The sequence below is a fragment of the Phallusia mammillata genome, chromosome 3, assembly GCF_965637545.1.
Source record: "Phallusia mammillata chromosome 3, kaPhaMamm4.hap1.1, whole genome shotgun sequence".
NCBI classification, from domain to species: domain Eukaryota; kingdom Metazoa; phylum Chordata; class Ascidiacea; order Phlebobranchia; family Ascidiidae; genus Phallusia; species Phallusia mammillata.
In genome coordinates, this window is record NC_137254.1 from 28,195,247 (window position 1) to 28,333,632 (window position 138,386).

General features: G+C 37.1%; 15 protein-coding genes, 9 long non-coding RNA genes and 1 other non-coding gene across 32 annotated transcripts in view; 16 read left to right on the forward strand and 9 right to left on the reverse strand.

The window, feature by feature from the left end:
- The first annotated feature begins 4,054 nt into the window (after positions 1 to 4,054).
- LOC145218738 (glutathione reductase-like) lies at positions 4,055 to 14,149 on the forward strand. The gene is made up of 11 exons (XM_080086141.1): positions 4,055 to 4,298; positions 5,127 to 5,245; positions 5,787 to 5,856; positions 6,766 to 6,880; positions 7,351 to 7,444; positions 8,053 to 8,239; positions 10,223 to 10,381; positions 11,038 to 11,149; positions 11,760 to 11,891; positions 12,388 to 12,521; positions 13,282 to 14,149. The coding sequence occupies exons 1-11, from the start codon at positions 4,092 to 4,094 to the stop codon at positions 13,429 to 13,431; spliced, it is 1,479 nt and encodes a 492-aa protein (XP_079942267.1). The 5' UTR covers positions 4,055 to 4,091; the 3' UTR covers positions 13,432 to 14,149.
- A 1,018-nt stretch (positions 14,150 to 15,167) lies between these two features.
- On the forward strand, positions 15,168 to 16,214 carry LOC145219214 (uncharacterized). The gene is made up of 3 exons (XR_013857889.1): positions 15,168 to 15,248; positions 15,434 to 15,763; positions 16,148 to 16,214. It is a non-coding gene; the product is annotated as an uncharacterized LOC145219214 (long non-coding RNA).
- Positions 16,215 to 16,461: 247 nt separating this feature from the next.
- LOC145220693 (uncharacterized) lies at positions 16,462 to 17,188 on the forward strand. The gene is made up of 3 exons (XR_013858253.1): positions 16,462 to 16,567; positions 16,623 to 16,784; positions 16,979 to 17,188. It is a non-coding gene; the product is annotated as an uncharacterized LOC145220693 (long non-coding RNA).
- A 49-nt stretch (positions 17,189 to 17,237) lies between these two features.
- Positions 17,238 to 18,103, forward strand: LOC145218444 (uncharacterized). Its single transcript, XR_013857614.1, has 3 exons — positions 17,238 to 17,310; positions 17,695 to 17,767; positions 17,968 to 18,103. It is a non-coding gene; the product is annotated as an uncharacterized LOC145218444 (long non-coding RNA).
- Positions 18,104 to 18,173: 70 nt separating this feature from the next.
- LOC145218445 (uncharacterized) lies at positions 18,174 to 19,650 on the forward strand. Its single transcript, XR_013857615.1, has 4 exons — positions 18,174 to 18,332; positions 18,527 to 18,858; positions 19,243 to 19,315; positions 19,515 to 19,650. It is a non-coding gene; the product is annotated as an uncharacterized LOC145218445 (long non-coding RNA).
- Positions 19,651 to 19,720: 70 nt separating this feature from the next.
- Positions 19,721 to 21,139, forward strand: LOC145218446 (uncharacterized). Its single transcript, XR_013857616.1, has 4 exons — positions 19,721 to 19,879; positions 20,074 to 20,405; positions 20,790 to 20,862; positions 21,060 to 21,139. It is a non-coding gene; the product is annotated as an uncharacterized LOC145218446 (long non-coding RNA).
- An 18-nt stretch (positions 21,140 to 21,157) lies between these two features.
- LOC145218447 (uncharacterized) lies at positions 21,158 to 21,837 on the forward strand. The gene is made up of 3 exons (XR_013857618.1): positions 21,158 to 21,207; positions 21,501 to 21,647; positions 21,794 to 21,837. It is a non-coding gene; the product is annotated as an uncharacterized LOC145218447 (long non-coding RNA).
- A 204-nt stretch (positions 21,838 to 22,041) lies between these two features.
- On the forward strand, positions 22,042 to 24,956 carry LOC145218578 (uncharacterized). Of its 2 annotated transcripts, none has more exons than XR_013857659.1 (4): positions 22,042 to 22,545; positions 22,738 to 22,836; positions 24,429 to 24,620; positions 24,803 to 24,956. It is a non-coding gene; the product is annotated as an uncharacterized LOC145218578 (long non-coding RNA). The 2 variants fall into 2 exon arrangements; XR_013857658.1 differs by lacking the exons at positions 24,429 to 24,620; positions 24,803 to 24,956 and adding exons at positions 22,889 to 23,050; positions 23,243 to 23,324.
- A 5,311-nt stretch (positions 24,957 to 30,267) lies between these two features.
- Positions 30,268 to 39,953, reverse strand: LOC145218834 (uncharacterized). The gene is made up of 18 exons (XR_013857753.1): positions 39,798 to 39,953; positions 39,646 to 39,732; positions 39,400 to 39,508; positions 38,751 to 39,106; positions 38,107 to 38,443; positions 37,468 to 37,799; positions 37,183 to 37,266; positions 36,857 to 36,914; positions 36,146 to 36,481; positions 35,917 to 36,000; positions 35,592 to 35,649; positions 34,736 to 35,267; positions 34,177 to 34,508; positions 33,945 to 34,028; positions 33,676 to 33,731; positions 33,235 to 33,284; positions 32,710 to 32,789; positions 30,268 to 32,558 (listed from the first exon to the last, which is right to left on the reverse strand). It is a non-coding gene; the product is annotated as an uncharacterized LOC145218834 (long non-coding RNA).
- A 314-nt stretch (positions 39,954 to 40,267) lies between these two features.
- LOC145219149 (uncharacterized) lies at positions 40,268 to 41,213 on the reverse strand. 2 transcript variants are annotated; one of them, XR_013857866.1, is made up of 4 exons: positions 41,117 to 41,213; positions 40,925 to 40,987; positions 40,689 to 40,753; positions 40,268 to 40,376 (listed from the first exon to the last, which is right to left on the reverse strand). It is a non-coding gene; the product is annotated as an uncharacterized LOC145219149 (long non-coding RNA). The 2 variants fall into 2 exon arrangements; XR_013857865.1 differs by lacking the exon at positions 40,268 to 40,376 and adding an exon at positions 40,442 to 40,543 and having other exon boundaries at positions 41,117 to 41,212.
- Positions 41,214 to 42,167: 954 nt separating this feature from the next.
- LOC145220675 (solute carrier family 2, facilitated glucose transporter member 5-like) lies at positions 42,168 to 56,500 on the reverse strand. Its single transcript, XM_080087900.1, has 14 exons — positions 56,311 to 56,500; positions 55,345 to 55,449; positions 55,190 to 55,270; positions 54,996 to 55,114; positions 54,798 to 54,922; positions 53,784 to 53,899; positions 52,982 to 53,144; positions 52,186 to 52,373; positions 49,050 to 49,163; positions 47,734 to 47,844; positions 46,609 to 46,681; positions 45,282 to 45,409; positions 44,367 to 44,497; positions 42,168 to 43,815 (listed from the first exon to the last, which is right to left on the reverse strand). Exons 1-14 carry the CDS (start codon positions 56,347 to 56,349, stop codon positions 43,719 to 43,721), a joined length of 1,590 nt encoding a protein of 529 aa, XP_079944026.1. The 5' UTR covers positions 56,350 to 56,500; the 3' UTR covers positions 42,168 to 43,718.
- A 1,239-nt stretch (positions 56,501 to 57,739) lies between these two features.
- LOC145220676 (lipoma-preferred partner homolog) lies at positions 57,740 to 79,394 on the reverse strand. 2 transcript variants are annotated; one of them, XM_080087901.1, is made up of 11 exons: positions 79,203 to 79,394; positions 68,776 to 68,840; positions 65,042 to 65,200; positions 64,245 to 64,343; positions 63,040 to 63,159; positions 62,438 to 62,584; positions 61,915 to 62,032; positions 61,432 to 61,547; positions 60,806 to 60,936; positions 60,261 to 60,381; positions 57,740 to 59,890 (listed from the first exon to the last, which is right to left on the reverse strand). In XM_080087901.1, exons 1-11 carry the CDS (start codon positions 79,306 to 79,308, stop codon positions 59,777 to 59,779), a joined length of 1,296 nt encoding a protein of 431 aa, XP_079944027.1. In that variant the 5' UTR covers positions 79,309 to 79,394; the 3' UTR covers positions 57,740 to 59,776. The 2 variants fall into 2 exon arrangements, with proteins under 2 accessions (XP_079944027.1, XP_079944029.1); XM_080087903.1 differs by lacking the exons at positions 68,776 to 68,840; positions 79,203 to 79,394 and adding an exon at positions 68,884 to 69,033.
- Positions 79,395 to 80,966: 1,572 nt separating this feature from the next.
- On the forward strand, positions 80,967 to 83,566 carry LOC145220687 (large ribosomal subunit protein eL36-like). The gene is made up of 4 exons (XM_080087918.1): positions 80,967 to 81,041; positions 81,594 to 81,693; positions 82,220 to 82,354; positions 83,429 to 83,566. The coding sequence occupies exons 2-4, from the start codon at positions 81,601 to 81,603 to the stop codon at positions 83,516 to 83,518; spliced, it is 318 nt and encodes a 105-aa protein (XP_079944044.1). The 5' UTR covers positions 80,967 to 81,041; positions 81,594 to 81,600; the 3' UTR covers positions 83,519 to 83,566.
- LOC145220682 (intraflagellar transport protein 46 homolog) lies at positions 83,567 to 85,120 on the reverse strand. Its single transcript, XM_080087911.1, has one exon. It carries the CDS (start codon positions 84,837 to 84,839, stop codon positions 83,775 to 83,777), a length of 1,065 nt encoding a protein of 354 aa, XP_079944037.1. The 5' UTR covers positions 84,840 to 85,120; the 3' UTR covers positions 83,567 to 83,774.
- Positions 85,121 to 85,641: 521 nt separating this feature from the next.
- Positions 85,642 to 87,241, forward strand: LOC145220686 (ufm1-specific protease 1-like). The gene has a single exon (XM_080087917.1). It carries the CDS (start codon positions 85,787 to 85,789, stop codon positions 86,447 to 86,449), a length of 663 nt encoding a protein of 220 aa, XP_079944043.1. The 5' UTR covers positions 85,642 to 85,786; the 3' UTR covers positions 86,450 to 87,241.
- LOC145220685 (dynein axonemal assembly factor 19-like) lies at positions 86,436 to 87,287 on the reverse strand. Its single transcript, XM_080087916.1, has one exon. It carries the CDS (start codon positions 87,222 to 87,224, stop codon positions 86,556 to 86,558), a length of 669 nt encoding a protein of 222 aa, XP_079944042.1. The 5' UTR covers positions 87,225 to 87,287; the 3' UTR covers positions 86,436 to 86,555.
- Positions 87,288 to 87,347: 60 nt separating this feature from the next.
- LOC145220683 (HAUS augmin-like complex subunit 7) lies at positions 87,348 to 89,453 on the forward strand. Of its 3 annotated transcripts, none has more exons than XM_080087912.1 (8): positions 87,348 to 87,509; positions 87,773 to 87,879; positions 88,028 to 88,181; positions 88,238 to 88,476; positions 88,677 to 88,776; positions 88,845 to 89,063; positions 89,136 to 89,208; positions 89,321 to 89,453. In XM_080087912.1, the coding sequence occupies exons 1-8, from the start codon at positions 87,441 to 87,443 to the stop codon at positions 89,383 to 89,385; spliced, it is 1,026 nt and encodes a 341-aa protein (XP_079944038.1). In that variant the 5' UTR covers positions 87,348 to 87,440; the 3' UTR covers positions 89,386 to 89,453. The 3 variants fall into 3 exon arrangements, with proteins under 3 accessions (XP_079944038.1, XP_079944040.1, XP_079944039.1); XM_080087913.1 differs by having other exon boundaries at positions 87,362 to 87,509; positions 89,136 to 89,196; XM_080087914.1 differs by lacking the exon at positions 89,321 to 89,453 and having other exon boundaries at positions 89,136 to 89,273.
- A 521-nt stretch (positions 89,454 to 89,974) lies between these two features.
- Positions 89,975 to 97,920, forward strand: LOC145220681 (putative E3 ubiquitin-protein ligase makorin-1). Its single transcript, XM_080087909.1, has 12 exons — positions 89,975 to 90,453; positions 90,689 to 90,814; positions 91,046 to 91,108; positions 91,178 to 91,263; positions 91,470 to 91,584; positions 91,651 to 91,753; positions 92,146 to 92,235; positions 92,348 to 92,472; positions 93,020 to 93,130; positions 93,569 to 93,719; positions 94,964 to 95,183; positions 95,693 to 97,920. The coding sequence occupies exons 1-11, from the start codon at positions 90,404 to 90,406 to the stop codon at positions 95,177 to 95,179; spliced, it is 1,236 nt and encodes a 411-aa protein (XP_079944035.1). The 5' UTR covers positions 89,975 to 90,403; the 3' UTR covers positions 95,180 to 95,183; positions 95,693 to 97,920.
- Positions 97,921 to 98,905: 985 nt separating this feature from the next.
- Positions 98,906 to 103,434, forward strand: LOC145220684 (uncharacterized). Its single transcript, XM_080087915.1, has 5 exons — positions 98,906 to 100,582; positions 101,027 to 101,190; positions 101,738 to 101,913; positions 102,294 to 102,397; positions 102,796 to 103,434. The coding sequence occupies exons 1-5, from the start codon at positions 100,271 to 100,273 to the stop codon at positions 103,063 to 103,065; spliced, it is 1,026 nt and encodes a 341-aa protein (XP_079944041.1). The 5' UTR covers positions 98,906 to 100,270; the 3' UTR covers positions 103,066 to 103,434.
- Positions 103,080 to 109,824, reverse strand: LOC145220679 (solute carrier family 2, facilitated glucose transporter member 5-like). Its single transcript, XM_080087906.1, has 12 exons — positions 109,724 to 109,824; positions 109,032 to 109,136; positions 108,672 to 108,776; positions 107,653 to 107,831; positions 107,157 to 107,281; positions 106,561 to 106,659; positions 106,142 to 106,321; positions 105,532 to 105,719; positions 105,170 to 105,280; positions 104,477 to 104,654; positions 104,003 to 104,130; positions 103,080 to 103,754 (listed from the first exon to the last, which is right to left on the reverse strand). Exons 1-12 carry the CDS (start codon positions 109,748 to 109,750, stop codon positions 103,548 to 103,550), a joined length of 1,632 nt encoding a protein of 543 aa, XP_079944032.1. The 5' UTR covers positions 109,751 to 109,824; the 3' UTR covers positions 103,080 to 103,547.
- An 809-nt stretch (positions 109,825 to 110,633) lies between these two features.
- On the reverse strand, positions 110,634 to 117,858 carry LOC145220678 (uncharacterized). Its single transcript, XM_080087905.1, has 10 exons — positions 117,630 to 117,858; positions 116,527 to 116,664; positions 116,065 to 116,179; positions 114,406 to 114,576; positions 113,627 to 113,772; positions 112,254 to 112,902; positions 112,099 to 112,186; positions 111,722 to 111,825; positions 111,409 to 111,552; positions 110,634 to 111,067 (listed from the first exon to the last, which is right to left on the reverse strand). Exons 1-10 carry the CDS (start codon positions 117,694 to 117,696, stop codon positions 110,971 to 110,973), a joined length of 1,719 nt encoding a protein of 572 aa, XP_079944031.1. The 5' UTR covers positions 117,697 to 117,858; the 3' UTR covers positions 110,634 to 110,970.
- A 2,550-nt stretch (positions 117,859 to 120,408) lies between these two features.
- On the reverse strand, positions 120,409 to 135,889 carry LOC145220677 (uncharacterized). Its single transcript, XM_080087904.1, has 35 exons — positions 135,685 to 135,889; positions 135,539 to 135,617; positions 135,155 to 135,251; positions 134,839 to 134,936; positions 134,572 to 134,646; positions 134,119 to 134,214; positions 133,587 to 133,718; positions 133,133 to 133,265; positions 132,746 to 132,806; positions 132,518 to 132,582; positions 132,288 to 132,454; positions 131,789 to 131,942; positions 131,390 to 131,539; positions 130,889 to 131,033; positions 130,477 to 130,559; positions 130,303 to 130,412; positions 129,849 to 130,039; positions 129,416 to 129,551; positions 128,109 to 128,270; positions 127,512 to 127,692; positions 126,959 to 127,082; positions 126,680 to 126,779; positions 126,274 to 126,475; positions 125,689 to 125,892; positions 125,164 to 125,378; positions 124,821 to 124,923; positions 124,443 to 124,597; positions 123,872 to 124,015; positions 123,658 to 123,808; positions 123,451 to 123,565; positions 122,779 to 122,925; positions 122,548 to 122,640; positions 122,374 to 122,479; positions 121,945 to 122,055; positions 120,409 to 121,095 (listed from the first exon to the last, which is right to left on the reverse strand). The coding sequence occupies exons 1-35, from the start codon at positions 135,708 to 135,710 to the stop codon at positions 120,820 to 120,822; spliced, it is 4,587 nt and encodes a 1,528-aa protein (XP_079944030.1). The 5' UTR covers positions 135,711 to 135,889; the 3' UTR covers positions 120,409 to 120,819.
- Trnar-acg (transfer RNA arginine (anticodon ACG)) lies at positions 121,642 to 121,714 on the forward strand. Its single transcript has one exon. It is a non-coding gene; the product is annotated as a tRNA-Arg (tRNA).
- The window catches only part of LOC145220680 (arrestin domain-containing protein 2-like), a 45,975-nt gene continuing 42,446 nt past the window's right edge, over positions 134,858 to 138,386 (forward strand). For both annotated transcript variants that reach the window (XM_080087907.1, XM_080087908.1), the window contains exon 1: positions 134,858 to 134,924. The gene's annotated coding sequence lies outside the window, so the exon portion shown is untranslated. The remainder of the gene's footprint in view (positions 134,925 to 138,386) is intronic.
- LOC145217641 (uncharacterized) overlaps positions 137,157 to 138,386 on the forward strand; it is a 10,778-nt gene continuing 9,548 nt past the window's right edge. For both annotated transcript variants that reach the window (XM_080084942.1, XM_080084943.1), the window contains exon 1: positions 137,157 to 138,091. In XM_080084942.1, the coding sequence (XP_079941068.1) occupies positions 137,592 to 138,091 (500 nt within the window). In that variant the 5' untranslated portion in view covers positions 137,157 to 137,591. The remainder of the gene's footprint in view (positions 138,092 to 138,386) is intronic.

Here is a 138,386-nt window from a genome sequence, read left to right on the forward strand (position 1 = left end):
TACACTCGGATGCTATTGTTTGTCATTTCCAAAAGGCTCAGTTGACAAAGATGTAGATTTGAGTTTTTCCGTCGAATCCTTTAACGATGACACAGAACACAAAAAGGAAATACGGATCGCTCCGCGTCTTAGATGCGAACCATGCGGCATAAAGTTCACCAAACCATTTACAGTTATACTGCAGAGTAGTTTCTTTGCGTTAAACAAATCTCAATCAGTCTCTGTAAAGGTTTACGTCAGAAATGACAAAAAATCGCCTTGGCAACTTGAATCGACGTCATCACTAGACAACAAAGGGAAGGTAGTTTTCAAGGCTGATCATTTTTCTGATCGCGAAGTTATTGTCAGCGTTTCCAACGCACCTATTGTGGGCAGAGAAATGGCCACGTTTGGTTTTACGCGGTCATTCGGTCAACATGCACGTGATCTCACCTGGTTTCTCATTGATCGAAACGACGAGGCAACCTACAATCGAATTCGCGGGCAATATGAGAATTCAGATGAAGCAATACCCTATGAGACAATGAGGATTAGGCTTGATCAAAATCTCGTTTTAAAACTTCAAGGAGAAGAAACAAAATTAGACCGAAATGAAGTTGAAATCTCATCAAACCGTCTACGTCTTCTTCAGGCCTTTCCCACAAAATTTCTGCTTCAATTAGAAAATTCTGAACGCCAACTTTCAACTGTCACTTACGAAATTGATCAAATGTTGTCTGAAGGAAATGAGTCGATGGTTGACGGTCGATTCTACATTTCTTGGACAACACCAGAACCTCCGGAACCAAACCTTACCATTACTGGTAACGTCAATCACTTGCACGTGGGAGATGTGTTGAGGCATGTGAACGAAACGACTGAAGAAGGACCTGGTTCGGAGGAAAATTGACCTTAAAAAGGGGAATACACAATTATGATAATATTGTGTTGTGTCGTTTGTACCAGTAAAAGCACCGTCCATGTCAGTCGGGACTATCGATAACATACATATGTATATTTAGCCACGCATCCATAACGCGGAGTATAAGAAGTTATTTGGTATTCTATAGCCAAACCAAAAGGCAAGTCAAAATTCAGTTATTGGGAATAGTCTTTGGAAATCGGCTTTTGGCTAACAGTTAATTGCTTATCGAGCAGGAATATAAAGCCATATGTGCTTATACTGAACTCTTATTTGTCAACATAATAATAATTGATTTCGAATTAAATGCTATGAGTGTCAAGAAACTAGACCGTTTGATTTGTCGACCGAATCTCGCAGTTTGTTTCGCTTTTTGTCGCAAACTGCAGTCCCGTCGGTGATTACCCGGGGGATTCACCCAAAAGTTTTTTCCAGACATTTTTGTGTAGGCGTAAGGTTAATACATAGAACTTTGAATAAACGAAAAGAATAGGCTATGCCTTCTGATAACATTCCCATGATACCATTAAATGCTACAAAACACTGCAAAAGAAGTATTATAATACAAAATCATTACAATGTAAAAACATATAGAGCCAATAAATGATAAGCTGCAGACAGTGCACACTGTTTCGACCTATAAGGTCTCATCAGTGCAGCTGGTGACGAGAGATCGGCCGCCTTGGCTAGTGTAGCCATTCAACGGCACTCCAGTTTGTTGGGAGCACAGGGTACAACCCCATGCATCACCTAGTCTGTGCGATGCCACAACTCGAAACAGTGTGCACTGTCTGCAGCTTAACAAAATCATTACATTTGGGAATATATCAACTATTTAATTTGCTAGAAGATAAACACAATGTTACCCTCGTTTTAGCATAATTTGTAGCACTTATCCTTAATATTTTGTGACGTTTTAAAGTTATAATAGGCATGTAAAAGACTCCATAAAAAACGAGAACAACAGACATTTTAGTCCGGCTAACAAAGTTTCGTCGCAAACCTTATTTAGCCGTTCGCTTCACCTCACTCAGTAAACACAAAAGCCTTGATGGCGCAATATCGTCACGGGCCGATACGCAAACACTCCTTCGTATAACTTTTCAGCACACCTTGAGACGGGCGGTCGAAGTACAGCAGAGTCACAATCGTTAAAGAAACGTTCCTAATAAAGTAAAACAGTGCAGTTTTATGTTGTGTTTGAGGTAATCTTAAGCAAAGATGGAACACAATCTTTCAGTTTTGGAAAGGTGTAAAAATTGCACTGCTAATGAAACCAATATAACTGCTGTTGTGCCGAATGGAAAGAATGATGTCAATTTTCCTTGGCTTCCTGTTGTTTATGTAGTCCCAGTGGTTACTATTATCGCATTTCTGTATCTCTTGCTACGGCGGTATTATACTAAGTTGCGTCGGGCTGTTCAGCAGCCTCTCGCCTTGACAGTTCAACCTTGCTATCAGTCAAACGCTAAAGAATCTTGCCTTAAAGCTCCAACTGCTTTGCAGAAGGTTCAAGAGCAAGGCGTCAAAGTGATTTTATCAGATATTTCAGAAACAAGAAATACTCTAAAACCGGTTTCGACCTCAACAGAAAACGCTAAAATCTTGAGTATAACTCTGGGGCCTAAAGGTGAAACTGTACGAAAGGGTTGTTACACTCTAATATTTCCTCCTGGTGCATTGGACAAAAATACTGATGTTGAAATCTCAGTCTTGGAAAATGAGGACAGCACTATATCAGGGCATTTCAGAATCGCCCCTGTGTTACGATGCGAACCTAGCGGATTATCGTTCAAAAAACCGTTTCAAGTTGTTGTTGAAAGCAGGTTTTTCGCCTGGACCTCAGACAAACTTGTTGCAGCTAAAGTTTCGGTGCGGGAAAACGCATTTTTGCCTTGGGAAGACGAGTCAACTACTTTGCTAGGTCATGACGGAAAGGCTGCGTTTTCGGCTACGCATTTTTCAGGTCGATCTATCGACTGCAACCTAGAGGACCGGAGTGATGTAGGAAGGGATATGTGCACTTTTGGATATTTGTCTGTTTTGGATCATCAAGCCACGGAGCTTACTTGGTACGTTTTAGACAAACAAAGTAATGATGACTATGAACGTATCTGTAAGCGTCACATCAAGGACAGTGATGCAGTTTCATACCAAGTTATGAAGGTTAACTTAGATTACAGGCTGAAATTAACGTTGACCTCAAACAGCAGTGTAAATTTGGAGCCAAAAGTGGAATTTATTGAAAGCTGGGATCTTTGCAGTCTAAACACAAGATCAAAGAAATTTTTGCTAGAACTGGGTGATGAATATGTTAAAAGGTCAACAGTGAAATACAATGTTAAACACCAAACAATAAGAATGGACATGCTTGAGTACGGCGACACGGGCAATACGATTGCGCAAGGCCGATTCTTTGTTCAGTGGGGTTTGGCTCGTAGCGAATCTCAAACTAGCCTTCAATTCGTCGGAGGAACACAAAATCTAAGTCTGGGGAACAACGGCACAACTAGTTTCAGTTCGTTTTCGGAAAGCTCCCAAAACTCACAAAGCAATTTAAGTTTACCATTGGCCGAGCAGTCAGTGCAAAACGAGGACATTCGTGGTTTACCAGCTGCGCGGGCTCAACTTCCTTCCACACCAAACGACAGTCGCGCATCGACCTTAAACAGGCCTGCGATCCAATCTCCAATGGCCTTTAACCAATCAGCAAACGATTTGGTGTTTTTTAAGGTTGTTTGACATGCCAATAGCCTAAACTGCGTGGCCTCTGCTTTATCGGTTGTGAAAAGTATTTTGTATGTGCTTACTTTTCGATCATTGAGCTCTAATTTATTTTCTTTTTGGTGCTACAGTAGCTAACTCGTTATGTCGGTTGCATTCTTTTCGATTTAAAATGGTACCAAACATCATATTTTTTTGTATCTTCGATGAGTTAACACACTCAATCCGGTAATTTTTACTGCTTTGTCTGTAAATACAAGTTTTGTACATTTTTGCATGTGTTGTACTATTATTCTGATTAAAAACAGTTATTTCCGATAAAAAATGAAGTTCTTAGAAAAAAAAGAGAAAAAAATATTTTTGGATTTCTTAGTCGAGGATTAAATGTAGGGTCCTTTTTTTCTTTCTTTTCTCTCCCTGGAAGAAAAATTCGGCGGTGTTCGTTTGCAACTCAGTTTGAAAATCAATGCAATCAGCAAGGATTGTAAACCGTTTGTTTTCTGGAACCAGGCAAATTTTGCAATTCAGAACAATGGCATCAGGTAAAGAAGTCACTAAAGTCGATTATTTGGTTATTGGCGGTGGATCTGGCGGTGTTGCAAGCGCACGAAGAGCTACTGAGTTTGGGATTTCTGCAGCTGTTATCGAACATGGGCGTTTGGGTGGAACTTGCGTAAGTTTGTTTTTTACGTTGTTAATGTTGTTGAAATTAAAAAAAAACGTCCATGTTAACTTAACGAAAAATGGTTGAATTTCAACCAGCTATGTGTAATCAACCATGACAATGTTTTAATATTCTGAGGCCTGCTTTTAATTATCAAATAAATCAAAATGATATGTTGCGATTTGCGAATAGTTTTTAATATATTGTACTTAAAGTAAATGATAAGAACAGGACAAAATGATATTGTTTGTTTCTTGTTTATACCATTAAATTTTAAAACTGCTCCACACCATGCAAGCAATAATCAAAGATAAATATTTTATTGCTTAGTTTTTCCAGCATTGTTAAATTCTTTTGAGTAGTACATTGATTTTGTCATTAGGATTGGATCCCAAAATCCTGGAATTCGGGCCTTTTTATTTACAAACCTGGGGCAAAGAATACTTTGTGTTAAAATCCTGAAACTATTTGGCACAAAAACCAACTTTCAATGTACTTAGTCCTGAAATGCCCGCTCACTTAGCAAAAAATCATTTTGAATGTTTTCAAATTAACTTCATGTTGTGTAACAACATAAAAAATGAAAAATATAATCAACCATTATTACAAAAATATCTCTTCATGTATGACACCGTGGTCCCTACCCATTTAGTATTATGCGAACTACTATACGGCACCTTTAACCTTGAAATGCACATGCGTTAGGCCCTGTTAAATTCCTAAAGTGTATATTGGACTCTACAAAGTGATAGACCAGATAAGTTTTTGTCATCTTTCGGTTACTAATTGACAATGTGATCAGGTGGCTGATGTGTAATTTATTTTCTATTGTTACAGGTCAATGTGGGATGTGTACCAAAGAAAGTAATGTGGTATACAGGATTCCACGCAGAAATGATACATGACCATGCTGACTATGGTTTCACGCTGAAAGAAGTTCCGACATTTAACTGGAGGTATTAATCTTTTAGCACACTTCTTTTCAGCCTTAGAGCTGTTAGGTTAAAACTATCATGCTGTTTTGTGAAATTCTGTTTTGGTTTAAAGCAAATGTGTAAAGATTGTTTTTGAACTGTATTTTTATTTTTGTGTAAGATAGAAGAAGTGAGACTTTGTTCAGTCTGTACAGCATTATATTCCAACTGCTATTCTATCAGTGGGACTTTTATGAGTTATAAAGGATCTTTTTATCACATCACTATTTTAAATGTGCTGTAATAGTGATCTTGCAAATTCTACATTTATAACCCTGCGTTTTTACATATTGCGGGCATTAGGACCAAACCAGGTATAATAAGATTAACCAGAAAAACATGCTGAAAATGCTTTGTTGAACGGTAGACAATGATAAGACTTTTTTGTAAGTCGTAGCTATTCGCTGCACCGTCACGGTTATTTGCGGTTGGTGCGGCGTGTCATGCGATGACTCAGCACTTTCCGCCGGTCGTGCTAACGGCAATTTATCGTTCATCATCTAATGACTGACACTTTGTTTAGGACCATTAAGGAAAAACGAGATGCTTACATCAAAAGACTGAATGGAATTTATGAGAACCTGCTTGGCAAGGTGTGTTATTTGTGTGTCACGTAAAGTTAAACATATATACAGTAGCCATATGACAGTGGAATAGATTTATTGGTATTGTGTTATACTTTGTTGCTTTATTTTTCTAAAAACTGGCACTGATTTAGCACTGATTCAGCAAATAGCTGCAAAAACTTTACTCTTTAATTATACATTTAATACCTGCCTTACATTGAGCCACGGCGATGCTTTGCGTTATTCATGTTATACCATAAACAAATACGACTTCTGTACGTTAAAAAGCATTTCCGCTGACGCTGCATCCTCTTAAAAAAATGTGTTTGCAATGGTGGAGGTAACATTGACTTTGTCCGACGGTTTTACAAGCTCGCTAACTTTTGTCAAAGGTGGGTAAAATTTTGCGCTCATGTCGCCAAACCGCCAGGCTTTGATTTTGTGGACTGGCTATTATAAAATGCCGAATATTCCGTACCTGCTTTTTTATTACATTTACGCATTAGTCACTATAAGGGTGACGTAATGAGAGGCATGGCGTTGTTTTGCGACACTATATGGTGACCCCGCCTAACTGCATCATTGGTGTGTTTAAAAACTTATCTACACCTAACAGTGTTAACATCCACATTATCTTACGTGTATGCTAATTTAGCACTTCAGTATGTACATCACCGTTCGCCGATTTTTGCAAGTACATAGCCAAACGTTTCAAACATTTCCTGCAGCGAGGCGTTAGCTAAAAATATCCAACTTACGGTAGAAGACAAACCCAAGACTGCTACCTGAACCGCAAACGTTCGATGTATTAGCTCGTGCCTACGCTTTAAACGTCTTTTTAAACCCTGGCACAGAAGTCGACTAAATTAAAGTCGACAGACATTATACATTGCAGGGTTTTATATTTTGCAACACTTTTCGACTTTGCTGTTCTAGGCCAAGGTTTTGGATGTCAAAGGTCATGCTGTGTTTACGGGAGAAAAGGATCCTCATCCCATTGTTTCCGTCGCCGGCAAGAAGTACACTGCACCACATATTTGTATTGCTTCAGGTGAGCATTGTTAAAGCGAACTGACATAAACGCTCGCCGGTTCTATTGGTCAGTATTATAATAGTCCGATCAGCAAATACAACGATATTGATAGCTTTGAAAGTGTGGTTGGGGTCGTTTTTGGCACGGTATTGTGTTAGAAGACTCTCGTTTTTGTGCCTTTTCACTTAGTTTATTTGCCTGTACGTTATTAAACGAATAATCATCAATTAACAAACGTATCTGTTTTCGGGACTGTTTGTGTTATTTTAAGTTATTGAAATAAAAAACCTTCGTTTCTATACATTTGCAATTTGGCTTACCTTATTACTTGAAATAAACTGGTGCATTGGCATAATCCATGACTAAAATTAACGCCTATTCATACCAATTATTGGCGTTTGGAGGGCTGTTAAAAAAGTAAAAATAAAATTGTCGTAAATTCTTGCTCTAAATCAGAAAGTAAGATATTCAACATATATTTTTAACAGGGGGTTACCCAACATTTCCAAGTGATGAAGAAATTCCCGGGGCATCCCTTGGAATGACGAGCGACGGATTTTTTGAACTTGAAGATTTACCAAAGTAAGTTTACATTGCAGTTCACGCTTTGTCCAAACCGTTGTCTTTTAATGTTCTCTGAAACTATGGCAAGTGTGATATTGAAATTCTTTTGTTTTCGAGTTTAAGACTTCGTTGCCTACGCAATGCTTTTTACGTATCCTAACTGCACTAAACAAAACAAATAAGTTGTGACTTACAATGTCTGATAACTGCACAATTTTCCATCATTCACAAGCCATTGATTCTGCTGCTATTTATATACCTTTAACAGGCGTATGCGATTCCTGTGACAAAACGCAACAAATACAACACGGGAGTATCCTGGGTTCGAATCCCGTGAACGACAAAGGGCAATTTTCAGTTCTCGGACTGCCGCCTGATTGTCGAAAAATACAATAAAAACAAAAACAAATACAACACGCTTTTTAAAAAGGCAGACTGTACACTAGTTTAATGACGAATATAACGGCCCGAATATACGTTATAAGCGACATGCTTTATTGTTCAAACGTTTCGGCAAATTCTCATGCCATCATTAGTAATATCTCACTAAACTTATGAACATACCCGTGTGTAGTGATCCAAGGTTGTACACTGTTTTAGGAAATATTTAAACGTCTAATTTACAGGAAAACAGTAGTAGTTGGCGCCGGTTATATCGCGGTTGAACTTGCCGGAATTCTACGTTCCCTGGGTTCCGAGGTCCGTCTTGTCATACGACGTCATCAAGCATTACGTACCTTCGATTCCATGATCAGCGCCAACAATATGGTAGCAATGGAAGACATGGGTATAGCTGTGGACAAGTTTTCCAAGGTTGGTTACTCATTTATGGGTGTTTTAAGCACTAACTGAACGTTGCTGTTTATTGTTAAAATTCTCCTTTATTGTGCACCTATTTACTTGCTATTTACATAATTTGCTGTAATAATGTGGACTACATTTATTATGGGTCCCCTTCCCTGAAGGGGACACATATTGATTTTACTCAAAATGTTTTTGTTTTTTTCTTTTTTTTTCTTCTTTTTTCTTCTACCCAAAGTTTGACCGACTCGTTTTTCCATTAAATGTTTGATGGATTTGGCTGAAATTTACACAGATGGTAGATATAGTTATGTAGATGTGCATCCCACTTTGTTTTTGTTGATAACCCCAGTATTTACCCCGCTAGCCCCCTAAAATGGGTTATTTTCTTCCCAAAGTTTGTCCGACTCGTTTTTCTATCAAATGTTTGATGGATTTGGCTGAAATTTACACAGATGGTAGTTGTAGTTATGTAGATGTGCATCCCACTTTGTTTTTGTTGATAACCCCAGTATTTACCCCGCTCGCCCCCTAAAATGGTTGTTTTTACCCCGAAGTTTGTCCGACTCGTTTTACCATCAAATGTTTGATGGATTTGACTGAAATTTACACAGATGGTAGATATAGTTATGTAGATGTGCATCCCACTTTGTTTTTGTTGATAACCCCAGTATTTACCCCGCTAGCCCCCTAAAATGGGTGAGTTTTTAAACAGTGTCAGAATTGGCTGAAATTTGGATTTCTTGTATAGTATGCCATTTATATGTGTCGATTGTTGTGTTCAACCCTGTAGTCCTAACATTTACCCCACAAGCCCCTCAAGTGTAAAACGTATTTGTATGTTACTGGTCACCACAAACGAAAGATTTCTTTGTAGCAATAGTGTTACAAGGGCAACCAGTTGTATGTTGCTCATTGGTGGGTTGCTTGGTGGTCGTTTTTGCGCCATGGCAGTTAGGGGCTTGTTAACAGCCCTATGACGTCAGAAACATTAACGGTTGTTGCTCAAAACACCTCTAGTGGTCGAAATTTTAAACATTGGCGGATTGGGCTGAAATTTTGCAGTACTATTCATGAGTCATTGTGGTTTTTACATATTTTTTAGTTTGTGTGTCGAACCCAATTAGTTGCTCTACTAGCCCCCTAAAATGGGTCAGTTTTTTAAAACATTAAATAGGACATACTTCAAAGAATATCTGGGGTGAATCTAATTTTATAGCTTGTATTCTACATAGTATTATTATTTAAGCCCAGTGCCGATCACTGTGTTTTACCTTACATCACCCGACTTTCTCATGGTTATCTCTTGAATTGCATTATTTTCAACTTTACATGTGTGGGGACCCATGAGTTTTTGCCTGCAGAAACGACTAAAGTTATAAAAGACGATGGCTAATATGGGACCCAATACAAAATAAGCATGGGAAATATATTTATGTTTTAAAATAGGTTATAGTTTATATGCAAGGGCAATATGTGCTAAGCCACCCTTCTAGTTACATCTAATTTGCTGTAATAATGTGGACTACATTTATTTATTAGATATTTAGGATTGCACATATTATGTGTTTTTTCCACTGTACGAAAAAGAACACTAAACAATGTTAAAGTGAAATGTTGGAACTGTTTTTCGAAACCATCTGCTTTTAAAACAAGGTTAATTCATTTTTGAAACCTGTGTTGATACCTTCAACTACTAGTCTACTAGTGTAGCAACATACCTAATTGTTTTGCCATTGTTCATAGGGGATGACCACCATCAAAAGAGGGGGTTTTGACATGTTTTGTAAAGTTACACAGTGACATGACTGATCTAGAATAACAACTTTTGACACCCTACCCTTGTCATTTTCCCTTCAAACAGTGTTGCATGTCGTTTTATGTTTTGGTCATTTTTTCTGTTATTCCACAACTAGGCTTTATCTTGTTCTTATTTTAGGTTAAAATTGATTGTGGCATTACTTTTTGTGTAGAATTGTTTCATTTTTTGGACAGGTTCAAAATGTGACAAAAGATGCAAATGGAAAACTGGTCGTGACCATCAAAAGTGCACCAACTGATGGCGCTGAAGAGACAAAGGTGGTTGAGGATGTAGATTGCTTGATCTGGGCCATTGGACGTCATCCCAATACAGACTTTGGGGTGGATAAGATTGTAAGTAATAACCATGTCAGATATGTTCTTAATGTAGAGTCTAGTTTTTTTTTTATTGTTTTTTTCTTTATTGTATTTGTCGACAATCATGCGGCAGAAAATTGCCCTTTGTCGTTCACGGGGTTCGAACCCAGGATCCTCCCGGGGACGAATCCCGATCAGGTGTATATGTGTCAGGCACACCAGGCCATTCGGAAAAGTTCCCGCCCAAGGCTACTTATAATGTCATATAACTGCAATGTAAAGGTTTTCAACTTGTCGTTTAAACATTCTGAGTGCAAAGATATTTTGTAGGGAGAACAAAAAGCTGATGGATCTTTTTTAATTGATGTTTTGTCACATATATTCATTTTTTATCTTTTTTTACCACTGTATTAGTAAATGTAGCTTAACTGAAAGGCCAAGGTCTTATATTAGTTGTGATGCGCATAATTTAGCGAATCAAATCTCCAATCAGCCAAGCTTATCTATGCAGGTAACTGAGTTTGTCTGTAGCTGTCCCTAGCATGAAAATTGAGTATTTTTACAAAGCATCTCAACTCATATTGTAATGATTGTCACTAGGGTTTGTTGGTCCCAACAAATAAGTTTTTTTTTCTGGTTCTTTGTCCACATAAAGGTGTGGTATTTGCTTAAACAGTGTGTATTGTTTGCAGGGAATAGAGCTGGACACGCGAGGCAACATAAAGGTGGATGAATTCCAGAATACATCAGTTCCTGGCGTTTATGCTGTTGGAGATGTTCAAGGAAAGGCTTTGCTCACTCCAGGTACAAAACACTATTTGTTTGCTTGCCAATATCGCATTTCAATGAACTGGTGGGGTAATTTGATCAATTTCAAAAGTTACTGATCTAAGAGGCCTTGCTCACGAGTTTGACTGCCCTTTGTTTGGTTTCATGACAAGTTTTCTCCATTTTTGCTGAATTATACAAAGTTACATTTTGAAACAGAAAAATGTTTGTAGGGCATTGGAATTTTAGAGATTTTAGTTAGGGCTTTGTATAATATACAAGAATATTATTTCTATGCACAGACTATTGCAACTTGCACAATTCATTTGTAAAAACTTTTGCAGCAATACCTTTTACTTTAGTGACAATAAGTTGAAAAAACAATTAACGAATCAATTTACCACAGTAGTTATAGTGTGTTGTAAAATTCTGGAAGATACATAAACTAAATAAAATACATAAAGATAAAATTCTGGTAGAGTCTTGTCCATTGAAAATGAATCAGACTTCTTTACTTTTTAAAATATTTTTTCAATTCGGCATGCAACCCCAATTCCCCTAAACTCTAGTTTCAATCAAATTTGGTCAAATGGTCTCATTACTCTAAAGACAAATCAAAACAATTATTGTTTGTTTTCAATCATAGTTGCTATTGCTGCTGGAAGAAGATTGGCTCATCGCCTTTTCGATGGCAAAACTGATCTCAAACTGGATTACAATAATATTCCAACAGTTGTTTTCAGTCACCCTCCTATTGGGACTGTTGGTGTCACTGAAGGTAAGTTCTGATGAGTGAATGTTCATTTGTTTACTCTTTTTGCAACAGGACCTTATAGGTCGAAACAGTGGGCACTGTTTGCAGTTGATCTCACATTCTTCATTAAATAGGACTTATTAGCATTCCATTGTTCAATAGAACTAAAAGCTAAATAACATGCATGGCATTGTCAACTGTATTTTTACAAGCACTGTGGAGGTTATGTGATAAGTTATCTTCCTTGATAGTTGATACAGAGAAATCCAGTCAAATGCAAATTGGTTAATCTCATAATTCGTTCAAATTCCATAAGGATTGTAAAACTGTCATTTGTTAAGAAAATTACCTGCTTCTTTATTGCATAATCTTGTTAAATGTATAAATAACGGCCAAATAGTATACAGGTAAATGGATCCATCTCTTGTTCTGTGCTTGTTTGTGACAAGAAATGTTTGATGGCCTTTTTAGTTTGGGCTTTCAGTTACTCATGATTACCATATCTTTCTGGTTTTTGCAGATGAGGCACGGAAGGCACACGGTGATGAAAACATCAAAATTTATACAAGCTCATTCAATCCCATGTATCATGCAATGACTGAACGAAAAACAAAGTGTGTCATGAAGCTGGTCTGTCTCTTGCCTACAGAAAAGGTAAAGTATCTAGATCAGCAATCAGTATTTCATCTCCTGTTGTATTTTTTTGCAAAATAACTAATATTTCATCACCTTAAAAGTTTAGCATCCTTGCACCCCTTGGGTAGTCCTAGAGCCCAGATTAAGAACTGCTGGTCTAGATTATTACAAATCATTGAAAAATATGTTTTATTGCATAGGGATAATAAATCTCAAGCAGTGTATACTGAGCATACCGTTTCTGGTTAAACATAATCATTGTGATTGGTTCAAACAAGTTAACACTCTCTGGATGACAATACAGCCTCACCAGTCAACCTACTAGCCCCCTAAAACATGTCAAATTATTCAAACAGTGCCCAAATTGGGTGAAATTTGGACATTTTAAAGCAGTACATTATGATAGAATAGATCAATGATGGTGTTTAAAATCTCCAGTCATATAAATTACCCTCCTTATATTGACTAAATTAATAAACTGAAGTTTTTTTTATGTTAATGAGGCACAGATGTAAACAACCTACATGTGTAAAATGCTGCCTTTAGCCTTAATATACCCCTAAACTGAACATAGTTTTTTGGCATATGTAAACATAACTTTAAGTAGTAATTAGTAACGCTAAATAGGTTAGATACATTTATTAAACTTTGGTTAAGTTATGAAGCGCAAAAAAGTGGAATGCACAACCATTGGACCAGAATGCACTGCCAATACACATTTAGCACAAAGCGAAACAGTGTGTATGCAAAGCTAACAACACCTTGTTTTTACCTGTAGGTAATTGGACTTCACATGCAAGGTTTCGGTTGCGACGAAATGCTTCAAGGTTTCGGTGTAGCGATAAAGATGGGAGCGACTAAAGCAGATTTTGACGACTGTGTTGCTATTCATCCAACCTCATCAGAAGAACTAGTTACTATGCGATAGACGTGCATTGTTTTAGGATCACATAATCATTGCACTTTACATTTTTTTGGTCGTTATCAGGGCACCTCGACAAATCCTATATGACTGATTAGGGCCGGTGTACTGCTGACGTTATATGCAATCCCATTGTACATAGCTGCGTAATTGCGTTTCGCCCTACCTTAAACTCTTGCTGTAATTCACTTATGCGTATTATGATATTATTTGACGACTGCAACCAATACTAGGGATGTGCTGAAGTTTAAGGTTTAAATTTAACGTTTAAAGATCAACTAAAACGTAACTTTAGTATCAATACGAGTCACGTTGTCTACGATACATTTGATGTTTTATGCATTTAATGGTTTTTTTGGAATATAACGTACAATTTTCAAATGTATTTTGTTACTTTAACAGTACGCAATGCTTATCAAAACATTCAGGTTTTGATTGAAGTTTTTTCTTCCGGTGCATCACTAACTACTACTAATAGTTATCATTTTCAAATTTGAGGTTTTTTTCAGTGAAAACAAAACCGTTTTATGATCACAAATATGATGTATTTGTCTTAATTTCTATGTTGCAACTTCGTAACTACCTATTTACTGTTTTGGGTTTTGAACTGAAAAAACATTGCATTTTTTCCGTTCAAGGTGATATTACGCTTTATCAAAATGAACAATTGCAAGTTCCGTATGTATAACAATATTACTGCCGAAATATAACGCTCGGTCATCCATTGTCGTTCTTGTGGCATTGTATGTAGTGTTAGTCGACAAGCATAAGAACGCTTTAAAGTGAAAGACGAAATTGCCAGAAAGATCAAAGAAAACAAAACTGTAAGAGCAACTTACTTATCATATGTCGAAGATACTCTAGGTTACAAGTTCAAGAAATCTGCTTTGACAGTAAGGTAACATTAGCGTATCTTTCTTTAAACGTTTCACTTTGTTAATGATCGAGTCGTAAGCACAGTGGTTAAAAGATGGCGGTCTTCCGATGAAGCACGTAAGTTGCAGTAAATAAAACGGTATGAAGATCATTTTGCTATAGGCTTTTATACCCTCATAGTTATTACTACATCTCAATGTACCAGAGTTTTTACAGAAAACAGTTTTTGCGTGATTGGCATTGACGGTAAATAGGTAATCGTTTAACCACCCATTTGTGCGCACTTAGTAATACAGTTCTGATCAGAAGCTCGAGCTTTGGGCCGTGGTCTGGCGCTTGGCCATGATCATATTTTTAACTGGGCCGAAAAGCTATTTAGAGTCAATGCATTATTGTAAAATATTTATCTTTAGTTTTTTAATATTTTGTATAGATTTATAAAAGCACCATCAAAAAACTAATAAAACCTAATTTTTGTTTCTGGATTTTTGCCCTGTTCGGTCAATTTTACCCACGTAATAGGTTGGTTTGGTTTAATAAAAATATAGTAAAAATGCGCTACAGCAAATATTTTAAAATTTTCAGTCTTTTTGATTTCGTATATTTACCGCAATTGCATCATACTAATTAAGTCAAAAAATAGGTCTTATTTTCGCATTTTTTATTATTTTGGGGTAGTTTGGAACTTTGTGCCTCTGGAAAACTAATTAAGGTTTTCAAGGCATTTCAGGCCACGTCCAGTTAATCAGCCCATTCAGCTCTGTGATTGGACGGTTGAAGAGCGCCAATGCCACGTTTCAGGAGCAAGCGTTCTGATTGGTCGAAAGAAAAAGAAAAAAGGGAATCGTCACACCTTGAACGCGTGCGGCCGATCAGTCTTTCTTTAGCAACTCGTGTTGAAGGTGGTTGTGTTGACGGGAGTCTGCTAGAAGATTGAAAAGATGCAGGTAACTTGTAAATTTGCTTGTTTACTTGTTACCTATAATTCTACTTGTTCGGTGTCTATGATGGTAGTAAACTTTGGTGCACACTGGTTTACTCCTGCACAGATACCGGAATCAAACTTACATAGTTGGTTAGGGCTTGCAGAAAATTTTTAAGAGCAAAGTTGTGTTGGATCATTTTGTTTCAGATTTAAGTAAGAAGAACAATATGATTTGGGAAGACATTGTCTGTGAAGAGGAATGATGATTTACGGAAACAGGCGAGTAAATGTGTTTGTAAATGTTATGAATATAATGTCAAAGTTTGTAAGTCCAGCATGGGCGGATAGTTTAAACGTGCACTTATTCTGTCTTCGCATGTCGAGATGCTAGATTGTTTTTAATAAACTAGTTAATATATCGCCTTAAATACGTGGTACTGCTTCTGCTTTGTTTTGCAGAAAAGGAACACTGATGTCGATTTGAGTTGCAACCTAACTGCGTAAAGGACAAAGAACAGATGCCTAAAGCTCCAAAAGGTATGTTATGTTGAATACGCTTTCAAATAGGCCTGCTTGTGCAAATTATGTAACATAATAATATGTAGGGCTTTATTTATAATCATTTCTACCATATTGTAGCGAATATCTAACCCGGTGTTTATGCATGTTGTACTTCAGTTTTTTGCATGTCATGTGTTTTCGGCTATTCGTTCCTCGCAATCGGTGGAAGTGAGAGTTTATTTTTTTGCCGCTAAAATTAAATTAATATCAAATACATTAATAGTTCTGTTGAATTATCGCATAAGATTTTGGTCGTAATGTTGACTCATCCTGTCGTAGAATGTTGACATATGCTTTAGCACATAATAATGTAGCTTTAATTTTCCATAAGTTTCTGCCTCCTTGTTTTATTTCCTGCAGCATACGTAAATGCGATGCGACCGTATTCCATGACGAGGAGCTAACGTAAAGGAACATGGCCTTTGAATTTGAGGTAACTAATCTAGCCTTACTGTTGTTGTTGTTTTTTATTAAATTAAAGTCATAAAATATATGTAGCATACAGCCTGTTACATACCACAGCAAAACACTTTACGTATAGTCCTATATGGGTAAATGAACCAACAAGTCCCGTGATTGTTCGTTTATACCGTTTCTATGACATTGTACATGTAATCTTTGATTTTTTGCCGATGGGGAATAAATGAATGCTACACTTGCGCTACTTCATTCTTGTTCGACGGCCTCGGTGAAGGTTGCTGGTGTATTTGGACTTCGTGGATTTCTAAGAAGTCTGACGGATGTTTCAACTTCCGAAGAAGAAGTACATACAAATATCAGGTACTCCTGTTTTGCACATTGTTTTTGTGATGCAGAAGTAAACTATTTTTTGCAGTTATGTAATTGGACGGTTGAAGAGCGCCAATGTGACGTTTCACGAGCAAGCGTTCTGATTGGTCGAACGCAAAAAGAAAACAAGGGGTCATTCTTTCTTGAGCAGCTCGTGGTGAAGGTGGTTGTGTTGACGGGAGTCTGCTGGAAGATGGAAAAGATGCAGGTAGTTTACTTGTACATTTTCTTGTTTTACTTGTTACCTATAATTCTACTTGTTCTGTGTCTATGATAGTAGTAAACTTTGGTGCACACTGGTTTACTTCTGCACAGATACCGGAATATAGCTTACTAGTTGGTTAAGGCTTGCATAAGTTTTCAAGAACAAAGTTAAAGTTCTGTTGGATCATTTTGTTTCAGATTTAAGTAAGAAGAACAATATGATTTGGGAAGACATTGTCTGTCAAGAGGAATGATGATTTACGGAAAACAGGCGAGTAAATGTGTTTGTAAATGTTATGAATATAATGTCAAAGTTTGTAAGTCCAGCATGGGCGGATAGTTTGAACGTGCACTTATTCTGTCTTCGCATGTCGAGATGCTAGATTGTTTTTAATAAACTAGTTAATATATCGCCTTAAATACGTGGTACTGCTTCTGCTTTGTTTTGCACAAAAGGAACACTGATGTCGATTTGAGTTGCAACCTAACTGCGTAAAGGACAAAGAACAGATGGCCTAAAGCTCCAAAAGGTATGTTATGTTGAATACGCTTTCAAATAGGCCTGCTTGTGCAAATTATGTAACATAACAATATGTAGGGCTTTATTTATAATCATTTCTACCATATTGTAGCGAATATCTAACCCGGTGTTTATGTATGTTGTACTTCAGTTTTTTGCATGTCATGTGTTTTCGGCTATTCGTTCCTCGCAATCGGTGGAAGTGAGAGTTTAATTTTTCGCCGCTAAAATTATATTAATATCAAATACATTAATAGTTCTGTTGAATTATCGCATAAGATTTTGGTCTTAATGTGGACTTATCCTGTCGTAGAATGTTGACATATGCTTTAGCACATAATAATGTAGCTTTAATTTTCCATAAGTTTCTGCCTCCTTGTTTTATTTCCCGCAGCATACGTAAATGCGATGCGACCGTATTCCATGACGAGGAGCTAACGTAAAGGAACATGGCCTTCCAATTTGAGGTAACTAATCTAGCCCTACTGTTTTTGTTTTTTTATTAAATCAAAGTCATAAAATTTATGTAGCATACAGCCTGTTACATACCACAGCAAAACACTTTACGTATAGTCCTATATGGGCAAATGAATCCACAAGTCCCGTGATTGTTTCTTTATACCGTTTCTATGACATTGTACATGTAATCTTTGATTTTTTTTTGCAGGTAAAGGAAAGATGAATGCTACACTTGCGCTACTTCATTCTTGCTCGACATCCTGGGTGAAGGTTGGTGGTGTATTTTGACTTCGTGGATTTCTAAGAAGTCTTACGGATGCTTCAACTTCCGGAGAAGAAGTACATACAGACACCAGGTACTCCTGTTTTGTAAATTGTTTTTGTGATGCAGAAGTAAACTATTTTTTGCAGTTATGTAATTGGACGGTTGAAGAGCGCCAATGTGACGTTTCACGAGCAAGCGTTCTGATTGGTCGAACGCAAAAAGAAAAAAAGGGGTCATTTTTTCTTGAGCAACTCGTGTTGAAGGTGGTTGTGTTGATGGGAGTCTGCTAGAAGATGGAAAGGATGCAGGTTAATTACTTGTAAATGTGCTTTTTTTACTTGTTACATCTAAACGTACTTGTTCGGTGTCTATGTCAGTATTAAACCTGGATGCACAGTGGTTTACTCCTGCACAGATACCGGAATATAGCTTACTAGTTGGTTAAGGCTTGCATAAGTTTTCAAGAACAAAGTTAAAGTTCTGTTGGATCATTTTGTTTCAGATTTAAGTAAGAAGAACAATATGATTTGGGAAGACATTGTCTGTCAAGAGGAATGATGATTTACGGAAAACAGGCGAGTAAATGTGTTTGTAAATGTTATGAATATAATGTCAAAGTTTGTAAGTCCAGCATGGGCGGATAGTTTAAACGTGCACTTATTCTGTCTTCGCATGTCGAGATGCTAGATTGTTTTTAATAAACTAGTTAATATATCGCCTTAAATACGTGGTACTGCTTCCGCTTTGTTTTGCAGAAAAGGAACACTGATGTCGATTTGAGTTGCAACCTAACTGCGTAAAGGACAAAGAACAGATGGCCTAAAGCTCCAAAAGGTATGTTATGTTGAATACGCTTTCAAATAGGCCTGCTTGTGCAAATTATGTAACATAACAATATGTAGGGCTTTATTTATAATCATTTCTACCATATTGTAGCGAATATCTAACCCGGTGTTTATGTATGTTGTACTTCAGTTTTTTGCATGTCATGTGTTTTCGGCTATTCGTTCCTCGCAATCGGTGGAAGTGAGAGTTTAATTTTTCGCCGCTAAAATTATATTAATATCAAATACATTAATAGTTCTGTTGAATTATCGCATAAGATTTTGGTCTTAATGTGGACTTATCCTGTCGTAGAATGTTGACATATGCTTTAGCACATAATAATGTAGCTTTAATTTTCCATAAGTTTCTGCCTCCTTGTTTTATTTCCCGCAGCATACGTAAATGCGATGCGACCGTATTCCATGACGAGGAGCTAACGTAAAGGAACATGGCCTTCCAATTTGAGGTAACTAATCTAGCCTTACTGTTTTTGTTTTTTTATTAAATCAAAGTCATAAAATTTATGTAGCATACAGCCTGTTACATACCACAGCAAAACACTTTACGTATAGTCCTATATGGGCAAATGAATCCACAAGTCCCGTGATTGTTTGTTTATACCGTTTCTATGACATTGTACATGTAATCTTTGATTTTTTTTGCAGGTAAAGGAAAGATGAATGCTACACTTGCGCTACTTCATTCTTGCTCGACATCCTGGGTGAAGGTTGGTGGTGTATTTTGACTTCGTGGATTTCTAAGAAGTCTTACGGATGCTTCAACTTCCGGAGAAGAAGTACATACAGACACCAGGTACTCCTGTTTTGTAAATTGTTTTTGTGATGCAGAAGTAAACTATTTTTTGCAGTTATGTAATTGGACGGTTGAAGAGCGCCAATGTGACGTTTCACGAGCAAGCGTTCTGATTGGTCGAACGCAAAAAGAAAAAAAGGGGTCATTTTTTCTTGAGCAACTCGTGTTGAAGGTGGTTGTGTTGATGGGAGTCTGCTAGAAGATGGAAAGGATGCAGGTTAATTACTTGTAAATGTGCTTTTTTTACTTGTTACATCTAAACGTACTTGTTCGGTGTCTATGTCAGTATTAAACCTGGATGCACAGTGGTTTACTCCTGCACAGATACCGGAATATAGCTTACTAGTTGGTTAAGGCTTGCATAAGTTTTCAAGAACAAAGTTAAAGTTCTGTTGGATCATTTTGTTTCAGATTTAAGTAAGAAGAACAATATGATTTGGGAAGACATTGTCTGTCAAGAGGAATGATGATTTACGGAAAACAGGCGAGTAAATGTGTTTGTAAATGTTATGAATATAATGTCAAAGTTTGTAAGTCCAGCATGGGCGGATAGTTTAAACGTGCACTTATTCTGTCTTCGCATGTCGAGATGCTAGATTGTTTTTAATAAACTAGTTAATATATCGCCTTAAATACGTGGTACTGCTTCCGCTTTGTTTTGCAGAAAAGGAACACTGATGTCGATTTGAGTTGCAACCTAACTGCGTAAAGGACAAAGAACAGATGGCCTAAAGCTCCAAAAGGTATGTTATGTTGAATACGCTTTCAAATAGGCCTGCTTGTGCAAATTATGTAACATAACAATATGTAGGGCTTTATTTATAATCATTTCTACCATATTGTAGCGAATATCTAACCCGGTGTTTATGTATGTTGTACTTCAGTTTTTTGCATGTCATGTGTTTTCGGCTATTCGTTCCTCGCAATCGGTGGAAGTGAGAGTTTAATTTTTCGCCGCTAAAATTATATTAATATCAAATACATTAATAGTTCTGTTGAATTATCGCATAAGATTTTGGTCTTAATGTGGACTTATCCTGTCGTAGAATGTTGACATATGCTTTAGCACATAATAATGTAGCTTTAATTTTCCATAAGTTTCTGCCTCCTTGTTTTATTTCCCGCAGCATACGTAAATGCGATGCGACCGTATTCCATGACGAGGAGCTAACGTAAAGGAACATGGCCTTCCAATTTGAGGTAACTAATCTAGCCTTACTGTTTTTGTTTTTTTATTAAATCAAAGTCATAAAATTTATGTAGCATACAGCCTGTTACATACCACAGCAAAACACTTTACGTATAGTCCTATATGGGCAAATGAATCCACAAGTCCCGTGATTGTTTGTTTATACCGTTTCTATGACATTGTACATGCAATCTTAGATTTTTTGCAGATAAGGAATAAATGAATGCTACACTTGCGCTACTTCATTCTTGTTCGACGGCCTGGGTGAAGGTTGGTGTTGTATTTGGACTTTGTGAATTTCTAAGAAGTTTGACGGATGTTTCAACCTTCAGACTAGAAGTACTTACAGATTTTAGGTACTACTGTTTGTTAAATTGTGGGTTTTTTGTGGTGCAGAAGTAAACTAGGGTACACACAGTAGTAAATTTCTTATTGATTTCGTAAGAGTTATTTTACGCAAAAGCATCATACTAATTAGGTCATAAATTACGTCTCATTTTCGCATTTTATTTTGGGTCAGTTCAGCGCTTTTATTTGTGCCTCTAGAAAATTAATTAAGGTTTTCGTAGCATTTCAGGCCACGTCCGGTTAATTGCCCCCAATCAGCTACGTGATTGGACGATTAAAGAGCGCCATTGTGACGTTTCAGGAGCAAGCGTTCTGATTGGTTGAAAGAAAAAAGAAAAAAAGGAATTGTCACACCTTGGACGCGTGCGGTCGGTCATTCTTTCTTTAGCAGCTCGTGGTGAAGGTGGCTGTGTGGACGGGAGTCTGCTAGAAGATGGAAAAGTTGCAGGTAATTTGCTTTTTGTACATTTACTCGTTGTCTTTGTAGGTAGTAAACTTTGGTACTTCTGCATAGTTAACGGAATATAACGTACATCGTTGCTACGGTTTGCATAAAATTACAAGAACAAAATACTGATGTTCATTTTGTTTCAGGAAAAGACATTTCCACAAGAGGAATGATGATTTACGGAAAACAGGCGAGTTAATATGTTTGTAAACGTAAACAATCTATGTCCAAACATTTAAGTCCACTTGGGCGGATAGTTTAAACGTGCACTTATTCTGTCTTCCCATGTTGAGATGCTATTTTTGTATATTAAACTAGATAGTATATCGCCTTAAATGCCTGGTACTGCCTCCGCTTCGTTTTGCAGAAAAGAAACACGGATGCAGATTTGAGTATAGCAACCTAACACAAACTGCATAAAGGACAAATAACAGATGACCTCTAAAAGGTATGCTGTGCTGAACACGCTTTCAAATAGTGCAAATAGTGTAACATAACAATATATGCAGGGCTTAAATTGAAACCACTTCTACCATATTGTAACGAATAGCTGGCCTGACTTTTATGCATGTGGCACTTCACTTTTTTGCATGTCATGTGTCTGCGGCTATTCGTTCCTCGCAATCGGTGGAAGTGAGAGTTCTATTTTTCGCCGCTAAAATTAAATTAATATCAAATACATTAATAGTTCTGTTGAATTATCGCATAAGATTTTTGGCGTAATGTGGACTTATCCTGTTTTCGCATGTTGACATATACTTAAGCACATAATAATGTAGCTTTAATTTTCCATAAGTTTCTGCCTCCTTGTTTTATTTCCCGCAGCATACGTAAATGCGATGCGACCGTATTCCATGACAAGGAGCTAACGTAAAGGAACATGGCCTTCGAATTTGAGGTAACTAATCTAGCCTTACTGTTTTTTTTATTAAATCAAAGTCATAAAATATATGTAGCATACAGCCTGTTACATACCGCAGCAAAACACTTTACGTATAGTCCCATATGGGCAAATGAATCAACAAGTCCCGTGATTGTTTGTTTATACCGTTTCTATGACATTGTACATGTAATCTTTGATTTTTTGCAGATGAGGAATAAATTAATGCTACACTTGCGCTACTTCATTCTTGCTCGACGGCCTGAGTGGAGGTTGGTGGTGTATATGGACTTTGTGAATTTTTGAAAGGTATGACGGATGTTTCAACTTTTGTGATGCAGAAATAAACTATTTTTTGCAGTTATGTAATTGGACGGTTGAAGAGCGCCAATGTGGCGTTTCACGAGCAAGCGTTCTGATTGGTCGAAGGCAAAAAGAAAAAAAGGGGCCATTTTTTCTTGAGCAACTCGTGTTGAAGGTGGTTGTGTTGACGGGAGTCTGCTAGAAGATGGAAAAGATGCAGGTAGTTTACTTGTACATTTTATTGTTTTACTTGTTACCTATAATTCTACTTGTTCTGTGTCTATGATGGTAGTAAACTTTGGTGCACACTGGTTTACTCCTGCACAGATACCGGAATATAACTTACATAGTTGGTTAAGGATTGCATAAAAAAAAACCAAGAGCAAAGTTCTGTTGGATCATATTGTTTCAGATTTAAGTAAGAAGAACAATATGATTGTGAAAGTCATTGTCTGTGAAGAGGAATGATGATTTACGGAAACAGGCGAGTAAAGGTGTTTGTAAATGTTATCAATCTAATGTTAAAGTTTGTAAATCCAGCATGGGCGGATAGTTTAAACGTGCACTTATTCTGTCTTCGCATGTTGTGATGCTAGATTGTTTTTAATAAACTAGTTAATATAACGCCTTAAATACCTGGTACTGCTTTCACTTTGTTTTTCAGAAAAGAACACTCATGCAGATTTGAGTTGCAACCCAACTGCTTAAAGGACAAAGAACAGATTGCTTAAAGCTATAAAAGGTAGGTTATGTTGAATAAGCTTCAAATAGTGCGTGATTGCGCAAATCGTGTAACATAACAATATATGTAGGGCTTCATTTAAAACCACTTCTACCATATTGTAACGAATAGCTAACCCGGTGTTTATGCATGTGGCACTTTTGTTTTTTTGCATGTCATGTGTTTTCGGCTATTCGTTCCTCGCAATCGGTAGAAGTGAGAGTTCTATTTTTCGCCGCTAAAATTATATTAATATCAAATACATTAAAAGTTCTGTTGAATTATCGCATAAGATGTTGGTCGTAATGTGGACTTATCCTGTCTTCGCATGTTGACATATACTTTAGCACATAATAATGTAGCTTTAATTTTCCAAAAGTTTCTGCCTCCTTGTTTTATTTCCTGCAGCATACGTATGTGGGATCCGATCGTTTTCCGTAACGAGGAGCTAACGTAAAGGAACATGGCCTTCGAATTTGAGGTAACTAATCTAGCCTTACTGTTTTTTTTATTAAATTAAAGTCACAAAATATATGTAGCATACAGCCTGTTACATATCACAGCAAAACACTTTACGTATAGTCCTATATGGGCAAATGAATCCACAAGTCCCGTGATTGTTTGTTTATACCGTTTCTATGACATTGTACATGTAATCTTTGATTTTTTTGCAGGTAAAGGAAAGATGAATGCTACACTTGCGCTACTTCATTCTTGCTCGACGGCCTGAGTGAAGGTTGGTGGTGTATTTTGACTTCGTGGATTTCTAAGAAGTCTGACGGATGTTTCAACTTTCGGACTAGAAGTACTTACAGATATCAGGTACTCCTGTTTTGTAAGTTGTTTTTGTGATGCAGAAATAAACTATTTTTTGCAGTTCTGTAATTGGACGGTTGAAGAGCGCCAATGTGACGTTTCAGGAGCAAGCGTTCTGATTGGTCGAAAGCAAAAAGAAAAAAAAAGGAATCGTCACACCTTGGACGCGTGCGGCCGGTCATTCTTTCTTTGACAACTCGTGGTGAAGGTGGCTGTGTCGACGGGAGTCTGCTAGAAGATGGAAAAGATGCAGGTAGTTTGCTTGTACATTTTCTTGTTTTACTTTAAATCTACTTGTTCGGTGTCTATGATAGTAGTGAACTTTGGGTGCACACTGGTTTACTTCTGCACAGATACCGGAATATAACTTACATAGCTGGTTAAGGCTTGCATAAATTTTCAAGAGCGAAGTTCTGTTGGATCATTTTGTTACAGATTTAAGTAAGAAGAACAATATGATTTGGGAAGGCATTGTCTGTCAAGAGGAATGATGATTTACGGAAAACAGGCCAGTAAATGTGTTTGTAAATGTTATGTTATCAATCTAATGTTAAAGTTTTTAAGTCCAGCATGGGCGGATAGTTTGAACGTGCACTTATTCTGTCTTCGCATGTTGAGCTCTAAAAGGTTTGTTATGTTACATTAGGTATTAAATAGTGCCTAGTGTAACATAACAATATATGTAGGGCTTTAATTGAAACCACTTCTACCATATTGTAGCGAATAGCTATCCCGGTGTTTATGCATGTGGCACTTCAGTTTTTTGTATGTCATGTGTTTTCGGCTATTCGTTCCTCCCAATCGGTGGAAGTGAGAGTTCTATTTTTCGCCGCTAAACTTAACATTAATATTAAATGCATTAACAGTTCTGTTGAATTATCCCATACGATTTTGGTTTAATATGGGAAGGCAGTGTAACGTGCACTTACCCTGCCTTCGCTTATTGACATATTTTAAAACACGATAAAGTAGCTAATTGTTTTCATACATTTCTGCCGCTGTTGTTTTATTTCATGCAGATAGGCAGATGCGATGGCATTGTATTCAGGATCGGAAAGGAGCTAAAAAAGGATAATGACTTTCGACATTGAGGTAACTAACCTAGCCGTACTGTTTTTTTTTGTGTGTGTTTTTTTCTTTGTCTTTTGTTATAAAACTTAATGCGGTCTTTACTCAATCCCAACGCTTGTATATCAAAGTAAAACACTTCTACTTAAAGTCACGTACTGTAATTAAACCAATAAGCCCTGCTGTGACTGCTTGATTTTTTACCTTTACATGACAACGAACACATAATCTTTTCGTTTTTCTGCAGGTGAAGAAACCTATTTGGTCTGTGAATTTCTACGAAGATGTTTTAACTTCAAGACATCAGGTACTACTTTTGTTATTTTTTTGTGGTGCGGAAGTAAACTAAGGTATACACAGTAGTAAACTTCGTTACTTGTGTCATTTTTTATTTCGGCTTATACTAGATCGCTAACACTCCTACCATGTTGATGCGAATAGCTATCCCGGTGCTTGAGCATGTTGCACTTTGTTTTTTTGGGGTTTTGGGTTTTGGGGTTTTTGGGTTTTTTGGGTTTTGTCAACAAGGGCAGAAGTGTTATGCTCGGTTAATTTTCTAAAAAGAATAGCCTGGTTGTTAACAACATAAATTAATAACGTCATTAGGTCTCGTTACGTAAACATAGCTTGTTAATAACCTTGTTGATGTCTTTTTACAGGTTATAGACAAGTACATAATTAACTGTTTGTCATTTAATTCAGTTGTTGTTTAATGCTAGCATGTGAAAGTTGTTTAATGTGCCATTATCCTGCCTTTACATGTTGTGATATTTTAATGTGATAGAAAGTATGTTATATGCAATTTTTTGTTACTGCTTTTTCTTAATTTACAGAGAAAACTCCCAAGCAATTAAGACACATTTCTTACCATGAAGACAAGTCAAGGAAAACAACAAAACTCCCCCATGAAAGATAAGTTATTGTTTACGGTATCACTAACTTGTGTATTTTTTGCATGAAAATTTGATTGTAGCATGTTCTGCTTTGCATTGGCGCATGTTTAGTTGTCTTTTCTGGTGCTTGTTGCGCATTTCTGCATCCTTAACATTGAAGAACGGTATTTTTGTTGTTGCAGATGTTAGTTGCTATGTATGATCGGAAACGGCTGAAACGGATAGTTGAAAACTTGAGAGAGTTGGAACACAGAGAGCTGGACGAATCACCACAAAAGATTGAACTAATTCTCAAATGTGCGTTTTTTATGTTCTGTGTTGTGCGTTTTTTAGTGTTGTGTGTTGTGCGTTTTTTAGTGTTGTGTGTTGTGCGTTTCTATGTTGTGGTTTGTGTGTTTTGTTGTGTTTCTATGTTGTGGGTTGTGTTTTGTTTTTGTGGTTCTATGTTGGGCGTTGGGCGTTTTTTTTTGTTTCTATGTTGTGGTTTGTGCGTTTTTTGTGTTTCTATGTTGTGCGTTGTGGGTTTTTTGTGCTTGTGTTTTTTGCGTTTCTATGTTGTGCATTTTTGTGTGTGTTTCTATGTTTGCCTTTGTAAGTTTTTTTTGTTTAGTGTTTTTTGCGTTTTTATGTGGGTTGTGCGTTTTTAGTGTTTCTATGTTGTGTGTTATGCGTTTTTAGTGTTTCTATGTTGTGTGTTATGCGTTTTTAGTGTTTCTATGTTGTGTGTTATGCGTTTTTAGTGTTTCTATGTTGTGCGTTTTTTTTGCGTTTCTATGTGGGTTGTGCATTTTTAGTGTATCTATGTTGTGCGTTTTTGCGTTTCTATGTTGTGGGTTGTGCGTTTTTTGCGTTTCCATGTTGCGCGTTTTTGTGTGTGTTTCTATGTTGTGCGATGTGCGTTTTTTTGCTTTTGCGTTTTTTGCGTTTCCATGTTGTTCTGGGTTGTGCATTTTTTGCGTTTCTATGTTGTTTTGGTTGTGCGTTTCTGTGTTGTTCCTTGTGCGTTTTTTTTGCTTTTGTTTTTTGCGTTTCTATGTTGTTGTGGGTTGTGCGTTTTTTGCGTTTTTATGTTGTGCGTTTTTGTGTGTGTTCTATGTTGTGCGATGTGCGTTTTTTTGCTTTTTTTGCGTTTCTATGTTGTTGTGGGTTGTGCATTTTTTGCGTTTCTTATGTTGTTTTGGTTGTGCGTTTTGTTGCGATTCTATGTTGTGGTTTGTGCGTTTTTTTGCGTTTCTATGTTGTGCGTTTTTGTGTGTGTCTATGTTGTGCAATGTGCGTATTTTTGCTTTTGCGTTTTTTGCGTTTCTATGTTGTGTTTTTTTGCGTTTCTATGTTGTTCGTTGTGCGTTTTTTTGCTTGTGTTTTTTTGCGTTTCTATGTTGTTGTGGGTTGTGCATTTTTTGCGTTTCTATGTTGTGTGGGTTGTGCGTTTTTTGCGTTTCTATGTTGTTCGTTGTGCGTTTTTTTGCGATTCTATGTTGTTGTGGGTTGTGCATTTTTTGCGTTTCTATGTTGTGTGGGTTGTGCGTGTTTTGCGTTTCTATGTTGTGTGTTTTTATGTGTGTTCGATGTTGTGCGATGTGCGTTTTTTTGCTTTTGCGTTTTTTGCGTTTCCATGTTGTTCTGGGTTGTGCATTTTTTGCGTTTCTATGTTGTTTTGGTTGTGCGTTTCTGTGTTGTTCCTTGTGCGTTTTTTTTTGCTTTTGTTTTTTGCGTTTCTATGTTGTTGTGGGTTGTGCGTTTTTTGCGTTTCTATGTTGTGCGTTTTTGTGTGTGTTCTATGTTGTGCGATGTGCGTTTTTTTGCTTTTTTTGCGTTTCTATGTTGTTGTGGGTTGTGCATTTTTTGCGTTTCTTATGTTGTTTTGGTTGTGCGTTTTGTTGCGATTCTATGTTGTGGTTTGTGCGTTTTTTTGCGTTTCTATGTTGTGCGTTTTTTTGTGTGTCTATGTTGTGCAATGTGCGTATTTTTGCTTTTGCGTTTCTATGTTGTGTTTTTTTGCGTTTCTATGTTGTTCGTTGTGCGTTTTTTTGCTTGTGTTTTTTGCGTTTCTATGTTGTTGTGGGTTGTGCGTTTTTTGCGTTTCTATGTTGTTCGTTGTGCGTTTTTTTGCTTGTGTTTTTTGCGTTTCTATGTTGTTGTGGGTTGTGCATTTTTTGCGTTTCTATGTTGTGTGGGTTGTGCGTGTTTTGCGTTTCTATGATGTGTGGTTTTATGTGTGTTCTATGTTGTGCGATGTGCGTTTTTTTGCTTTTGCGTTTTTTTGCGTTTCTATGTTGTGTGGGTTGTGGGTTTTTTGCGTTTCTATGTTGTTCGTTGTGCGTTTTTTTGCTTCTGTTTTTTTGCGTTTCTATGTTGTTTTGCTTTTGCGTTTTTTGGGTTCTGTGTTGTGTGGGTTGTGCGTTTTGTTGCGTTCTATGTTGTGGTTTGTGCGTTTTTTGCGTTTCCATGTTGTGTGGGTTGTGTGTTTTTTGCTTTTCTATGTTGTGTGTGTTGTGCGTTTTTTGCGTTTCTATGTTGTGGTTTGGCGTTTTTGTGTGTGTTTGTTTTTTTTGCTTTTGCGTTTTTTGCGTTTCTATGTTGTGTGGGTTGTGTCTTTTTCTGTGGTGAAATAAAATCGTTTTGATTTTTGTCAGTTTTGTGGGGGGCGTCACAGGAAAAAACCGAATTTTCGCTCTCTTTACAGCCGAATTTTCTCTCTCTCTACAGCCGAATTTTCGCTCTCTTTACAGCCGAATTTTCGCTCTCTCTCTAGAGCCGAATTTCTCTCTAGAGCCAAATCCGAATTTTCTCCTCTCTCTCTCTACAGCCGAATTTTCGCTTCTCTTTACAGCCGAATTATCTATTTCTCTACAGCCGAATTTTCTCTCTCTCTACAGCCGAATTTCTTTCTCTCTACAGCCGAATTTTCGCTCTCTCTACAACCGAATTTTCGCTCTTTTTACAGCCGAATTTTCGCTCTCTCTCTACCGCCGAATTTCTCTCTAGAGCCGACTCCGAATTTTCTACTCTCTCTACAGCCGAATTTTCGCTTCTTTTTACAGCCGAATTTTCGCTTCTCTTTAGAGCCGAATTTTCTCTACAGCCGATTTTCGCACTCTCTCTACAGCCGAATTTCCTCTTTCTCTACAGCCGAATTTTCGCTCTCTCTCTACAGCCGAGAATTTTCGCTTCTCTTTACAGCCGAATTTTCGCTTCTTTTTACAGCCGAATTTTCGCTTCTCTTTAGAGCCGAATTTTCTCTACAGCCGATCTCTCTCTACAGCCGAATTTTCGCTTCTTTTTGCAGCCGAATTTTCACTTCTCTTTAGAGCCGAATTTTCTCTACAGCCGATTTTCGCACTCTCTCTACAGCCGAATTTTCGCACTCTCTCTACAGCCGAATTTTCGCTTCTTTTTACAGCCGAATTTTCGCTTCTCTTTAGAGCCGAATTTTCTCTACAGCCGAATTTCTTTCTCTCTACAGCCGAATATTTTCGCACTCTCTCTACAGCCGAGAATTTTCGCTTCTCTTTACAGCCGAATTTTCGCTTCTCTTTAGAGCCGAATTTTCTCTACAGCCGAATTTCTTTCTCTCTACAGCCGAATTTTCTCTCTCTCTACAGCCGAATTTTCGCTCTCTCTCTGCAGCCGAGAATTTTCGCTTCTCTTTACAGCCGAATTTTCGCTTCTTTTTACAGCCGAATTTTCGCTTCTCTTTAGAGCTGAATTTTCTCTACAGCCGAATTTTCGCTTCTTTTTGCAGCCGAATTTTCGCTTCTCCAGCCGAGAATTTTCGCTTCTCTTTACAGCCGAATTTTCGCTCTCTCTCTACAACCGAATTTTCGCTCTTTTTACAGCCAAATTTTCGCTCTCTCTCTACAGCCGAATTTCTCTCTAGAGCCGAATCCGAATTTTCTCTCTCTCTACAGCCGAATTTTCTCTCTTTACAGCCGAATTTTCTCAGCCGAACAAATAGAAAACCCAACAACTTTCAACACAAACAACATGGAAAACTGCAAAAAACACAACATAGAAAACGCACAACTCTCAACACAGACAACATAGAAAAACGCAACAACTCACAACACAGACAACATAGAAAAACGTACAACTCACAACACAGAAAAATGCACAACTCTCAACACAGACAACATAGAAAAATGCTAGATAAACGAACAACACAGGCAACATAGAAAAACGCCCAACTCTCAACACAGACAACATAGAAAAATGCAATACACATACCATAGAAAACGCACAACTCTCAACACAAATAACATATAAAAACGCAACAACCCACAACACAGACAACATAGAAAAACACAACATAGAAAAAAACTTCCATACACAGGCAACATAGAAAAACGCAAAAAAACACAACATAGAAACGCAAAAACGCACAACATAGATACACTAATAAAAAACGCACAACTCTAGAAAACTGCAAAAAAACATAGCATAGAAAACCCAACAACTTTCAACACAGACAACATGGAAAACTGCAAAAAACACAACATAGAAAACGCACAACTCTCAACACAGACAAACATCACAACTCTAACAACTCACAACACAGACAACATAGAAAAACGTACAACTCACAACACAGAAAAATGCACAACTCTCAACACAGACAAACTCACAACTCTCAACACAGACCACATAGAAAAATGCATAACTCACAAAAGCGGAGAACATAGAAAAATACAACATAGATAAACGAACAACACAGGCAACATAGAAAAACGCCCAACTCTCAACACAGACAACATAGAAAAATGCAATACACATACCATAGAAAACGCACAACTCTCAACACAAATAACATATAAAAACGCAACAACCCACAACACAGACAACATAGAAAAACACAACATAGAAAAAAACTTCCATATACAGGCAACATAGAAAAACGCAAAAAACACAACATAGAAACGCAAAAACGCACAACATAGATACACTAATAAAAAACGCACAACTCTAGAAAACTGCAAAAAACACAGCATAGAAAACCCAACAACTTTCAACACAGACAACATGGAAAACTGCAAAAAACACAACATAGAAAACGCACAACTCTCAACACAGACAAACATCACAACTCTCAACACAGACAACATAGAAAAATGCAATACACATACCATAGAAAACGCACAACTCTCAACACAAATAACATATAAAAACACAACCACCCACAACACAGACAACATAGAAAAACACAACATAAAAAAAAAACTTCCATACACAGGCAACATAGAAAAACGCAAAAAACACAACATAGAAACGCAAAAACGCACAACATAGATACACTAATAAAAAACGCACAACTCTAGAAAACTGCAAAAAACACAGCATAGAAAACCCAACAACTTTCAACACAGACAACATGGAAAACTGCAAAAAACACAACATAGAAAACGCACAACTCTCAACACAGACAAACATCACAACTCTAACAACTCACAACACAGACAACATAGAAAAACGCAACAACTCACAACATAGAAAAACGCAACAACTCACAACACAGAAAAATGCACAACTCTCAACACAGAAAAATGCACAACTCTCAACACAGACCACATAGAAAAATGCATAACTCACAAAAGCGGAGAACATAGAAAAATACAACATAGATAAACGAACAACACAGGCAACATAGAAAAACGCCCAACTCTCAACACAGACAACATAGAAAAATGCAATACACATACCATAGAAAACGCACAACTCTCAACACAAATAACATATAAAAACGCAACCACCCACAACACAGACAACATAGAAAAACACAACATAAAAAAAAATTCCATATACAGGCAACATAGAAAAACGCAAAAAACACAACATAGAAACGCAAAAACGCACAACATAGATACACTAATAAAAAACGCACAACTCTAGAAAACTGCAAAAAACACAGCATAGAAAACCCAACAACTTTCAACACAAACAACATGGAAAACTGCAAAAAACACAACATAGAAAACGCACAACTCTCAACACAGACAAACATCACAACTCACAACACAGACAACATAGAAAAACGCAACAACTCACAACACAGACAAAAAGTGGAGAAGGCTACGGAGGCAGAGAATGTACGAAATAACGAATCTCAAAGCGTACTTAAAAAAAGAATTTAATGCATACAATATTTTGACAAAAAGTCAGACAAGAAGTTCCTGGTGGCAGTGTTCAGCAAATTTGCGAAGGTCTACGAGGGTAAAAACGGTTTGCGACGAAATCTAAAACAAAATAATGTTCAACCATAAAAGCTATGTACATCAAAATGGAGAATATCTAATAGCATCTAATGTTAATGGTTTACGTTTATTGTGAAATGAAATGAAATGTTACATGTAGGAGATGTGTTTTATTAGCATGTTTGCAAGTTACCTTAAACGTGAAAAGGCTTTGTTCCTCACAATTCCAGTTTCTTCTCCTCACGGAAGACGACCATCGCTTTTTCTCGTAAACTGTAAAACAAAAACAGGGAGGCAGAAACTTATAGACAATTAAAGCTAGATTATCGTGTGCAAAAATATGTCAACATGCGAAGACAGAATAAGTGCACGTCAAACTGCATTCCCATCTTAGACCAAACACTAAATGTAATAAAACAATTAGGATTATATCACAAGAACTAATGACGGCATTTGCGCCAGACAAAAATTTACGAATTATGACATTTTAAAAATACTTTGTTTCGCAAATTAGCCAAGCAAACACTTTTACTAATGCTGACCCACTAATAGTTACCCAAAACACATAACACGTAAAAAAGTAAAATGCAACATGCTCAAGCACAGGGTTAATCAGCATGGTAGAAGCGTTTGTTCGCTGTTTTTTAAACAGCATTTCAAATTTAGTATTAGGCGGATTTAATTTATCTTTACTCTGTGAATCTTAGGCCCTACTTACATTGCTGACTTTCGTATCAGAGCCGTATCAGGTGGTGTTGTGACTCTAATCTGAAACAACCAACAAAAGTTCAATAGTTATCCCTCAGAGTTAGGCAAAATTAATCTATTTTAACCTTATATGGCACTTAATACACAAGCGGTTGGTTTATATGTTGTTATATTAGCGGCGCGGAATACATTAAACACTTATTAAACACTCACTAAGTACACAAGCGGTACGTTATATATGTTTTATAAATAAGTAATGTATATTTTAAGTATTGTACACGTATGCGTTTTATTATATTGTAGTGTTGTGCCTACTGTGTTTGTTTAGTTAGGTTTTCTCGTTTTATATGCTACATCTGTGTAACGTTTGCATTAATAAATATTACTTACGCTCTTACGTACTATTATATTATTGTTAGTTTATGCAACTGGAACGCGCTATTTAACTTACATTGCTGCCTTGAAAGTGCTTTCATCCATCTGGGGACGTAGGTTTATATCCGAAATCTGAAAAAACAACAGTTGTTCAGCGTGTACAAATCAGGCAGCTTATTCAGGACATTATTTGTTTTTAAAAATGTATTGAAACATATTCAATATAATTATTAACCCTCCCATAGACATAGTCCCTACATACATCACGCATTTTTTTACGGTCAAGTAAAATATAACTCAGAAACTACATGGCAATACAAATAAGGTCACAACAGCATTACTTACATTCAGTATCCAGTCCTTCAGTACATCGATTCCATATGAAAACTCCTGGGATGTTTACATCAGGAAAGGATTGTTGATCCTACACTAAAAACAACAGGTTCTCAGTTCCGCGAATAAATGTGTACAATTCAGAGTAGGTTTGTATCAGCTACAAACTAATGGTTGTAAATTATGCATAAATAAATTGTACATACACCCATTATATAAGCAACCAAGCCAATAACATACTTACAACTTTGGCGTTATCGCTTCATGGTCTCGGTAACACTTCCCTTCGGCATCCGATATTTTCCTGCAATACCAAAGCAGAAGCAGTACCACGAATTCACAGACAATTTAAACTGCATTAAAATATGTTTTTGGCAAGTCAACATGTGGAGACGGCATAGTGCACTTTACACAGTCCCCACATGCTGGTCCTATTATATATTATAAACTACACACTATATATGTTCAACCCTTTTAAAATCTACTTGCCTATTATTTTAAGTTCCATGTTGCAAAACCTCGCATGCCACTTCAGTCGCATAAAAGGACTTTCTTTCCATTGCTTTATTGGATAACCTGAAACAAAATAAACTAGCAGTATAAACAAGTATTTGAAAAGTAACCTAGTTATATTAACTCGCAAACAAAATTTCGGTATCTTGCAAAAAGTAAACCAGTGTTCACCCAAGTTTACTTCTACACAGAAACCGAACAAATAGCACCTAATGTTAATGTAATACGTATATTGTGAAATAAAATGTTAAGTGTAGGAGATGTAGTTTGCTACCATGATTACAAGTTACCTTAAACGTAAGAAGGCCTTGTTCCCCTCAATTCCAGTTTCTTCTCGTCACAGAAACGACCATCGCTTTTCTACCGAAACTGCAAAAAAAAACAGGGACGCAGAAACGTATAGACAATAAAGTTACGTTATCATGTGCTAAAATATGTCAACATGCGAAGACAGGTATAAGAACTATTGTGTGGTTACGTCACAAACAACGATGACGTCATAAAACTTTTAACGCTGAACGTCCTTATATTAATCAAAAATTAGCAGCGCACTTCTACCGATGCCGACAAACAAATAGCCTAGTCCTCTTAAAACACACGCCATGCAGAATTGTAAGTGCAACATGCTCAAGCACGGGCTATAGCTATTCGTATCAACATGCTAGAAGTGTTTTTAAATTAAACTTTACGTGAGTTAATTGTGTCATACATTGTACGTTTTGCGGCGAATGTCATTGTTTAGCAACTGTTAGTCAACTTGCATTGCTTCATTGGAAGGTCTTTTATCCATCTCTGAAAGTATTTGGGCTTTACATCAAAAATCTGAAACAAATCAACAATATAAAGTATTTTAACATCGGGGAAGGATAGCAAAAGCTTTCGCAGCCTTTTTACAACTTAATTTGTTTTTAAAAATGTAATTAAGCATATTCAATTTATCAATGTTCTTTCCAATAAACCCCTCAACTAAGTTACGTTATCTAAAGTATTATGAACGTATTGTAGCGTTGTGCATACTGTGTGTTTGTTTGTTATTTTTAATTGCTTTTTTATTATTAAGACGGCACATCTGTTTAACGTTTGCATTATTAAATATTACTTACGCTCTTACGTATTATCATATCATAGTTAGTTTATTTAACTTACATATTGCTGCCTTTGAAGGGCTTTTATCCATCTCGGACCGTAGGTTTATATCCAAAATCTGAAAAAAATCAGCAGTTGTTTAGAGTGTACAAATAAGGTCAAAGTAAGGCATTGAAAGCAAAATGTTTCGCAGCTTAGTTAGAACATTATTTGTTTCTAAAAATTTATTGAAACATATTTAATATAATTATTATTAACCCTCAAACTACATTTTCCATAAACATAGGCACCTTACATACATCACGCATTTTTACGGCAAAGTGAAATGTGCATAGATTCGCAAATTACATTGCAATACCAATCAGGTCATAACAGCACTACTTACATTCAGTATCCAGTCATTTAATACATCGCTTCAACAAGAAAATTCCCGGGATGTTTACATCAGGAATGGATTGTTGATCCTACACTAAAAACAACAGGATATCAGCTCAGCGAATGAATGTGCACAATTCAGAGTAAGGTTTGTATCCACTATAAATTAATGGTTGTAAATTATAAAGAAATAAATGGTACATACACCCATTATATAAGCACGCAAGTCACTAACAAACCTTTCAACTTTTCCGTTATGACTTTATGGTCTCCGAAATACTTTCGTTCCGATTCCGATATTTTCCTGTAAACCCAAAGCAGAAGCAGTACCACGAATTCAGATACAAATTAAACAACAGCAAAATATGTTTTTGGCAAGTAAACATGTGGAGACGGCATAGTGCACTTTACACAGTCCCCACATGCTGTCCCTATTATATTAGAAACTACACACTTAAATATGTTCAACTCTTATTATGTGCACTTGCCTATTATTTTAAGTTTCATGTTACGAGACCTCGCTTGCCACTTCAGTCGCATAAAAGGACTTTCTTTCCATTGCTTTATTGGATAACCTGAAACAAAATGAACTAGCAGTATAAACAAGTATTTAAAAAGTAAACTAAATATATTAACTCGCAAACTATATTTCGCTATCAGCGCAAGTAAACCAATGTGCACCCAACTTTACTTCTCCACAGAAACCGAACAAGTTTACTTCGAGTAATTTAACCCAAAATTATGTACATTAGCATGGAGAATATCTAATAGCACCTAATGTTAATGTAATACATTTAAAGTATGATAAACGTAAACGTAGTTTGGCATTGTATATATCTGCATCTTGTTTTTTTTTTTATTAAGACGGCACATCTGTGTAACGTTTGCATTATTAAATATTACTTACGCTCTTACGTATTATCATATCATAGTTAGTTTATTTAACTTACATATTGCTGCTTTGGAAGGGCTATTATCCATCTCGGACCGTAGGTTTATATCCAAAATCTGTAAAAAATCAGCAGTTGTTTAGAGTGTACAAATAAGGCCTAAAGTAAGGCTGAAATAGCAAAATGTTTCGCAGCTTAGTTAGAACAATATTTGTTTCTAAAAATTTATTGAAACATATTTAATATAATTATTATTAACCCTCAAACTACATTTTCCATAAACATAGGCACCTTACATATATCACGCATTTTTACGGAAAAGTGAAATGTGCATAGATTCACAAATTACATTGCAATACCAATAATGTCACAACAGCATTACTTACATTCAGTATCCAGTCATTCAATACATCGCTTCAACAAGAAAACTCCCGGGATGTTTACATCCGGAATGGATTGTTGATCCTACACTAAAAACAACAGGTTCTCAGTTCGGCGAATAATGTGCACAATTCAGAGTAAGGTTTGTATCTCCTGTAGCGGTCATGATATTAATGTGCACAAAGACTGCCGTTTACGTTTCACTACTATAAACTAATGGTTGTTAATTATGCAGAAATAAATGGTACATACACCCATTATATAAGCACCCAAGTCACTAACAAACTTACAACTTTGACGTTATCGCTTCATGGTCTCGGTAACACTTCCCTTCGGCTTCCGATATTTTCCTGCAATACCAAAGCAGAAGCAGTACCACGAATGTACAAAAAATTAAACAACATTAAACTCCGTTTTTAACAAGTCAACATGTGGAGACGGCATAGTGCACTTTACACAGTCCCCACATGCTGTCCCTACTATATATTATAAACTACACACTACATATGTTCAACTCTTATAAAATCTACTTGCCTATGTATTTTAAGTTCCGTGTTGCAAGACCTCGCATGCCACCTCAGTCGCATAAAAGGACTTCCTTTCCATTACTTCTTTGGGTAACCTGAAACAAAATAAACCCGCTGCAGAAACAATTATTTGAAAAGTAACCTGGTTATATTAACTCGCAAACAATATTTCGGTATCACTGCAAGAAGTAAACCAGTAAACCATCATTCTATAAGAAAACTCCTGGGATGTTTACATCAGAAATGGATTGTTGACCCTACACTAAAAAGGTTCTCAGTTCAGCGAATGAATGTGTACAATTCAGAGTAAGGTTTGTATCTACTATAAACTAATTGTTGTCAATCATGCAGAAATAAATGGTACGTACACCCATTATATAAGCACCCAAGTCACTAACAAACCTTTCAGCTTTTCCGTTACTGACTTTATGGTCTCCGTAACACTTTCGTTCCGATTCAGATATTTTCCTGTAAACCGAAGCAGAAGCAATACCACAAATATACAAAAAAATAAACAACATTAAACTCCGTTTGTAGCAAGTCAACATGTGGAGACGGCATAGTGCACTTTACACAGTCCCCACATGCTGTCCCTACTATATATTATAAACTACACACTACATATGTTCAACTCTTATAAAATCTACTTGCCTATGTATTTTAAGTTCCGTGTTGCAAGACCTCGCATGCCACCTCAGTCGCATAAAAGGACTTCCTTTCCATTACTTCTTTGGGTAACCTGAAACAAAATAAACCCGCTGCAGAAACAATTATTTGAAAAGTAACCTGGTTATATTAACTCGCAAACAATATTTCGGTATCACTGCAAGAAGTAAACCAGTAAACCATCATTCTATAAGAAAACTCCTGGGATGTTTACATCAGAAATGGATTGTTGACCCTACACTAAAAAGGTTCTCAGTTCAGCGAATGAATGTGTACAATTCAGAGTAAGGTTTGTATCTACTATAAACTAATTGTTGTCAATCATGCAGAAATAAATGGTACGTACACCCATTATATAAGCACCCAAGTCACTAACAAACCTTTCAGCTTTTCCGTTACTGACTTTATGGTCTCCGTAACACTTTCGTTCCGATTCCGATATTTTCCTGTAAACCGAAGCAGAAGCAATACCACAAATATACAAAAAAATAAACAACATTAAACTCCGTTTTTAACAAGTCAACATGTGGAGACGGCATAGTGCACTTTACACAGTCCCCACATGCTGTCCCTACTATATATTATAAACTACACACTATATATGTTCAACCCTTATAAAATCTACTTGCCTATGTATTTTAAGTTCCGTGTTGCAAGACCTCGCATGCCACCTCAGTCGCATAAAAGGACTTCCTTTCCATTACTTCTTTGGGTAACCTGAAACAAAATAAACCCGCTGCAGAAACAAGTATTTGAAAAGTAACCTAATTACATTAACTCGCAAACAAAATTTCGGTATCACTGCAAGAAGTAAACCAGTAAACCATCGATTCCATTAGAAAACTCCTGGGATGTTTACATCAGGAATGCATTGTTGATGATACACTAAAAAGGTTCTCAGTTCAGCGAATGAATGTGCACAATTCAGAGTAAGGTTTGTATCTACTATAAACTAATTGTTGTCAATCATGCAGAAATAAATGGTACATACACCCATTATATAAGCAACCAAGTCACTAACAAACTTACAACTTTGGCGTTATCGCTTCATGGTCTCGGTAATACTTCCCTTCGGCTTCCGATATTTTCCTGCAGTACCAAAGCAGAAGCAGTACCACGAATTCACAGACAATTTAAACTGCATTAAAACATGTTTTTAACAAGTCAACATGTGGAGACGGCATAGTGCACTTTACACAGTCCCCACATGCTGGTGCTATTATATATTATAAACTACACACTTATATATGTTCAACCCTTATAAAATCCACTTGCCTATTATTTTAAGTTCCATGTTGCGAGACCTCGCATGCCACTTCAGTCGCATAAAAGGACTTTCTTTCCATTGCTTATTTGGATAACCTGGAACAAAATAAACTAGCAGTAGAAACATGTATTTGAAAATAAAAACAAATATATTTACTTACAAACTATAATGCGGTATCACTGCAAGAAGTAAACCAGTAAACCATCGATTCCATAAGAAAACTCCTGGGATGTTTACATCAGGAATGCATTGTTGATCCTACACTAAAAAGGTTCTCAGTTCAGCGAATGAATGTGCACAATTCAGAGTAAGGTTTGTATCTACTATAAACTAATTGTTGTCAATTATGCAGAAATAAATGGTACATACACCCATTATATAAGCACCCAAGTCACTAACAAACTTACAACTTTTCCGTTGTGACTTTATGGTCTCCGTGACACTTTCGTTCCGATTCCGATATTTTCCTGTAAACCCAAAGCAGAAGCAGTACCACGAATTCACAAAAAATTAAACAACATCAAATTCCGTTTTCAACAAGTCAACATGTGGAGACGGCATAGTGCACTTTACACAGTCCCCGCATGCTGGTCCCACTATACATAATAAGTTAGACGCTTATATATGTTCAACTCTTATAGTATGTACTTGCCTATTATTTTAAGCTCCGTGTTGCAAGATCTCGCATGCCACTTCAGTTGCATAAAAGGACTTTCATTCCATTACTTCTTTGGATAAACTGAAACAAAATAAACTCGCTGCAGAAACAAGTATTTGAAAGTAACCTAATTACATTAACTTGCAAACAATATTCCGGTATCACTGCAAGAAGTAAACCAGTAAACCATCGATTCCATAAGAAAACTCCTGGGATGTTTACATCAGGAATGCATTGTTGATCCTACACTAAAAACAACAGGTTCTCAGTCCAGCGAATGAATGTGCACAATTCAGAGTAAAGTTTGTATCTACTATAAACTAATTGTTGTTAATTATGCAGAAATAAATGGTACATACACCCATTATATAAGCACCCAAGTCACTAACAAACCTTTGAACTTTTCCGTTATGACTCTATGGTCTCCGTAACACTTTCGTTCCGATTCCGATAATTTCCTGTAATGCAGAAGCAGTACCACGAATATACAAAAAATAAACAACATTAAACTCCGTTTGTAGCAAGTCAACATGTGGAGACGGCATAGTGCACTTTACACAGTCCCCACATGCTGACACTACTATATATTATAAACTACACACTTATTAATGTTCTACTAAGCTACTTGCCTATTATTTTAAGTTCCGTGTTGCGAGACCTCGCATGGCACTTCAGTCGCATAAAAGGATAACCTGAAACAATAAACTAGCAGTAGAAGCGTGTATTTGAAAATTAACCTAATTATATTTACTCGTAAACAGTGTGCATCCAAGTTTACTTCTACACAGACACCAAACAAGTTCGCTTAAAAACGAGATTACCTGCATCTTTTCCATTTGTAAGTCTTCTTTATGGGCAGACTCCCGTCCACACAGCCACCTTCAACACGAGCTGTCAAAGAAAGAATGATCGACCCCACGAGTCCAAGGTATGACGATTTCCTTTTTTCTTTTTGCTTTCGACCAATCAGAACGCTTGCTCCTAACACGTCACATAGGCGCTCTTTTAACTGACCAATGACAGGTGTTATTGCACAATTTGGTGAATTTCACTTCCAGCTAATTGATGGATTGCGGGAGGCACAGCCCTGGGTTACTTTGCATTCAAGGTTTCATGACGTACAGTTAATTTTTGTGACTCGACAGATTTTGTGAAAGGCGAGATGAGGTGTTGAAGGATTGGAATCGCACCTGTCTTAAACTGAAATCTTTTAACAAATATTGTTTTTTGTTTTCTACCTTTAATCAGTGGTGGGATTTAATTTTTTTGTCAGCCGGTTCTATCACAAAAGTCATACTTTTCACCCGGTTCTGTTACTTCTACAAAACAGGCTACTATCTGTAAATGTTTTATAAACCTTCAAGTTACTGAAAATTTTAACCAAGCTATAATGACATTTACTCTACTTTGCTATAATGTAAGGCTATGCTAAGAACAAGGGTCAATATGTTTCATAACGAAACAATCCTGAACTTGAAACTCGACCCAAGTTCTTACTTGGTAAATTTTACGATGGTATTTTCAATGCCTTTCAAATCCCATAACACAGCTTACCTCATTGTAAACATGTTGCTAACTTCTTTAACACGTCTTGCATTCAAACAATTGTTAACCATGTATACAACATGCTGCTTACAAGCCTACTGCTTGTCTACAGTGGCCAGTGTTCTACCTTTGTGCCTTAAGCATCCACGTACCAAACCGTGATCACTACAAATTCCTTACGGCGCCTGTTTGTGTTTTTTTTCGCCTAAATTATTAAAAATATCTATTAAGCTAAAAATAAAAATAAGCATTTGCAAAAATTTAGAAATATCTGTTAAGAATAAAACCATAGGTAAAATGTATCTTTTAACACATAAACAAATCCGGTACAATTGAAAATCGTGTTTGCGAAATATCATAGCGTGCACATAAATAATAATTTACTATATACCAATACATGGAGCTACTACAAAATCACAAGCGACCCAACAGACATAAATTTCACAACGAAACACAGCAATACAATGTAAGTACGTTTGATCGCTTGCAGTTGGAAATTACTTTTACGAATAAGGGCGTGATGGATTTGCAATTTTTATGTTTCTAATATATCAGAAGGGCATAAAAATACATGTAAAGTTTAAAATTGTGACTTATCTCTTTAGCTCACAGTTTAATGCTGTCAATCAAAAACCTCAATTTCTTAAGCACTTAAAAAGTGAAATGTAAAAACACGACGCACCAAAGTTGGTGATGACCATGGCTGATTTAAGAAAGGCACCGTTAAGATATTATTTTTTTTTCACTTACATTTTTGTGAAATTTTTTCTGGTTTATATTGTGCACCAGGTGGCGGTAATGGGTTACGCACACGCATAAAAACAGCAATATTGTCATTATTGTGTGCATTTTTCCAGAATGTGTTGCAGTATGGCACGCGGAGATATTTGTTCGTATTTTTTGCGTCCCCTTTGAACCTGAACGCACACACAGACACATAAAACTTTTACGCTGACAACCATAATTACAACAATAATAAACAACTCATAGCTAAGGTAAATGTATGTAGGTATGCGCTATGATATCTGATTGTGTATATTCTATTAGTGGCTAAAATTTAAGGCAAAACATCGATTTAAAATACTGCTGGCTACAATTTTTAGCTAGGTATTGGATTAAATTTTGCATCCCCATAAACCCAAAAGTTAAAATTGTCAGTATAAAAGTAAAGTGAATATTAGTGTATAAGTGTAGAACGCTTTAGCGTACCAAAAAAGTGAACATGAAAAAGTGTAACAAAGATTGTTCTACAAAATGTTAAAAGTTAGAATAGCCCAGGAGTGCACAACCTTTAGGCCATGTCGGCCACATCACTAGTCCTTATCTTCTCAACGACCGCCCAGTGTCCCTTTGTTGTATATTAATGGTGTAGGTTTTATCTATAATGTCTTATCTATTAAGTCCAGATTGATTTTAATTTTATCCATCGATTTACCTGAACGATTTGGCAATCAGTCTAAACAGTATGCTTGCACATTAAAGGCGTAGAATAAGTCTGGCGACTACTGGCCGGTATATTATATATTTTTTCATCCCAGCAAAATCAATTCAAACCAGTTTTTTTAAAGCTAAATGTCTAGCAAAAGAGTTTTAAATCATTCACACAGGTGTTAGTATTATAACGGTCGCATAAATTGAACTCCATAGCCGCATGTGGCCGTCCGGCGTAAGGTTGTGCACCCCTGGAATAACCTATTGCCCGAAAAAGTTAAAAAAAATATTTGTGTACACGTGTTTAGGTATTGTCACTAAACGCCGGAAAAAAATGTGTACGTTAATTTATCGCCCAAATCGCTGTGTAAAAGCACGCATGCAGGGACGCAGGTAATACATAAAGTTGTGTTGTTTAGGCTTTCCTGTGTAACCGTTAGGGGGCGCTCAAACTTGCTGACTGCTATTGTTGTCCATGCTTTTAAGAGGAATCTTCATAGAGCTTTCTTCACCATTGCCTTCCGATGCCATTGGTACCTTGTTGCTATAGAAACGAAAGGAGACAGTTTATTAACTGACGAATCACAAACGAGAAATATCCTGAACTGAGTTGTTTTGTTTGTTTCGAAACTGTGTGAAATACCTCTCCTAAAATGCCACACTACATTTATCATAGTACGCCAGGCCCTTTGAAGGCGTCATACCGAATCAAGCCGGTCTCCTAAGCATTCCCATATGGAAAGGCAAGGAAAGACTCCAGTCGTAGGTTCGAATCCCACCGCATGTCAGATTTTGTTTACCCTATGCCTTGTCATATGGGAATGTATGTATGAACGCTTCAGGGCTGATCCCAGAACGTGTGTATGTTCATCTTCGCTACATTATACATTTACCTTCAATGCCATGGTATTACAACAACAAAAAATAGTCAAACCCAAACAAAAATATAATCGTGTTTTTGCGTACTAACTAAAAGCGTTTCTGCCGTTTTGACTAAGAAAGTAATAAACACATGGTTAACTACACAACTTGTAAATAAGTTTCAAGAAGATTGTTTAAGCTTAAAAGTGCCGTGAAAAAACCTTGGAATCTTACCGTTTTGCGAATAGATTGCTGATTTGTTGAAATGTTTTTCCTTTCGTCTCTGGCATAACGAAGTAAAGGAAGACAGTGATTCCAATGCACACGAACATAAACAGGATGAACACGTAAGGCCCGGTGAGTTTCTGCACACACAAAAAACAGGATTTTAGGTGAGTTGTCCAAGAATATCCAACATTAGGACTGGCTGGTCTGAAATTGGACAAGAATGAGCCCTCTTAGGGTCCAGTGTTTAAAAAAAATAAAGCCTCTAGGTCCGAAAGTTTGTAAATTTGCTATACAAATGAGGCAAGAGTGTAGTCAAGCCTTGTTTATTAAACTTATTAGACCCGACAAGACCAGTCCGACTAACAACTCTGATTCAGATGAGCAACGAGCATCAGAATATGCCATGCTCGATACCTAATAGTGAGGGCTTAGCCGAGCCAGAACCGGAGTACTCGGTACCGAGCATGTTTAAGATGCTCGGTGCTCGGCCGAGCAGTTGCACAAACTGACTCGAGCATCAAATTTTCATATTCATGCCAGCTAACAATGTTCAAAAGGGTATACAAGAACAAAATTGACTGTACAGCTCAATACATCGCTGGGGACGTAAGGGACCTTGGAAAGCTACAAAACTAGCGTGGAATCGGGAAGGTTTGTGACTTCACAATGCACAAAGCACCGAGCATTAACGTGAGATGCTCGGCGTTCGACCAAATAAAACATTTGCAGTTTCAGCCACCTCTCGTGCAAATTCCGTTACAATTAAGAGCAATAAATCGTTACAGCAAAACAAAAAAGGCTTTGTTTTTGGCTAGGAACGTATTTTTGTGCAGTCGGAAAACTTTTCATTGACTCCACAACCCTGGGCTTGGCCCATCAGTAGTCATTAGGATTGTTTCTTTGGATAAGTATTGAACTTACAGCAACTGCTGGGAAGCTGATGCCAATAATGAAGTTACAAGTCCAGTTAAGAAGACAGGCGACCATGAATGCGGAAGGACGTGCGGCTTGACGGAAGAGCTCAGCAGTGATCAACCAAGGAATTGGTCCTGCGGAAGAGGGAGGTTGTTTAAGTAAATGGAATTGCCATACTTATCTACAGTTGTTACTTAAGCCTATCCTGCCAATACATTGTCACCAGCTGCACTGATGAGACTTTATAGGTCGAAACAGAGTACACTGTCCGCAGCTTATGCAACATATATTTACAGGAGCTTTTTAAGCCGTATGCAAGTTTTTTTTAAGTGAAAATAATAGTGGATTGGTGAACATTTGCAACAAAACTTATTTATTTTACAGGTTATCTGGAATTTATGCTTGTTATTGGGCAAGTTCAGTGTTTTTTTAAGGTGTGTTTAAGGACCGAAACGGTCCCCCAAATTTCTCCAGCGGTTTCCCAAAATGGCTATTTTTTGGTATTTAAATGAAACACTTGCGGTCTCTTAAAACCACTTAGCGGTCACCCAAACCAAACCTTAAAAAAACCTGGGCAAGTTTACTTCTTTTTTGCTCGATTGTCAAAAATAGGATTCTGGGTGTATCGAAAAAAGCCCGATTTGAATATGTATTGTATTTTATTTGTAACAGCTAGCAAGGTATGTACAAAATCGAAGCAAGCCAATGTATTTCCACAACACAAAAGGGCGACTTTAGTGGAGACAGGCACCTGCGTCTCGACCCAGTAGACCAAAGGTACAAAATAAATTACTCTCCTGGCCGCAAGTATTTTGCCGGAAATATGCGTCGTGCTTCGTACAAGCTCCAGGCTATGTAAGCTCGTCAAGAGGTATTAGCGTGAAATTGCCGAAAAACTTCTCGCCATTCAGCAATAAAAACGATTTTCATGTGAAACGTTTTACTCGATGTAACGCGTTTTCAAAATTCATCAGCAGTTTGTTTGGTTTGGGTAGAAATTGATCCAATTGTCATTGAAAAAAAGATGGGCTTTTGCACACTAATGTGGTTGTTTTACGTTTCAGAATAGGCATAATTTGTATACCACTATCACGTATTTGTTGCATAGAAAAGACAATACAAAATCTAAAGTTATTTTTTGCGTGAAAAATATTGAGTGGCACGAAAGCGTTGCCACTGAAAGACTTGCTATAAGCGTTTTTAAAAAAATTGAAATCACAGTAAGACATACTAGTTTCAAAACCACACTGATTCCTATAGAGGGAAGTTTGCGTTTTGAAACTATAGACCTGTATTTTAGCGACTATAAATTTTTAAAGGCTTGTGGTCTTACCTGGTCCAACAGCAAATCCAATAATGTAACCAATAACACACGCGATGCTTAGATATGAAATCCATCCTCCACCCTGTAACACAGTGAAACAGGTTAACAGGGTAAAAATGTGTGTTAAATATGATTGACATTACAAAGCAGTGGAATTTAACCTGCATTCAATGCACCGGGATTTGAAAGCTGTATAAATTATTTTTGTGAAAATTTTAATTTAAAGGGCAAGTGGTGAAATGATTTAAAAGAGTTTCGCAATATAACATTTGCTTTACAAGTATATTTGCCTGTAAGAGTTGTGTACAGTGTTAAATGTATGTGCTAAGTGCAATAAGGTTCATACAAGTCTGATACTGCTTTACATTGATTTGTGGCTGGAGTTTACCATGTAAGATTGTGCAAACAAGTCAAAGTCCAATGTGTCTTGTCTTACATTAAATACTGCTGAGTTTTGGTTTAACCCACGAAGTATTGATCAAAAAATAAATTGCCAAACATTTTATCAAGCTCGTTGGCCAATTTAAGATGCATTTCCTATCACGTGAGTGAAATAGCTAATCAGATTGGAGACTAAATTTTCATGTACTTTCATACGTTATATTTTGTCTAAAGCAAATATAACAAACAGCTAGAAGAGTGGCTTAGCACATATTGCCAGTGCACATACACTATGGCTCATTTTAAAACGTTTTTAAATTTCTATCCTCTACACTTGTTTTATATTGGGTCCCATATTAGCCAAATGTGTTTGAAACCTTTGTTTGTTTCTGCAAGCAGAAACTCATGGGTGGGGACACAGGCAAAGTTGTAAATAATGCAGAATCTGAGATAGCCATCACCAAGTTTGTAGCAGTTGAAACTTGGCGATCAATATTTTTGCGTAATTAATCACGCATTATGGAGTGCAAACTTTATGTTTAACGAACATTATTGCAGTATTTATTTAAACTGTATTAAATTGCCCTGTGACAGCGTTGAACTACATTAAACTGCATTAAATTGCATTTATGACAGCGTTGAACCACATGCGTTTTTCGTTTGTGGTGCTTGGTATCATAAATAAACGCTTTACTCTTTGGGGTCTAACGGGGTAACCGCTGGGAGGAACGAGTGAAACGAAACAGTACTTACCACGACATTGAGTAGGTTGAGTACAACAGTCATTGCAAGACACCAAAAAATCATAGTTCCAAATCCCCAAACCATTAGCTTCTTTCGTCCAATACGATCTATAACAGCAACCTGAAATGGACAAAGCGTTATTAAATGTGCCAAAGCTTGCTTATGTGAAGCAAAATTATAACTTATGTCTTACATTTGTATGTGTCTATTTGTGTAGTATGCAGGTTATTTAAACTGAACTGTATAATTTTACAGCTAATTAGTGCTATTTTTTGAAGAATTTATTATTTTTGATACAATTTTTGGACACAATGAATGCATTCGTTCCACCTGTTTAATGGTGAGCTATTTGTTTGAGCCTGATTTTGATAGGGTGCAGTACTACATGTTTGTTTTTAATAAAGACTTTACAGATATCAGTTGAAAAATTTAAACAATGCAAAATGTTTTTAACAGTTTAACAGTAACCACCGTGTTAGTCATATATCCAGTTTGCCATTTTTTTAAGGATTTCGGGCGAAACTCAATGTGACATGACTCTGAATCATTTGCCTGTTATTTTCACCGCAAAAGCCTAAAGCTACAAAACAAGTTTTACTACGACCGTAAGTAACGCGCCGACAAAACAGTCGGACTGGAATTTCTAGTGCGCTAAGCGCTTGATTCGTCGTTTTAAGTTGATCCAATGACACGGTCGCGCCAATCGCTTGATTTTGATGGTAAGCTTTTTGTTTGAGTCTGATTTTTATTAGGGTGCATGTTACTACGCCGTTTTTGTTGCTTTAAATATTGAAGACTTCCATTCAAAATTTTAAACAATGCAAAGTTTTGGAGTTCTGAGTAATCTTATTTGACCTTTTCACTACTGTTTCGGTCTTTGTTACCGGGCAAATTTTTGAATGGTTTTGGGCGAAACTTTATGTGGTGTGAATCATTTGTCTGGTATTTTCACCGCGAAGCCTAAAGCTACAAAACAAGTTTTACTACGGTCGTAAGTACTGTGCCAACAAAACAGCCGGACTGGAATTTCTAGTGCGCTAATCGCTTGATTCGTCGTTTTAAGTTGATCCAATGACACGGTCAATTAAAATTCCCAGGAGTCAATTAGTTAGTGTTTGTTTAGATGATTTGGCAGAATTCTGATCAAGCGAGAATTGACGTGGTATCCTACTTCTAAAAACTCGTCCGAAATCTGGCTCCCAAACAAAATGAAATTTCCCACAAATCGATTTCTATGTTGACGACATATACACATTATTGTTGTTTCCATAACATGTTAATGCTGTTTGTGACAAACATAGGTGGTATTGTTAAGGTTTACTCACCGAGACAATGGTCATTAGAACGTTGACAACTCCAACACCAACTGAAGCCATATCTTGTGGGTTTCCTTCAGGGATTCCAGCTGCATCAAAAATCGTGTTGGAGTAGAAAAATACCTGGAAACAAATAATAACAAAGAATGTATTTTTTACCCTGTGGTTTTTTAACAAAGTTTTGGTGAGATTTTTTGAAGGTTATGTGTGTTAAAAGGTGAAACCTTGTTTTGTACACAATAAATTATCAAGGCACTTATATAGTCAAGATATACTGTCATTGGTTGGGTCTTTTTGGTTTCTTTATGGTTTTCACATCCCAGAGTTATTTACCTTGTGCTGAAATTGTGTATGACCATGTTTGTTTCTTATGGATGGACACTTTCTTTTAGGGCACTTATAGTTTCAACATATTAGTCTATTCAATGTTATATCTAGCAGTTGTTTTGAGTGGTTAAAAACACAAATAAATTTGATTTCATAAATTCTTTCAATTATGAACCTGCTCTGAAAATTTTGTAATCGTTTTAAATCTGAGCAATGATAAAGAGTGCACAAAAATACACTGATTTCAAAATACGTCGACAGAGTGGGTTTTTCATTCTCTGCTGCCTACAATAGGGTCCTAATTTATTCATGAGGGTTTTTTCCACTGTTTCCACCGAACAATAGAGTAGAAACCGCGTTTTTATGGCAGTTCCGCCGAAATTCTCTACATTGTAAAGGCAGTGGTATTACGAAAATAAAACGCATCCACAATCAAAACAGAAAAGGGGGCGTGGCTCGTTGTGTATTTGACACGCCCATTTTTGTCCTTCCGCACTATTTGTGTTTGGTGAGGTCGAATTTCGTATTAAACGATCAATCAGTTGTTGTTTTGAACAGGAGAGTAAAAAGCGCTAACGAAAAACGCATTACATCGAAAGTGGGCTTGGCTCAATGAAGAGAGCCGATTGGTCGGTTTAAATCACGTGTCTACCACGTTGGCACTGTGATAATATCAGCACCTAAGGCGAAAACGAAAAGAGCGTTTATTAAACAGACCCACGAAGAGTGAGTCATGGACAGGTTTGGCAGGTTTAACTCCTTGACTTTTATTGCCTTTGCCGTTGTTGGTGTTTGCTTATCATTTTCTCGAGAGAGCCACTGACGTGTTCCATTTATATGAACCGGATAAGACGCGGTGTTACGCTAACCTTATACGCCCCCTAAATTCAGCCAATTGGAGCCCTCCCGCCCACACAGGCACATGACACGTGTATGCTACAGGTTAAAGTGAGTAGGGGTTTTTTAGTCGTGTCTATGTAACCGTAACACTACTCTATGTTCTAAACGCTTCATTTCTTATGTTAAGCTGCGTATAAAATTTATATTTATAGCCATTGAGAATTGTTCCTTTTCAGGGGACTGGGGGTAAAAAATACAGGGCAAATTGGGGGTTAGGTGACAATGCACAAAATCAGTTCTTTTGTTAACAGGTTTCGACCTGTTTAAATGCCTTTTTTATGAATGTAAGACATTACCAGGCCAAACTTAAAACATTAAGACTACAAATTGTAAATGAATTGACCAGTCCTAATTTTTGCCTATTTTATACTCATCAAAAAAATGTTACGCAACGAAAATATATTTAACATTTAAGTTAATTTCATAATAAACTTAAAATAATAAAATCTCTGTTTTGTTTCGTCACGCAACAGACTTGTACAACCGGAAAAGCTCGGTAGTATAGACACAAGGCATTTGTTCAAGTATTATCAGCGCAATTTTGCGGCAAGTTAGAAGTCCTCTTCTATTGTTGTAACAGCTGTCAGTGCTTGCCTTTGCGCCAACTGTTCGTTTCGTGTTTCGTAGAATCAGAAGCTTGTAGTACTTACCGGATTAAATCGTGACTATTGAATTACAAGCCAATTCCGCTCACAGCTTTTAACGCAATTTTTTCGCTTTAAATTTCAGTTTCGCTGAACGTATCGTTTTAACATGGGTTCAAATCCAACATGTGCCTTTTAAAACAGTGGTTTTGAAACTTATCCTTGTCAGTATCCCTTTAAAGTCACTAACCAGGTTACGTACCCCATATTACACTTTCAACAAAGTAACACATATTCCTTAACGCAAATGATACAGAACGACGGTTTCAGTAATGGATTAAAACCATTAAAAGCAAGGCTAAAACTGACGACCATTGTGTGACTACAAAACAGTAAAACCAATAGACTTGGATTCTATTTGAATATGGAAATGATGATGCCTTTTAGGCGAAATATATATTCCTGCACAAAAACGCACTGATCTGGACCAGGGATTTTATCGTTTATTAGTTTTACTGTCCAAATGATAAGGCTTTTTGCACCCCCTAGGAACAGGTTTAGAACCAATGTTTTGGAGCTAGGCAAAATGATATGCACCAATTTTGCACTTATAACTATGGCGGTTATCATTGTAAAATTTTATTAGTGGTTTGTACATATACCATAGAGAATATAGGGCCTGGCATGTCATACTGTTATATTGTTCAAAGGTTCCGAAAAGCGTGGGCACAGAGTAATAATACTCGTTCCCAGAACGTCCTTGCAAAAAGGATATAACTGAAGGCTATTGAAATCACACAAGCTTCACAATGTGCTGTGTTGTCACACTATGTTTTGATTTTGTATGTAGTAGTTTTTCTCAATAGTTTTATATCCGAGGTGTTTGGTTACACCACTATTGTAAAACTGGGTTTCTTATAAGCTTTAATAAGACAAAATGTTGTTCAGTATATATTGGGGGGTCAGATAGGCACAAAACTTTGACTAGTAAGGAATACTATAACTGTCCACGCTTAAAAAAAAGAATTAAAAATGCCTTTTCTTTTTTATAATTCCTTTTTTGAGATGGGTCTAATGTCAACATTTGGTTATCTCTTTAATGACAGTACATATTGTAACTAAATGCCTGTCTAGTTAAGAGAAAAAACAAAAACTAACACAACATATGAACAGTTAATATATGAAGAACATTACCATAAAGATAGCAAAAATCTATGAAAACTCTGTTAAAACATGTAACCTACAAAAAGGTTAGATCATTCATTTGCTTTAATGGGTGCTTTATTCTTTTAGGTTAATTTAAAAAAACATGAAAAATATTGGCTTCCACTTACGGCATTGATTCCAGAAAGTTGCTGAGCAACCATCATCAAGAGAACAGTGATTAGTTGCCATCGGACAGACCTTTCACGGAACAACTGAATGATCGTCATTTGACCTTCGGCAGCCTGTGATGCGGCCTCTGTTCTCATTTCATCCATTTCACTCACAACGTTGTCGGATCCCCGCAATTTTACCAACACTAAAATTGAAAGGTTTTGACCATTACAAACTCATGATGATGATGTGTATAAAATGTAACAAGCATAATGATGTGTAAAAATGTATATAAAATGTTAAATGTATTAAGCTGTGTGGTGATGTATTAAGCTGAGCTTGCATATGTGTCACCTAAAAGCTATTTTGTGAACAAATGTCATTAAAATGTGTTGTACTAAAAAGTTTCAATTATTACAAACTGTGTGGTGAAGTATTAAGGCAATCTTGAATAAATGTCTCAAAATATTTTTTGTGCATGAATGTCATTGAAAAGTGTAGTACTACTACATGAATTTCCTTAATATATGAGTTCTATTTACACTTGTGTTGGTGCTGGTTTTGTATGTTTGTAGGTATAATGGCCTTGTCTGCTAAGATTCATTTAAAGTTTGACATTCACAGTTGTTTATGTCTAAGATAACACAGGTATGTTCACAGCCCCAATATTATCAAATTTATTAGGTACAGTATATAGTTGCTTATTTTGAGCCTTCTTTTTTAGAATTCAATTCTCAGGAACCGCATGTGATAGTTATAGGTGATATTTTTTAAAAACAAGGTTATCTATTATCGAAATTGAGGTCCACCAACCGTTTCTTGCTTCATCCTCTTTCTGTTGATCAATGAGTAAAAATCTTGGGCTTTTTGGCATAAAAGGAATGCTTATCATCTGTAGGACAGATGGAATACAAGTAAAAGCCAACAAGTAGGGCCACATTTGTTGTGTTCCAAGCATTGATTCAAGACCAAGTAGCTGAAAAAGTGTAATGTGTCCATTTTAAATAAAATATTAAAGCAGTACGAAAAAAGCAGTTTATTATAATGTGGAAGTTGAAGCACATAGCTATAGACCCGAGTAGTGTTTTCTCTCTTCTCTTTTCTCGTTTTAAGTTTTATCCTAGACAAGAATTTTTGTTGCACCTTACAACATTCTTGAGCTGTCTGGACGAATGCTGTATTTAAACTTGAATAAAATAGCTAATATTGTAAATAGCTAACATTCCACTATAAACAAAACTAATATTATGTTTGTTTTGTTCAAGAAATTACAGTGAAATGTCTGTAAATTATATATTAACCCACAAAACTATAAGTGGTAAAACATTTCAACAAAGAACGTTTGCACCCTGAAACACACAAATGACGCCACAGGATTAAGAACCACTGGACCACAGTATGAAAGCTATTGCAATTTGACACCTTTTATTCTCTCAGTTAGTCAAAGGTCATTGGACCAACAGTGTTGGAAAAAGGCTTTTTTGCAGTAGTAAGAACTGTTGTAAAGCTGAAATAAGTTTTATTTAACTTGTCCAAATGGTTTGTGGACTATATGTTTGTGCATATACCAAGGAGCAAATGATGCCATTATCACAAATATTGGGAGTTAGCTTACCTGTGCAAACAAAATGCCAATAGTAATCAAAAGTTGGTTTAACACACCAATAGCACCTCTCCATTCTTTTGGCGAGATTTCTCCAATGTACATTGGCACAATACCAGTTGCAAGACCTTAAAAAATCGTAAACATACAAAATTGTACATATTCTTTTGTTAAATAGCAATGAGTGAGGCGTACAAATTCCTGTTATTTTTAATCATGAATGACTATCGTTAGTTTTAAACAAAGAACAAAGGGGTGTTGTATAATTCAAGGAGGTGAATGAAATGTGAACCCGTATACCCCCGTTGTGTAAAAAGCGTGGAATATTATCTGCCCAACACCTAACCACGCGCTGGGGCAGACAAAACATTTCACCAGAGCTTTGTTTAATTACGACACATTAGGAAGGATAATTTGTAAACACACATCACTGGGCATTCATAAACTTACGACTGTTTTAAATTTTGCAACATACTTTAATAAAGATTTATAGGCAATAAAATTATAACCTACACTATTTAATAGTTATAAATGTATGATGGTATTAATTAATTTGCTGTAAAGAGTATTATCAAATCCTAACTAATTAAATAAAGCATGGACAAAGAAAATACTGAAAAACAGTTTAAATTGTTGTCTGTAAGAAAAGAAAGGATAACAAAAGGCCAGACAAAAAGACAAAGCATGGAAAGACATTGTCCAGTGGGCAAATTCCAGAGCACAAAAGATTCTGTCCAGAATAGCTCTAATCACAAAGCCATGAAATTAGGTCACTGGATAGCTTGAAACGCTTGCTGGACTTTCAACTATTTCCCACAGTGAAGCCATTGTATAGTATAATGATGACACAAGTAAAATGCTGACTTTTAGTGAAATTGCTTACTCCAGAATAAAAAGCTTTTTTATCTGATGTAAGTTTTTGTTACACTTTGAAATCACTTATCTTTCTATAAGGGTAGATTCCAAGACATGCATTACAACATCATAAATATAAGTAATAGTCTCACATCTAAAAGATATGTGTACCTGCAAAAACACCAATAAAGAAGCGACCAACAATAATTAGCGGAAAACTGTTTGCTGGTTTTGCAAGTCCAAGACATAATGCTGCAACAAATGAGATGATGTTGTTTACCATGAGACCTCCCCTCCTGCAAAACAAAGTATCCGTTTTTTAACATGCTGTTATGAATGGGTAAATAATTTGGAAAAGTAAAAACTGACCTTCCGAATTTCCCAACAACAGGTCCAACCAAAAGTGACCCCAACATTCCTGCCAATGCAAAAGCAGACACAGCTATAGCGTACATGTTGTCACGATAGTTGCCACGCTCTGTGTCTTCCTATTGGACAAAACCAGAAATTGTTGTCAATGAGATCGTTATTGTCTTGTGTTATCTATATTTTTGGACACTTACAACACATGTACGAGCGTTTGTTCCATTTGTTGTGCTGGTAGAACACACCGTATCATTTCCGAAATAAAAGTCTTTGATTTCCTGTTAAATGTACCATAGCTTGTATTTTGGTTTTTACGGCATTGCAACATACACTTTAATACAAAGCAACTTACATCTGCAGGGGCATTGACAACGGCTATGTTGTATCCATACTGAAATGAAGCACCAATGACTGACATAGACACTCCAATAATCAGGGATAGGGTGGCTTTGGGCTTCTAAAGTTTAAAGAAAAGCAACGTTAAAAACTGCAGATGTAAAGGTTATGTCAGGGCATCAGAATTTATAACATTACTTAAGCATACAGTCTGCAATCCTGTAACAAATTGTTTGCGGCATGTTTTACAACCATGTCAAGCAAGGGACAGTGTGTGAAAAACATCGGTCTCAGTCGTATATTGTAAGTATATTGAAGGCTTGTAAAACATTTTAAAGCCAGTGAAACCCATCACAAAAGTTGGAATTTTGAAAATGTTTTAAAACCAACTTAGCTATATTGTTTTTTATCCTGGTTGGTTTACAGCTCTATCCTTTCATTGATTTGCATTATTTATAAGCCTATTGAGTTTTTCACACATACGTTGCTGTAAAATCTACAGATTGCATAAAGAAGATTCATTGAAAACTCATCATCCTAGTCAACGTTAGCCGTTTTAACTCTTTCTAATAGCTGATTGTTTCTTACTGTTCTAAAATACTTCTTACCTTTTTACAACACTCTTCACATCCATTTAACAACTTATCTATATTGAAGTGCTTTTCAACTGTGACTGTGCCAGGGTCGCCTTTCTAAAAAAACCAACCTGTTTGGTTCATGGAAAACTCATACTAACCTCGCTTTCAATCATTAACTAACTGAACAAACTTTACATCTGTTTGCTAACAATAAAGTGACAAAACATTTGTTGGTCAACTTAATATCAATATTTGCTTACACACCACAGAACAAGTTCTTCTAAGATAACAAAAAATTCCCTAATTTACATAGTGTAAAGTTTATAAAATAACATTCATTTCTTTTAACAATTTGACAGCTAGTCACTACTCACTACTATATAATATTAGTTAAATATACTTACAACAGCATATTGATCCACAAGATGATCAGATCCAGACATTGTTGACAGTTTAAAATTTGTCTTCTTTAAACAGCGGCTTTGCACCACTAATAGACCACTTGTAACAAATAAAAATCAGAGCTTAAAGACAAAATTTCGGAAAATAGAGCACTTTTTTAAATCCTTGAAACAAAAGCAATAATTTTAAAACTTTTCGTTTCTTGGGGTTTTCTTTGATTTAATTTATTCTTTATGGAACGATACGAAACTTTTCAGGGAGTGCTAACAGCTCATTCATTCATTCACTATTTTACTACGGACATTGCCAACGTGGTAACAAAAAGAAAAATAATACCACGCTCGACACGCAACCCCAGTCATCCAAAACGTTCTGACTTCTGATGTAGAAAAAGTTGATGCTTTATTTAAATAGTCCTTGTTAACCAATGAGGTGTGAGAAAAAGGGGGCGTTTTCGATGACGTCACGTAGCCGCTCTTTCATTAAATGGCTTTACAGCGTGGAGTTGAGCTCATTTCGCTTGGTAAAGGGGAATAGAGATTTGATATTTTGACATCGCAATAAAATCTGGTCCTATACAACCAAAATCTGTTATGCTGCCTTTGAATGATGCGCTTCATAAGCACAAAAGGGCATTTGGGTCGTTTATATGTATATACTGCTAGTGCGGAAGAACAAACGGAAGGTCATAAAACTTATCAAATCACGTAATGTAAACACTTCCGCAATAGTAGCCTAAACACGTTCTCAAGTCACGTAATTTCCTACCAAGCGAACTGGACATATCACGTAGCTTCAAAAGTGCCAGATAATGTGAGGCCGAGAGACCTCAGGTCTACGTGACGACTTTACACTTGCTTAATCGACCTTGGTGCTTTGACGTCATACGCGCGGACGTAATTAAACGTGACGTAGAAGGGGGAATGGGAATTGTGAATCGACTAAATGGAATGTTTACGGACGTCTATCTTTGGATTGTTTTTCAAAGTAGAGAACGGTGGACTGTAAACACGTAGGTCTAACTAGAGAGAAATTCGAGGTCGATTTTGGCTGGTGCAACAATGGCGAAAGTTCCACGCCTCTACGATTTTTGGATTTACGCGTTTCGAGTTTAACTAGTTTAGACAGCCACTTACCCCTCTTTTTGTAATAGCTCCACCTGAAATAATACTAAAGTTCGTTTTGACTTCCCGTCAAAATCAAAACGGGAACTATGACTTGCAAAACTTTTAGTAGTATTTGCGGAACACTTTATAGAAACTGCTGAATCACGACCAACTGCTAAAAATGCGGTCGTTACCTTCTCAATAAAGATCTCATGACCTGGAAATCCCATGAGGGGAATATGTTGACGTGAGGATTTCCCAAGTAGATATTGACCTTATAGACTTAATACCTTGTGGAACTAGTACAATAAGATACAGTCGTGAAAAAGCTTCTACAGAATTTATTTTATAGCGCGGTACATAGCGCGAAAAACACAATGACAATGTTCGTCACAATACACATATATGCTCATTGGCACTGAAACTTTTCGAGAGCGGCCGCGGTAGTGAGCTAAAAAAACACCAAATTCGATTTGAATAAAAGCGAAAATCACAATGCAAATAATTCAGCGGGTGGTATTACGCAAAAAGAGTTAAAATGAGTGCGAAAAAGTACAATAGATAATAATCAACGTATAATCACGCAAGACAAATTATGATTTTGCAAATTATTTTCACACCAAGTTGCTGTAGCGATCTGAACAGGGACTGTACAGTTTAAATGAAGCCAGGGAAAGGCTTAGAATTGGACATACGACGTAAAACAGCCAGATAAGTGCGCATTTGCAACCACACGCTAAGAAGATACCAGCCCCAACAGACTGCTTGAGAGTGGGCGACAAAATGACTGAAGTTGACGGTTTATCAAAATTTGCGGTTTTCCGATTGTAGACTGTTGGCAGTTTGCACATATGCTTGTGTTTTAGCAATGCGCCTTTTGACTTTTGACGCTATGCAGCATGAAACAGTAAAGTGAAACAACTGCACAAAACGTTCGAGAAAGCTGTACTTTTAAGCCTAATCATTGTCCAAGTTTTTTAATTTTTTAGGGTTAGGGTTAAAAATTGCAAGATTTATCCGTGTCCTACAGGCAGTGGGGTGTTTTTTAACGGTTGAATTAAGGCGAAGAATGGCTTCCCAGGGGTTGTTTTATTTCATAGTAAGACGTATTTGGTTTCCACCGTGGCCAAACACACGTGGACCACGCCGTGTTTGTACACCCCGAACAATGCGTGAATCCGTTTGCCCAATACGGTGGCCACACATCACACCATAAGCTGGAAGCATGGTAAGGTCAACCCGCCAAGAGTAAACAACTATGGTATTTGGGCCCCAAAGGGTGAATGGCTGATCAAATTTCGACACACCCGAACTCTATCACACCCCCTTTCATTTCAAGGAAGGTCATTGAATAAGTGTTTTGAAACATCAATGTAGTAGGAAATTTTTACGTAAAGACACCATAGCAACTAGAGAGGGGATATCAATGCTGTGGCTTTGCGCTATAAATACAAGAGGGAATAGTAGGGTTTTGTTATGGGACTGTCGTTCAAGGTCGTATTGTTGATTTTAGCGTACTGAAGTGGGGTTCAACGAGATCTAAAGCGTGGGCTTTGTCTTGTAATCGCAAACACAGGCAAAGACAAACAGCTCTATCGTGCTAGCAAAGGGGCGTTGAACGTTGATATAGAACTGTTTTGCCTTGTTAGATATAACAAACTGTTTTTGCGGTGATTAAAATTAGCTGGCATTAGTTTAAAAGTTAATCAATACTTAAACAATAAAATTTAAAAGGTTAAAAACATGAACATTGAAACAAATGTTTGCAATGAAGAAAATTTTGATTGGTAAAATAGAAAGTTAAGTGCCAAGAATGGTTGTTTAGCAAATAAGGATTTTCACTTCTAGTATCAAGTTGATGTAGTTTATAGGTCTTAACACTATGTACGTCGTTTATAAAGGGTAAACTTGGCCAAGGGTGCGTACCTTTGTATGAAAAGGTTTCATATACTTAAGAAGTGTACCAGTGTTGGAAAAGCACCACATGCGCTATACACAACTACGGCACTTGTTCAACAGGTCCTAAGTACATGTGATGGTGCAGTACGAAAAAATACGCGAGGATTTGGCGACATTTAGTGGCCAGTTAGCATGTTATTTACATACAAATGGTGGTACATAGGCTTGAACAAAAGCTTGAATATGCGCACAAGCTGGCAAAATGTAACCATAGCGCCACCAGTGTCCAATGTACGCACTGGATTTCTGCCATATGGCAGCGCTAAGCATAGTATATTTACAAGCATAACGTCTTTGGATGTAATTGGCAGCGGTGTGTGCTGGTGGGAGTAGCACATAGGGGTTTATGTCGAAAAATGGCCGTACGTCGTCTTGAAAAAATCCACTTTCTCGGGGGTATTTCTCACGCTGAGAGTCGCTGAACGAGACGCACGTTGCAGTCTTTGCACAGAATGCGGTTGTCGAGGGGGAAACACCCGTTTCCGTCTTTCTCCGACGTCAGACGGACGCTGCACAGCTGAAAAAAAAAACTCACCCTGTAAATTAGATGCTCCTGTCTTTAACAATAGAAAAAGGGGAGCAAAGCGTTTGAAAATAGGCCAAGTGGTACCACGTAATTACTACAGACAAGAGCACTTGCTAATGGTCAAATGAGGTCGTCCTGATTTTCTTGTTGTTTTTGATGCCACGACTAATTTGACACACTTGTAAAGCAAAGCAGAAATGCTCAATCTATTTTGGGTTTTTAACCAAATCCGTAAATACAAGGCAAAAATTTATGTGTAACTTATAAACCCAGCATAACACATAGAAATGCCCTAACGACTGTGCAGCTAAAATACGGAGCACTGATTTTACGCAATCTATTGATAAAAAAGAATTCTTACCTCGCATTTATAGCAGTGGACATGGAAGCTTCTGTCGAGTGCCACAATTCGAACTGTTTCTTCCTTGCCAGGTTCGGGCATAATCAAATCATCGCACACTGAACAACGTGGGGCGTATTTCCTTCAAAATACGAAGGTAAATTCTAATGTTACTTGTAATAAGATATTTCGCATATGATATTTTGTGTATTGATAACCCGTTATAATAATAAGTCCTCGGTAAAATTCGCTGTCTTTTACAATAAAATCCCCACCTTTATAGATAATGTTATTTATAGCTATATGCGTTTGGCGTGTAATATTTTGAGAACAGTACATTTAAGGATCTTTAAGAACCATTTGACGGCTATGAAAGTGTATATTCAACATATAAAATCTATTGTTTCAATGCCTAAAAAGTTTTTTAAACTCTTTTAAATCTACGCACATACTAAAATATCAAATCTCTCGCCTCGGGAATTACTTTGTAAAGCGTGTCGTGTCGTCTACTACTAATATAAGGTTACTGTCAGCGTTTAAACGTTAACCAGCGATGGTAAACTTACTTGTGATAATCTTCCACACAATATATGTCTTTGTTGTCATCAACAGTGAATGGAATCCCATCCAAGCTTTTGCCACAAGCCATACATGTAAAGCAGGCGGGGTGGTAAGCTTTACCTGTTGCACGGAGAATCTATATGGACAAGATTGATTAAGGTAAGTTTAAAATTTGATTTCAAAATTTGACATTTTTTAACATCAAGAAATTGGAAAGAAGACGTTTCTGTTTACGTTTACATTGCCAAATGTTTTAGTCGTATTTAACTATTTTCCACACATACTATAGTAACTGCAATACAATTACAACAGATATGCATTGGATATTCGAATTCAATCTATTCTCTATCTCTGTTTTGACCAAAGGCATAAAGGAAAAAAACTGACCGAAATGGCATGTACCATATCAAATGCACATATTTTTAAATATTGACTTTTGGATATAAACGCATACACATATTATCTTAGCAACAGAAACATTGTTTTGTCTCTTTTCTATTGTTTGGATGTGAATAATCGTCCATTGTTGCAAAAACACTAAAATGCATCACAAAACGTAAAAACACTAAAATGCATGAATGTATGTGCTGACAATTTTATGTAAGCTCATGCAGTGGTAACATAAACTCACCCTTTCAGTGATAGGGGCTTGACATACAGCACATTTATCCAGTGACTGAACGTAACATGGCTGACACCATGGCTTATTGCCAATCGCAAAGAATTGCTCTCCATGCAAAGGATTACCTGTGAAAAAACGAATTGTTAGTTTTGTTGCCACCACTGAATGCAACCGGAATCTATAAATATAACTAATTCAACCCGTTATTGCAAATAAAATGTTGCTTTTTGTAAGTGAACAGTTCGATTTCCAAAAAGGTTTGCAAAACACTCTAATAGCCTATGCCAAAAGTTTGTAATAAAATACGCATTTGAAATCAACAAGGTGATTAAAAGCAATTAAATTGTGATCAAAATAGGTCTTTAAAACAATTGGTACATTCAATTTAACGATACACTACTTAACGAGAACCAATTTTCTTTGGATGCATTCGGCTTAAAAAACCTTTAGATTTTGTTAGTTTCAACACTTTCATAAGCAAAGGAAACTTACTGCAGCTGGTGCAGGTGAAACACTCAATGTGGTAAACTTGGTCCATCGCTGTACACCCGACCTTCTCCCCTTCTACGATCTTATTGCATTTGGCGCAGAATCCATACATGTCTTTGTCCTGTGGTGTAAAAATACTACATGTTAGATTTGTATACCGATCCAAAATTGAGGTCATTAGAGGTCAAACTTTGGGAGGACCAACTTCGAATAACTGACAGTCATGTGTGTTAATTTAAAGAAATTTGAAGCACTCTTTATTGACCAAATGGGTGGAACAAACCAGCGTTAGACAAAAAAGTGTCCCTTTAGGGATGCGTAATAACTGACCATCAAGTGTGTAAATTCAAATAAGTTTGAAGCACTTTTTATTGAACAAATGGGTGGAACCAAATAGCGTCTGACACAAAAAGAAGCAAAAAAACGAACTAGAATGGAGACCCTTTATTTATTACCCACACATGTGTATTTGTATCTTGGCAACCGCATTGATAAACATAAAGGAAGCATTTTACACAAGTCGTACCGATGGGTTATCCAAGTTGTCGAGCAGGGTCTTGGTAATATAATCGAGTTCATCTTCAGCTTTTTTCTTTGCTTCCTTTGACTCGGAGCCGGGTCCAACCGCTGGACGTTCAGTGGAAGGCGGCTTTGATGAAGGCTTGTTAATTTGCTGAAAAGAAACCAACCCACACTTTAACTGAAATACTCGTATACGTTTAGTGCAGTGGTTCTCAACCTTTTTTCTTTCGTGGCCCACTTCCATTGCAAAAAAATTCTGTGGCCCAGTAAATTTTTAAGATAGAAAGAAATCAACTATAAAATAGGTTCAGAACAAAAAACAAAACAAAAATATTCCCTCTCAATTCCTCCCCAAGCCACTATTCTTGTAAAATTGAGTGTAGTGATACAAATGAAAGTAAATTCTTAAAAAAAGCTTTCTATTTGGTTGGTCTGTGGCCCAATCAAAATGCTGCCATGGCCCACTGGTTGAGAACCACTGGTTTAGTGTTTAAAGCAGTTCGGAGTTTTAAATAGGCCGGAACCCGAGGGTATAAGTTCGAACCCGACCTAAGTCAGAAGCCAAAATTAATTGCAACCTTATTAACATGTTTACACAAAACTTACAAATGATACGGAGTTGACTCCAGTATGGGTTGCCTTGAGTGGGGCAGACCTGGAAGGTTTTGGAAGGACAGGAGGGGGTGCTGGTTTCGACATCACGACTGGTGGGGGTGCAGGTTGTTCCTGGAGAAAACAAAAAGGTCAGTGTGACGTCATTATAACCTGTGCATGACGTCTGCACGAAGCAACAGATTTTGCAGTTGCTATATAGTAAAGTGTTTACAAGTTGGAAACATCAAATGACGAACGGAGTAATGTGTAAAGTAACGTTTTTAGATTCTTAGCCATCGATGTTAACTGGGTAAATTAGGGTAAATTTTGGGTAAATTTATTTTTCAAAGAGTAACTGTTACCACACAGAACTGAAGCGTTCTGAAAGACTGATTTTAGTTTACTAAAAAGATTTAGTTTTGTATGATTGCCGGCAATTATAATCGTCTGTACAAGCACATATTATCTACAACTGTTAATGTTTGAGTATTTTTTCTAAAAATTTGCCACAACAAACAACATCGGCTAGTAACAGCCAATGCAATGCAAATCAATACATAATGACGTTTTGTCATATTGTTGAACTCGTCATATCATGTACATCGGACATGACATTGCCTTAGCGCGTTGCACCATGAATCAATATCGTCATGCTGCATCAAATGACTTTTACGTGTCACGATCTATCAGGCAAAGTCGTAAAATATTGCTTTATCTGATGTCCGAGTGTTCGGTGCTTTAAAGTTAAGATACCCTTGGGCATGCGCGCACTTTGATTTTGCTTTGCTGCCAAACTTTGGTCGGAAGGAAATTGAGTTAAAAGCCGCGATACCGATAATTTAAAACAATGCTACTACTGTAAAGCGCGGTTAAACTGGATTTTCGCCTAATTCGGAAAAACTTGAGGTACAAATGATTTGTAATGTGTAAGGCTTGAACTAATCGACATCGGTTAATCCGGACACACTTTTTGGTCCAAACGGACCTGGATTTATAACCTAGGTTTATTGTACTTAAACTTGATTGTGAATCCTTAAAGCGTTTTGTTACTTGTGGAAAATATAAAATCCACCAAATAAATCATTTTGCAAACAACGCCATGCTTGTGAAACTGTTAAACAACGTGAAGATCAATAAAAGGCTTCTTGTTCGGTGTGTTAGAAAAATGCCAATATCTGCAATCGCTAAAATAACATAAGCTTTGTAGACAACCTTACCTGTATATATGTTGGAGTTGGCGGTTTTGGAAAGTCTTCGCTGTGCTTTACGACAGGAGACTTAGCTGAACCGTTTACCACAGGTTTTGGCGGAGGTGGCTGCAAAAATAAATGCATATTAATGAGAAAATATACGGCTGGTGTGTGAAATAGAATGATTGGCCTAATTCGAGGTTTGAAAAAATCGGGTTTCTGGCGGGTTTCTGGCTTATCTTTTCTGGTTTTAGACCAAATTTCGAACCCACTTACAACCTTGGATCCAAGTAAAGTTACGTCTCTTTTATACGCGCTTTACAGAACCTCAACTTAATAAAGACAGTTAGGCATGTTTTTGCATATTTCATTTTTACGACCTACTTCTAAGAACCTAGTAACGATCATGTATTTGGAAAAGAGATATTTTATGCCTGCTTCCGCGAAACCGAGATTTGCTGCAAAAAGTTACTTCAACCTTTCACGGACGTCCATAAAAACGTAAGGGCAAAAAACGCATTAAACAGACAAGCTGCCACGTTGGGTCAAACGACATGACTAAACCGGGTTGTAAAGCAAAAGTTACAAAACAGTAGGGCGACCTTAGTACGATTTCAAACGAGTATGATATGCATAAACATTAATACTTCATAACGGTTACTGATATTAATAACAGTGTTGGATATAAGCACCCAACGTATAGCCTAGTTTTTTACAAGTATGATCCATAACGCATCATCATGTATACGGTCTATACACAATAACTTCTTCGTCTTTAACGCAATATTCATTGAGTTTACTTTCAACACATAACAGCAGCTTACCTGTGCAACTAGAAAGTCGTCCAGATCTGGTGGTGGCGGGAGATTGTACTCCTGGTATTGGTCGTTGGTCTTTTTACTGTCGCCGTTGCTAAGGCCAACGATTAGCTGATTGGTCAGTTTATCTACTTCGCTTTCAGCCTTGGGCATTGAACTAGTGACCTGAATTGACATGGTAACAGATAAAAACCGGCTGCTAACAAATGGTGTACATGTTACACGTAACAAAGCTAGTAATAGAGTACAGGTATGGTCTTTATGACAGGAAGTAGTCGTTTAGTCATCGGGTAGAATGACAAACTGACTAGGGTGTTTGTCAAATGGGAAACTGCGATGATAAAACCGGCACAACCACTGCTGTTATGTAACAACACGATGGTCCACATCAAGTTGTAATGTACAGGTGGAAATGTACTTGTATTTGGCGCAAATTGGTAAAACGTTATTGTACATTGTCAAGCTGTTTAGTTGTAGAGTCTAATGGTAAAATTTTCTAAAACACTGGGTTAAACTGAAATCAACCAAAATAATGATTCCTATTAAGTACCCCTTTCCCTATCTTTTCTACCCTCTTCTCCAAAATAGAGATTTTATATTTCTCCTGTATTCTATTATATTAACCAGTTCTAACTGAAAACGAATTGAGACACGAAAGGTTATGCAGAACTAGACTCAAATGCGTCTGAAATTATAACACTTCCATACCCCATAAAAGTGAAATCTTCACTGCAAGCCCTGGTCATTATTCAATGCTAAACCTAAACCGACCAGTAACACCCTTGATTTGCGCACTGCTGACCTTAAATGGAAACCTAACAAGGGTTTTGGGATCTTTAGCAAATTCTATACAAAACCATTGAACCAAAAAACACTGTGCCCAACCTGCTACAATTTCTTAGCCATTAGTTGCTTGTAAACAAACTGCTTCGCTGGGCCTTAGTAGAATTCTTGATAGGAAGCCTATCTGATAGATGTTTTGTGCCACATTATCACTTCATGCGTTGAATTTAGTTCGTCGCCGTGCAATTAAACAAAATACACAAATGATACCGTCTGTTGTTTACACTCAAGATAATTAATGCATGACGAAAATGACGTCACAATGAATATTTGTATTGTTTGCTTTTCTACAATAACAATTGCTAACTAGGAATGTGACTTTTCTATATATTGGCAGTTTTTATGTTACATAAACTCTAAAAACTAGGAGCAACACCCTCAGTAGTTTTAGGCGCGAGCCGCTCCTGCTATATATCTATTCCTTATTGATCTAATATTCTTAAGCGTACGTGAACGGCTTTAAATGCAATCATATCCGCGTTTCGGCACGTATAAAGCATGAGTAATACCCATGGGTCTTAATAAGACTGTTTGTTAAGGTATATAAGGAATACCAATGGCTAAATATACAACATGTTTTATGTGGTATGTTTAGGCTTAAATGCCTGTGCTGTTTACATTAGACATACCCAGTGTATTACAAGCTCAGTCTAAAACCTACCTACAGTACAAATCTAAACCTAATAAATTTACGAACTTATACTTTTGACTGGTAAGTTTTAACTACCTTAATACATAAATAGCGGTTGATTTGTCAAACCGCTGTAAACTTACTATTTGACGTATTGTCGCAACACAATACCTATTGTTTTAAACGTAAACAACCTCTATTCAGAAATTCGCCTTTCCTGTGTTATACTCTATCACTATTCACTACATGAAAACTTGAAACAATGATGGTAGCACATGCGTTAACGAAACATTACACAGCTGTTTCGACACAGCCGCTGTTAGCAGAAGCAAGCAAACTAGCTAGCTAGAGCTGTTCTCACTTCGCCTCTCGCGCCATTAGCTGAAATCGACACTCAAAAAAGTCAGAAGCAGCGTGCCAGCGTCGACGCCCCTTATAAGGAGCGAAGCGAAGCCCATACTTGGCTATTATCGATTCGAAGCGCGCACGGTCGAAAAAAAAAGTGCGCATTTTTGCGGCAAGCTGCTACGAAGGCTAATGACGTATGCGTTGCTTGCCGTTCGGTCCGTATAATTTTGGCAGCCGACTTACCGCCCCTATGCCATATTAAGTCAAACCCAAACCGCAGGTTTTTCAAGGAAAAAACGTTCTAGAAAAGCGTTTCACCCTTGGCACCTACAAAGCACGTTGGTATGTAATACGTCAGAATTATGCGTTCCGTCAGAATAATGGTAAGAAACGTCACAATACTTTTAGCTTAGTGCTTTAATTTACCCGGTTTTCAAAAAACTAAAATTTCCAACTGTGACATCACAAAAGGATGACGTCACGAAACTAAATAATGATAATAACAAAGTTATTACCCCCCGAAAATTGTTAAAATTACCCCTTCGGGAGTAATTACCAATTGGTCACTATTCTTACTGCTCAATAGTATCTATACTATCTAGATATAAATGTATTAATATAGTAAACATAAGCATGACTTACTGAACATAAAGTTAGCGCTAGCTCAATTAAAAACTACATGACTGAACAATTTAATTGCAAACGCGACTTAAAAGGCACCAGAAGGTTAATGTCGACACCCTTAGTGCCTTTCCACGTTTTTTTCATTAAGTCATAAATGTCAAGCTATGCAACGACAATTTGGTGACGTAATCGAAACCTACGTCACAAAATAAATTACAGCGTAATTTTGACGTCAGCAAGTTCACATTACATCAACCTCCAATTGAGACTGAACAACCATCAGTTAGAAAGGCAGGTCTATTCAAAGGCAGCAATAATATAAATTAAAGTTTTATTGACAGGGCCTTGACATGTCGATTTCCAACAGGCTTCAACGTTTTATGATCAACTGTATTGCCACTAAAAGTGCTCTGGTGGTTTGAAAAATGAAAAGTAGATTGTTCACGGTAAGATTGTGATTTTGCCGACACAATGGAAAAGCTCGTCTAATGTTACGCTATGTTGCCATAACCAGAATGTTATTTGGGTCTACTTAAGCGCAGTCCCAAGTGGACTAAAATTTGTTGTTTTCAGCCACTTAGAGTCGCAAAAGAGCATACATCGCTATGACATGGGTGCAAAAACACGTGGGATCTCAAAAGAATAAACAAAAAAGTTCCTCTTAGAATTTAAACACAAGACAAACCGTTTTGTAGAATTTACATTCTTCAACAAAAAACGTTAGTGTTTCGGCCCAGCTTAATAAACTAAGCGTGTATAGAATAGATACACGTTAAAGAGTATTCGATGTAAGATAGAAAAGTAAATATAGGTGTGGTTTGAGGCAATATATTAACCTAACAAATAAAGTTCAAAATACCTAAAGCATCATATCCAGTTACGTTGAAATCAGCTCTAAACACAGACCAGACGATCAGAACATACTTTCTGTTGTGCTTATTAGTTATTTTCATGCAAGTTGTGTCAAAGTTTTTGCAAGCATAAACGTACGGGCGTCAATTCTACTTTACTAAATGTAACTTTGGAAATATCACTGGCGATTAAATGCTTGGGAATAGTGATGACAAGAATTTACATTTCACAATGAAATAAAAAAGGACAAAACTGTTCTCTCATTAAATAGCCTGCGTAAATACAAATTTTATGACTTTATTGCTTATGTGATTGACAATTAAATTGCAAATTGATTTCTTATTTTTATATCATCAAGTCACGTTGTAAAGTCAAATTTTGACCGAATGCGTTAAAAAACAAACCTGTGTTTGAGTTACAACTTACGAACCCAAAAACCTACCTGGCTTGAAGCAGTGGCTGTTGCAGTTTTAACCGGTTTAGGAGCAGTCGCCGGCAAAACAGTAGCTGAAAGAGAGATAAGTCAAAGGTTAAAAATTATTTTGCCCACCTTGAACTTGAGCATAGTGGCTCCTCAGACCCAGTGTGACGTGTTATCCGGCCGTTGTATGCAAATTAGCTGTGGTCCAGTCACGTGATAAATAATTTCACTAATGCTAAGGTGTACGTTTTGGTTGTCACCTAAGGCATGAAACATTAATTAGCTGTGGTAGGTAACTTATGCAATTTTTTGCTATTATAACTTGTGTATGAGTTAAAGGCTGCCTTTAAAATGACTCGTTCTTTTCTACATAACTCAATCCTTGCATGTACGCTACACTGTATTGGCTTTCACTTAAACTAAGGTTTCTTGCATCATAGTACAAATAAATACGGATAAAATTCTGTACAACTATTTTCTTTTATATGTACCACCGGTCACTAATTAAACACATTACGCAGTCTCATTACGAACCATGCAACAAATTATATGACAACCATGACCATCTCATCAATAGAAACTGCAAGGCTTCTAAAAATCCAGACAACGGGAAAGGTACCACGACTGTTATTGAATTTTCATCCAGCATAAACAATTAAATTGTCTCAGTCCTTTAAAACAAGCACAACGATGAACGCAATGCGTTTAATCAGCGCTCTGAGCTTGGCCAAAACTCTTTCCGGAAGAGGCGGGTAGACAAGTGAAAACGTGCGGCGCCTGCGTGGTAAATCATTTGCTTGTTGCAATAAATAGTCGTTTTGAATACAGGACTAAAGTATAAGGACTTCTGACGAAAGTTAAATGACAATAAAACTGAATGGAACGGTTTTTTGTCGATGGCCATGTCAACTGATATGTGCTGACGGCGGTATATAATTGATGTTCGATTTAAAAAGTTTAAATAAGATAAGCAACTGCAGCACAATCACGTTAACACATGTTCATATTGTTAAACAAAACTGATGTGGTACACTTTTATAACTAACAAAGAAAAGCTCTATCACATAGGTGTTGTCATAAGCCTATAGCTACTGGTACTGGTGAAGATCTTTTCTGCAATAAATAGGTCGCTGTGTCTTAATTAGTTTTTGCTACATAATAAAACGCAAAGGATTATACGCATTCAACAAAGTTCGGTTTAAACTTTTAAGTGACCGTAAGTGCCCAATGCTTTGATGTTCACACAAATTACATACCAAAATCAACCTGCAAATGAGAATAGGACATTACCATAGCCACCAAAGTTTATCAACTGTATACATACTGTTGTTGCCGATATTCATTTCTGGCATTATTATCTTCATGCTAAAGCGAAATCAATGTCCTCAAATGCGAATAAGCAAAAAAGGTGCACATTAAATACTAGCTCTTATTATATCGTGATCACGTGCGTTCTAAAAAAACGACCTATTTAAAACAACTCAATTGACAGCAGTACAATTTACTAAAAATTGGAAACCTGTAAACCATTACCGATTGGAAATTATCATCTGCCTACGCAAAAACCTACATAGTTTAGAACGTCGCGTGCTTTTTGTGACGTAATATATGACGTTTTAGTCATACGTCAAAATTTAGACGCGTTCTGAGAACCACAGACCTAGGCGACCCGGAAAAGGAAGGTATTTTAGGTGGGAAACGCATTTACTAATGATTATTTTTAGATATAAGTGCCCTATTTGGTTCTTTTCTGCTGCAACTGACAAAAACGCGTTAGTAGTGATTTGTGGCTTTGCAATTATTGACATTTTTTGCTTTACTACCGATTAAGGTTTGATATACCGATACTGACAAACAATTTCGTTTAATATTGTAATGCCTCATGTACATTTGGTCATTTTCTGTGCAAATGCTCATTGCTAGCAATCCAACATTATTCCGAACAATTTTATACTTTTTCTGACACTAGATGAACTAAATGACCCTCAGAAGGCCAACTATCTTTTAAATACTGATATCAAGCGATGTAAAATACGTCCACTTTCGTTTTTGATCATACTTCTGATCCTATCCCAAGCAACTTTGCAAAGAAACCTCTTAGAATTCCACAAAGGAAAACACTTAACAGAAAAGTCGCGAGACACCTGAAAAACTCTTCCTTGTTCAAACAAGCGGTTTTCCACGATAACCGCATTGTCATTTAAAACATAGTTAGCGACGCCCACTCAAAAAAGGAATGGTTAAAATTTAACCTATCCAACACCAGCCAAACTGGGCAACAGCCGAACCAGTGACTGGCCTGTAAACTGTGCCAGTGACCCGAAAAAGTCGGGAAAGCCATCTACGGCTTAGCGCTGTTTAAAATGCTCGAAATGTCACCGCACCTGCGACCTCAAGTCATTTCTCACATCAACTGGACGAATGTTCTATCGTGGCGCAATATGTAGTGAAGCAAGACCGCGGTGTGCTTTGAAACAGAATATTCGGCGTGTCAAAACAACGATAAGTTTACCGGGTGGTTAAAATCCCTACGGTCTATACGCCGGTTGCGTTAACAAAGCAACTGCTTCTATTGGTTGTCAATGCCTGGGACATTGATATTGTTTTGCCAAAGTGACAATTCACTTTGCAAACATATTTTGGGTCAAGGTAATAATTCGTTTCTTGGCCTTATCACTAAGATCAACCGTACAATAGTTGTGGTTAAGAGCTCAGTACCGTATCTAGTACATATAAACATAAAATAGGCGATTTAAAATTTACATATCTACCATCTTTTGGGACAAGTTGGCCTTATATTAATTTGAATGATATTTTGTTTGGCGTTTTCGTTAACTGGATTCTATTTGTTTAAAGCCGAAGGAGGAAGGCATAAACATAATAAGCAAATTCTAACTTTTTGGCAAAAGCAAAACAAATGCAATAATTTAACCATTAAATTGAGTTAGATTTAATTCGTTTGGCAAAAGAAAAATTTGCACGAGAACTGTTTCTTCTTTTTCCCGCTCGTATTTGAACAGCAACAATGCGTGCACAGTTTAAAAGTCAACCCAGCAAAACCGTAAAAAGATTAAGGTGCCACAGTAAACAGATGCGGTTATTTCACGGCGCATCAACTTTCAAAAACAAGAAACCCGTTCTCTCAAGCTATTACGAACTGCCTTGTCTGTTACAGGCGCCTGAAAGGATGATAGGCGGAATTAGGCGGTCCTCTGTTCGCTCACCAAATATGCTCAAGCAATCTTAGGACGCGCATTACAGTAATCCTGTACTTGCGAAAAGCTTTGTAAATTAGTTCAAAAACAACTGCTCCTGTTTCGCTGTAGCGGTAATTTAGGGAAACACTTGCATGGCCTTAAAAACAAAGGCATTTTTTAGACCGTACATATTATATAAGAATTCTGCTTTTTTCCAGTTATGTATACGCTGCTTGACATTACCAAACACACTTACAAGATATATAGGTGATATTACTAAAATATGACATCTCATTGAACAAGCCTATTCCACAAAACGAAACATAACCGACATTTCTACAATAATTTTCTAATTTTCAAACGTTGAAAAGTAACGTTGTACCATGTTAGAACTGTAAAACTAAGCATTTTTTGTTACTCGCAAGCGTTACATAAACCAGTTATGATGCAAAACCATTCCAACAAAATAGTTGCAAAAAAAATAATTAAAAAAGACAAGCAGAACTTAACTATCGATAGATTAACTTAAAGTTGCCGTAGCCTTAACACAATGTCTGCATCGACAGTCGGGTTACAGACCTTGCAACTTTGTGGTCTAAGAAGCTATCACGTCCCGGCCGTTGCCCTGTAACTTTATCTGTGTTTAGAAGATTATCGTCTGTTTGCGCATAACGCTCAAAACCGCCATTATTGTTGACTGTCAAGCTGTTGCCCCGCGCGGAAGACAAATCCGTCATCAAACTGTGCATCGACTAATTTGGGATTTTGCTAACTTGCTGCACACTAAATTTAATGACTTTCGATGACGTGATCGGGAAGTTAATGATGGTTTTCCTTTGTGAAACCAAAAACATTATTTAGACGTTAATACTGTCGATGATCATATTTCCTTAAACGGGATATATTTTTTTGAAACGGACAAACGCAGCGTACAAATGTTTCTACCCTAGGAATGTATTTAAACGGCACTCTGATTGTTTTACCATCATGAAGTCAACTAAATTGGCCGTCAAAAATTTAGTACAGAACTGACTTTGCCAGAACACCTTACACGAGTAAACGCAAAAATGTTGTTCTATAAAAGGTGTTGGAGTTGAAGATATTACGACGTAACATATGTTCTACCGTCACTCAGTTTCATTTGCATCCGTGCTTCCGACGCTTAAACTATCCAATATCCGACAAGGTTTCTCTTTCTGTCTCCCTACCCTCTTTCCTTAACCAACTTGACTGGTTCCACTAGCGTTACGATTTCCTTATGCGCTAACCGCATCCTGAAATGCAAAGCCCAGCCACGAAACGCCTTTTAGTGAAGGTTTAACTGCAGCGCGTTTATCACCTATCCACTGATTTTGTCTTTTACTATTTCTCTCTTAATACCGTCCAAACGTTGCGCAGCAATTTCCAGCTTGGTGATTATTATAGTGCGATTGTAGTTCTACAATTCCTTCTAGCGAAATAAACTCAACTCAAACACTATACGGTTACAGAAAGCAAGCACGCTGCAAAGAATGTACCACATCGAACTATAGCCTCCTAAATGCTGACACGCATCTTAAACGCTATAAATTCTACAATGACTGCAGTTAACGACTCGCAAAGGCGCGACAACTGCAGTCAGCTGTCCAAAGTAATTAGCGAATTGCGCTGAGCATAGGTCAACTCAAGACGAAACATCGGTCAGCATAAACAACTGTAAATCACCATTGCGTGAATAGGAAATGAATTTGACGAACAGGGCTGATCTGAAGACATAACTTAATTACTCCATGCCGATTGAGAGGTTCCTTTAAAACGTGAGAGGGCACAGCAGAAGAAAATTGTTGGTTTACGTATATACGTTGGCATGAGTGTGCATTATTGACATGGACACACCGCCTTTATTTGATTTAATAAAGTGTTGAATGCAAATGATACTCGCTTTATTACCCGTTACGGTTAGGGTAAAGTGAAAAAGAATTCTCCTTAGCATATGCATGTGGCATTCTAATAACAAATTTCATAGTCCATGACCGCACAAAGCGGTATATCCAGGGTTGCCATACCGTCCTTATTTCTAAGATTTGTCCTTATTTTGAAGGACAATGTCTTAGAAAAATGTATTGTCCTTATTTCTAAGAAATGTCCTTCTTTTTGACTTACGTCCTTATTTTGTCTTATTTTTTAACAAACACAAGTCAAATCCCTGCTACAAGTAAAAGTACACCTAGACCTATGCTGTCGTGAGATGCACGAAGTATTTTTAACAAACAAGGAGTTGCTGGAACAGATTGTTTCTCGCCAAAAATTCGCATGTGATATGTCATGGTTCGTATCAATGCAAAGATGTGTCCAAAAATCTTTGTTTCGTTTGGTAAGAAAATTTAATTTTTTAGGCTGTCCTTATTTAATGGTGCACGTCGATAGCAACCCTGGGTATATCACTCGGGTTCATTCAGTGTTATATGTAAATAAGGTTTGATTTGCGCATGTTTTCTTCAGTTAAACGGAAAGGCTGAAAAGTTATCCATACTTAAAGTGTTACTTCCCCAGTTACATATCTTTACCACAGATCTAAAATCACCTTTAATGATGAAAATAACGGCCCAAATAGAAGAAACGTTTGAAAAATAAGGCATGTCGCTTTTTGCGTCTATTGGGGCCGTTATTTTCATTATCAAACTTACACACAGATCCGTACATAGTCTTTTCAAAATGTCTTATAATAGCAAAGATCATATCATAAAATGTATATATATAGCTGTTTGAATAACCAAGCTTTTTAACAATTTCCCTTGTTTGATTTGTAAACATTATTCCAGTTAAATGTCTAAGCAGTTCTCTCTTGTAGGTATTCGATAAAACTTCTATACACTTGACCTCCTAAAGCTCATTAGATATCTGCTTCAAATATACCAGTACACAAGTACATCCTTAGACCTTGACAATACTGGATTTCCTCAACGAAATTTGCAAAACTCTGACTACTTTTAAGACACCAATCGAGCTACCGAAAGTTTGTCTGTATAGAAACCATGGAATGAAACACAAACAAAACGCGCCTTGAAAGCGATTAACGCCACTGGCGGTGACAAGATTATTGCGAAGCACAAATCCCGTAAAACTTAATCCCTTGTGTCAATATTCGTGAATAGTAATCACCAGCGAATCTAGTACAACGGTAAAAGACATTTTGCCGCTAATCCATTAGAATACTGTTCCCTTAATTGCGTGCTAGCACACTAATTTGATTCTAAAATCAATGATTTGTAATTTACAAACAAAAATGCGAAACGTTGTGTCTAAAAAAAGTCCAATGCAGCATGAACAGAAGACATCTGACCCCAACATAGGGTTTGCTAAATAAGGCACAGTACGGTATAGCGGTTGGTAGTGCCAAAGGCAATGCAACCGCCAACGAGTTGAAAAGAAACTTTCTCACGGTAAATTTCGTTGCTGGGAAATATATAACGGGAAACTTTGTGTTGCCTGAAACGTTGGCATTCATGTTTTTTTGTGTGTGCTACTCTAAACTGCAAGTATTTTCTTAAATAAAGCGAATAATTGTAACAACGGTTGATCAGTACAAGAACATCTAAACTGCGATGGAATATGCATCTCAAAAACGGAGCCTACGTAATGCAGCCAGTCACGTAAAGACTTTGTTTGGGTATGCAATAAAGGCTAAAAAAACAACCGACTTTAGACAAGCAAGTTTACTGAAAAAGCAACCACTTTCAAAGAACTTACACGTTTTAAAAGCATCCCAATTTACTCCATTAAAGGGATTTAAAGCATTAGGAAATCAATCCTAAAGCACACATAAACATTTGCAATAAATTAAGCTTTCGATTGTTACCACATCTTAAACAACCTAACCACCATCAGCAGTAGAGCAGGTCAACAGAACCAACTTCTAGAAGAAAGCATTTACCCGCAAACTTAGTAACTATAGTTTTTCGTCTTTACAAACGCACTGCAAAAAACGCGATACAGTGGTTTCCGTTGGCGATAAACGGACGTGCAATTCTATGGCAGCGTCAAGAAACGTCCATGCAGTTACGCGAGGGTGGTCAGAACACGGTTAAAAGTTTCAAGCAACGAAAGCTCTTGGAACAGGTGCCTGCAGATCTGGAGTTACCATGGGAACAAAGCAAAACGGAAACACGCTTGTGGCACGTTTTTCACTCTTGCGTGTTGGTTTACAAAACAAGACAACGTTAGCCAAATTCGCTCGACCTCCAAATATACTTTGTTTGTTGTGAATGCTCATGCACATTGAAACGAATACAGCGGCTTATTGTGTTTAGGAAGCTTGCAAATCGCTGTTTTGAAAACCCCAAAACAAATTTCTAGGCATCTTTTTGGAGTGCGAACCGGAACAGTTTTGGGCGAATAAATTTGTATTTTACAAAACAGGAAAATTAGTGGACTTAGTACAAGAATTTGGGAAAGAGTGTGTTACAATTGTGGTTTTGTCACTACACTTACAATATATAGCAGACCATGTTAAAAATTCTTCAGTGAAAGTTTGATTGATTTCGGCCACATACCAACTTTAACTTTATTTACATGCCTTGCGAATGTCATTTAAATACTTCGCCATTTTTATTTCACCTTAAACAAGGAAAAAAGAAAAGTAGTATACGTTTACCATGTCTTTTTTGAACTAACAAACAGAGAAACAAGTTCACCACAAATCCGGAAACGAGTTTAAACACTAACAAGACAGCTGAACGACCAGAGAAAATTGTCAAAATAAATATCACCAACGGCACTCCAATAAAGGTAGCGTATAAATCATAATATTGCCCTTTCAATTGCTACTGAGGTTGGTCAGAAACGCACAAAGGGCTTCATTGTGACAGGGAACCCTTGGAGTCTTAAAAGGCAGCCAATGCGTCACTAAGCCATTACGATCTTGATAGCAGTCTTGCGTGGACATTAAGCACCTAATAGTTTATCTTTCAAATGACTCAGGTTTTATTGGCTCCTGTTACAGAAAAACACCACCGCTCATAGTCCTCATACCAACTCAACTCAAACAACAGCGTTAAACTTAACATTAGAAAAATCCTGCTTGTAACTGAGATTAGAAAAATATCCTGTAAGTAACAAAATCAGTCAACAAATTTACATGGAATATATATGTATAGATTTCGCCTAAAAATCAAGTAGTACTAAAACATAGGCAAATTTGCAGACAAATTATTCTGTTTTACAGGCAACATTTTAAGCTCTGAATGAACACACAATGTACAACATACCGTCATTCTGTCTGTCTAAAATTTAATGAAAAACCTAAAACCTCACAAACACCACAAACCTTGTATAATCAGTGTTTAGGAACCCTATCAACATACCGTTCCACTCCACTTGCTATGTAATTTAAACACTCCCTCCCTTCAGCTACCTTGCGCCATAGCCAAATTCCATCACGTTGAAATTAGGCAACTTACCCTTTTAGCACGCAAAGCAGCAATTTCACACTCCCCAGTTTTAGGCGCTTTTTCAGTCTTAGGACTTTTTGGTACAAAAATTGTCTCACATAAATAAAAATGAAAATATAAAGTATTATTGCATGTTTCTCAATACAGTCTCAAAACAACGACTTTTGCCTAAAGTATAACGTTCAGTTCCGGGCAATGTTATAACATTCCTCTGGTACAGACAAAAAATGCGTTCCACAAATTCTCAACAACGGGTGGGGGACCACAAGTATGCAGGAAGCGCGAACTTGGCAAATACCTTCAGAGACCGCAAAAGAATCTCACGACCCACTTCACCCTTCTTTCTCCAAAAGTTGCACAAACAATTCAGCGAGCGACTCTTAACCTTCGATACGGCAAAGCTAAAGGCCGACAAACTGCGCCAAGTAGCAAAACACCCTCATCCCTGTCTTGAAAAGCGAAAAAAAACTCTCGCGTACTTCACTCTCCCGTTTGCAGTCGTTGGTGGCTGAACTGAGAACCCGTTGCTATTAAATTACTTGTAAGCAGCCAAGCGAAAAGGGCTACCCGCAGTGTCTTAACATAAACCCCTTGCGCTGCTTTTGATGAGCTAACCTAAGACAAAGCCATTCCATTCTCACCAACTGGTTTCGTGCAAAACAGGCGGTGGTATAACTGACAAAAGGCACGGGGCAAACTTAGAAACCGCCTATGGTGATTTGTGCCAGCGGAAGCGGATGGATATTTGACATGACAGTTTTATTGGGTCCTTAAAAGGTCGACGCCGCTTGCTATTACAGGGAGTATAACAGTAGCGCATCCTTTAGCAGCATATCACGCTCCTAAACGTAGCGGGTAATTTCTATGCAACAGCAAACGGAATTGACATTCCATTTTTAGTAAAAATACCCACAGCGGATGCAATGCTACAGACGCTGTGACGTCATAATGGCATACCCCCGACGTGTCACGTTTTTGCTTAATGACAGGGATGACCGACTAATGAGTCAACGTACTTCTAAAGCTATCGTAACATTGCTCATCGCCATACAAGGGTGTTGTAGTGACAGACAGCAGTGACACTGTTTGTCAAGATAAACATGACGTTGCTAATGATCTTTGGCGCCATCGCCTGGTAACAACTAATCCCTAATTCTAAACTAACCAAACTTCAACTACCCAACAAAGCTAACCATACTTAATGCCTATATGCTGTATAAGCAAACCTATCTTATGATTTTGTCCTGTTACTTACAAATCAAATATATATAGTGCACATTTTCAATTACTGATCCAAGTATTTAGCTATCTTTACTATCTCACTGCTGTGGTATTAAATTACACTGGATAATTACAGCTTGGGCGATTTTGTAAACTGTGGCCACGGCTATTAACAACGTCCAAATCTTGCAATAAAGAGTTGAGCCTGTAAATGCCAACTTAGCCTTGGGCAAAATAAGCTAAGTGAATGAAAGTTATGTGCGCTGTAGTTTTGACCATGTTTGTACAGGAACCGATAGCCTGATGTTGTATCAAGTTTTATCCGATATCTAGGCCACTGGTGTCAATAACAATAGGTTTATCAACATGACTGGACCACTGTTTATGGTAACAATATATCAGCATGTAAAATCAAATACTTTTATCAAAACAAAATCACTATATAGTTGTTAAACACTACAAAACAACAAATATTTAGTAATCAAGTTATCATACCTCAAAAATAGATGTAGTTAATGTTTTTCAGTTTACTAAATTTAAGTCTCATTTAAATGTGGCAATTACTATAAACATTTAAAAGTAATAAAGAAAAACAACATACCTGAAACTTTACTTGTTGCTGGGACAAAGTTCGACATTGTTTCTTGAATGAATCTCTCAGCTTGATCCAACTCTTCCAATTCTTGATCCAGCCATGATGTGTCCATGTTTATTAGGTAAACTTCCAAATGTAGAAAGCAACAATGATCAAGGTAATAACTCACAATGTTAAAATTATATTATCACAATGGTAATGTCTGTAAGAAAAAGCCCATTATTAAATTAAAAAAATCACAGTCAAGGTTAATGAATATCTACCAAACAAAAAACAATACTGTAACTATTAGCAGATTTACAATCATAGATTTTTCTAATACCTGCAACCTTTTGTATCACTTTAAAAAAAATATAAGGTCTGTTTTCTGCAACACGTACACACCAATTTCAAATACATCAAACTTTCATCAACTAACTAATATTAGCGGCACTCTCGGCACATGCACGTATCCGACAAAATGAAAACAAGCCAAGATCTGCGTACGACTTCCTGAATGGCGAAGCAGCTATCAAGCACGAGGATGTGACGCATCATCGCAATATGAAAAAGCATTTCCTCAACTTTCAATGAATAAAGTTTTGATCAATGTGAGTTTTGCACACGACAGCTTATGAATGGCGACTACATTAAGCACTGACGTGTGACATGTGTCTGGACCGTCATTAGCCAATTTGTCTGGTCACAATATTTGAATAATTAATATTGTGACATGTGGTAAAGTGTTGATTAGCACAGATGCCCTGATAGCTGTTTTAATTTTATTGGCATAATTGTAATTGCCCAAATCAATTATTTATTTCACAGATTGATCTACAATAAAAACCAACAACAGAATGTGTAGTATACCGATTTTGTTTTTATACAACTTTCACTTTAACATAGTACAGTTTTCATTTTTGACTGAGTTAGGTTAAGTAATGTAAACATCTTTACAGTATATTTGGTGATTAGCAAAACATTGTTGTTACTTTTGCAGTACACAAAGTATACATTATGATAGGAACAATAGAAAAGTTGAAAACATTACATAACAATAACTCTAACTTGTGCATGTATATTGGGGATATTTTCGTGACTAACAGCTTTACGCTCCAATAAATCTACTGTCATGTAACTGCAAGTTAAAAACAAACAATAAAATTTACAAACGATGCATTCTTTGCATCTTTGTCGTCACAAAAACTACTGTTACTGCACAATCGTATCCATAGATACTAACCCGTTACTAAGCAACCGCACCACCGTATATTTCTAACAGACAACACGTTTGATCAGTTGCGCACACACAAATAGTAAACGTCTTTTTGAAACACAACTTAAATTGTATGATAGTTATTTAACCGTACGAAAGTCACCTACACTTCCGCTGACATCCGAGTACATGGTTTCGCAACGAAGCGGAGACGGCGATATATAAGAGAAATACTCGAGAGAAAGCAGGTGGTTTGCGCATTGGGCATGACGAATTCATTTCGACATGAACGTTTTTGATAAACAATCAAGAATTTAAGGGCATCTTTTTACTTTTGACCCATCTGTATGATTTGCTATGGAAATATTTCAATAGCAAAACATACAGGCGGGAAAAAAAGTAGAGAGATGACAAAATGAAAACGCGAAGGAACAAAAATACATTACATAAGTCAATTTTTGTGCAATTTATGAGGTGGACTAAAATTTAAAATATTATAGCTTAAAAAAACTTTTGTACCTTCAAATAACAATATGTTAGTTGCAGCCCAAGTTTTGTGAAAAAAATATTCTACGCTTCAATGAATACAACAAAACTCCATGCCTGAAAAATACCCACAATGCCTTTTGGAAATTGCGGCTGTGAAACATGTAAGTTTTATTGATAACTAACGCAAAAACGATAAAATACACACAATAGCAAGCCTAAGATCACCCTGTTTCGTGTTTTTATGTAAACGTATACACCCTGTAATAATTTCGAACGGATCTATTTAATTTGTCCGAAAATAAGTTAAGGTTTAGTTTGATTAATTTTTCAATTTAGAATTACGCATGAAAGTCTGTTTTTTGTTGTTTATGAAATTATATTGAAGCTAAAAAACAAACAGTGTAATGAAAATGGGTACTGTTAACAAATCGCACTGCAATTTGTACTTTAATTCACAGTGGATCATAGCAAAATTGAAATTTATATCCATAATTTATACTTTTGTTTGGGATCAATGGTGCTTACTCAGTATTGATTTAGTAATGTAGCAAACTTGCCCGTTGACTACATATGGTCCAAAGTTATTTCATGTAAACCAACACTAGAAAAAATACTTGACCCTAATCAAGCAATCCTTTCTCAAAGAATCTGGTGTTTCAAAGTTGTTGTTTTTCATTTTAATAACTGAATTAACATCATCTTTGTATTTGTAGCAGAATCATGGCTGTCATACATGATATGGTGGTGGGGATGAACAAAGGCCATAAGGTCACTAAAAATCCACAGAAAGAACGCCAAAGCAGAAAGCGTGGGGTAAATTACTTAGATTTTGTTCAGTGAATAAAATACAGCAATTAAAGTTTCACAAACATTAGAATTGTGTCCAACTTTGTAGTGATGGGGCGGGTACTCGGTATCGAACGATTTCAGTGGTATCGATACTCTAACTCGGTATCGAAATATTTTGCCTCGGTTTTCGATACCAATGTGCGAGTACCAAAGGCAGATTTACACCATAAGAATACGGGCAACTTTATGCCAATATTTGCTTCGAACAGCACAAAATTGGAAAAAAGTTCTGCCAGTTTATGTATATCTTTTTCGCTATCATGTGGAGATTACATTTTTCGGCATGTGTGTGTGCATGCCTGTACCATGGCAGATAAATTAGCCAGTGATATACAACTAAGTACAACACTACACCTAAATACTCTGCATCGAAGGTATATACATGTGGTACTCGTACTCGGTACTCACTTCAAAACCTGGTATCGTCCCATCACTACAACTTTATTTGTTTAGTGAAATAACACAATACAACTAATGTTTGTGTTTGCAGCGCCTCACCAAAAAGAACAAGTTTGTTCGTGATTTGGTCCGTGAGGTGTGTGGTTTTGCTCCTTATGAAAGAAGATGCATGGAATTGTTGAGGATCGGCAAAGACAAGCGTGCCCTTAGGTTCTGCAAAAAGAGGGTGTGTATTTAGTTGTAACTGTTAGTTTTTTTTTTTGAATTTTTAAATTTGTACATATACATGTTGTAGAAACTGGTATTATACAACAATATCTAAACATGTACAATGTGTGTTTAGTATGTTTGTACCAAATATTTAGATGTGTAATTGATTGTAGGGTCAGTCTTTTATTGGTAGGTGTTATTATATACCTATTAATAAAGTGTACCTAATCATAATAAGCATGTGTATGAAATGATTTGATTTAAAATACTTATCAAACTTGGTTATAGGGATCAGGTGTTTTTGTTGTTGTGTACATCAGTTTATGAAAGTCAGGGAGTTGAACCGGTTGTTATATGGGTTCAGGGTCACTATTGATTGTTTTTAGGGGTTCAGTTCAGGTTTTTAAAACAATTTTCGGATTTGGGTTTTGTTCCAGTTCAGGCAAAATATCTGGTCTGGTTTGTTTACCCCTTTTAAATCAGTTTAATTCCATTTTGTTTAATTTTAATTCTGCTCTTTAACTACAGGGCCTTGTCAAACTTGAAAAGAAATTTGGCTGTGCACTTTATGAAACATTATGATTCATCACTTTTGAAACACCCCGTAGCTGTTATCTCATGTGGGCAACTCTTCAGTACATTGTTTAAGACCAATAAATTTTGTTGTGGTGATTACAAAAAGTACTTGCATTTTTACCGGTTCGGTTCAATGTCAAACCAAATATAGGGTTCAACTCCGGTTTGGGTTTTGAGAAATCATAATTTACGGCTCTGGTTCAGTTTAGGTTTGATCAGTGATCAAACAGGTTTGCAGGTTCGGATTCAGTTCCAGTTTGACTCCCTGTTAAACATAGATTTGAAAAACCTGTTTTAGAATAGCCATCCATTCCATAATGACCATCTCTACCCATCACGACTGAGTAGAGCTGTCTGACCACCACATGCCTATATTACCTACTTTGTTATGAAAGAAATGCGATTGTGACCCTTCATGTAAATTTTAGTACTAACCAGACGCCCACACCCCTTTTGCTGTGACAATATAAACTTCGCTTGTCAGAAAAATTAATAAGTGTTATTTCTAATGCAGCTGGGATCCCACACCCGTGCCAAGAGAAAGCGTGAAGAGATCCAAGCCGCTATTCAAGCACAGAGGAAAGCCCAGACACAACAAAAATAAGCTGCTGTGTTGTTTTCTTTTGCGTGAATAAAACACAAACAGTCCAAATCATTTGGCTGCTAACATTTATTTAAAAATGACATAGAAAAATATACATACATATGAATCAGAAAGGTTGACAACAGTGTGAACCATAAGAAAAAGAATGTAAAAAGCAACACTACATGTATACAACATTAGAACCATATGAGATTTCTGCACTTTGGGCTGTAATGCATGTGATTTCATTCATCTAGTTTGACAGGCCTTTGCACTATCAATCAAACTGCAGCACTTCAGGGCCATTTGCTTCACCAGCATCACCTGTTTGTTCTATGTTGTCAGATTGAAACTGCTGGTTTTGCTTGAAAGCTGAATATAGACTAAAAAGCACATGCAAGGACTGAATTCGACTTTTGTACACTGGTATATCCAGAACACCACATATCATGTCAACATAAGACTGCAGGTTGCAATCAAGATTTGCTGTAGGAAGCTGTAACCTGCTTAGCATTTCTTCTATTTCTGGTGGCCATTCTTCCATCAAGCGATCGACATCAGGCATGCTTTTCGTGTAATGAACATTGGGTGGTGGTTTCGATCGATGAAGATCATTAATGCTATCCACCCATGCATCAATTGCCTTGGGGTTCCTATCAGCATCTTTGACGCTTCTCACTTGCATTGCACGAATACCAGAGGTCTTGGAGATATTTCTCAACTGTAAATCAAGCACAGTTGGATCTGATTGCTTTGCACACGGCTCATCCAACACAGTGAGGCCTAGTGTCGTTGGTTGTCCATCAGGCCTTGGCACTTTAAGGAATGCATCAATATCCCCAACTGCTGGAATGTAGTCAGGGTTAAACGGCTTCAATTTGTGTTCCAGCTCTATTGTTTGAGGTGTATACCGAGTAATATATTGAAACAGTTCCTTGATCTCTTGGCTCACTGTCAAATGTTCATAGTCAGCAGGATCATAGGCACCTTCCGGGGCATCCCCATCTTCATCCTCATCTGATGAGGACTCACTGTCATCGGTATCTCCATCAGTAAAAGTTCCAGGTTGGTTCAACTGTTTTTGTTCATTATTTGGAAGTTTTCTGGGAGCTTGAGGTTGATCAAACTCACTCAAGCTTGTATCTTCTGATCCAACATTGGGAGGTGCTTCCATGAGTGGTTCTGGGCGAGAAGCGATTTGAAGACTTTCAACAGCAGCTCCAGTAGGTGTCTTTCTTGGAGTAGGACTGTACAAGCTTGCTATTTCTTCAGGGTCATTTACATCCAAGCTTTCATCATAATGTTGATTTACAACCAATTTCGCATTTTCTGTCCCAGCCATGAAATCAATCTACACTTCTACAGCATTTAAACTAAGCTTATCACCAACAATGTAACTAACTAAAATACAAGTGTTTATTAGTTGTTCGGCGTGTGTAAATACAAACACATTTTTCTGGAATCCATACAACAAATCGGATTTAATAAAACACCTTATGACCGCAAATTGGCTTTGGACCAGCAAAGTTGACAACTATACATTACTTTAGAGCAAGTACTGACCCCAAACACAACAGTAACTAAACCTGTTTATGACACATTCTTCTTTTTTATAAGGTGTGATTTACTTAACGACAAAATAGAGTTAGAAGTACAAAACAAAACAGCAGTAAGTTACGAAGTTTTAAAACTTATTAAGAAAACTGCAATTCGTCGCTTTGGAATTTATATAATCCGGAGCATTCAAGTCACCACATAAATCTTTTGACAGAAAGGATTATTTTAGAGTTTTGTGTAGTAAATAAGTTTAAACACACAATTTTGAAACAGCCTTATTGTTTCAAGTTTTCGAATTTTTTATGTTAGTGCCACAAAACTGAAGCGAAGTTTAAAACAGTTAAGTTTCTATGACAACATTTGTTTTTTTCTTGAGAAGGGGAATAACCACATCCTGGAAGCTATAGAGTTCAGAAACGATACGTTGATCCCATTGTTTGTAAAAAGAAACAGTTGCTCGAAACATCCGTTTATTTGTGTTTACTTTGTACAAACATTATAATCAACCTGTAGCCTAACCTTCACTTGTCATTCTTAAGCAGTAAAACCTATCCAGGTCTGGTGCTGCAGCTTATTATTTAAGTCATCACCATTAAAATTAATCTTTTACATTGTGTGTAATGCTTTGTTTGTAAACGACCAATAATTCTATATATCCAGTTGCAGTTAATAAAACAACAACTTATTAACTAAATTTGTAGTCCATAAGTTGTTTAATCTGACCACATCAGCATGGCTAAAGATCCTGCTTATCTACTTGAAAATGTTCATGAAAAAATTGCACCTCCAAATGAGACAGCCTCCCTAAACCTTGCACAAGGGAAATATGCCTACTACCATTATTGCTGTGATTCAGTTGATGATAGAGGTTGGGGCTGTGGCTACAGAACTTTACAAACTTTATGCAGCTGGGCATATTACAGCACACCATCAAAGCAAACACCTGTGCCATCCATTCTGGACATACAAACAGCTTTGGTTGACATGCAAGATAAACCAAAGACATTTATCAATTCCAGGGACTGGATTGGTTCTCTAGAAGTGTGCTATTGTTTGGATTATTTTTATGACATCCCTTGCAAAGTCTATCACTTAACATCAACAGACAGTTTGAGTACTGTTGTTGATATGTTAAAGGACCATTTTACAAAATTTGGAAGTCCTGTGATGATGGGTGGTGATCAAGATGCTGCCTCAAAGTGTGTTCTTGGCATTGCACATGAAAAAGAGACTTCAGATGCCCAGCTTCTAATATTAGACCCACATTGTGCAAAAACTCAACCAAAAATTGAAACCATTATCGATGAAAATTGGCTGTCATGGCGGCATATAAACAGTTTTGATAAAACATCTTTTTACAATTTCTGTTTACCACAAGCAATTGGAAAACTGTAAAAGTTTATTTATATACATAACAAATAAAAGAGATTCAAAAACTGATAAATGTTTTGAAATGAAAAAAAGCATGTATTACATCAGCAGATGATATTGACATATGTGGTCATGTTACATTGTATTTTTCTGTCAGCAAATTTAATTTCTCAACATGTTTAGTGTCATCTTGTTCAAAATGAGTTTTCAGTGTTACAAAAATCTCGACGAGCTGCTTCTGTTCTTTGGTTGACAGAAAATCAAGCAGTAGCCAAAATCGTTTGGCTTTACCCATAACATCAAGCACAGTTAAAATTTGAGAAGCATTGCTGTTTATATCACAAGACCCAATACACAGTAGAATTTCTCCCATAGGGTATTCAACAGCAAAACACTTGTTAAGTGTTTCTGCACTGATGCTAAAAAGATATGAGCTTTTGTCATGTTGAGTTTGGCATTGTTGTTTCCAGGTACGTTGAAAATCCTGACTGGTTTTTGGTTGTTTAATGTCTTCCAGTTTATCAGAGTTTGAATGGCCTACTTCAGATTGGCCTGTTTTATTTGTGGACAAAGCATTCCATTTTTGGTATGACATTCCACCCAGTTTATCTTCCCTATCAAGTGGTTTTAAATGCGACGCTTCCACAATATCACGAAATTCTTCATAACTTTGAACTTTTTGGTGAATAGCTCGAAACTTTGCATCATTTTCACGCTGGTATTTTTCGTCTTTAGCTACAGCAGTTGCCAGCTCTTTTTCCAGGCTTTTAAAGTCCAATGCATCGTCAAAATCTGTCATTTCTTTGTCCTTTTCAGCTATAAAATAACTAAGCGTACTTGACAACAGATTTCGATTGGAATAAGCAAGATTTCTATCCAAACCGTTAAAAAAATCCCCTTCATGTTTTGACTAATCAAGCGGAACCGTGAGCGGTAAACATAAAAATAAACAATCAAAGATCGAAAGAGTTGATTGTTCTTCGTTGCTACGATTTAGTGGAAAATATTTCAGAATATGGAACCTCACACACATAGAGAAATGATTCCACACGACACGGCTGTTGAATTTTTAAATTGTTTTGAGGTTTGCTTGTTATTAAATATGTTTATTGGTAATGGACTAATGGTAATATAAATTATAAAACTAAGTCAATGGGATTTTATTATTGTTTTGCTATGCAAACAAATGGTGACTCTAGGTTATGCTCTTTACAGCAGCTAAGGTCACTGTAGATTTATGCAAATTTGTTTTATTAATTCTAAAATAAAGCTCTTTGAGCTCCCTTTAAAGCTCCCTTACTCCTTACTGTCACTAGCATAACTTATTCACACTTACATTGTTTGTAGATGATTGGATGTCCATACACAGCTGATATTGATCCAACATACCTTTCAGAGCTTTTGCTGCACCCCAGCCCATACAGAATGAGGCTATTAACATGGGTGTTTTCAAGGTAAATTTACATATTGTAGATAAATTTGGTTAATTGCATACAGATTAATCTCAGAGTCTGTTTTATTACATAATGACCAAGAAACCTTAAAATGTTAAAATTCCCAAATTACAAAATGCTTATGTGTGTTTTCGTTGCTTGATTTCAGTATTGATCCAGAATTTGAGAAGCAAATTGAAAGTTATTCTCAAAAGCATGGCAACTACTCTGCAAATCTTCAAGTTGAAGGAATGGTTCCTTTATTGACATCTCTTGCTTCTCTCTTGTTTTTGTGTTCATCAGATGATTTTGAGCTGACAAAAGTACACAAATGTTTTCATTGTTGGAATTCATTTTTTTTAATTGTTTTAATTTTTAGGGCACAGCTTCATCCCCAAAGCAGATCGTATTTTGGGAAAATCTACTAGTGATTGCAAAATCATCTGATAAAGCTTGTTCCAATATGGGTTTACCTGAGCCAAATGTTATCCATTCCACAATGGAAAAACTACTAAAAACATGCAACGTTTCATCAGCATTTGCAGAGCCCACTGTTCTCCTACCACCAGCAATTATCAAGGAAGTGCACATGTCACAAAAGCTGCTTCCACAATCAAAGTGTGTATATATACTTTTTTTGAATGGTTTTGTGGTGGTTGGTTGTTACGCTGAGTAGTTTGTTTAAAAAACACATTTTAGGTTTGTAACATATTGTTTGTTAGTATGGGATAGCAATATGGGTTAGAGTTGTTACAGTCTTTCACTGTGAATAATATTTGCCAATTTGGCCCATCAGATTTTAAGAGGTCTTTGTTTAGAACCATGCGGGTCTCACCTGAAGATATATCCTCACATTTGATGGAGTTAAAGAAAGAATTTGCTGGGTACGAGGAAAAATTGTCTCAGTTGGAATCTGAAGTCAGCATTTTGCTGTATGTTTATTCAGTGTTATTTTTGTTATCTTAAATTCAAACCTTTGTCTCCAGTTTCCAAATTCGGCCATAAAATCAGATGATCCTTCACGACTAAATAAACTTACCTGTTCTCTAAACTTGATGGTTGGTGACCTTGACCAATTGGAAACTACATTCAATGAAACATTTGACAACAACATGAGACCATTTTGTACACGCACTGCCCCAACATTTGGTCACCTTGGCCCCACAATCCAAAGCACTGACAGGCAGCTTTCAAACTACATAAAGGTATTGTCAATACCATTATATTGAATTTTGTTTTAATAAAAGTTATTTTTGATTTTTTTTTTATGATTGTAGATGGTGGAAAATTTAAAGCAGATCAAAAAATTTCATGACAATGTTTCTACTTGCACAAAAGGTGAAAGTAAAGGTAAATTTTGGTTTAAGTTATGTTGCAATTCATGTAAAATTGAAACCTAAATAGGAGACTTGATTTATTGCTTTGACCTTGATAATTTTGTAAACTTTGTTTGAAATTTCAGATAGAATTTTGGAGGAGGAATGCAACTTTCTTAAGAAATCTGCTGCAATAAAAAATTCCAGTTGATTTTCCCTTTGTCTTTTACGTTTTACTCAATGTTTTTGTTGTTTATCATTAAATTTTCGCTATCTTAATGCCTCGTTTTTTATGGTTTAGGCAAGCAAAAAGGTAAATTATGTGATTATTACAAAATATTCTTGTATGGTCTTGGCACATGTTAGTGAACTTTGCCTTCATGCATATATGGTACAACAAATATAAGTAAACGCCATTTGAATTACCTGTAGCAACTTTATCTTCAGTTTATTATTTGATTAAAATTATCTACAGCTGTTATCACGTCGAAGGTGCAAACGCAATACAACAACGAAAAAGTGTCACATATAACGCCCCTCCCGTTCTCACTTGGTGAAAGGTAATTCAAAAAAGGCAATAAATGCAAGATAGACCTTGGCAGTTTTATTTTAGAAGAAGGTTGGCAGGTTTTACCTGATATAATACTGTGAAAACGATATAGAACTACACAGTAGCAGATATAACAGAGTTTAGAACTGTTTTGAAGAGCTTCTTTGCAAAATCAACGTTTTTACTTTGTATTTGAAATTTAAAGTAATTTATTTATTTTTTTGGCTTAAAATACTTGAAGTAAGTAACGTAGACTCTGTTTTTTATTGTCCCACAACGGCCTTTTATGAATAAAACGGTGGTAATTATAACGCAACCATGCGTGACACTGCTATTCACGAACTATGACGTAACAAAGGTTGCAATAGTCATTCATTGAACTGTGTCAGCTGATTTTTGTTTCTGTTCCGCGAGCAAGCGTTTGTTTTTGTGTTACTTTACTTTGCTGCGTGTTCTAGCTATGACTAAATGTCCGTTGCGTCAACAGATCTCGAAGTCTAAAGCGTACTCCGTTGCTGTTTTTGTGTGTATTCGTCGTCAACACAAGATATTGCCTTTAGTTGCGTAACACCGTTAGTACTTCGTCTGTTTTGTGGGCTGGGCAAGGAAGCCATCGTTCCTGTTACCTTTCGACGTCTGACTGACGTTGCAACCAGTCGGTGAAGGCTAGCAGTCAAATATGGCAACAGAACAAGCCAGCGAGCCTTGGTCAAAGAAAATTCTCTGCCGGTATGTATTATTTGTGAAGAGCATACTTTATTTATGTCCAGTGTACTTAAGGACTATAATTTTGTTTTGGCTAAAAAGTACGATTTCGAATTATGTTAATATTGAGTGTACTACTTTAACAATTGCTACAAAAAACTACAAAAACAGTTTAATCTGTGACTTTAATTAGGTAGTTGCAGAGATATCTTCACTAACATTTTGGTCATCAATTTCTAATGCTAAATGCTGCCTTCAGATATTACTTACATGGAATTTGCAAGTTTGGAAACAGTTGTAAATACTCACATGATAGGAAAGATCCCTTGGACATGGTTTGCAGATATTATCAAAGTGGAAAATGTGTTTATGGAGATAAATGCAGGTAAATTGTTAAATGGTGCTTTTATACCGTTATTCTTTGTTTACCAAAAATGTTGTGTATAACTCGAGTGATTTGTGCCAAAAAATATTTACTTCCTTTATTGACTGTTCAATGTTATGAGCTTTATTGTGTATTATGGTTTCAATAAATTTAATATATATACTGATTAAGGCTGTGTTTAATGTTCAAAAAGCAGCTTATATATAAATGCAAACTGCAATTCCTTTCCAGATATGATCACATCAAAGTGGATAAACCTTTAAAGCCGGTCGAACAAACAGCAACATTAGAACAGTATGTATCATATATCTTTGTACCTGGTTTGAATTTATAGCCTTGATTGTAATATGTGTTTAATTGCAGACCGACTATTCTGGACAGCAAGTCCAATGATGTCGACTGGGTAAATGCTGCAGAATTTGTTCCAGGAAAACAGTATTCCCCAAGAGGTACAAAGAATTAAACATATAAGTAAATGTCCAATAACAAACATAACAGCTCAAATAAGCGTAAAAAGCGGCATGCTTATTGTTCAAATCTTTTGGGTTTTGGCAAATGCTTATTCCATCATCAGTAATATATGAGGGACATGATTTCTTTTTTATTAAAATGTCTTCCTGTTACACCTTGTTATTTTGAGCTTTTCTTGTAATAGATGTTGGCACATACAGTTCTGCAGTCAAAACTGGAATTGATAAAGAAGCGTCTCCATCAACATTGTGTAGCAAATTTGATGAGTTATGTCCATATGCCTTAAATGGTGATTGCAGGTAACTAGAGTTTCATTGTCGCATAATGTTTAATATGGACCAAACCAAACATGTTACTTGTTTCAGTAATGGTGAAAATTGTGCCTTCTTACATGGTTTGATGTGTGACATGTGTGGTCTGAATATTCTACACCCTACTGATGTTAAACAGCAGGAAAAACATAAAGAGGTGAGTTGCAATCTCTGCCTGTACTTTTGTATGGTAGACTGTCTTACCACTTTTTAAATGTATACTCAAGTAACTTTATACCAACTCTTATAGCTATAATCAATGAACTTGACTCATATGGGAATAATTGTCATCCTTATATGTACTTTTATTGGATTTTGGATAGACTAATATCTTACCAAGAACTTTTTTAAAAGGGCTGATTAATAACCTTATTCCTATTCTTATAACTATAAGCAGTGACCTTTTAAAAGGTGAAGACGTTAGTTGTAATCAATGTTTGTACTTTTGTAGCAAAAGACTCTCTATTTAAAAAGACTGTGGAAGTAACATTTAACCTTCCAATTACTCTAACTGTAGCCAGTGAGTTTATGAGAGCTTTGTTTATGCAGGAATGTTTTCAATATCATGAGGAAGACATGAAGGAATCATTTAAGATTGCCAAAAGCAGTGAACTAGCATGCGGAATCTGTATGGAAGTGGTAAGTAAAAAAAAATATTTGATACATTTTAAATAAGGCAAATAACAATGAAATATTGTGGAAATATAAAAGTTTGTTGCAGAAAATTCAAAAGGCTTTTGTGTTGTCTTAGGTTTGGGAAAAGGCACAGAAAAAAGACAGAAAGTTTGGTATTCTGGAAAATTGCAATCATCCATTCTGTTTAGACTGTATTCGAAAGTGGAGGAGTGCAAAGGCCTTTAATAATACAGTTGTAAAGTAAGTCAATTTCATTTCTACAGTTAAACAGAGCTAACATTAAAAATTTGAGGCAACAATTATAATTTGTGCTTATTAAATGTCAGCACATAACATCAAGATTATCTCCTATTAATCTCTTGAACATGAGTTCTGATGTTTAATAACTTTGTTGCATCATCTTAACGTGGTAATACAGAATTTATTACACCACAAAAGGAAAAAAAAGTTTCAGCGGTAATATTCTGTTATCATACATGTATTTGTGTGTATGGTTTTCAACCTATATCTGTTGACACACAAAATGACTAACATTTGTGGTATGACATTGGTTGTAAACTGTACTTAGCCGACTGGTCATGATTTATTGCACATAATAATGATCAGTATAAGTTTAACTGCTGGCTGCATTGGGCATTTATGATGTTGGCCATTTCAATAGCTCATGTATTTTGAAATGCAACAATCACAAAACATACCACTGTCAAGTTTTTGAACATTTTTGGGGCAAATTGTGTTTTAACTAATATTATCTGATCTAGTTTTAAACTAGCATTGTTTCTTCAAGGGCTTGTCCTCAGTGCAGAGTTTCTTCATCATTTGTTACACCTAGCGAAACATGGATTGAAGACCAAGAAGAGAAACAAAAACTCATTAAGGGTTATAAAGATCACCTCAGGTATGTCAAAACCCTTGCAGTGTATATTTACCCAAATGATATACCCAGTGGGGAGATTCAGTCGGTTCCCACGAAATTTTATGAGATATGCGAACCGGTTAGCTTTACTGAATACCGTCAATGGATTTACTGTCAATGAACCAGCGGAAAAATATTACTTTTGTGTTAGAACAGGCTGACAAAAAAATTGAATCCCACCACTGGATATACCACCCAGTCCAAGATTTTGATGTATTAAAAAATTTAAAAAATTTAAAACCAATTTTAGGTGTGTTGTCTTTGTGCAGTATATATAATGTGTCTGTACATTCGTGCAGTTCACAAGTCATACAGGTCCACCTACGTGTACACAATATGTTTTAACAAGACGGAAAGGCGCCTACGATTTTGTACATCATATTAAGCGCAGCCCAATACATGTGTTCATGTTTTTCGCAGTGTAAAATCATGCAAGTATTTCGACAAGGGTAGAGGAAAATGTCCGTTCGGCGCCAACTGCTTCTATTTGCATGCTTATCCGGACGGCACGAAACAAGATCGAAGTAAGATCAAGACAAGAACTGTCACAGGCAGGGACGGCAGATCTAGGGTAAGTGGCTATGCAGCTGGTTTGCAAAGCCTTGCTTTGGATTTTTTCCGTGCATTCGTGCCGCCTGTTTTACTGTCCGTTGCGAAACGACGGAAGTTTGCTGAAGCGATTGACTGTGCTGTGAATGCGGTATTAGTTAGGCCACTGATCAGCGGATATCCCTGTAACCTTTTTAAACAAAACTTTTTGCATTTTTTGTTGTAGTTGATTGTAAGTCCTTATCAAGACATATGCTTTAAAATAGCCTGATTAGAATTATAACGGTCAGAAATTTTACTATCTAGGAAGTGTTTTATGCAAGTTTAAATTCTTCAATAGAGATGCTTGCTCTGACAAATAGTAAAACTAGCGACGACAATGCGGCCAAACTCTCAAGTGAAACTTATACTTTACGACTTATTTAACAACCTTACGATAAAAGTGCCCCTGTTTTTTACTCTAACCTCAGGCCAAAGCACGATTGTAATTGGTCGAGTTGGAGTTTTTATGGCGACAAACGGTATTTCATTGACCTACTAAATGTCTGGTTGTAATGTGACCAGGGGCGTATCCCGATTTTTTTAAAGAACGACGCTTTAAGCAGAATGCTTTGTCCAAAGTTGTTCACATGTCCAAACCCGAAAGTACAAGACCGAAAACCGGTCCAACTTTCGACTCTGGCGGTTTCTCTACCCGTCCAATTGACAGAAAGAACATTTAATTTTATCGAAAGCTTTATATTTTCCTCATTTCGCCGCTGCTATTTAGCTTACTCAGTAAAACTGCAGCTGCAAGATAAGCGTGACTGCCACCTAATCAAAATCGAAATCAAAAACGGGAACCCATTTCTGAACACCTTTCTGAAACGGAATCCTACTGTTAAGTTGCGCAATGTCACGAATGCAGTAAAGTTTTTTTTTTGTAACTGCAGAAGGCAATACCAAAAATGGGCAGTAGAAGGATGTACCAGGCAGTTAACAGTTGTTCTTTATACACACACACAGTGTTTTTTTTTAAGGTGTTTTGGGGGACCGTTTCAAATTTCTCCAGCGGTTTACCAAAATGGCTATTTAAGCAAATATGGCTATTTTTGGTATTTAAATGAAACACTTGCGGTCTCTTAAAACTACTTAGCGGTCACCCAAACCAAACCTTTAAAAAAACCTGCACACACACACAATGTACATTTTCCCTCTTTTTCGTATTATTACATACTTTGCATTTTGCTTAGTTGCTTAGTTGCTAATATTCATGCTAATTTTTAGTCCATCGATCCTAACACGTTGTGGGAATTCTTCGAGGAGAGAGAAGGCCACCCCGCCGATCAGGAAACATTGCTTTCCCTGCTCCAGGAAGACATGGATTTGTTCGATCTCATCTACTTGCTAGGTGACGATTCCTACACGTCAAGTGATGATGACAATTTCTCGGTCGATTCCATGGGAATGTTTGACTTGCACGTCTGGGCCGATTCCGATTAGCAAGGTACGTCATCTGCACAAATATTGTGGTACTTGAAGTAGGGTGCTAAAAGCAAATAAGTGACAGTGCAGAAATATGCTGTCTTTGGTACACAATGCACGGTTCTAAATAGTCCAAACCAAACGATACAAGCCGGTATTTGAGTGTAGAACATCACAACTGACCATACTAACTGTCGAAACGTTGTGGTGTTTTACACTCAAACACTGGATTGTATCTTTTAGCTCATTGGTGTCCTTGTTTTTGCGATTTTTTTGAAGGGAAACTGTTTAGTTTTAAAAAGGAACAAGAATTTCTCTGCCATTGGAGTAGACTTCCAATTTAGTTATGGTTTAACTCAAGGTTAAGGTTTTCAACATTGCCTAAATATATACAATAAATATTTTTATGCATACCCTCTGAATACAAAGACAAGCCGCCAACGGTGTTTTACGTCATGGTACTTCACACGACCAAGTATTAAATACCATAGTTATACATGAGACCCTAACAGAATTTTCTTGATGTTGCAGAAATTTCGCCCTGTACATATCATATTAACCCGGCGTTCGCTCTTGTTGTGTGCCTGATGTGTTTCCAACACCGCGCCTAACCCACGTGTGTACAAAGCAACCGGACCAATGAAACCCTGCGCAACAACAAAACGACCCTTTGAGGGGGCGGAAAAGCACCCAAAGTGACCCTCTTTGGCCCCAAATCAAACTGAATGAAAAGCTTAGTTGGAAACTTATGAAGCTTTCGGATGGATTTCTTTCTAACGGAATATCAGCATTGTTGGATCGGACTCTTATTAGCGTGAGCTACATTTGAAACACCGAAAAAGATGATTTTAAGCCTGTGATTTGAGTTTTTGTACATATTTACTGCCTGTATATAGTCTCTTGACCTCCCTTAAGCTTGGTGTGCCCACTCATTTTATCTTCTACTTTTCACAGAGCAGGTTACTTCACAAGTCAGGGCACCGTCAAATATTTATTAATTAAGTCGGTTTACCTTTAAAGTTTAAAGGAAACTGGGATACTTTTTCATTTGTGCGTTTTGTGCGAAATGTCTACAATACTTTTCTGTTCAGTACTAGTTCTAAACAAAAATCTCCGTATATTGCACAGAACTGATTCCCAGAATATGACAAAAACAACCCCTCAAGCCATTCTCGCTATGTTTCTTATAACTTTCGCTATAACAAGCGTAACAAGGCAATCAAATTGCAATCCTATACTATTTTACTATCTTGCCTGGTGTTATCCATCTTTTTGACCTCAGTAACTCGGAATGCCTTAACATATGCACAGGCTTGGTATTTTCTTCTGTTAAAGCCGCTTAAAGGTGACTCCAACGAATTTTTTAGTCTGACCTATTTGCAAATGAATTTTCGCCAAAAGTACGTAAAATATCTGCGACCTTTAATAATATTTATTTTCTTGTAGATTTCTTTCATTCTTAGGTCACGGTTTAAAGTTTTTTTCAATGTTTCCTTTTTAGATCAATACACAAGACTATGCACGCGGTTCTCCTTTAAACTGAAAAAGCTCGCACCCGCTAAACTTAAAAACACTGTGGCCATTACAACGTATCGACTGCATACTAAAATACATTCAGTGCCTATATAAAGTACTTTGCAATTATTATTGGATAAAGTGCGTTGTTTTAACTTTAACTTGGTTTTCCGTGCAATTATTGCCGACGCTAAACTAATTTCGATGTTTAATAGCAGTTCCATTTTTTTTAATTGACCAAACTCCTTTAGGCATACTGTAGTGACATTTTATACTATTGAAAATGCCCTGGTCAAAATTGTATTGCCACGTTATATACCAATAGAATTTCATCCCTATACCCGTTACAGTTTTAAACGCGCCTAAACAATGCTGTCTTAATGGAATTTTGTAATTTGGTTGCTTTTTCATTTGACAACAACAATATTTCCCATATTGGTGGATAAAAATTAATTAAACTGTTTTTTTCCGTTGCCTTAATTTCATGTTATTTATTCTTAACCACGGCAAAATATGTTACACTACGTTCAGAGCGCAACGCCACTAGATATGTCAAGCAATAGACCCAATGCTTGTCCCTTGCATTACGTAAAAATTGTCTCATAAATGTACCATTGTGCCTGAAATTGTTACCGAAACGAAACTACAGTTTTAAAGGGTCCTTTGAGTATCACGACAAGTTCTCTGCCTACGTCTACATAAACACATGCGGCCAATCTGTATCCTATTTAAACGTTTTGTTGTAATCAGTGTTACCCTCCTTCAAACAAGAAGTCTTTTAAATCTTAGCCCAAATCATTTGCAATTGAATTCTTTAGTGCGGTTCCTCTTAACACTACATGTTCATTCACAACATACTATATATCAATGTACTGGTTTTGATTCGTCATATTCGTTGGACACTAAATGTACCCTGACTTTCCGCTAAGTCTGCGTTGAAATAGTCTTGAATGACGTATTGCAGTGCGCGCCACTCACTCGGCTTAAGTTTTTTTTCACTCTGTCGTCACGTGACCCGTGCCAGTCACGCACCAGTGATTTTCGTTGCCTTAGGAAATTTTTACGATTTTACGTCAGTGCATTCTTTCAGCAACATGGCCTTTCATATATGTCTCTATATTTATCTATACGCGAGCCACCTCAATAAAAAGACAAGCCCGGTGTCGTTACGTCACTGATGACGTCACGCGAACCCTGTGCGCCACGATTTTACTTCACCTTTGAATTTTTTGTCCACGCAACCACTTGAAAAATTCTGTGCACTAAACACTGTGAAAACTTTATTCTCTGGTAAAAAAACCCATAAAGGCTGCAAAACATAACCTTTCTATTTTTTGTCGTTTTTTACTCACCACAACTTTAACCGACACCCCCAAACCTTCACTGTGACGTCACAAAACCACGCGCGATTCGTTGAAACGATTTCGCTTCTTGATTTTAAAAAGTTTGGTGTTATTTCTTCGCGTTTTGGGTATGTCCGCTTTATATCGATAGTACAAAACAGTCAACGCAAAAAATGTATCTGCACACTTTTTGCCCTCGAAAAACGATGCAACTTGTCTCTTGTGTGTTTTATAACCTGGCGCGCACTGCCTTAATTCACTCCTACGCCTTTCGACCAACTGTCTCCACATTTCAGTGTTCAAATCTGTGCTGTTTAAGTTATTGGAAAGCTGACTTGAATTTGTAACCGTTAAAATCTCATTCTTCACAATCGGTGTGTTTTCAGGGTCTAAAATTTCCGTTTTAATCTATTCTATACCTTCGCCACCGCTATACATATATGTATCCCTCTTATAACAACCACCCAAATATTTAAGCAATGTCGTGTACATAGAATATGTTCGGGTTTGGTGTTTGTAGGTTATGTTATTCTGTATACATGTGCATACATACTTGTTGTCCATATCGCAATAGGGATTTTTACTAGTTAACAACCAACTAATGTAATTTATCTTGTAGTTTCTGAAGTGAAGGCTTTTCTTATCCCATTTTTTTGGAGTATCGTTTTATACGAGAGTAGAAACTCTAGTCTTTCTTTTTTGATTTTTACGATGATCCGGAGCCTTTGCGTAGCTTGGTGACGACTTTGTTGGGTGCAATGATAATGGTATGGCTCGGGATAAAATACAGCGAACCCAGGAACAAATCTATCGCTTTGATGAGTTTCGTTTTTCTGATTGAGTTAGCCAGAAATTTTCATTAATGTTCGTAGTGTTTTGGTGTAAAATATAATTTGTAGCAAGGTCTCAACAGACTGCAAAAGTTAAGATATAACATCAACAGTCATAAACTGGTACAAATTTATATTAAAAAGTTACTGCAGACAGAATCTGAGAATACAGGTCAATGACAACAACATGTCAGCAGAGCCTAAACTTTGTTTCCATTTAAAAAAATCCTGGCTGTTGAATAATTGTTGATATCGTTTACGGGCAACGTGTACAAATCAAAACTATCTAAGAATACGAGGTAGGATTTTAATGGCGCCAACTAAATACATTTCCTAAATCGTACTTTTGATCTAATTACATTTTTTAATCGTAACGCCAGGATCGATTTTGCTGGCTATAAACGTTATATACTAGTTTACAAGTTGTTGTGTACGTGATGGAATTTAACACTTCGACAGTGAACCACAAACGATTTATGCCTCACAATGAAAAAGGGTTGTGTGCGCGCCCCACCTCAAACAGACCTAGTTATTTGTATTCCAGCACACTGGCCAATAAGCGGTTGAATTTCACATGGAAGGTAAGCACAAGGCCTTGGAACGCTTGAGGTATCATGAACGCCCAAGGATGGATTCAAAACACGGTTTAACCTTTGGTAATCAAACTGCCTAAGCCGGTGTGTTTGAATTTGCCAGAGAGAGAGAGAAAGAAAGGCTGAATACTTACGCAGTCTTAACAAAAGCTGTAGATAAAACGTGTATATTATGTTCAGGGTTAAACCACACAACTCTATTAAATAGCTAAACTAGTATTGAAATAGGCGGCAAGTGTAGAATCTGTAAAGCTTGTTACATCAGCGAAGAATAATAATCAAATAGTACAGTTTATGCTCATATAATGTAAATAATTTGAGTATTTTACAGTGTTGTGTTTGTAGTTAATGCATTATATAATGGTTATACTGCCTGTTTTGCGTAGTTGCAGTGAGACCAATGTTTTCAAGTCATATAACTTTTAAGTGTACTTTGCGGTATACCTCAGTGCTTGCTTTAAAATGCTGTCGCTTAAAAGGCTTGGGTAGTGTCAGTAATGATTAACCAACACTTATCTACTGATCGGGTCAGGTGAAAAGCTTGTCTACTTAACAAGGTAGTCGTCTAAAGTTTTTTTTTTTTAGAAATTTTTTTTATGTGGTTGGCGCCAATGTTAAAGAACATTTGTTAATAAGTTACTTTCCTATGCACTGCAGTACAATTGTTATTTCATGTACTGTAGCCTACGTATTGTTGCCCATTTGTGTTTTTCAGTGTATATTCAAGCTATAGAGGGAATTGTAATTCACTCGACAAGCCGTTTTATTGCCGGCACATACACGTAGCTATAAAATCTCTATTTGTTTAGGCTGTTTCCGATATTTATAATGGCTAGCACGGGTTGTCTGTCGGATTCCTATCTCTACTCCACATTCGCATTTGTGGGCAGCATCACACTTTTCGTGGCTTTGCTTAAGCTCCTAACAGCTCTGAGAAAGTTCTTCCTGCGAGAAGGTCACGATTTAGCAGAGCGTTATGGCAAAGGCACCTGGGCTCTCATTACTGCACCAACAACGGCTACTGGAAACGGATTTGCAATTCAACTCGCAAGATTAGGATTTAATTTGGTGCTTGCTGGCAAGGATATTGAAAAACTACACAAGATACGGGATGTTCTTATCTTGAGACACGGCATAAAGGTATAATTAAGTTACTTAAGTCCACTAAGGATTGTAACGGTTTAAAAAACGTAAAAGGCGCACATGCTTTATTGTTAAGACGTCTCTGAAATGTTCATGTCACCATTATTTATAGCCTATATATTTGTGGGCATTTACTATTTCCGTCTATTTGGGCATAAAATTCCTCATCAAGACTTGAACAGATGCGTGTATGCCTATAGCGTTCCTGAACGACTAGATATCTTGTGACATTTGGAATCTGTAATCTGAAACGCAAATCAAAAATATATAAAAGATATACTTAACCTCAATTAATTTTAACAATTATAGAATAACAAACTAATAAAAGATATAAGCTTAGGTGTGAGATAACCTACTGTGATAAATTGGGCAAAAATAGCACCAAATAAAGGGTGTGAGAGCACAACAGCATAGTGGCAAAACATGAATATGTTTCTGCAGGTTCGGACGATTGTGGCTGATTTTCGCAATGCCATCGACCTCAGTTTTTACACCGACATGCTGGCACAAGTAGAGGACCTTGATATTTCGATTTTGATTCATGCTGCCGGGATGGCCGCTTTGTCCAAGAAATTTCACCAACAACGCGCTGAACTGAACAAGCAGTAAGTCCAGTTGATTGACGGTGTGTAAACATTGACGTAGCCAATTGGGGCAAAGGATTGTAAATGTTTAACAACATAAAGAAAAAACGGGGAAAATAACAACTAAAATATACGTAAAAAGCGACATGCTTTATTATTCAAACGTATTAGCAAATGCCCATGCTATAATCAGTGATGTGTATAATAATATATAACATGTCGTTTTTGACGCCTGTTTTGGCCATTATTTTCCTAGAAAACGTTTTTTTGGTTTTGTGATTTACATACTTGGTATAGGTCAGTGCAGAGTTGTCGGTAGGCCCTTTATGATTTTGTCTTTACAAGCTCTAAATTTCAGTACAAACGAGGCATAATTTGAAGTCAGTCACAGTTCAAATCATTTTCATTCAAACTTAAGCCTAAATCCGAATCTGACCCAAACAGCACGACCCGACTTACAACACCCGGCCCATTTTAGGCCAATGCCCATTTTTAACATTGGACCCAATGGTTCAAGCTTAGATCTGTTTTTATATTTGCACCTTAACATATATTGTTGTATCCACAGGTGTCTGGTTACTAACATGTTTGCGCCGGTTCTGCTGAGTCAATATTTGATTCCGCGACTTCAGCACCGGTATCACAAAAGCGCCATTATCATCGTAAGTGGCGAAAACGCCCATCAACCGATCCCTGGCATGGCTATCGCGTCCGGCGCCAAAGCGTTTCTGCGGCACTTCGCAGGTAACTTTTTTGCATTGATTTTATTTTGAAACTGTAGTGGCTTAAACTGACATACAGTGGACATTTCTGTTAACATTTACAATGCTTACAAGCAACAACTTGTTTAACTAAACTGATGCGTATATTGCGTGTAAATTATGAATGTCAACTTTACTTCCATAAGGACTAAGTTTATTTACCAAAAAAATGATGCTCCCAAATCCTATCTCTGAACATTTTGCACAACTATTCAGTCACAAAGCATTAGCACATGTGAAAATGTGTGTGGACGTCAGCATTCCTAAAACTAATTTATACCGGGTATGGATAAAAGGCATTTGTACTAAACAAGCAAACAAAACTAAAACTTTAACATGCTAATGCATTATGAACAATTTTAGTCGCGGCATCAGTTGAATATGAAGATAAGATTGACGTCATGGCTGTGCAACCTCTTGGGGTCAAAAAGCGATCTCCTTTGGACACTGAGCCAGAGAGTATATTCGTAAGCCCTATATTTAACACTATTATGCCAACACTTAACGTTGGCTCATGTTATGTAAATGTTTCCTTATTAATAAAATCTTCTCGCAAGTAAAGCATAGGCGAGGATTTAAAGTCTTTAACTTATCAATATGGGAAGTTTAATTTCTTGGTTTCCATACACAAGGTGTTATAAAAGCGTGATGTATGTGTCTTGTGAAACATTTAAATATACTATTGATTTAACGGCTGATTCGGTATGGCACCTTTAATGGTCCTGGCGTACTGTGATTTATATATGAGTGTGTCGTGGTCGCTGGCCGACACAGATGCTTCATGGCTGATCCTAGTTAAGAATTTATGTTCATACCACTGATTTAGCGCTTTTTACTTTGAAATTCCACGCTTATGGTATTTTAGGTTGTGGAATCGCAGCGATTTGCCAAAGCTTGTCTTAAGCAACTGGGGCACGAACGATCAACGAGCGGTCATTGGATCCATCAACTTCAGTCCTGGGCTTATTCAATTTTTCCTGAAGAGCTTAAGCTAATATTGTGGGTGAAGCTACTTCTGCCTCAACATATTAAATCGTTGCAGCAAAACACGTCTGTGGACTCAACAGAAAAAGACAAAACGCCAATGCAGGGCTATTTTAAAGGAATAGCTGAACTGGTTCGGAAAATGAAATGATGCAGACTCCGAGCTGTTTGCTGCTAAATCATTTTTATTGTAAACAAACGTTAAAACTGAAGAAATTACTGAATGATTTGTTGAAGTGGCTCAATGAAAAAAATGTTTGTTCTTTACAGTTTTGGCTCGATCAAAGGTTTGCTCGTAAGGCTTTTAGAGTAACAAATTTTGAGCACCACATGTTTAGGCTATGCAGCGAGTGCACTATAAGAAAGAAAAGTTTCGAAGAGAAAGAGGCCTGAGACATTTAATTGTAATACTGTTTAAAACCCCAAGTATTCAAGTCAGCTTTTTTGTTGTATAAAGTAAGTAAAAAACATTTCACCAGCCCACATTGCAAGCAACACTTAATGGCACACAAAACGATTTTTTTTAAAAAAAAGGTTGAGTAACGGGAAAGATCTTGTCTTATCTTTCAGCTTAAGTCCAACAAATTAATGTCGTTTTTTAAGTATTTTTCCTTTTCGTGTATCTTTCCAAAATCAACGTTTAACTATAGGCCTATTGGCTTCATCATCAATATTATCCATTTCAATTGTGTTTTTCTGGATTCCGTTTCGCTTCGCAAACATAAGACTGATGTCTTGGAATGTTTCGTTCTTCGTCTCCGGCAGAACAATCATGACGTAAGCCGTGGCGATGACGCAAATCACCAGGAAAAAGACGAACACATAAGAACCCATAGCTTTCTGAAATCAAAAATTATAACAATTGAGGTAAACGAAGCCATGGACTGCAGACAAATAAATGAATAAAATTTTTTCATCTTTTTTGCCCTTTTGCCGTTTTATGACCTCGCGTGGGTTTCTTTTATTAGTTGAAAATGAATGTGCCGAAACGTCAAAATACTTTACTTATAAATATTGGCTGGTCTGTCATTTTCACAACCAATGCAATATATAAAATGGTGACTACCAAAGTTTACAAGAAAACCAACCTGCATAAAGGGGAAAACAAGAGCCAAAATGAAATTGCTTGTCCAGTTTACTCCACAACCAATGGCAGAAGCCGCTGGTCTTCCGGATTGCCTGAATAATTCCGCTGTTAAAATCCAAGGGACTGGACCTAAAAAATAGAAATATGTTTATCATATTTGCTTGCGTGGGGTTTGGCTACCCACTAGATCGCCTTATTGACCCGTATTTGTGTCGATTTTGAGACAAAGAATAAATGTTAACACATATAATTAGGAAGCGTTTATTTTACTTAGGCAGTAGATACCACCTATAACTAAAGTGTGCGCTGACTCTATAGCAAATACGGTTTTGTTTAATTTTCTTCCTTTTACTTTATCTTATCAATCTTCATATTGTACATTGGTTACATATGTGCTTTTGTAAAACTTGTTATGCACCGGATTCGCCCGACAAAGCTTGATCCGAAATATAAATAGTCCACACTTTCAACTTACCAGGGCCAATTGCAAAACCAACGATAAATCCGATCACACATGCAATGCTCATGTTGGACATCCAAGAAATCTGATCCTGCAGCGTCAAGGAAACCGTCATTAATGCACAAAAGACGCCAGAGATCGCATAACCGCCAGCTAAAAGAGCCTTTCTACCAGCACGATCCATAAGCAAAACCTAAGCATAGAGTCAACATGTTAGCTGTTGACGTTTAGAGTTATGCTGTTTAAATTTGTGTAAATATGATACTACATGGATCGAATCATGTAAAACAACTATTTTTTTTCTAACGCTCTTAGAACAGATGGGTAAAGTTTCGTAAGACGTTTTTGCATACATGTTTCTTTTCTGATATACGAATGTCTACTGAGATGACGCAATTATCAACCAAGCAAAAATTTTTAATTTGCCAGGGTCGGCAACCTTTTTTGCACTGCGGACCGGTCTTCAAAAAACTACAACTTTTTCGCAATGAAAACGCTTAATTTAGTTTATCATCCTCGGGATACATAGGCAAATTGTTTCATAGCATTTATCCTGACAAATTATACGGCCCGCTAACGAACTTCTCGCGGACCGTTACCGGGCCGCGAACCGGCGGTTGCCAACCACTGACTTAGGGCATTTAAGCATTCTCGTGGTATTTTTTGCTTGCTATTGCGGCTATGAACCAAAACACTATGTTTTTTTACCGATACAATTGTCATCAATGTGTTGACAGATCCAACCCCAACTGAAGCATAATTTCTTGTTTCCTCTGGAACACCGGCTGCCTCAAATATCGTATTCAGGTAGAAGAATATCTGAACGTTAACACAGTCAAATTATTAAAATTTACAAGCACAATTTTTTAAAAAACTTTGCCAATTTAAACATATTGCGAGCACGCCTATAATACAACCACTGCAATTTTTCTTGTAACAAATACATGTTTTTAAAGCAATGTTTTGACTTTTCATCCCCATCAGGTAATCTCATTACAGGGTCAACAAACATAGGAGAATATGCATGTTTATTAGAATCTATTTTATCATATTTAAATAAATAAACCTACTGCGTTTATTCCACAAAGCTGTTGTGTAATTTGCAGCACAACAATGGAAATAAGTTGCCATCTAACATAACGATCCCTTATCAGTTCCATGACTGACAGTTGTCTTGTTGCCGTTTCTGCGGCGGCTTCGGCTTTCATCTCCTGGATTTCAGCCGCAACGTTGTTGGTGCCCCGAAACCTAATTAAAGCTGCCATACAAAAAATTAATTTTAAAGTTAACAACAAAAACTATTTGTCAGTAAGTCTATACGCCAGACTTCGTATTAAAGGTACCCAGTGGTGGGATTCTAATTTTTTGTCAACCGCTCTATCACAAAAGTCACAATTTTTCAGTTGGTTCTGTTACAAAAAGTCCATTGACAGTAACCAGTAATGCTAACCGGTTCGCTGATCTCATAATATTTCGCGAGACGGATCTGTAGAACCGGTGCGAATCGGCTGAATCCCACCACTGCGTGTACCCAAAGCAACGTGCTTATAACAAGTAAGTTTAGGGCCATAAACAGGTGCCTTTATCTGATTGTTCTACATGACTTGAATAAAGTCGTTTGTATTTTCGTTTAGCATAATAAAGTTACATATTTTCAACCGAAGCTTGTCTTGTACTAACCGGCTCTGGCCTTTCCCTGGTCGTTCTTGTCAATAAGCAAGCATCTTGGACTTTCAGGAATAAACGGTAAAACACAAAGTTGTGTAATGGATGGAACTGCGGTAAAAGCGAGAAGCAAAGGCCACAATTCCTCAGTTCCCATAGCTTCGTTCAAACTAAGCAACTGGGCTGTCAAAATGCCTAGAAATATAATTGTTTTTAATTTATCTCATATGATATCTATAGGTCTTTGAATCTTTTTGGGGTAAATGTTAGGCGTAACCAATATATTAAATTTTCAAGGTAATTTGCATGTGAATTACCTTCAGTTATAAGTATCACCTACTACGGTAAAAAACAATAAAATGTTGCCAATTGTATTGACTGTAATTAAATATATTTTTATTTTGGTGTCAGTGCATGCTTGCTATACGGCTTACCAACAGTAATGAACAACTGACTGACAACTCCAATAGCACCACGAATCTTTTTTGGAGAAATCTCCCCGTTGTAAAGTGGCACAACACCGGTTGCCAGCCCTGTGTAAAAACAATGCTGTAAAATTTATGAAAAAAACGCTCCCCATTTAATAAAAATAAATTGAGAAATATGTGAACAATGGGCGATTGTTATCTTCAATCGGACGTTTTTGGTTAAAAACTAGCATGCTTTAATGGCGGCTTTTTTGAAATAACTATAAAATAGCATCATTTGTGTGTATTTCATGTAACAAAAGCATCGAATACGATAGGTTGGTAACGTGCTTTACCTTCCTGTGTTGCAAATAATTAAGTAAAGCGCAAAGTATGTTTTTTATACCAGTTTAAAATGGTTTTAGTTTAGGAACAGATATAAAAAGGACAGCATGTATGCTAGGTCTAGCTGTTTAAATGTTTTGCTAAAATGTTGTAATATTGCACTGCTAGGCCACCTGGAGTTTTACACTTATTTTTTTACTTTGAATGCCCGCTGCTCGTTTAATGTTACTTGCGCATACTGGTTTAGGTAGTGCTGAAAGCTGACAAAAATGACTTACCGGCAAAAATACCTAGCAAAAATCGAGCAATTATAACCATCTCAAGGGAATTGGCGGCCTTGCTTGTGCCTTCAAGAATAGCTGCAGTGATGGAAAGTGCATTCGCTGCTAACATTGCCCCCTTTCTGCAAACAAATGATAAACCTTGGACCCATTACACTTGACAAAGTCTGGGCTAATCTGGTGTCTCACACATGTTAAATTAGCCTAGTATTGCATTTTTTGGCATTAAAATATGTTACTTGCCGTTTAGGTATAAAGTGAACAAGATCGTGCTAGTCCCAGTAGCCCTCAAAATCATAACTATGAAAGCAAAAGCACTTGTGGCAGGATATTACTACTGCAACTAAATATTTGGCCTATATAAACTGCACAAGCAAGTATTGTCGAGTGCATCATTCAGGTTGTGTTTTCAATGACGTTCTCTACTGCTACAACACCTTAATTTCAACAATGCGTTGCAGGCACAAAACGTTTCGGGCGTATTGTAGATTACCTGCCCAGGTACTTGATACAAACGCCTGTAAGGTAGGAACCAACCATTCCACCGACTGTGTATATGGAGACAGTAAATGACCACATGAACAGTTGCGAAGTAGTCAATTCGGAACTTTCCACTGAACTTGTCGCGTTAGCTGTGCCAGGAGTAGTTTCAATGGCATTTAAAGACGAGTTCTGCAGTAAAAAAAGTGATGTTGTTTCAGCAGGACAAATGTAAGTGTAAAAAGTTTTACGTTTAGCTGAGATGTGGGCACTTTCGGACTGTTGTTAGTGCTTATATGTGCAGCCAGGGTTTTTTAAGGTTTGGTTTGGGTGACCGCTAAGTACTTTTAAGAGACCACAAGTGTTTCATTTAAATACCAAAAAATAGCCATATTTGCTTAAATAGCCATTTTGGGAAACCGCTGGAGAAATTTCAAAACACCTTAAAAAACACTGTGTGCAGCCATAACCTGAACAGGCATATAATAGTTTTTTTCTAATTGTTACATCTTATTTGCCAGTAATTGCCGATTTCTATTGATTCCCGCTTTTCCTCACTACAACTGGTGTTGTAATCTATTGTGTTGTGTGACGTAATAATCGACTGCCAGTTTTGTGTGATAACGCAATGTGGTTTAGTTCTTTTCGTTGCTGACTTCCGTGGAGCAAGGTGCTGCGTTGGTTGTATTGACGATTATATTGATAAGTCATTTGTATGTATGTGTTTAATGACTCCAAAATGTGTATTACTATAATGACCGCGAACTTAACTGCAATGACCTGAAATGTCGTTTCGCTTTGTAATAGTTCTACTGTACGTGTTCAAGTTGCTTAAGTTGTATTTGTTCACCCGGCGTTGTTGTACAAAACTCACGTGAAGCGTGAACTGTCGCTCTACATAGCTTGATAGGCATCGTGTGTGACGGCATATTGGCATACTGTGGTCTCATGCTGTATTGTGTATATGTACAGTGCACATACTTGTGTTGTTTTTTTGCAGGATTTTTTTAATCATAAAACTGTAACCGTTACCTGTGGCTGTGTCGGTACACTGGTCGTTGTGTTTGACGTGTTGTTGGATTGCAATTCGACTTCGACAGACGACATACCCGTTCCGAAGAAAAACGATTGCATCAGCTGTGGATGAGAACGGCAAGGTGGTATGCTTAGCGCTATCGATGCAAAGTTGTGAACCATGTTTATTGAAAGCCTGCATGAACGCTTTTTAAAACATTAAATGTCCTGTCAGCCTACCATAATTTGACGATGAACTCGGCAAATAAAAATCTGACCTATGCTTTGGTGCTATGCATAGTGCTTTCTTAAATAATTTGTGTAATAGCTTGCGAAGTATACTTTTGATCGTGGTCAAAAACACTATGTTGTACTTACAGGAGCTGGTGCATTCATCACTGCTATGTTGTATCCATATTGAAAACTGCTTCCAAAAACTGATATAAAAACAGCAACCACGAGAATCAAGGTCAGTTTCCCATCCTTTAAAAATCATAACTGCGTAAAACCTCAATATCTTTGGCACAGAGAGTAAAGTCAGCCATATTTCTTGGCTATTTCATATTTGCACGTATTAGTTACAGAATTAGGGTTTATGATAGGCAACTTCTGGGAAGTTGCCACAAAATGGAGGAATTTCCTTTCACAGTGTTACGCATCGTTTAGGAATGATGTTGTGCTGATAACTAGTATATGCGTACAGCTTGTAAGCTGTTTTGAATACCCTTGCGGTGGGTCACCTTGAGATCAAGGACACAGTAGAGAGTTTTGAACCTTTTAATTCCTTTTTATGTTTGTAGTTACCATAGGCCACAATAACAGTAACAGAAAAATATCACAAAAAATGACAGTATGTCAGGAAACTAAAGGTTTCAAACAATAGGGTTTGAGAGGATTAAAACGTTGTACCAGCACTTTATGCAAGCAAGTTTTCCTATGTTTCGACTTAATGCAGTTTAATCGGCTCACAAAAAGTTCACTTGTTATTTATTATAAATTTTAAGTACAAAACATTTTGTAAACTGTAACATCCCCATAGACGATTTATGGTTATGCTATATACAAGTTACCTCTTGATCTTGTTTTACACCTGTCATGCCGGACTGTCAACCAGTGTTGTGGCACTTAACTTAAAAGCAAAGACTTTGTTCGCTCGGCTCTGAAAACCATCCAGAACTTGTTAAACTGATGCAAGAGATATATAACCCACAACATCCTGTTGCTCGTGTACTATTCATTGTAAGCTCATCTCTGCCACGTGGTTTTACAGTCACTAAGTTGTTAGCCGAATTATCAAATAGTTGTAACCTTTGCTTAACCTTTTATTGTTAGCTAATTTGCATTAAGCTAAACTGTTTCTTGAACCTGTAATGCCGGTTTCCATTTTCGTCATAAGCATGCTTGCACCAAAATTTGCTATAATTACGTACTGCTACACTGTTAGCTGTTGAGGCCGTTTAATCATTAACAGAAAACTAACTTGTTTGTCGGACTCGGAATGGGGTTGCTAACAACTTCTTCCCTTTCTTATGTCCGTTATTAAAACAATCTCATTTCAACAGACCGTTGGAATGTTTTGTTTTCTGTTTTTGTTTTAAATCATTTAGTTTTTGCAAACCGATGCAGTGTAGAGAATGAGCAGAAACCCAAACTGTTTCGCAACAATTTCGCAACAGCAAACAAGTGTTTCATTTATTGGTTTGGGGGACACCGGTGACATTGCGAAAAAAACTTGAACTTTGATACTTAGCACAAAATTTGTTAGATTTTCTTCAAAGCATGGGTATAATCAATAACCTATGTAGCCTTGTCAAACAAACATAGGTTAAACATATCGAATACATGGATACAATAAGTTTTGGAATATAAATTTGTGTTTTTTGCACGACAAACTTTCTTGAGGTAGAAAACGACCCCAAGCACGACAGAAAAAAGTGTCCACTTTTCGCAAAACAGTAAGTCGATTTTAGACTACAAGCAAGCGATCCTTCAAGCCACATTTATTTAGTGCAATCCATTGTCGCCCAATGCACGCATGTCAGAGTACAGGGCGATTGACTCGAGTACACAATGGCGGTAAACACTAGTCGTATTACAGACGGTTTATCAGACGCTTAGTTGTTCGGCATATAATCGCACAAGCGCATACAAACAAAACAGTGAATAGAAAAGAAAGCCTAGTGAAAAGTAAATGCACCTTGAATAGTTTACGGATAAAAACTCAGTTTGGTCCACCAGGGATAAAGTTTTTTTTTTCCCAGGCGTTGGGCCGCCATCTTCATTATTTTGAGAAGTTGATTGGCCTTTGCTTCTCACTTTACGCTGTGCAGTTTTCCTTCTTGTTCATGCTCCCTTTAACTGGGTAGACTTTGGAGTGTCGTGGCCAAACGCAGTTTGAAAACTTTTTCATCACTCTGTTTAAAAATCGACGTTTAACCGATAAATTTGTTTAATGGTTTACATAACTTTTATTCAGTTATTGTAACACAATATGGTGAGCAACGGCAACGAGAGTGGTATATACAAAATATATTACACCATGCTTAGAATTTTCGCGAACAAAAGCCAAAATTCCCATTCTTAACGTACGTTTTTTCATTTTTGACTTCATACTGTTATTTTAGTGCAAATTGTGAACAACGGTAACAGCACTGCCATCATATTATACATCGGGTTTAGCATATTGGCAAAACTGAGTAGGAATTGTAGTAATTTTCATATCAAAAGTAGTAATGTACACAAGTAAATCGCTTGCCTGGTATATTCTTTTCTGAATTGTACATTCATTGCGGCGTACACGATAGGGTTGATCATCGATGTTAACCAGCCAAGGTTTGATGCAGCCATAAAAAATTCCGGCTCAATAAAGTTGTAATTACCGACAAGATTTAATATTAAGCTGAATAAATAAGAAACACAATTAGTTTGAACACCGTTTGTCATTTTGTATGAAGCGTTTCGAAACACGATGGTTTAAATTAGGCTGTAAATATAGGGAACCTTTTCTTATGTATTTAGCATAAAGCGTTTTGAAACAAGCTGTATTTAGCGATGAGGCAAAGTTTTACCTTGGTAGCGCGCAGAAGGCAAATGTGGCGCATATGACAGTGCTCATGTAAAGGAGTTGGCGTTGTGCTTTGGCGTGGTGAACGGACGTCCGTCTTACAATTGTCTGCAAGTTGTACAATTATTTTAATGTTGTCTTGCTCTTTCGACAAGCCTTGTACCATTTTGTTATTATGTATTAATCGTTCAGTAATCTTAACTATGTTTTTTACTACCGTTATATACCAGTTTAAACATACATTGTACCTGTATCTTATTTAAAGTTTATTATTGTACACAGACATCAACAAACTCAAGACATCTCAATACAACTCCACATTGATGCCATGCAAGCATCGCTGCAGTCATATTAAACTAGTAAGTCGGGTTATAAGATTACCTCTTTGCTTTTCACGTTTGAAATTGCGGAGTTAATTCTTTGTCTCATCCGATTCGGTGTGAGTGAATTCAGCGACGCAGAGAGTGTTCTAAAAATAATACATTAGCGCCGCTCAAAACAGCAACAGTCAAATTTGGTCACAAGCATTTCAGTACCTTTTAAGAGAACGTGGTGCGTAAGACGACGACCTTTTTAGGTTTGTGACGCTCTCTTGTGGCGGCTTCAACGTTTTTAATGTTAGGGAACGAGGGCGCTGAAGACCGATGTGCGTTTTTGAATCGTCCGTGTTACTCTTATCCTCAAGCACATGATTGTTTGATTTATTCTTTGTGCATTCAAAGTTTGAGAATGTTACAGATCTAGTTTTTATGCTGTTTGGTTGTTTTGTCGAAGTTGTGCCGACTTCTGTAGATTTTTCTTCTATTAAATCCCCAGTTGTAGCTGCTCGACATATCTTCGCATGTTTTATCGAAACAGATTGGTGCCTCAGGATAGAGGTCTTGTTTTGACTGCTGCTGTCCGTAGGCGATGCTTTTTTCAACACATCGGTACCAGTAATGTTTTCAAAACACGTTGTTGAGACTATTGGCTCCATAGCATTGGGCTGGTTGGAGTACTGTCTCCAAATCCGCCTTTGTTCAGGAGTCTGTATTGGTGTTTTATTTACTGTTGTGGGTGTGGTTGGGGAATAGCTTAGACGCAATTGGTAGCCTGGACTTCGTTCACAGGCTCGACGCCCGGGAGAGGAGATACCAGCACTCTTCGTAATCTCATTGCTTTGACTTGCGCTATCATTGCTCTCAGCTGAAAATCAGTAAGACATTTTTACACCACGGTTGCCGGTAAAAATGCGGAAATACATGTGTATTTGCTTTGCGTGATGCTGAACAATTGCGTTGGTATAAATTATACAACACAAAAACCTGCTGAATTTTAGTGCGTAGGTTAATGTTGGGAGCCCACATATCACGTCACACAGGTTCGAATGTTACCGGAATTGTAAACAGAACGTCAAAATAACAATCTTTACTCATCGATGCAAGTTAAATTGAACCATAGTTAATCCTTATTCGGGTACATTTATGAACCAAACTCCTGGTTTAGGTTTTAAACTTTATTTTGGACAAAACCAACGGTTACGAAGTTAAATTGCCAAAATGCCCCTTACACATGATGACGACACTGTATTTAGGTTTTGTGACAGTTTGTTCAAGTATTACATTGATTTTTTTCTACAACTGCAGTACCGAAGAGTCAAGTAATATGGCTTTCCTAAAAGTTCTTTTATAAAGCTTATTGGTTTTGGCTGATCAAAAACCTTGTACTGATCGTGACAGAAGCGATTAAACATCTCCAATAGAGTATATTCACTTTGTGCAAATTATCTGGCAAATTTGTTCTTAAACCAACTTTTCAAATCCGTATCAATTATTTCAAGTATCAGTGCGTCTAAAACGTCTGAAACCGTTTTGACCAGTAAGACATCCATTTTACTGTTTAACAACATGCACAAAACCTTTTGCTTCACCTTGCGATTTTCTGTTGTCAATGTTGGCATGACTTCGCTTCACTGTGTGGAATATTAAACCGTAAAGCACCACCATTCCGAATAAGGGAACAAACTGGAACAAAACTCGCATCACGAGAGAGTAGGTGTCTGCGAATCCCGGGCTTCTGATAATACAGATTTGCATGTGTGAACAAGTACCCTAGATATGTGGTTTCAAACATAGATTTTGATCACACCCCTGGGATTCACCGTATATCGAGGGTTAGACCAAAGCTCTTAAAAATAGCTTCTACTTTTTACGTGGTACTTTCTGCAACATAAACAGAAATGCGTTCAACGAAGCTACCGTACAAGGTTCAATGTGCATTGTCTAAACAAGTTGAAGCGAATGCTATTTTGGGATGTTGGGTCAGTTTCCAGAAGTGGTGCGCTACCGAAATAGCTTCATTGCGTAAACAGTTTAATTACAGCGGCGTTTTAAGTGACAGTGACACCAAACAAGTTCAAAAATTTCTATGTCAACCGTTAATTTCTATAAGACCACAGGGAGCACATCTAATGTTGCTTGTAGAGGTTCTGAGTGTGCCCAGGGACGTCATGTGCACAGACACATAAATTTGCACAAGGATACCGTTAAGGCAAAATCGGTAGAATATACAAACAAAATGAAAAAAAATCATGAACTTAGATGGTTCCTCCAACACAAACTCTGTAACTGGCAGTAGTAAATTATTCTTAAATATTCGGAGAGCAAAACAGCCATATAAATACAGTGACAGCGGCTGTGACAGTTTTACCTCGTGAAAGCACACATCAAACCGCTCTCCCACCAGCCAAAACCGCCTGTGAAAATAAGGGGAAGCAAAGACAGGGGTGCGAAACTCCACATCAAAACAGCCGCCACTCGCCGCTTGTGTTTGGAAAAGATGATGCGGTAAGCAGTGCGTGGACGCGACACGTGCATGTACCTGTGTGAAATTAGGTTTTCGTTACCATTTGCAAACCAAAGGACAGCCACAGTCATTGGTCTAAGGCAGGGGTTCTTAACCAGGGGTACATGTACCCCTTGGGGGTACGAAGCACCAAAGCAGGGGGTACGACATGCAGTGTGAAATTATAGGCTATTTAGGCATATTTGTCAAAAATGCGTGACAACGTGACAAGTTACTTTGTTTTTTGTTTTTGACTGATTTAAATTGACTGATTGTTGGTGTGCTGTATATATTGTTGAACTTACAAGACTGTTTTGATGTATGCATTCAACACATTAGTTATAAATGCACTGATTTTAACTCCTATTAGTATAATTTTATTTACTTCCGTCGACCATTGTAAACAGGGGGTACGAGAAAATTTCATGAAAGCTCAAAGGGTACAGGCGCTAAAAAGGTTAAGAAACACTGGTCTAAGGTCATTCTTTCTTTACAGTGTATGTGAAAAAAAGGTTTTCATACAGTTTAATTTTTACGTCGTTTCATCTATCTATAGATTCTATAGTCTTACTTTTAGTAACTGATTACTGCTTGCGTGTAACTGCTTGGTTAAAAGCGTGTAAAGGAAGAATCAGAAAGCACTTTTGGACCGAAACCTTACATTGGAACCGTTGAAAACTAAGAAAAGTTTGAGAGATTCGGATTTAAACAATTTATTTTCTGTTTCTCATTGCGCCATGTTGCCTATTTCCCCTTTATACGAAACATACATGTACAACATACACCACTTTCCCCAAACTCAATCATACTCATTCATTCTCACTTGGGCCTATCGTTGATGATTTATTGCTGATTGGAAATGATATGTCCAATCACTTTCGAGCATATTAAGTATCTCGCAATGACAATCATTTGACTCCCAACGACCAATCTGCATTTTGAACTGTTCAATTGATGAACTTAACCAATGAACAACAGTTCAGTTCGTGGAAATTGTGTTGGCCGAAAAGATCTTAAACAAGCTCTTTCATTGTGTACGAAGTTGCGAACTTGTTGTTTACCGAAAATGTAAGGAACGGGTTTATTGGCGTGTTTTTGTGGGTACACTTTATTGCTTTGGGGGAACATATTTTAAAACTTCACTGTTTTCAAATACTAAACGGTTAAATGTACCTATATTTCATGAATCTCTGTTTGGTCTTAGTAATATTTTTAATCAATTGCAGTCGTATATTATACAATGCAAATTTTAAACAACAGTCTGGTTACAGTTTCGGCTTTGTTTTATCCAACAGATTTAAGCATGCTATGGTTGATGCTTTTATTTTAAAGTGGTTTTCATAGTGTGCACTTCATACAAATTGTAGTAAACAAAAAATTGATAGTGTTTTTGCCGATGCAGTACTGTGTGGCAGAGTTTGCATCAAACAAACTGTTTCCTTGTCGGATGGAGTTCTCACAATCCCACCCAATGACTCACGGCTTCAGTTGTAACGCAATGACAGCCACATGGCCTTTACTTACCTATTGAATGATATGGTAAGAAGATTTACTGATGACGTGTAATGCAGTGCGTAGTAGAAGAAAGCGAACACCTCGCATGACTTGTCAGAAAACGGCCAACTGTTGGTTGAATAACCTGTTGAATTGATGCATAATTTTAATACGGCTTGATTTGGTGAAATGTTATTCATCATCTTCGTTGCAAAGATTATAAAGGAACTTTGTAAGCAACGAGCATTAGGAAAAGATGCTTAAAACCAAAGCGCTAACAATATGCAAAATGACGTGTCATTGCATACAAAGAAGGAAATAAATCAGAAACGGAACTGGTAAAATCCTTGGAACAAACAACTACAAAACGAAAGCACTACATGTGGTGCATTAAAGCGGTTGGCCATTAGCTACCCGAGACCTTTCACTAAACCATTTATAAACATGCTCAAATCTAACTTTTTTGAGTCATTTAAATAAGGTGTTGCTTACCGTAGATAATAAAAGGTAGAATGAAAGCTGAGAGACCTAGATCTATCACAGCAAGACTAACGATAAGCATATTGAATGCGGTTCTCATGCGAGGATTGGTTGCATATGCGAGAATCGTCATCAGGTTTCCAATAGTTCCTGTGCAGAAGATAACAAAAAATTACACACAACCAGGGGCCCCTAATTTTTAGGTACCATCAGAATTTAATTTACTTTTAACAGCCGCATTGTTTGAAATTTTGTATCTTAGGGATCTTTCGATTTGGAGGTACACATTTTAAAATTATTATACTTCGTTTGTTTAGGACAGAAACCACTAACCCAAAACACGTAAATCCCTTTGCTGATGCTAAAGTATAAAAACTTTTAGGTTTTTGTGCTGAAATAGTAGTATGAATGTGGTAAATTAACTTAAATTGGTAACTTAAAGGGCGTAGATGTTCACAATATTTTTGACTGGCCTTTTCGTGGGGCAAACCCTTTCTGGAAGAACTTCTTTTTTATGATGTTGTGGTCTTGTGGCAAAGAAGGTAATATTGTGGGAACAATTACTTTCAAACACCAAGCGTTTGTAACTATTTTAGCATTTTTACGTATGTGTTAACTTAATGCTTTGTTGAAACCCACCGTATATAGGCTTCCCATGTCCACATTCAATTAATGTTTGCACTGTAAGCAAGTTTGTGGTTTAAATACTAATGGTCGGTGCGGTTGCACGTTTTGCCATGAGAAAGGAGTGTTGGTTGCACGTTTTGCCAGAAAGTGTGGATTGTCAAGCGCTCTAAGTTTAGTATGTTGCCGCAACTGAGGTTTGTGTACAGTCGAACAAGACGGTATTTTACGTTTAGTTGTCGAATGATCTGTTTCAAGGTTTGGACAAAGCTGTTCGTGATCGCGTTATGTAATGTATGATGCTTTGCAGACTCACTGATTGTGGCATCGAACAGATTGTTTAAGGCATGACTTTTTAGCCTGTTACTTCCAACAAACTGAAGTACCATTGGGTGCCTACACTAAAGCCAGTATGGCCTAGTTCTCGTCACCAGCCACACTTACTAGACCTTGTAGGTCGAAACAGTGTTAATATAACACAAGTAACTTACCGACAATGCATACTACGCTTCCAAGACAAATTCCCAAATAGCGGAACTGCTCAACAGATGTCGTCATAGCGATGTCACAAATAAATTACAGTCACATGCTACGTTGAATGCCTCAGCGGCTATGCTATATTCCAAAGGCCTTAGGTCATATACCTTTGCCCTGCAGAACTTTTGATAATAGCAACGCTGTGAATAGCATTGTAAAAGCTATGAAATTCAAGGATAATGAAAGTGTAAACGAATGTAACGACTAGTTTGCCTTGCGTTAAACGGTCTGTGATCTGTCTTGTGACTTTCTATTACAGACTGATTTAATTTCTGAAAGTAGGAATCCTACTCCTACTGTAGGATTATCCGATTTGCATTGTCGACCCGATTTAAGACCTCTATAACGTAAGCAAATTAACGGCGACTTTGGTGGGAAGCTAGCGTGCTAATATTTGCGAAACACATTTGTGTCAAAAGTGACTCACCAGACGCCAATGTGTAAACAATGTAATTGTTTTGCAAGTAAGAAAATTGCAAGCAATTACAGGTTGGAAACAAAACTAATTACTAGTCAATCTGTTTCAGTAACATACTAACAATACTGTTTCTTCTTTTTTGAATAAGCCTGTATTTAATGCGTAAAGTAAATCTCTTTTCACATTTTCACATTTCTGTATAATTGTTTGTCTTTTTTCTTTCAAATACTAGCCAGACTTTTAAAGTTCACTGCACAAATTTACACAGAGTAGCTGTGCCACATTTTCACATGCACATGCAATTAAATGTTCATTATCATCTGGTTCCTCCTTTTGTACAACGGCAAATCGCATTCCAGACAATACACACTTAACCGCAACTGTTCCAACGGCTTTTCAATTATGTCTTGCTGCTTTTGAAACTATTGGCCTCAACTGAAACTTGTGATTCGCTTTCTAGTCTGGGCAACAACACAGCCTTCGCATTTTAACGTCACGCGGAAGTTTTTACCAACTCTTGTGACATTAAAGTTTACGTGCTGGACTTTAAGGTCAAACTTTAAATGCCGAGTGCTTACTTTCACAAGTATTGATAGCAGACTGCCAAACAAAATTAGTCTGCTTATGTTGGCCTTAACAAGAAAACATATTTGCGAGATACCTGTAATAAGTAAAGCTATGCACACATTAAGTGTAGCACAAATTTAGTTTCCTTGCTGCCACACGCCAAACTCTGACGTCACGCTGTGTAGGCGTGAGCCTGTGTGGTGGCAACATGGCTACGTCATAATACATCATTCTGTTTGCGCATAACCTGTGTTGTGATGCACAATTTCCAACACTATAATCTGACAATGCCTGAGTCTAAATGCTAAACGTTTGTTTGCTTTTTCACCGGTTGCGTAAGTCACGCTTTTCTCTGCATTTAGATTGACCCGCAACGAAAACTTTTTCCATACGTCTCGTCGCGCTGCCAAATCTGTGACCGCATAATGCATGACTGTGGAAACTATATTCAAAATCTTTTTTCACCATCAATTTTCCATGATCCCAGTCTTAAGCCAAATGCGCGTTAGACAATAAAATCTTACGTTCCTGGCGCTGTTTGGTACAAGCTGAATACTTGGCGATATATTTGCCCGTGACAATCTACCAACGACGGTCTTTTGCAAAGTTTAGCAATGGAAAATAGTCGGATGTTTTCAAAGAAACGGTTAACATCAACATTGTCGACTTACTGTGCTTCAACTAGTGGCCCTGTAGTAAAGTTTGCCACAACGCTGTAGATATTTGCTTTGATAGAACCTAATGCTTCCTATCCCTACTTAAAACAAAGCCTTTTCCACTATCTCATATACGCAGGCGTTTGTTGACTGCCTTGTGGCATTTTAATGTGAGCCTTTCATGATAAAAACCCACAACTATGAGTCAACGTTTGTAAAATTTTCACTACGCGAGCACGTACGTAGAGAACATTGTCCAATTTTTGTAGCTCGTATAGTTTTGTTGATCCAGAAGGCTTTTAAGTTTTCAAATAAGCTTACATAAAAGCACGCGTTTGACAACACTGAGACTTGCTATAAACTCCTATTGAAAAACATACCAGTAAGTCTCATTGAATGTACCTCTCTTTTTCTACCAGTAGACACTTAAGGTATAAATCTGTGCGTATTCTAATAGCGATAATTTAGACGATTTGTATGAGTTAAGTACCTTATGCCATTTACTACAAACCCGCCAAGCCACCTCCCCACCTCGGCACTAAGTCCATTTAGACGCCTATTATGGTTTTGACATTTTACATTACTTTTAAGTAATGGATTGTACTAAATTTAATTTTTTTATGTATAAATTCTTGCTCCCAAATTCGGTATTCCACGTAAACCTTTAAAATGTGATTCATGTAAACATAAAAGCATAAATTAAGCATTACTCACTAAACTATTGGGGAGACCAAATCGTGCGATATACCGCAAGATAGTACTCCTATAGCACTTTATAATACATAGATTACAAACTCGGCGCTGTCATTTGAAACGTGTTATTAACTATAGCTTTTAGCGGTCAACTATAACATCTTAACACATACAAACGGCATGCTTTTCTTAAACCAAGATTCCAATGTTAATATCTCCTACAGCTCTGAGGTACACAATTCACATCCTTTCGATACTTTTTCCGCGTTTTCTACAACGTGGTTCGGGCTACTACGTCTACTGGTTGGAATATTTTTAAATTCTTGTCGAGAGTTGACAACCCATGTACTGCGAACACGCCTCAGTAAGTTTAGCAATCTTGTCAAGCACTCGCGTGTATTGCTGGCAAATTATTTCCTTTATTGCGACGCGAAGCCCAAAACAGTTTGTTGATACTGAGCCGGGATACTGTGGAAGCACAAAGTTCATGTAGTCATATTATATAGTGATGAGTCTGCGGTCTTCAGAATTTTGTAACTTCTGTAGCGGGATTGTATTGCACACAGAACTGTTGGATACTGCAAATGTATAGGACACACCGGTTGTCGAAAGTAGCAAAATGTATTGTTTGTCATTATTATAGTTCTGTTGGTTGGGACAAACTGCGGTTTGGTGCAAGTGTGGCGTAAAAACTATATGTAATTATGTCGTAATAATTGTACATTTCAGGTGAAATCCACCCAAATCGTATTAGAAGTTGTAAAAATAATTGACAATCTGTAGCTGCCTTTCTTAATTTATTTGATCAATTTAGACTTGGCTTTGCACAGAACTGTAATCTTTCCCCAACGTTTCAAAGTCCGCCTTTTGTTCTTCAACAACGTCATCGGCCTCGTTGTGCACAATTGCGTCAAATGTAGTGACGTTCAAGTCCTCATCTTGTTCGAAAAGCCCGTCCAGGCCGCTGCGAACGGTCCTTGTGATCACGTGACCAGGTCTCCGCGAATCGGTTTCCTCAAATTTCCACCTAAGTGTCCCGGATGTGGCCAGGTGGAATTTTCGTGACTTTTTTCGAGTTGACTTTGCCTGAAAAAGTTTGACATTTGGTTGTGGCTTACATGAAAAACTAGGGCCAAGTTATTTTATTTTAGCTGATGTATACCAATTGTTATAGACTGCCTTCTGCTACTAATTAGCTTTGTGAAGTGTGCACGTTGCAAGTTAGTTATGGTTGAAAAAAAAAACTGTTTTTCGTCTATGTCTTCATTTCTAATTAGCGTTTATTGTACAACGGTTGATTATGTTTGGCTTAGGATTTTATGCACTGGGTTTTAGATTGTCTAACATGGCTAACATATATCCTTGCAAAGTGATGATGCTTTTTAGATTGGCTCAAGCTGTCATGGTTTAATACCCTGAATCGTTGCAGTCCTTCGCTTTACTTGCAATGAGATTTTAAGGAAAGATTTACTACAATGGCTCATATTACTTATATAAAAAAAGCTCCACGGCACATCGTATGTTGCCTGGCTTGTTGGTGGAGAGGAAGTGAATAAGACAACAAGATTAGCTTCAATTTCCTCAAGCAATTGCCAAGAAAGATACAGCGATATTTTAAGAGTGTTGGCATGCGGTCCTGTGGCCCAATGGATAAGGCGCCTGACTACGGATCAGGAGATTCCAGGTTCGAGTCCTGGCAGGATCGCATTTTTGTCAAAAATGTTCTATCTTCTCCTATCTTTGGATCACATGTCCTATCTATGTAATCTCCTGATCCGTAGTCAGGCGCCTCTACTGGATTCTATGTAGGATTAATAGTAGGAAGATGCTTGCTTTGCTTATTAAGCATTTTGTGAATGAACTATATCTATTTTAACCCATTTGCGTCCATTTACTTTTGTGTGCAGACCTTTGAGCAAAGGACTGCAAACTTACTTCGGTGTTTTGTTGCGCAACTTCAACAAACGACGTTCTTGGTTTCCGAGTGCGTCGTCTAGTGGTTGCACTTTTCTCGACTCGTTTCAATGTCTCTTCAAGGAATTGGCCCTGCAATGTACAAACAAAACCCTTGTTTACAAACCAAAATCAGCTATTGATAATAATTCACCTTTTCATTTGTCTCAAGCTTACCCATGTGCATTTTTATAACTGTTTCGCTTAATGATATTTTTAAGCTCCACTACGGTAGTTATACGCTACTTTATAAACCAAACCAGATAAGTTAGTCTAAATTAAACAGGTTCTCTCAAAAACTAAGTTAGTGCGCTTGTGCTACCTAGTTTAAACACTCAATATTACATTCCTAGACAATAGAAACTAGGCGTTATTTCAAAAACACACATGCATAAATACATAAAATAAAACCTCCTTGATGATGGTTTCTGGGGGAGAAGTGATCTCCGGTTCTTCCGCAAATGCAACGTTGTCTTCGCCCTTAAAAAATCTGGTCTTGACCGCTGAAGGTTTTTTTCTGCACGTTAGAACGAATGTTACAAGGTGGTCTAGTACAGTGCGATGATTATGTTCAAACAGTCGTACTTTTTAAATGAAGGTTTGATCCTCTTGCGGAGACTTTTTCTAACTTTGCTGTTTCTTTTACGAATGCTTGTCCGAATAACCGTTGCTGGCACTCTGAAAATAATGTCAAGGTTAACGTGTCAAGATTAAAAACATATGGGATCTGTTTTAGTTAATATAGGCTACAGAAAGCCTGTATTTAAATTCAGTTTGTTCAATCATAAATAATGATGAACTTAAAAACTTGAATACATTTCGTTGTCATCGGTGTCCCTCATGTCTGTTCCTGCGTTCTCCGGTTTACCATATTCCCTCTTCTCCACCACGTAGTCCATGTCCGTGTTGCTAAGCAACTGGTCGAATATGGCCGCAGCTGTGTCGTGCTGAAGTTTTAGTCCACTGTGATTTGAGAGAAAAGTATATGGATGTATTGTGTGCTTTGTTCAATATAGACAGCTCCCAAATACTGTTTTTTAAGCTTATTCCTATAATTATCCGCTACCGGTTTATAGTCTACATTTTCCTGGCAACGGTGCTTGTGATTTGACTTTCGAAAGATTCTCCACTGAGCCTGTGTAGGTCAGTTGTTAAAGCTCGAGTCCCGGACAGACTCCTGTCGTGGGTTCGAATCCCACGGCAGGCTAGACTTTTCTAGCCCTACGCCTTGACATATGGTTGTGATTTGTGAATGCTTAGTGACCGGTTGATTCGGTATGGCGACTTCAATTGGCCCAGCGTAGTGCTCTACAGTTCCCTTAGATTGTATTGAATTAATTTATGTGCCCAATCTCTGAAGGTCCTCTCAATGAACGTATAGTAGAATTTAACAACTTATTTAAGAAAAACGCAGACTTTATTTCCCAATGCTTACAGATTGATCCAAATGTACATTTTAACGATATTTTTTTATTTTCAAAACTATACCTCGGATTTCTTTTCGTTGTGCTTTGTGTTGAATTCTTCTTTGCTGAGAGTACCGTCAAAGTTACGGACGAACCGGATCGCATAATGAGACCTATTGCTTCTGTATGGCTTACGCCTGTAAACAGTTTAACAAAACTTAAGATATTAAAACACACTACGTTTACAGTACAAAGATTCAAAAAAAGGGCATTGTGACAAAACATGTACCTTTTGCGGATTCCCCGTTAATCTCCTCAATCCTGTCTCCAGCACTGAGGCCAGCGTCCTCGGCGGCGCTGTTTGTTTGCACAAACTCAACATACAGACCCGTGTTGTCTTCTTGTATGCAGAACCCATATGACCCTAGCTTTTTGGTAATCTGCCAGCAGAAAAAGGGGAATCATAATTTCAAAACGTTTCACACGACATTCAGACTACTTACGTGGCAAGTCTTTGACGCCGCCGTTTCTTGACGAATTTCTATTGGTTTTACGCTGATGACGTTTAAGGTAACTACGTCACCGCTGTTTCTCACGTGATCAACCGCTGCTTCGTGGTTGTCACTTTCAACATTGTTGTCATTTACCTACAAAATTGGGTAAATTATCTTTTAGTGATTTTCCAGTAATATCTACAAGCTATTTTTAATTCTACTAGCTATAACTTTGGGTGTGGTCTGTATTTCTAATCAGAGTTTTTTTTACCTCATATCGAAAATATTGAAATAGTTATATACAGGATTTAAGTTTTGCATCAGTTTTTATTTCGTAAGCTGAACTTATGGTCATTACAAAGAGTCTCCAAGCTCCTAACATCTTTAACCAGCGCAAATTCCAAACATAAACCTATACATAAATTACTTCTGAACAACAACATATAAAATCCTTTGACACTTGGAAGTCTAGGAGACGCAATGTGGCTGAAAAGGCAGTTACCAACCTTGGATCTCCACTCTATATGTTTAAATTAGCCACGAGTGTTAGCGACGATTGCTTTAATTTCCTTACACTTACTTTAATCAGTCGATCACCAACTTTCAAACCAGCGACATCAGCAGTTGAACCAATAGTCACATCTTCTATGTAATGCCCGTTACCGTCAAACCACAAGTAGAAACCGAACGATCCGTTTTCCTTCTGAATCGTTACGTCATGCGGAAGCTTTGCGTCTAAAACACACCAAAGTGTTTTTAACTATTGACTTGTTTGTTGTCTTTGTTTGGGTTTTCTAGGCAAGTCATTGTATCCTATTTTAAAATTATTTTTTAACATCACTTGTTTTGACACTATCAAGTACCCACAGTTTGGCATGTAATTATTACTCATAAGACGTGTAACATATTCATGTCTCGAAGTTTTGGCAAGAAGTACGTGAGCTTAGCTTCGACCCACCTTCTTGGTATTCCACAACCATTATCACTGTGCTCAATCCGTTTGCGTTGATTCTCACTGTGACTTGCTCATGATCGTCTCGTTCCACATTCACACCGTTCACCTAGAAATAAACGTCCCAGTAAAAATTTAATTAATCTTTTACTGAGCAACGTTTTACAAAATACTTTAAGCCGCAAACATGCTCAAAATCATTCGACAAATAGTCGGTTCAAGAATAGAGGGGCGTCTTTTCGACGTATTTTACTCGATTAGAGTTTTTAATCACCTAAGTGTGGCATGGACACATGTAGAAACTAAGTGTAGAAACAATCATCCTATTGTCTCATTGCGTTTAACTTACCTCGATAATTCTGTCACCGTCTCGAACCCCAGCTACGTCAGCGGGTCCTCCCTTTTCAACCCAATGTACCACGTGACCAATGCTCGTCCCGCGACCTTCCATAAATGAATTGGAATACGCGAGATGAAAGCCATAACTATCATCCCTCCGAGATTTGCGTACAGTTACTTCCTGTCGAACTGTTTTTGTCGTGCTGCTCTTCTGCTGTTGAGTGCCTAAAACAAGAACGTTGTTTCATTTCGACGAGGTCTCTTATAATTAGGATGTAATTTTTCCTGACTTTGTCAGAGCACAGTTCACTGAAATAAGGCACTGGGGTAAAATGTGATGTTGATGTTCGGAATATTCTTTACCATTGCTTCTCATCCAAATTTATTAAAATGTCACATGTTTTACAAAATAATGGCAATACTTTTTCCACATTTCAACACATTACTCATTTGGGATAAGGCAAAAAGGAAAAGGCCCAGCACGAAAGGCAACTTTTATTCAATATCATACCAACGAGTCATATTGTATTCCTACCTGCTATTTCTGTTGATTTGTTTTTCAAATTCTTCGAGTTAAGATCAACAGCATTTTTCTTGCAGTGGACGTAGGTCTTGGCGTCGACAGCCATCAATGTTACAACATTAGTACAAGCCTTGATTCTGTAGAACACGTCTTCGTGTGTGTCATCTTCTATGTTTACACCATTAATTTCCACCAGTCGATCTCCTGGCCGCAGTCCTTTGAGTTCAGATTTGTTAGTTGTAATAATGCTTTAAGTTATTTTGTTTAAATAGAATTAGCACTGGTGTTATGGTTCCAAAATTTTAGTTGCACGGTTTCATAATTAAAGTTGTTGTGTTAAGTAGAAAAAAGTAAAATGACAGTTTGACTGCGTTTTTTAATAAAAATATAGTAAAAGAAATAGTTCAAAAACTTCACTTGTTATTTAATCCAATATGAGTATTTCAAAAACTACCTTTGTTCTGTTTGGCCAGGTGGCAAAGACACCCATAGAAAGTGCTAGACAAAAGGTTCTTATCTTAAGATGTATCTTAGACTGCTGGTTCATACTGTATCTGAAAGTTGTAAGTAATGATTGCCGATTCGACAAAGTCTTACCAGCTTTATCTGCCGGACTGTCGATTGTAACATCTTGTACGAAGTGTCCATCTTCGTCGTACCACAAGTAAAACCCGTATCCACCCTTTTCACGTGTGATACGGAACAGGCAATCCCTTCCCCTCACAGAAAACGAGTCCGACCTCTCGTCAATTACAGTGAAGTGGATCAGGTCACCGCTTTCTCGTATCAGGGAAACCACCTGTAAATGTCGCAAATACGATTTGCTGTGAACTCGTCATCTGCAATTTGTTGAATACAACTCTGCAAACCAATGTTCAATAAAGAACGTTAAGCACCTAGTGTGTATTAAAAAAATGCAGTTATTCGGCCCCTTTGTTGCAATTTAACAACTTTCAGGGCCGTATCCATGTTGCAACGAAAGAATGAACTTTTCCAAGTTTACCTCGTCGTGGCCCATATCCTCAACTTCTACGCTATTGATTGACAAAATCCTATCGCCATTGCGTAAACCAGCTCTGTCTGCTGCTCCACACTCCACCACTCTGGAAAATATAGTTGTTTTTTCAACTCGCAAAATATGCCAGTCACATCATGTAAATGCGAAAGGACAATGCAATCAGCGTCAACTTCAGGTTTTATGTCAAGTAACTCTGCTTTTCGCGAATCTAGAGTATTTGTTTCCGTTTTATTCTGGCTTCTTCCTTAAGTGATCTCTACTTACCTTCGTATAATTTGGCCATTCCGGTCTCTGTCAATAGCAAGGAAGAATCCATGTTCCTCGTCATTGCTTTTGCGCAAAATGCACTTTCGAATTTGTTCCGTTGTATCGGTGTTTGGGGTTTCACCTTGCACAAGTTATAAGTTTTTGAAAATTTAAAAACGCTTGTGCAGTAAAAAATCTAAAACAATGATTGGCCTAAATCAGTGGTCGGCAACCGCCCGGTACCGGTCCGCGAGAAGTTCGTTACCAGGCCGTATAATTTTTCAGGTTAAATGCTTCAAAACATTTTGCCCATGTATCCCGGGGATGATAAACTAATTTAAGCGTTTTTATTGCTAAATATTTGTAGGTTTTTGAAGACCGGTCCGCGACAAAATTTCACTTTCAAAAACGGTCCGCAGTGCAAAAAACGTTGCCGACCCCTGGCCTAAATAATAGGCTATTTTTATGCTTAAGTTTTGAATTGTTATAAGCATTCGAAAGGTGGTTACCGTTGTTGTTTAGGCAAAGTACAATCTGATTAGATTTTTTCAAACTCAATTGATTTACAAACCTTTGAGGCTTGTTTCCCCTTTGATAGTAACGTAGTCTTGAGTTTCAACCATTGTTACCGATTCGTCCAGTTTTAGTTCAGGTGTTTGGTAGTTTTCGGTATCAGTCTGTTTTTGCTCTTTGGGAACGAATACAGGCTCCTCCGGAATCGAAATAGCGTCGAAATCTATGTCGGTCATACCCTGTGTGTGCATAACTTGTTAATAGATGTGTCTCATAACTTAAGACACCTGAATGTATAAAGCCCCACTGATTTTATCTTTTGTGTGAAAAAAATAATAATTCTGGTCTTGTCCGTGTTTCAATCTGAAACGTACTCACCGCGGTTTATAAAGTTTGCAATATGTTCGATCTGTATTCTATTGTTTACGTGGATAGAGTACAGTACATATTTTGTTGTGGTTTTGCCCTTTTTAGAGTCAAAGAGTCAAATAACTTGTACGCGACGTTTAATGGGATTAGATATTTACATGAACCAAGATGGTAAAATTTTCTAGCCTGCCTTTGAATTTGGAACAAGTCTTTATAGTGGGAATACGCTATTAAAAGTTTGCCATTGGGTAATGATTTGTTTTCAATAAACGGGTAAATCACTTACCGTGGTCTTGAACTCTACTATTTGTTTGTAATGTTTCTTTGACTTTTTGTCGATGACAAGCAGCACGACCTCGCTCTCGCACTCCCTCAAGCGTTGTAATACCTCTTCTGGAGTTTGTCGGTCGACGTTGACGTTGTTGATTTGCACAACACGGTCGCCGATCTGTCAATCAAACAGGTCAACTTTTTAACTTTCATAACATTAAAACGTTAAAAAAGGTTGTTTTACATCTTTGATAGAACTTTATTTACACATTTTGCTCAACAGTCCCCTTAGTACAGTGGTTCTTAACCGGGGTTCGATCGAACCCCAGGGGTTCGGCAACGCCGGATCAGGGGTTCGACGAAGGTCTTTTTGAAGTGCAATACAAATACTCGTTTTTGACTTTAGGGTCTATAGTCGGTAAAAATGGCAATTTGTATTTGCCAGATATCAGAACACTGGAGGGTTAAACTTAGGCAGGGCTGTTTTAAACATCTCGAAATAGTTTTTGTGGTACTAAAAAGAGTATTACCAGCATAATAACCATATGTATCAGACTTTTTGTACGCCTATTGTGTGCCAACAATGCGAACAAAACAGGTTCCACAAGCATCACAATATAGATTATGACATCATAAACACTTAAGACTGATCTCCTCGTTGTGCAGCTCAATCTGTGTACCGAGCTAGAAATTAATCTGGGCTTTTTGGACGCTATTAGATGGTAAATACATAAAATAAGTATTTTAAAACAAAAATAAGCAGGTAAATGGCGGCCGTTGGTGAAATAAGAATCTGCGATGCGGCCGTCCTAGCAAAATGGTTGTGCACCCATGCACTAAGGTTTTAATTTCTTTTTTGACGTAACAAAGAGCATTGTTTTGGCAGCAAAAACTTATTTCTTCATCTTTTTCATGTTAGTGTACAGATGCTAAATACAATGCTTCATTTTGTTAAAAACAAAAAATTGCCGGAATTAAAGCAATAATGAAACAAGCTGCTTGTATTATTATGTCAGAATTTAACAAAATGACAAACAGTAACTGTTGCCACTACGTTTGAACAAAAACTAATTATGACCCACCAAGGAAAATGGGGCAAAAACCTAGGATGTAACTTTGGGGTTCGACCAAAGGCTGAAGAATATCGTAGGGGTTCGGCCGTTATAAAAAGGTTAAGAACCACTGCCTTAGTATGTTTAGATCTCGCAAAGTGATCGTCTTAAATAATTCTCTACTTGATTTGTAAATGCGCTTTCAAAGCAAGGAGCAAGGAAAAATACGAAACAAATACGTCGACCGTCTGGTGGTTAAAACACAACATACATGAAGGCCAACTCGATCAGCAGGTCCTTGTGGATCAACTTCTTCAACGTAGTGTCCGTCTTTGCTGGAATCGTACTTCACACAAAATCCAAACATTTCATTCTCTTTGAAAATCCTACATAGCCTCGGCTTGTTCCTGCAAGAAATAATTGTTTGCATAAGGTTGAAAGTATGCGTAAAATGTAACTCCCACGCGTTAATTGGACTTTGATTTTTTATGTGCATTGTATAATAAATTTGCCGTTTGATTTATTAAAGAACACATACGAGGCCGGTCACAGACTTTTCTAAAAGCAGAATCAAACAAAAGTGGCAAATAATTAATTGCTGCTTGAGTCAATGTCATAAAAAAACTTAAACATTACTCTACGTAGATATTTGCATCAAGCTTTGACAAACAACTACAAACCCCGCACATTTTTCAAACAGTAACCTTTTGTATCTGTTGTCGTAGTCCTCGTCGACGACAATAAGGTCAGCAGTATTTTCGTGCTCGCAAATCGCCTTAATTAGTTGCTGATGAGCTTCATATTCAACGTTCTGACCGTTCACTTCCACGATCCGGTCTCCAATACGCAAACCTGCCCTATCTGCTGCTCCTCCACAATCCACCCACCGTATTACCTTGAAATAAGTTGACGAGTATTAGTTCATTGAATCAACTAACATTTTTTAGGTCGTGGGTTGAACCCCGCCGCAGGTTGTCGTGTTTTGTCTTTCCCTTGAGCAATGTGATTTTGTACAAAGCGCACAACCAAATGCAAAGAAACATCTTGTCTTATTGTATACGCTGTAAAAACTCATGACATGTATTGGTTAGTTGTTTAATTTTACCAATTAATCTTCGCAAAAGGTACTTGTTTGTCAAATTGGAAATTATCTTATACCTGACCAATGCGGTTGTTGTCTATCACAACATATAATCCAAACTCTTCTTTGCTTCGCTTAACCAATCGGCAATATCGCGGTTTTTCGTCCCTTCGACTTTTCCGTTTCGCTGAAATAACAAATTTACGTTTATACCTCCCATGAAAAGATTAAAATCGATGGCAAGCACTCACGTTGCGGAGTAGTTGGCTGTGAACCAAGGTGACCATTGAAGTAATCTTCTGCTAGTGATGCTGTCGTTGTTACACTCTTTTTCCTGAATCGGAAAATATTATATTTAGTAATGTGTTGTAAAATGTAAACTGATGTAAACATTTTGAACCAACATCTTGTCAACACCCACATAATTGATAAATCGCGATCAGTTTTTGTTGAACAGCGGTTGATTTGTTTGTAGAAAACTGTCGGACCATTGCGGCAAATAAACACTACTTGACACATTAAGCATACAAGGTTTACGTTGTAAGTAAATCCCCTCTGCAAAGAATATTGTATTACTCCCATTATCTAACGCTACTTGGACTTTTTGTATCCAGAATCTTTGACATAAAACAACTAACTGGTCAAACTTTTGTTTAGATGTACCTGAAGTATCCGTCGGTTTTCGGATCAACAACAAGAAAATGGACGACGTCGCCACTCATGCGTATCCTCCTCACCACGTCACGTGAGTTTTCTCTTTCGATGTTGACCCCGTTGACTTCAACAATGCGGTCACCGATTTTTAAACCTATCCAACAAACACGTTTTTTAGAACGAGTTTCTCAAAAGTTTTCTCAAAACTCAAAAGTGAACTCAATTTGATAGCAAGACAAAAATTATGCATACCTTTGCATGCTTCAATTTAATTTAAAATTCAATTTTTTAGCACATTGCAGAGGCGATCATTTGAGGCAAAAAAGTTAAATTAAAGAATTGGCTGCGTTTAGAATGCAAGACTGAGCTAAAACGCGCCTAGTCGTTTAAAATGTAAGACAGCAAAACAGGCACCGAGTCGTTTATTTTGCTTGTTGATTCATAAATCAATCCTATACTTTTAGCCTAAAATGCTTTTTTGTGAAACCTTTTACATAAACTTTAACCAACCTGCTTTTGCACCCGATCCGTCTGGTGTAAGGTCTTCAATGAATTCTCCCTTTCTATCTTCCAAGTATAGCAAGTTGAAACCGAAACCAGTTTCAGATTTGTCGATCGTACAAAGTCGCGGTTTGTAGTCTGACTTTCCATCAGTCACGCCTACAAGAGAACAGCAAACCAAAAAACATTATCGTATACTTTTTGATCAAAGCCAATCCCTGTTAACCCTAATAAGCAAAAAATAGTCGGTACTGCTTTGATATTTAAAGTGAGGTGCCGGCATCCTGTAATCAGTTTACCAAGTTACCATAGAAGCATATCCAAAATGATGTGCTACATTGCAATGTTTAATGTACATCTCTTCCAATGAAACCATTAAATAAGTTCATACTATTTTCGAGTACTTACCTTCGACGTTGCGTAGATTGATGTCGACCTTGTTCTCCTTATACAAGTCGCTTGTAACTCGATCAACAACCAGTACTCGCATCTCACTACCCGCAAACTCGAATTTGTACTCGACATCTTCGCGTTTAGCATTTTGGGTCGTGGTTCCGTTTAACTGTGAGCAAAATGAGATGAAATTGGAAAAAAAATACGCTGCAACTGCAATAAAAGAGTAGAAAACTAAACAAAATTTATGTGCACCTAATGTGTTGTTAAGGGCCAAGAGACCTAGAAAAAATGTGGGTTTGATTCGTTGAAAATTTACATTGGCTTGTACATCCTTACATACAAAATCGTTTTTTCTAAGTTTAGGTCTTTATTTCTTGACCCACCAACATTCTTTTAAAGTAGGCGATGTTTTGAGCCTGTTTGTTAAAAGTATTTATTAAACTATGTCATCGCTTGCTGCCCCATTCATCACCCGACAAGATTGTCTCAACCGTTTTAATCATAAACCTGCCTCTATAACATGGGATCCTTCCTTCAAACCAGCAAACTCAGCCGTCGATCCTGGATCCACGTGACCGATGACGTATTGGTTTCTGACGTCATCGAACGTCACCGTAAATCCAAACTGATCATTTGTGTGTTTCCGAAGCACACGGTAGAGTTTGGGCAGAGGCAGCTCTGCAAGCAAATTGTTTATGTCCAAGAGTCCAAAATATGTTAACTTATGTGTTTTTTACATACCTCGCATCAATGGAAGTTGTCTTTTCAAGCTTGCAATGCGTTTTAACGTCGGAGCATCTTTAGAACTGAAATTGAACACAATTTTATCAAACACAAAAAATACATTATTTCGCCATGTCGTCATATCAGATGGCTGCGTTGCCTTTATGTAAGTGCAACTCATGTCAACTTGTGCGTCGCTGAACTACGAAACAACACTAAATGCACTGTATAATAATTTCTACTTACTCGATCAGCCCCGAACTTTCATCATCTTCATCGTCATCATAGTGAAACTTCCTTCTCGTGACTAAAATCAAAACATTAATTTTTTTACGAGTTTATCAACAACACAACCAAATTACGAGCAGTTCTTATTCATAATGGACAAAAACTTTTGATACAAATGGAAAAAAATAAAGAAAACAACTAAAAAGGCAAAACAAATCAAAGTCGTCCCTACACATGTGTTTAGGCGAGTTTACAAAAACAAATGAAATCTATACGATTTTATGATTACGAGAAGAAAGTTTAAATTCACTTTGTATCAAACGTATCCCAAATATTTTTCGTATCAGTCGGCAAAAAAAAAATCTTTCTAATACAATTGTACTATCCTTCACTACATTCACCTACATTGGTATATCATGTATAGAAGTCCAGAAACAAAACCTCCACATTCCAGTATAAACAGCACAGAGGCACAAAACCAAAGAGGCCAGGCTTGAATGAACCAATGGACTTGACTTTTGATTTTCATCAAACAACCCTAAAACGTATTGAACAGTTTTGTTATCCTTTTAAAACTCCATTAAATATTCCGAAGGTCGGTTAAATTGACTCTATTGTTTTCAAGTTGTTTGGCAACACGCAATTAATACGTATGTTGAAAACCCCGAAGAAAAAGCAATAAATTAAAGTAAATGAAGCGAAAAAAAGTACAAGAAAATGACCATAAAAATCTCTTTTTTAATTTTTTTTAAAAGTCGGACAATTAAAATCAACCAACCCTATTTTTATCAAATGAACCAAAATAAATTCTTTCTTGATTCACTAAACGAATTCTTTTGCACAAAAAACATTTACCAACCTCTGAATATACGGGTTTTGTTACTAGAATTTGCTTCAGAACTGTTTCACCAGAACACGATGCTGGTAAAGTTGTAATGTTGGAAAATCGGTGGCGAAAGTCGTTTGGTTTTGTGAGACCGCAACACTGAAGCTGAAATACAAAACAACATAATTGTAACGCCTTTAAACACTTCGATTTGATTGTAGAAAACACTTATATTAGGTTTAGTGCAGATCATGCTTCTGTTTATTTTTACCATGTAGTATTATTGCTTCCAATAACATTAGAACTTGACAATGATTTGACAGAGATTATCTCATTACTTCGTGCCTTGGGGCCATAGTTTTTACTTTATGCGTAATATACACGTAGCCCATAGACTTTGATGTTTTGGATTAACCTGACGTACAGAATTTCAAGTAATATTTATAGAAAAACTCACACCAAAAGTAAAGCAGTGCGTAAGACACTTTGATGGTGGCAAAAATGCTAATTTGACTTGTATTTTAAACTCATTTTGTTGTTAACTAACAACATGTGTTTTACTTACAGCCATTTGGAAGTGGTCCACTGCCTTTTGGTCGCTTTCTGACACTGGATAACCGATAAAAATGTCCGTGTACCATTTCTGGGACTGGTCTTCGATCTATTGTCATGCAACCCAAAATAATAGGTAAGCATAGGCCATGAGACTATACACTTAAGTGTATTAAACAATTGCCCACATCCTTTATTTTATTACGTAAAATGCAACAATGTTTAAATGGTAATAATAAAGTAGACCAGTGGTTCTCAACCTTTGCCTGCACTCCGAACCCATATGATTATTTTTTGCTAAAAAACAAACCAATTAAATGTTTGATATGTAAGGGGGCTTTAGTCAAACTTCCGAAGTAGCTAGGTTAAACCACACTGGTTTACTCGGGCCTAGTTAAGAACCACTACATGTTTTTGTATAGATGGGCTAGGGATCCCGGTAGTTTCTAATCACAAAATGACCAACCGTTTTCTTTTGATGCATGAGAACCACGATGCCGATAATCTGGGCGACAGCCATAAAAAAGTGAGCCAGGAGCGACTGAAATGTTAAAAAACAAACTGGTTAATGTCACAAAAATCAAATCATAAATATGGTGCACATTTTGCTCTTGGTTAAGAACAGATGTAATTTGCAATCAAATTGACAATCTTTAAATGAACTTTTTCTATTTATCATTTTCCCTGTGCTTGCCTTCAGAGAACTTCGAACATTTCCACTGACATTACTCACCAGGGCAAGAAGAATGTCACTTTTGGTATTTGCTCCACAAGTTCCAATGAAGGAAATCACAAGAAGGATTATTCCAACAGCGAGCAGTGAGTACAAAGCTGTAAAAGAAACTTTTGTCGTCTTTAAAGTGGCCTATTTTTACCTTGTTACGTAGTGGTAACCTTAAAAAGATAGGTTGAGTAAATTCTGACCTATATACACTTCATCCTGCATACTTGCCGATATGCGAATTATAGATTTAATGTAAATGTCTTAGTTGGTGGATAGTGTGAGTTAAATAATTTCTGTGGATTCTGGCTTTCGAAGATTGCCTTACCTGTGGTCATTGGTGGAAATGTGTTGTAGTACATGGTGCTTGCGTGGTCGATAAACAGGAGCCAAACCGCCACACTCAGTACTGCACAACCAGCAAACTACCAAAACATACGATACATATTATTAAACACTTAATTTTTTGCTGACAGTCAGACATTTTACACCGAAATATCGATACTGATATGTATATCAACTCAAAAATATCTGTTGCAATGACAAATTGTACTCAAAATTACACACATCCTTTTATGGAAGCTTATTTGACGGTCTCATAAATATATTTTCACCAATAACTGAACTAGACAGTAATTCCGTACAGAAAAGGATTAACATAACTTGCTCTATTTTGCTAACTTGTAAACATTTATGCAAGATAAAAACGTACCCATAGCAGTATGTTGAATATCAGCACCAGTGATCTTAGTACCTTCCCAGTTAGTTTGCTGCTTGCACATGGTCTTCCTCTGAAACGAATTATCTCAAGTTTAAATACTGATCTACAGCTTTGAATTATGTTGCTCTGTGTTGTACCTGACTGGACCTAGAACGTTCTTCATTTGGTTGATTGTTTGATTTGAGTCTTGAAATGTCAAATTAGAGTCATTGTTGTCATTCTACCTGCTTGGTTGTATGTCTTTTGTTTAAACACGTTTGAATACCCGTTAACCGTTAATTTAATTTAGGACTAAACATATGTGTCTTGGTTTTTCTTTTCATTATTAACCCTGCAACAGAGTACACGTATATAAAGAAAGCTACCGGGCAAAGAGTAGAAAAATTACATTCTATCATTTAAACAATTTACCAACACCTTCTACAATGGTCTGTAATGTAATCAACCAAGCCAAAAGATTAAAGACTTTTTGTATTCCAACAGCACAAAGTATTGTGGTTGAGTTTGGCGTTGTTGACATTTAAAACTCAGCTCTTGTTTCGCAAATTGGTTAATGACTACCGTACTTTACCACTGTAGAACTTTTAACCTTTGTTCTACTAAATTCTTACTGGTTTGCATTTGAGTTATCTTTTCACTGACATTTTGAACTTGCTCTCTGAACTTTTGAACTTTTACTGAGAATAATTTCTGGTGATTTCTAAAGTCTTGTTAAAAGTTTACATGTGTCACCACAAGCTTGCAACTAACAAGGTAGTTCTGAGAGAAAAGGAGATATCCGAACTGCTTGATTACTATTCTCGAGTACTTGTTGGGGTTTTGCGTTGTGCGAGCGCACAGCTTTCTGAAATATGTCTAATGCCTCAGGGCTTCCATGACAAACCAGTCTTTTTTGCAAACAACAAACGCCAGTTATAACCGCGTGTTGCCATTACGACGTCATGGAGCACAACGTTTAGTGCATTCAAACTGGGCGTTGTTTGGGCGTGGGCACTTTTAAATACCTTCGTTTGGGAAACGATTTTACATTCCTATTCCACATTCAAACTGTTATAACTGCGATTAATGGTTTGGTTGCTTGTTGAATTGTACCATGTTTGTTGAAATTGAGATCATCTTCATTTGTTACCGTTGTAAAGAGTTGTTGTGTTGGTTGGTAAGGTTTATCTTTATTTTATACTGAGCAATGTGCACAAACAATTCTAAAATCTATCTACTGACCTTAAAAGTCTGCCGTATTGAGGTATTGCTAGGTGTGACTCATTCGTGGATTCAAAGTTGTTGGACGAGAATTTGTGTCTCGGGCTCAAAATAAAAACGTCGGAACATTGGTAAAACGCTGAACAAAGATTTGGCTTGTGTTTATATAAACTGTTGCTGCCATAAAAAATTTGCCCGAAAAGCTCTATAAGGTCGATGCTTTGTGTTTGTTTGTTACAAGATCCGCAATATCTTCCAGCACTTCTTAATATTCAGAACCCATCGTTGTCTGGTTTCCACAAAGTTTTTTCTTGTACACAAAGCCAATCAACTGTTGGTTTTCAGGAGTAGCGTGTTTGACTGGCCCGTTCAATTTGTGAATAGAAAAGGTAGGTTGACCTGTCGCTCAAATTATGTCACGAGTATCAGAGGCACGCGCTCATGTTGATACGAACTAAAGTGGCCGAGTCAAGTGGATAACGATGCGCGATTTAATGGTGTGAGAGGCACCAGGTTATCATTAAATTAAAATCGATTGCAACGTGATGCCTTTTATTTCACACGATTTATCAAAAGAAGCTTATGTTGAGAGAAACTCAGTGTTAAAAACTGCTTGGCATATTGTTCGGGTGGACAGATTGTGATTGAATCGTTCAGACTCACCTGACTTAGTTTGTTATAAAAGTTTTGCCTTGTTCTGTTTTATAACTTTTGTTAGAACAGTGTCTGTGGTAACAGAAAGGCAATGAGGAGTAGCCTAGTTGCTACCATCTTGGATGTCCAATAAGCTTTTTCAAGAATACGTTTTCTGACTCTTTGGCGAATTTGCAACAAACGAATTTCAATGGCTCTCTTTTATAACTCAACTACCGATGCAAAAAGTTCTATCCCACACTCAGCAAGTGTGAATCCGCATTCTTGCGTTGGACGCACCAAGGAGCCGGCGTACTTGAAAAGATTCAAAGATAGCACGAACAATGTACTGCAGTCCAGGAACATGCCCGGACAAGACCAAGACTCTAAATCGCTACTCAATAGCGTTGCAGCGAGTGTGGCAGTGAGACGTAACGCTATGGAACTAAAGTTTTTGGAATCAGCTCTTACTGCGTTGCGTTTGAAGGAGAAGAAAGCTTTACGAAACTTGGAAAACGAGATGAGGAAGTACAGAATGGATCTTGACCGGATTCAGGTGCGCAGTGTCACGTCAAAAATTGCGCAAAACATCGATCGTCTGGTGCCTCCAGTGGTCAGTGATGAAGTGCTACTGAGGCGTGTTGGAAAGAATCGGAAACTGCGGGTTTCTATTCAACAACCAGGAGAAGGCTTAAAAGACAGTGCACTAAGGTGGGCATGTGGTCTTTATATAACTATCGCTGAACGTATTTCAATCGGTTAGCTAAATGACTTCTTGTTTCAGAGTTGATAGTTGCTATTTTATGCTATACGGCAGTGTTTTTAAATTAGGATTTAATTGAACAAACCAGTTTGAGTGCTTTTACAGAAATTTAGTTGTTACTAAACGAAACAAAAACGCCCGAAAAACAAAGGGATTTTAATGTTAGGAAGCGTTGAAAACACTGGTTTATAGTTACAAGTTACGGTAAAAAAACGCTATGTGCTGTTTGATTACTCTAACAAT

What these genes read in the sequence shown, in the direction of transcription:
- LOC145218738 (XM_080086141.1), top strand. Translation starts at nt 4,092, where the DNA reads ATGCAATCAGCAAGGATTGTAAACCGTTTGTTTTCTGGAACCAGGCAA. An exon ending in GAACTTGAAGATTTACCAAA is followed by an intron (nt 7,445 to 8,052) that starts GTAAGTTTACAT and finishes TCTAATTTACAG; the next exon opens with GAAAACAGTAGTAGTTGGCG. An exon ending in ACTTTGGGGTGGATAAGATT is followed by an intron (nt 10,382 to 11,037) that starts GTAAGTAATAAC and finishes TATTGTTTGCAG; the next exon opens with GGAATAGAGCTGGACACGCG.
- LOC145220675 (XM_080087900.1), bottom strand. Translation starts at nt 56,349, where the DNA reads ATGTCTGGATCTGATCATCTTGTGGATCAATATGCTGTT. An exon ending in TTCTAATGACCATTGTCTCG is followed by an intron (nt 47,845 to 49,049) that starts GTGAGTAAACCT and finishes TGTCCATTTCAG; the next exon opens with GTTGCTGTTATAGATCGTAT. An exon ending in TCAGCTTCCCAGCAGTTGCT is followed by an intron (nt 44,498 to 45,281) that starts GTAAGTTCAATA and finishes TTGTGTGTGCAG; the next exon opens with AAACTCACCGGGCCTTACGT.
- LOC145220676 (XM_080087901.1), bottom strand. Translation starts at nt 79,308, where the DNA reads ATGGACACATCATGGCTGGATCAAGAATTGGAAGAGTTGGATCAAGCT. An exon ending in TTTCACCTGCACCAGCTGCA is followed by an intron (nt 61,548 to 61,914) that starts GTAAGTTTCCTT and finishes GTTTTTTCACAG; the next exon opens with GTAATCCTTTGCATGGAGAG. An exon ending in AAGCCCCTATCACTGAAAGG is followed by an intron (nt 60,937 to 61,431) that starts GTGAGTTTATGT and finishes TTGTCCATATAG; the next exon opens with ATTCTCCGTGCAACAGGTAA.
- LOC145220687 (XM_080087918.1), top strand. Translation starts at nt 81,601, where the DNA reads ATGGCTGTCATACATGATATGGTGGTGGGGATGAACAAAGGCCATAAG. An exon ending in GCCAAAGCAGAAAGCGTGGG is followed by an intron (nt 81,694 to 82,219) that starts GTAAATTACTTA and finishes TTGTGTTTGCAG; the next exon opens with CGCCTCACCAAAAAGAACAA. An exon ending in TTAGGTTCTGCAAAAAGAGG is followed by an intron (nt 82,355 to 83,428) that starts GTGTGTATTTAG and finishes TTTCTAATGCAG; the next exon opens with CTGGGATCCCACACCCGTGC.
- LOC145220682 (XM_080087911.1), bottom strand. Translation starts at nt 84,839, where the DNA reads ATGGCTGGGACAGAAAATGCGAAATTGGTTGTAAATCAACATTATGAT.
- LOC145220686 (XM_080087917.1), top strand. Translation starts at nt 85,787, where the DNA reads ATGGCTAAAGATCCTGCTTATCTACTTGAAAATGTTCATGAAAAAATT.
- LOC145220685 (XM_080087916.1), bottom strand. Translation starts at nt 87,224, where the DNA reads ATGACAGATTTTGACGATGCATTGGACTTTAAAAGCCTGGAAAAAGAG.
- LOC145220683 (XM_080087912.1), top strand. Translation starts at nt 87,441, where the DNA reads ATGGAACCTCACACACATAGAGAAATGATTCCACACGACACGGCTGTT. An exon ending in TTAACATGGGTGTTTTCAAG is followed by an intron (nt 87,880 to 88,027) that starts GTAAATTTACAT and finishes GCTTGATTTCAG; the next exon opens with TATTGATCCAGAATTTGAGA. An exon ending in AGCTTTCAAACTACATAAAG is followed by an intron (nt 89,064 to 89,135) that starts GTATTGTCAATA and finishes TTATGATTGTAG; the next exon opens with ATGGTGGAAAATTTAAAGCA.
- LOC145220681 (XM_080087909.1), top strand. Translation starts at nt 90,404, where the DNA reads ATGGCAACAGAACAAGCCAGCGAGCCTTGGTCAAAGAAAATTCTCTGC. An exon ending in TCAAAGAAAATTCTCTGCCG is followed by an intron (nt 90,454 to 90,688) that starts GTATGTATTATT and finishes TGCTGCCTTCAG; the next exon opens with ATATTACTTACATGGAATTT. An exon ending in GCAGGGACGGCAGATCTAGG is followed by an intron (nt 93,720 to 94,963) that starts GTAAGTGGCTAT and finishes GCTAATTTTTAG; the next exon opens with TCCATCGATCCTAACACGTT.
- LOC145220684 (XM_080087915.1), top strand. Translation starts at nt 100,271, where the DNA reads ATGGCTAGCACGGGTTGTCTGTCGGATTCCTATCTCTACTCCACATTC. An exon ending in TCTTGAGACACGGCATAAAG is followed by an intron (nt 100,583 to 101,026) that starts GTATAATTAAGT and finishes ATGTTTCTGCAG; the next exon opens with GTTCGGACGATTGTGGCTGA. An exon ending in GTTTCTGCGGCACTTCGCAG is followed by an intron (nt 101,914 to 102,293) that starts GTAACTTTTTTG and finishes GAACAATTTTAG; the next exon opens with TCGCGGCATCAGTTGAATAT.
- LOC145220679 (XM_080087906.1), bottom strand. Translation starts at nt 109,750, where the DNA reads ATGACAGGTGTAAAACAAGATCAAGAG. An exon ending in TTTGCTAGGTATTTTTGCCG is followed by an intron (nt 106,660 to 107,156) that starts GTAAGTCATTTT and finishes GTTTTTACACAG; the next exon opens with GGCTGGCAACCGGTGTTGTG. An exon ending in CCAGGGAAAGGCCAGAGCCG is followed by an intron (nt 105,720 to 106,141) that starts GTTAGTACAAGA and finishes TTTGTATGGCAG; the next exon opens with CTTTAATTAGGTTTCGGGGC.
- LOC145220678 (XM_080087905.1), bottom strand. Translation starts at nt 117,696, where the DNA reads ATGACGACATCTGTTGAGCAGTTCCGCTATTTGGGAATTTGTCTTGGA. An exon ending in AAGCGTAGTATGCATTGTCG is followed by an intron (nt 116,665 to 117,629) that starts GTAAGTTACTTG and finishes TCTTCTGCACAG; the next exon opens with GAACTATTGGAAACCTGATG. An exon ending in GCACCACGTTCTCTTAAAAG is followed by an intron (nt 112,187 to 112,253) that starts GTACTGAAATGC and finishes TATTATTTTTAG; the next exon opens with AACACTCTCTGCGTCGCTGA.
- LOC145220677 (XM_080087904.1), bottom strand. Translation starts at nt 135,710, where the DNA reads ATGAAGAACGTTCTAGGTCCAGTCAG. An exon ending in AATGGCCAAATTATACGAAG is followed by an intron (nt 126,780 to 126,958) that starts GTAAGTAGAGAT and finishes TATATTTTCCAG; the next exon opens with AGTGGTGGAGTGTGGAGCAG. An exon ending in GACACCGATGACAACGAAAT is followed by an intron (nt 122,641 to 122,778) that starts GTATTCAAGTTT and finishes CATTATTTTCAG; the next exon opens with AGTGCCAGCAACGGTTATTC.